The sequence below is a fragment of the Mesoplodon mirus genome, assembly GCF_964341445.2.
Source record: "Mesoplodon mirus genome assembly, chromosome: 5".
Lineage (NCBI taxonomy): Eukaryota > Metazoa > Chordata > Mammalia > Artiodactyla > Ziphiidae > Mesoplodon > Mesoplodon mirus.
Window position 1 is genome coordinate 77,243,699 of NC_138980.1, and position 144,179 is coordinate 77,387,877.

At 37.3% G+C, this 144,179-nt stretch overlaps 1 protein-coding gene, 1 long non-coding RNA gene and 1 pseudogene across 5 annotated transcripts; all 3 read right to left on the reverse strand.

The window, feature by feature from the left end:
* Window positions 1-12,739: 12,739 nt before the first annotated feature.
* Window positions 12,740-32,182, reverse strand: LOC309804094. Of its 3 annotated transcripts, XR_014294055.1 has the most exons (6): window positions 31,955-32,182; window positions 30,833-30,991; window positions 28,477-28,657; window positions 25,536-25,710; window positions 13,212-15,019; window positions 12,740-12,912 (listed from the first exon to the last, which is right to left on the reverse strand). It is a non-coding gene; the product is annotated as an uncharacterized lncRNA (long non-coding RNA). The 3 variants fall into 3 exon arrangements; XR_014294056.1 differs by having other exon boundaries at window positions 12,740-15,019; XR_014294054.1 differs by lacking the exon at window positions 25,536-25,710 and having other exon boundaries at window positions 12,740-15,019.
* Window positions 32,183-44,581: 12,399 nt separating this feature from the next.
* Window positions 44,582-47,116, reverse strand: LOC309805380 (17S U2 SnRNP complex component HTATSF1-like; annotated as a pseudogene). Its single transcript has 2 exons — window positions 45,130-47,116; window positions 44,582-44,900 (listed from the first exon to the last, which is right to left on the reverse strand). The product of its transcript is annotated as a 17S U2 SnRNP complex component HTATSF1-like (transcript).
* A 744-nt stretch (window positions 47,117-47,860) lies between these two features.
* On the reverse strand, window positions 47,861-106,907 carry SLC27A6 (solute carrier family 27 member 6). The gene is made up of 10 exons (XM_082623109.1): window positions 105,630-106,907; window positions 95,395-95,598; window positions 86,669-86,827; window positions 85,248-85,372; window positions 65,976-66,170; window positions 57,430-57,520; window positions 54,479-54,677; window positions 53,097-53,194; window positions 51,799-51,929; window positions 47,861-48,440 (listed from the first exon to the last, which is right to left on the reverse strand). Exons 1-10 carry the CDS (start codon window positions 106,153-106,155, stop codon window positions 48,264-48,266), a joined length of 1,905 nt encoding a protein of 634 aa, XP_082479235.1. The 5' UTR covers window positions 106,156-106,907; the 3' UTR covers window positions 47,861-48,263.
* Window positions 106,908-144,179: the final 37,272 nt, after the last annotated feature.

Sequence of the window (144,179 nt, forward strand, 5' to 3'; positions counted from 1 at the left end):
CCTCAGGTCAGACAGGGAATTCATTATCACTAGCTGATGGGGTATAAAAAGTTTGAGCTTGGTTCACAAATGGATTGGCTTAGTATGTTGGTATAAGCCTTGGAAGTCAGGAATGAGGGGAAATCCTCCCAGTGGGCAAAACTTTGAGCAGCAAGCTGGTCATCTATTTTGCATGGAAAGAGAAGTTGCCTGAGCTGAGCTTAGAAAAAAACAGAGAATCATGAGCAGTGCAAATGGCTTGGCAAGCTAGTCAGGAACCTGGAAGAAGAAAGATTGGAAAATCAGGAACAAAGACATCTGGGATAGACACATGAATGTGTTCATATGGGAATAAGCACCAAGTGTGACAATTTTCATATTGTATGGTAATGCTCACTAAAAGGAGCCTCTAGAAGAGAGATACTATCCCACCAGGTAGACAACCAGAATATATAAAGGATTCCTATCAATCAATGATAAAAAGACAGCCCAATTAAAATGGGAGAAAAAGACTGGAACAGAACCCTCATAAAAAAAGATAAATATCCAAAAAGTACATGAAAAAGTGCTTAATGTCACAAGTTGTAAGGCAAGTAAACATTAAATCAACAACAACAAAAAATACTACTTCACCCCACTAAAATAGCTAAAATTAAAAAGACAATGACAACAATATAGAGCTAAAATTTTTATACACTGTAGTGGGTATGTAAATGGCACAGCCATTTTGGAAAAATTGATAAGGAAGCTTTTTACACAGGTAAATATGTACCTGGCCTTTAATCACAAAATCTCAATCCTCACTATTTATGCAAGAGACATGACAACATATATCCACAAAAGGGCTTATACATCAACATTCATGGAAGCTCCATTCACAATTTCCCTAAACTGGAAATAACCCAGATATCAATGAGATCTGAGAAACAGATGGTGATATATTTATACAATGGAATACTACACAGAAATAAAAAAGAATGAATATTTGATACCCTAAGAATGTGGTTGAATCTAAAAGCAAAAACAAAAAACAAAACCAGGAAGCCAGACACCAAAAAGTGTGTACTGTGTGATTCCATTCAAATGAGGTTCAAAAAGAGATAAAATTAATCTCTGGTGATAGAAGTCAGAACAACGATTTCCTGTGCGAAGAAGTGGAATGATTGGAAGGGGGGACAGTATTTTCTGGGATAATGGAAATATTCTGTATTTTATCTGTGTACTTAAGATCTGTGCATTTTACTGTATGGGAATTTTTATCTTAAAATAATTAAAAATTAAAAGTACAATTCAATGTCTTATTTCTCTGATCCTAATTTCTGTCACTCATGCTCTTCTCCAGCCCCATTGACCCCCTGTCGGTCTCAATCTTTGTACTTGCTGCTCTTTCTGCCTGAAAACTATTCTCCCAGACAGCCACACTCGCTGAGGTTTATGAGTCTATATGAGTTTTTGCTCCCTCATTTAATTTAAATCTGTGTTCAAATAAGGACCTCAAATCAAAGCCATCTACCCCTGCTATCTTATATAAAATAGATCACTTACTGTGATCACAATCTATACCCATTTCCTACTTCATTTTTTTCTTCTCCTTCTTAATACTTATCACCATTTGCATAGATTGTAAGAGCAGAGACTTGCTTGTGTTGTTCCATGCTGTATCACAACCCAGCACACAGTAGGCTCTCTACAAATATTTGGTGAAGGGTTGTTACACTGAATTTGTCTTCAAGCTTACCATATTTCAAATCCAAGGTATATTTAGTCAAAGGGGATTTGTTTCTAGGTGACTGCTCTGTCTGCATTGTAAATGAATCCTGAGACAACTATTAGTGGATTATTGGATTTCTCAGCAGGCTCCAAACAAGATTATCTGACTCCATTTGTGTTTTCTGGAAAGTGTGTGGTAAGGAAAGCAAAGAAAGTCAAGTATCAAAGCAGCTTTTATACTCTCCTCTCTGGAGAATTCTGACAATTTTCTGCAAAGGAATGGGAAGCGTGTCAAGATGTCATTTTATACATAGATAGATTATGGTGCAGTCAAATGATTTGAAGAGCTACCGGATAAATTTTAGGACCAGAGGAGACCTTAGAGATCACTTAGTAGAGACATCTAGCAGAACCTTATTGCTAGGATTTATTATTATTATTTGATTACAACATCACCAAAGATCTTACAGTTAATTGCTGGTGCATCCAGCTGTGAGTGTCACTCATAATCTTATTCAAACTCACATTAATATAAAATTGAATTGTTTGAATTTTTCATCAATTCATCAATTTATTCAATCAGTGAATAAGACTGAAGGGAGTTTGGGCCTCTTGTAGGATCAAAGACAGTTGTTCTATTGAGAATGAAATTTTGTTAAACATACAGGCAGGTTAATAATTTTGGAATAAGAAAATGAGGGAGTTGCCTAATTATATTTTCTTTTGTATTATTTACAACAAGGTCTTAAATGTCTATTATCCTTATTTCTTGGTATAATTTAGATATATATTACTATATTAAAGATATATATATATATTACTATATATATATATATATATATATATATATATATATATATATATATATATATATATATATTACTATATTAAAGGCAGTCATAATTTTGGCCTGGTCAGGTATTCCTAACTCTGTCTTTCCTTATTTTCTTTTCAAAGAACATACTTTCAGAGTCACATTTCTATTTTAAAACATTCACCTTACCATGGTCATATTTTGAAGACAGAAAGGTGTTTCTAATTTATTCTATTTTGTATTTTAGAATGTCCACATATCACATCAGGAAGTTTCTGTGCATTGCTGAGTCTGGCTCATTTTTCAATAAAGGGGTTCCTAGAGTAGAAAGGAAAAAGCAGAATTATAAACACTTTCCTAAATCCAGAACTCCTATTGTGTCCAAAATTTATCTTAAGATTTTGAAATCATTAACCTAAGACAGTTTAGCAACATCTCACTAATCCCAATTAATTTTAATCACAATTTGCATGGCTTTAATTTCCTCAAGTTCAGTTATGGCTGATTTGGAATCCTTAATCACATTGTTGTTTGTCTTCACTGCTCTGCTGCAGATGGCTGTGTCATGCTTGGCAAATGCAATTTTGTGATTTGCCATTCTTTGACAGAAGTTAAGTACAGTTGTTCCTTGGTATCCATGGGGGAATAGTTCCAAGACACCCCCCACCTCAGATACCAAAATCTGTGGATGCTGAAGTCCCTTATGTAAGACGGCATAGTATGTAGAGCTTTTCAGGTCAGCACAGCGTTTACCATCCACATCTTCCCTCCTCACAAGCTGAAGGAAGCACCCTTGCTCCTACCAAGGGCTCCACTTGGGCTCTGGATCTTCCATCTCTCAGAGACTTCTGTTCTTCAATTATCCCCACTGCTGTTCTACATGAAAAATTTCTCCCTCTCTACTGATCTCTCTCATTAGACATGAAGTGAGGTGATAATGAATTAACTCTTTTCCTCTTCTCCTATAAATATGAGCTCATTTCTCTGCTCTCCATAGAAAAACTTCTTGGAAGAGGTAATTCTGATTCTCTTTCCATTTACTCCTTAACTCACCCTGCTATGGCTTCTGCCTTCCTCAGTCCACTGCTCTTGTCAAGGTCACCAGTGATCTTTTTGCCAAATCCCGTGACCATGCCTATGGCTAAGGACCGTATCTGTGCCCTGAACTTACCAGACTTTTCAAGTATATTCAACACATCTCTGATCACTCTCTGCTTTTTGAAACCTTTTTAGGTTGTAGCTGCCATTACTTTATATTCCCCTAATTTTCCTTCTTGCTGACTGCTTTCATCAGCCTTTTTTTTTTTTAATGTTGTTCTTTCATTATCTGACTTTTAAATGTCAGCACACAGCAGGCCTCAGTCCTGGATCCTCTTTTCTTCTCTGCACACTTTCCTCAAATGATTATGATCTATTCCCATCATTTTCACGCCATCCAGATGTTACAAAAACCAAATTTATTTCTCCAGTGCCAACTCCTCCTTGACCTTCAGAGTCATGTGTCAAATTGCCAGCTTGACCTCTCCACCCATGTCTCCAGGACTTCTCAAACATACCACGGTCAAAGCAGAACTTTTAATTTTCATTCTGTAAATAGTTTTTTTCAAAGTCTTCCCCATCTTAGAAAGTAGCACTATCTCAGAAAGTGAGACTGCCTCACAGTGAGCAAGCTAGAAACATGTGAGTCCTTCTTGACTTATCCCCCTCCAGCATGACAACATTCATTTCACGAGCAAAGTCCATTGCTTCTACCAACTATTGACTCTCAGGTTGCAACACTCCTAGTTGAAGCACGTCAGCTGTTATTGGATTACTGCCAAGTGGTTTCCCTGATTTGACTCTTGCCCCCTAGCCCATGCTCCAGACAAGGTGAACAGTTGAAAACATAAATGAGAACATCCTACTTCTCTCCTTAAAAACCCTCATTAGCTTCCAATTTAAAGTGAGATAAAATCCACTTCCTCACCTTGGTCTGCTAGGACTCACAAAGTCTGACTTAGGCGCTGCCTCTCTGTGCTCACCTCATGTCTGTGCTTATATCACACTGCCCCAGCCACATTGAATTCTCTAGGAATTTTCCTGTTTCAAAGTTTTGTACTTACTCTGCTTGCAAGGTTGTTTCCCAAGATTTTACCATGCTGGGCTCCTTCTCATCCTTCAATTCTATCTAGAGGAGATTCCGGCAGTGGAACCCCCTTGCTCATCATATTATTATCTTTGTTTTTCTTTTAAGCACTTGCCATCCAGTATTCATCTTTTCCATAAGTCTATTTATGAAGTGTACACACTACACAAAGGCAGATACTTTGTTCACCTCTTTCATCAAATTATTCTCAGTAGCACAGTACCAGTCAAATACAACTCAATAAAACTCGAACAACCCAATGAATAACTAAATTTAATTGATTAGTCTTTCTCCTTAACACTCTTTTCTATTCTCCTTAACATTCTTTTCTATTCTCTGGTTGAGTAATTCAAAGTCATTTCCCATTCTCTCCCCAAAGATGTTGTAATATAGTTACATCATAGTGTGCTCCAAGGTCTCTGAACCTAAATTATTGACAATCTGAATTTATTTATATGTATTGTATACATTAGAAATACTTTTACTTGCAAGAAGTATAATTCCTGAAAGAGTTTACATTTTGCATGTAACTAGAAGTCCAGAGGAGGCTTGTGGCTGCAGTGATGTCTAGTTTAAGGTTGGCTTCTAATTCTCTCACCTTTCCTCTCCTGGTCCCATGGTAGGCGCTGCAGTTCCAAGCATCACACAGTTATATTCAGTGCCTGGAAGCAAGCGCAACTCAAGGGAGAGACAGTTTTCTGTCACTCCCTTGCCACTATTAAAGGAAAAAATCTTTTCCAGAAACCCCTGAGCAAACTTCTGCTGGCATGCCGTTGGCCAGAAATAGGGCACATACCCACCTGTAGAAATAAAAGTAGGTATTTTCATACTAAGGAGGAAGGAGGGAATAGCATCTGGTGGACAATAAAGAATAAGGGCTATAAACTATCACAACTTTAGCCAAATTTCAGCCTTCCCTTTTTGGCTTTGCTTAGCAAAGTCGGCAGATGGCAACTGCCCCAGATTCCACTCCATTACTCTACTTGCAAACCTGCAATGTTTTCAACACATGAGCACTGTGATTGAAGCAGACAGGGAGGCCTTGTGCTTTCTTCACTGTGGTAATACATGTGGGCTCTGTGGCCACTTTAAATTGTCGATTCTGACATCTCCTTAAATTTTAAAATCAAGCTATGAAGACTTAAAGTGATTTCTCATAACTGCCTTTCTGGAGCTAAAACTTGGGAAAACTAGAATTTCTATAATTAATATTGCTTTGAAGCCAGCATCTACTTTCCTAGGCAGGATTTTCCCCCAATTTTTAAAAAAATTATTTATTCATTTATTTTTTAGCTGCATTGGGTCTTCGTTGCTGCGCATGGGGTTTCTCTAGTTGCTGCGAGCAGGGGCTACTCTTCGTTGTGGTGCATGGGCTTCTCATTGTGGTGGCTTCCCTTGTTGCAGAGCATGGGTTCTAGGCACACCGGGTCAGTAGCTGTGGTACACGGGCTTAGTTGCTCCGTGGCACGTGGGCTCTTCTTCCCGGACCAGGGCTCCAACCTGTGTCCCCTGGCAGGTGGATTCTTAACCACTGCGCAACCAGGGAAGTACCTTTCCCCCAATTTAAGCTTATTAAAAGATTGGACTATCTCCTATTACTTTCCTTTTCAGGAACAACCTCTCCAATTCTATTCTGATACCCCCAGAGATTGTGCTACTGGATTTGTAAGCTTTAGGAGTGAAGAAAACAATATATGGGGCTAGTGTGGAGAACAGGTTCTTGGTGCTCTAGCCAGGCATCATGGCTGTGCCACTGAGGTGGGAGAGCCAAGTTCAGGACACTGGTCCACAAGACACCTACCAGCTCCATGTAATATCAAACGGCAAAAATCTCCCAGAGATCTCCATCTCAACGCCAAGACCCAGCACCACTAAACGACCAGCAAGCTACAGTGCAGGACACCCTATGCCAAACAACTAGCAAGACACGAACACACCCCATCCATTAGCACAGAGGCTGCCTAAAATCATAATAAGGCCACAGACACCCCAAAACACACCACCAGAAATGGACCTGCCCACAAAAAAGACAAGATCCAGCCTCATCCACCAGAACACAGGCACTAGTACCCTCCACCAGGGAGCCTTCACAGCCCACTGAACCAACCTTAGCCACTGGGAGCAGACACCAAAAACAACAGAAACTACAAATCTGCAACCTGCAAAAAGGAAACCCCAAACACAGTAAGTTAAGCAAGATGAGAAGACAGAGAAACACCCACAGATGAAGGAGCAAGGCGAAAACCCACCAGACCTAACAAATGAAGAGGAAATAGGCAGTTTACCTGAAAAAGAATTCAGAATAATGATAGTAAAGATGATCCAAAATCTTGGAAATAGAATGGAGAAAATACAAGAAACATTTAACAAGGACCTAGAAGAACTAAAGAGCAAACAAACAGAGATGAACAACACAAGAAATGAAATTAAAAGTTCTCTAGAAGGCATCAATAGCAGAATAACTGAGGCAGAGGAACGGATAAGTGACCTGGAGAATAAAATAGTGGAAATAACTACTGCAGAGCAGAATAAAGAAAAAAGAATGAAAAGAATTGAGGACAGTCTCAGAGATCTCTGGGACAACATTAAACACACCAACATTTGAATTATAGGGGTCCCAGAAGAAGAAGAGAAAAAGAAAGGGACTGAGAAAATATTTGAAGAGATTATAATTGAAAATTTCCCTAATATGGGAAAGGAAATAGTTATTCAAGTCCAGGAAGCAAAGAGAATCCCATACAGGATAAATCCAAGGAGAAACATGCCAAGAGGCATATTAATCAAACTATCAAAAATTAAATACAAAGAAAAAATATTAAAAGCAGCAAGGGAAAAACAACAAGTAAAACATAAGGGAATCCCCATCAGGTTAACAGCTGATCTTTCAGCAGAAACCCTGCAAACCAGAAGGGAGTGGCAGGACATATTTAAAGTGATGAAAGAGAAAAACCTACAACCAAGATTACTCTACCCAGTAAGAATCTCATTCAGATTTGACGGAGAAATTAAAAGCTTTACAGACAAGCAAAAGCTAAAAGAATTCAGCACCTCCAAACCAGCTTTACAACAAAAGCTAAAGGAACGTCTCTAGGCAGGAAACACAAGAGAAGGGAAAGACCTATAATAATAAACCCAAAACAATTAAGAAAATGGTCATAGGAACATACATATTGATAATTACCTTAAATGTAAATGGATTAAATGCTCCAAGCAAAAGACATAGACTGGCTGAATGGATACAAAAACAAGACCAGTATTTTTGCTGTCTACAAGAGACCCACTTCAGACCTAGGGACACATACAGACTGAAAGTGAGGGGATAGAAAAAGATATTCCATGCAAATGGAAATCAAAAGAAAACTGGAGTAGCAATACTCATATCAGATAAAATAGACTTTAAAATAAAGAATGTTACAAGAGACAAGGAAGGACACTACACAATGATTAAAGGATCAATCCAACAAGAAGATATAACAATTATAAATATACATGCACCCAACATAGGAGCACTTCAATACATAAGGCAACTGCTAAGAGCTATAAAAGAGGAAATCGAGAGTAACACAATAATAGTGGTGGAGTTTAACACCTCACTTTCACCAATGGACAGATCATCCAAAATGAAAATAAATAAGGAAACACAAGCTTTTAATGATACATTAAACAAGATGGACTTAATTGATATTTATAGGACATTCCATCCAAAAACAACAAAATACACATTCTTCTCAAGTGCTCATGGAACATTCTCCAGGATAGATCATATCTTGGGTCACAAATCAAGCCTTGGTAAATTTAAGAAAATTGAAATCGTATCAGTTATCTTTTCGGACCACAATGCTATAAGACTAGATATCATTACAGGAAAAAATCTGTAAGGAATACAAACACATGGAGGCTAAACAACACACTACTTAATAACCAAGAGATCACTGAAGAAATCAAAGAGGAAATCAAAAATAGCTAGAAACAAATGACAATGAAAACACAATGACCCAAAACCTATGGGATGCAGCAAAAGCAGTTCTACGAGGGAAATTTATAGCTATACAAGCCTACCTTAAGAAACAAGAAACATCTCAAATAAACAACCTAACCTTACACCTAAAGCAATTAGAGAAGCCCCAAAGTTAGCAGAAGGATAGAAATCATAAAGATCAGATCAGAAATAAATGAAAAAGAAATGAAAGAAATGATAGCAAAGATCAATAAAACTAAAAGCTGGTTCTTTGAGAAGATAAACAAAATTGATAACCCATTAGCCAGACTCATCAAGAAAAAAAGGGAGAAGACTCAAATCAATAGAATTAGAAATGAAAAGGAGAAGAAACAACTGACACTTCAGAAATACAAAAGATCATGAGAGATTACTATGAGCAACTCTATGCCAATAAAATGGACAACCTGGAAGAAATGGACAAATTCTTAGAAATGCACAACCTGCCAAGACTGAATCAGGAAGAAACAGAAAATATGAACAGACTAATCACAAGCACTGAAATTGAAACTGTGATTAAAAATCTTCCAACAAACAAAAGCCCAGAACCAGATGGCTGCACAGGCGAATTCTATCAAACATTTAGAGAAGACCTAACACCTAACCTTCTCAAACTCTTCCAAAATATAGCAGAGGGAGGAACACTCCCAAACTCATTCGCCAAGGCCACCATCACCATGATACCAAAACCAGACAAGGATGTCACACAGAAAGAAAACTATAGGCCAATATCACTGATGAACATAGATGCAAAAATCCTCAACAAAATACTAGCAAACAGAATCCAACAGCACATTAAGAGCATCATACACCATGATCAAGTGGGGTTTATTCCAGGAATGCAAGGCTTCTTCAATATACGCAAATCAATCAATGTGATATACCATATTAAAAAATTGAAGGAGAAAAACCATATGGTCATCTCAATAGATGCAGAGAAAGCCTTTGACAAAATTCAACACCCATTTATGATAAAAAGCCTCCAGAAAGTAGGCATAGAGGGAACTTTCCTCAACATAATAAAGGCCATATATGACAAACCCACAGCCAACATCACCCTTAATGGTGAAAAACTGAAACCATTTCCACTAAGATCAGGAACAAGACAAGGATGTCCACTCTTGCCACTATTATTCAACACAGTTTTGGAAGTCCTAGCCCCGGCAATCAGAGAAGAACAAGAAATAAAAGGAATCCAAATTGGAAAAGAAGTAAAGTTGTCATTGTTTGCAGATGACATGATACTATACATAGAGAATCCTAAAGATGCTACCAGAAAACTACTGGAGCTAATCAATGAATTTCGTAAAGTAGCAGGATACAAAATTAATGCACAGAAATCTCTTGCATTCCTATACACTAATGATGAAAAATCTGAAAGTGAAATTAAGAAAACACTCCCATTTACCATTGCAACAAAAAGAATAAAATATCTAGGAATAAACGTACCTAAGGAGCCAAAAGACCTGTATGCAGAAAATCATAAGACACTGATGAAAGAAATTAAAGATGATACAAATAGATGGAGAGATATACCATGTTCTTGGATTGGAAGAATCAACATTGTGAAAATGAGTATACTACCCAAAGCAATCTACAGATTCAATGCAATCCCTATCAAACTACCACTGGCATTTTTCACAGAACTAAAACAAAAAATTTCACAATTTGTATGGAAACACAAAAGACCCCAAATAGCCAAAGCAATCTCAAGAAAGAAAAACAGAGGTGGAGGAATCAGGCTCCCTGACTTCAGACTCTACTACAAAGCAACAGTAATCAAGACAGTATGGTACTGGCACAAAAACAGAAAGATAGATCAATGGAACAGGATAGAAAGCCCAGAGATAAACCCACGCACATATGGTCAACTTATCTTTGATAAAGGAGGCAGGAATATACAGTGGAGAAAAGACCGCCTCTTCAATAAGTGATGCTGGGAAAACTGGACAGCTACATGTAAAAGAATGAAATTAGAACACTCCCTAACACCATACACAAAAATAAACTCAAAATGGATTAAAGACCTAAATGTAAGGCCAGACACCATCAAACTGTTAGAGGAAAACATACGCAGAACACTCTGACATAAATCACAAAAAGATCCTTTTTGACCCACCTCCTAGAGAAATGGAAATAGAAACAAAAATAAACAAATGGGACCTAATGAAACTTCACAGCTTTTGCACAGCAAAGGAAACCATAAACAAGATGAAAAGACAACCCTCAGAATGGGAGAAAATATTTGCAAAGGAAGCAACTGACAAAGGATTAATCTCCAAATCATACAAACAATTCATGCAGCTGAATATCATAAAAACAAACAACCCAATCCAAAAATGGGCAGAAGACCTAAATAGACGTTTCTCCAAAAAAGATATACAGATTGCCAACAAACACATGAAAGAATGCTCAACATCATTAATCATTAGAGAAATGGAAATCAAAACTACAATGAGGTATCACCTCACACCAGGCCGAATGGCCATCATCAAAAAATCTACAAACAGTAAATGCTGGAGAGGGTGTGGAGAAAAGGGAACCCTCCTGCACTGTTGGTGGGAATGTAAATTGATACAGCCAGTATGGAGAACAGTATGGAGGTTCCTTAAAAAACTAAAAATAGAACTACCATATGACCCAGCGATCTCACTACTGGGCATATACCCTGAGAAAACCATAATTCAAAAACAGTCATGTACCAAAATGTTCATTGCAGCTCTATTTACAATAGCCAGGACATGGAAGCAACCTAAGTGTCCATCAACAGATGAATGGATAAAGAAGATGTGGCACCTATATACAATGGAATATTACTCAGCCATAAAAGGTCACGAAACTGAGTTATTTGTAGTGAGGTGGATGGACCTAGAGACTGTCATACAGAGTGAAGTAAGTCAAAAAGAGAAAAACAAATACCGTATGCTAATACATACACATGGAATCTAAAAAAAAGAAAGAAAAGAAAATGGTCAGAAGAATCTAGGGGAAAGACAGGAATAAAGATGCAGACCTACTAGAGAATGGACTTGAGGATATGGGGAGGTGGAAGGGTAAGCTGGGACAAAGTGAGAGAGTGGCATGGACATATATACACTACCAAAGGTAAAATAGATAGCTAGTGGGAAGCAGCTGCATAGCAAAGGGAGATCAGCTCGGTGCTTTGTGACTGCCTAGAGGGGTGAGATTGGGAGGGTGGAAGGGAGGGAGATGCAACAGGGAAGAGATTTGGGGACATATGCATATGTATAACTGATTCACTTTGTTATAAAGCAGAAACTGCCACACCATGTAAAGCAATTATACTCTGATTAACATGTTAAAAAAACAATATATGGGGCTAAAACAAATAAAGAAAAACCTATTGGGACTTTTTGTGCACAGATTTTTTACAGTCCCTTAGCCTTATTGAACTTAGTTGTCTACTTAATCCTCCATGTTTCTGAATCAATTACTGCTTTGGCCTCACCTTTTCTGGAGACTATTTACTGAATATTTACTGCTACCAATCCAAGACTAAGCACTTTACATGCATTATTTAATTTGATTCCTGTAATAATCCAATGAGGCAATGTTGTCTTCCTCTCCCTTAGTTCCCCACCCCAACCCCAAGTTTACAGAGAAAATGGAGGTTCAGAGAGGAGAGACAGCTGTATGGGGTCATGTCATTTGTAAGTACAGATTAGGGGTTCAGTAAGAGGTCAGTTTCACTCTAAAGGCTCTTAGTCACTGCAGTAGACCACCTTCTTTTGAATGGGGTTCTCATTGTTATTTGGGAAGCAAATTTTAGCTCAAGATACTATTCAGGGCCACTGTTTCCAAGGCTTTGGAAAATACTTCACATACCTCCCAGGTGATTTTGCTGCCTGGAATACAAATGGGATATCTTCTTTTTTTTTTTTTTTTTTTTTTTTGTAGTACGCGGGCCTCTCACTGTTGTGGCCTCTCCCGTTGCGGAGCACAGGCTCCGGACGCGCACGCTCAGCGGCCATGGCTCACGGGCCCAGCCGCTCCGCGTGGCATGTGGGATCCTCCCCAACTGGGGCACGAACCCGTGTCCCCTGCATCGGCAGGCGGACTCTCAACCACTGCGCCACCAGGGAAGCCCGGGATATCTTCTTAGTTGAGCAGAAGGAGAGGGCATTGCAGTATGGTCACTGTCTCCCTCTAAGGCTCCACAGGTCCCTCCTCCTTGCTGCACTTGATTGAAAGGTCTTCTGGTGGAAGGAGCCACATGTGTTCTATTCACTTCCCACAACAGAATTCGCTTCTTTCTTGAATTCACTTCTGTACCCAAACAGACACAAATAAGTTCCTTGAAAATACACAGTTAATGGTCTTTGAGCTGTCCAGTTCTGTACTTCAGAGTGTGACCTTATGGCCATTTTCTTAGAATACTAATAGCATATACTTTTATAATCCTTAGTATGTTACAAGCATGGGTCTAAGCATTCATATTAGTTTCCTGTGGCCTTTATCAAATTACCATAAACTAGGTGACTTAAAACAACAAAAATATATTGTGTCACAGTCCTAGAGGCTAAATATCCAAACTCAGTATCATTGGGCTGAAATTAAAGTGTCACCATGGCCATGCTCTCTCTGGAGACTCTGGAGGAGGACCTACTTCTTTCCTCTTCCAGATTCTGGTGGGTACTGGCATCCCTTGGTGTGTGGTCACATCATTCCAATCTCCACCTCCATCTTCACATCACCTTCTTCTATGTCTGTCTGTGGTCAAATCTTCCTCCCTGTTATATATACCCGTGATATATTTATATACATGTGATCACTTCTAGTGTCCACCTGGATAATCTCGGCATATCAAGATCCTTTACTTAATCACATCTACAGAGTCACTTTTTACCATATAAAGAGACATTTACAGGTTCCAGGGATTAGGACCAGATATCTTTGGGAGCCATGATTCAGACCGCTACAGCACATTACACATATAATTCACTTAATCACACAGCCATTGAGAGAAATATAGTTACTATCTCCATTTACTGGTGAGGAAATTGAGACAGAGAGAGATTATACAACTCATCCAAGATCAAATAGTCATTAAATGGCAGTATCTGGATTTGAACCCAGGTTCCATCATTCCTATAGAAGAATTCTCCAGACTGATGTGCCAAGACAGAAATCAAATGAAAAGAAGTTTCTCCTTTAAAGGCAGTAATCCTAGGTTATGGAATTTCCCCACTTTTTCATCTTTGGCAGGACTCTTTGTTCCATTGTGTACTTTATCATCTTATATACACAAAATCACTTTAAGTGCAGGGTTTTTTAGAATAATGTGAGAAAAGTATGCTATATAAACTGTATCCAGTTGAAGTATTTGCTGAATGAATGGACTTCCAACCAATCTATCAAAGGAAGACCATTGTTGGCAATAAGCAGTAAATAAGCTAGATACTCCTTATCATTTTTAATTTTTAAGATAGACCCTTCTGGAAAAGCTTTCTAGACCCCTGTACTTCCAATATTTCAGCCCTAAATCTTCTTTGGTAACCCATAGATTCCAGGAAAGGGTTTTCTAGACTAAACATTCCATGCCATCAACTCTGTCACACTTCTAGTAGACAATCCTGTAACCTTTGGGCTATGGAGACCTATAGCCTTTGCCCTTTGAAGTCTTTGACCTACCTATCTCTGCTTTTCTTGCTCAGGTGAGGCTATTTTAACGAATCAGCTTTTCTCTTCCAGGAAGCTCTGTATTTATATCCTTTCCCAAGTCTACATTCTCTATAGCACCATTCAAACCAAATCATTTTCTATTTCTCTCCCCCATACACCCAGTTTCACCAAAGCAAATTTCATAGTTCTTCACATCACCACGCTCTTAGGGTCAGGTCACTTGGCCCAAAGGCCACATCTTCCTTCCACAGAATCTCATTCTCCTTTGACCAAACTAGCACAAGAGCTCACATGCACTTCAGTGTATAGCCTTAAGCTGTCCCACCAGTTCTGAGACACCACAGGTATTGCTATTCTACAAAATACTGGAAAAATGTATTCAAAGAATAATACCACATCATATAAAAATATTTTTTTAAATATTATATGTTGGTAGGTGGAATAAGACAATCCTTCATATACTTCCAGTCAGCATGTAAATTAATATAATCCTTTTAAAAAACAACTTGACATCATGTATCAAAAACCTTGAACATATTAATGATCTTTGATCTAAGAATTCTATTTTGTAAATTGCTGTAGGTTAAGGTGCTGTAACTGCTTCCAAACATGTAAACTGGTTTAAACACAAAAGAGGTTTATTTCTCACTCATGTGACAGCCCTGGTAGGGTGACTTTCCTAGACATCCTGATTTAAAGATGAGGAGGCTTGTTTCTAAAGCACTGCCATTCCCTATGTCATCATCTGCACCTGGAAAACAGAAGAGACAAGAGAGCACGGGGAAGCTATATTCACTTAAAGCCTTAATCCAGAAGTGACAGACATCACTTTCCCCCACCTTCCACTGGTAAAAGTGGTGCAAAGTCTATACAATACAATATGAAAACATATTTAAAATATAAAAATTTAAAAGCAAGAGACATTTGTAAAGAGTATAAATTTAATTAGGTTAAAATACTCTTATCTATAGAAAAAATTTTAATGCAACAAAATTTTAACTGATATTATCTATGATTTTTCACTTTGTTTTGACTTTTTATATTTTACATTTTTAGTGATTATTTTACTGCTTTTCCCTTGGTTTTTTTGTCTGCTTATCATAAAAGTTCCTTTAAGTAATAAAATATGACAGATGTAGTTGAAATCCCTTTACAATGTCTCCTGAGAACACTCTCCTCACCCCAGAGAAAACCTTTTCTGGAGTTTGTGCATATTTTTCCTGATCAAGTATTTTACTCTGGGTATGCAAGTATGTTTGAATAAAAATCTATGATTACTGGAATATTTTAAATTACTTGAATGGTATCTATTTTTATTTTCCATGTAACATTATCTATTCAATATATATCCACATTTATTCTACAGCTCTAGTTCATTTATTGCAACACTTCCATAGTGTTTCATTGAGTGAATATAATACAATCCCTTCATTCATTCACTATATTTGGATATTTAGGGGTCTTCAATTTTTTGCTATTCCAAAGAAATATTGCAATGAACATTCTTTTATATGCTCCTTGTGAACTTGTGATAGATTCCCTAGAATATATTATCAGAAATGAAATTTGTTGGTCACAGGTTAGGATCATATGGAGGTTTATTAAATATGGCCAAATTGGTTTCTCATTGAGTTCATATTCTACTAGGAAAATATGAGGTTCAATTTTCCATACCTTTTGGCCAATTCTTTGACTCTTTCTCTATTTTTGCCAGTTTTACAGCATTTAATGATATTTCTGTGGTTTTCATTTTCCTTTCACTGATTAATTATAAGGTTAAACATTCTTATATTTTTGTTAGACATTTAGATTTCATCTAATAACTGCCTATTTTAATTCTTTGCCATTTGTGTTTATTTTTTACTAATTGATTTCCAGCATTCTATATGTGTGTGTGTATATATATATATATATATATATATATATATATATTCTCAAAACTCAACTCATTTTAAAATATAAGCATCCCAAATGTCATTGCTGATCTTGTGGTCTGATATATTGCTTGACAAATTAACCTAAAAGTCAAACTGATATTTGCTAACTCTAGTGGGAAATTATATTTTCAAGTTGTTTTTATTTTCATCAATACATGTAGTTCACTAAAGGGATTTCTTGGGACAAACATAGATTCCACACAGATCAAAGAAAGACAAGCACTGAACTTCTTATAGTTCACCTTCCCTGTAGCTAAACACAACAGAATCTAAACATGCTGCCAACTGTCGAGGATTTTCGTACTGCTCATCCAGGCTTAAATATCTGCTAATTGAGATAATGGCTACAGTCCATCAGTTAATAGTATTTACAACAAAAATATATGGCCAGTACTTGGAAGGCCAGACATTAGCTAATGTGAGTCATTTCCACATGACAAAGAGATCATTTATATTGCCCCTATGAATTCCACTTGAGTACTGTGGCATCTCCCAGGCTTGACCTTAAAAGTAGATATTGGTGGCTCCTTATGTGTTGACTATTGGGTGACTCTGAAAAAGCCTACTCGTTCATCACAGATTATGAGGTACAGACTGAAAGAAACTCTAGAGTTTGAGAGAGGTAAGGGAGAGATGAGAGCAAGAAGAGACAGAAAAGATTAGAACAGAGATTGAGCAAATTAAGTCTACTTTAGTCAAAATAGGTGGTAGTTTATGCTAAAATAACAAACCCTAATATAATGACTTAACCCAATAAATAATTTTTCCTTAAGTACATTACATATTCAGCATGGGTTAGAGAAGGCTCTGACCAATGTAATTATTTGGGAGGTAAAAGCTTCTGTGATCATCAGAGCTTTCTCTCCAAATTGATATATATCGTTTCTGACCACACTTGGTTGTCCCTAGCAAATCTCATGGCCACCTATAACTTCAACGGGAACTGATAGACTTTCCATGATATGCCTGGAAAGAAATTGGAAATATTTGATAAACAGCATAGTGACTATATAAAACCATCATTCTGTTTATCAAATGTGGTTCAACTGCTTCACTCTCTGTCCCCTACTCCAAGAAAGACAGTCCAAAAATCCCATTCATGGGACTTCCCTGGCAGTCCAGTGGTTAACACTGTGAGCTTTCACTGCAGGGGGCATGGGTTTGATCCCTGGTCAGGTTCTTAAAGATTCCCCATGCCACATGGCACAGCCAAAAAAAAAATTCCCACTCTGTCATGGCATTAAGCTCAATACCTTGGCTCTCTGCAATGCATTCATCAGTCTCTACCTCAAATTTGGATGTGGTGGCTACTCTAGAAATGGAGACCTGCCAACTAAAACAAGTTAAATTCCAACACACACACACACACACACACCCATACATTAGGGTATACATAGGCTAATGCTGGAAGCAATAGGAGGCCAATTCAGGAAGTTAAGAACTGCTGAAAAATACTAGTTTAGTGATTTTTCTGTGACTTTTATCAATAAGCAGGATCAGGAAGTAGTCTGGCATTTTATTCATGCTAAACTAGGCCTAGGGTGATACCTGGAAAAGATAGACACAAGGAGCTTCCAATGTTTTGCCAATTAATATGATGAAGTTAAAACCCTGTGTAGCCTGTATAAAGATAGATAGGCAGCAGGATATGACACAATTTACTTTTATCCCAGGGATGTCTGTCAGTTTCTAGGTCTGCAAAATTAAATTCCCTTGTGGGCTAACTAAATTTAAACTCCAGGACTCCTTTAGCAAATGCATTTCTCATCTATTTCCACCTCATTTTCTTCCCATCTGTCCTGCCTGTGCCGTCTACAGCCCCTGAGCTCATTTGGACTGAAGTCTCATATCTGTGCTTCTGGCATCTAGTTTGTTTGGTCCCAACTGAATTTTCCCCTACGGAAGATAGATCTATAAAAAGAGAGGGAATATTTTTCACAAGGATGGGGAACTTTCACAGAGCAACTGTTTTCATTAACTGATGGCATAGTTGGCTGAAAAATAAATGATAAATGAGAAAGTATGGGGTATCTTTTAATATGTAGATTATACTTCAAGAGGAGTAACACCAGGAAGTAAGGAAATAACCTTGTAACAAGTACAGAATGCCAAACACCAAGGGGAATAAACAATTGAAAAGAAAAAAACCTGGGGAACTTTTAAACAGAAGTCAGTGAAGGAGGCTTGCCCTTGCTGTCAAAGTATGATCTTTGCACTAGCAACATGGGGATAATCTGGGAATTTGTTAGAAATGCAGAATCTTGGGTTCTGAAACTTACAGAATCAGAATCTGCATTTTAACCTCATCATCTGGTGATTCATGTGTGGGTCAATGTTGGCACTCATCTAGATTATAATTATTAAAAGTTATTAAAATGAAAAAATATAATTGTTCATATGTTCTTGTCTTCAGAAAGCAGCATCGAACACAATGCCTGACAACTAGTCGATTATCAGTGACTATTTATTATTAAGATCAAACTATCCCTTTTGAACTAGAAGTATTTCTTTTCCTGTGTAGAATATAATTGCTGAGATAAAGTATATGTGGACAGCTAAGCAATAACATAAAAACTGGAAAACAATTTTAAGTAGAGGAATTTCTTACCATTTGTATATTCACATATTCCTGTCCAGGTACACATACATAAATCATGTATACAAATATGTTAAATTGTTATATAAATTTAAAAGTATATCCAGGGTGGTGGGGTGGTGGTGTGATGAATCAGACAATTGGGATTGATGTGTATACATTGATGTGTATAAAATGGGTGACTAATAAGAACCTGCTGTATAAAAAAATAAATAAAATAAAATGCAAAAATTAAAAAAATAATAATAAAATAAAAGTATAACTTTTGTCACTAAGTATTTTTATATAATAAAGGATACTTGGGACTTCCCTGGTGGCACAGTGATTAAGAATCCGCCTGCCAATGCAGGGGACATGGGTTCGAGCCCTGGTCCAGGAAGATCTCACATGCTGCAGAGCAACTAAGCCCGTGCACCACAACTACTGAGCCTGTGCTCTAGAGCCTGTGATCCACAACTACTGAAGTCTGCGTGCCTAAAGCCCGCACTCCGCAACAAGAGAAGCCACCGCACCACAACGAAGAGTAGCCCCAGCTCACCGTAACTAGAGAAAACCCGTGCGCAGCAACGAAGACCCAACGCGGCCAAATAAATAAATAAATATTAAAAAACAATAAAGGATACTTGGACACAGAGATGGATAAGTGTATACATCACATATAAGTGGCAGAATATGGAATAGGAGCTGATCATAATCTAATCATAATCTTACATTATATCTAATAATTTTAGATATAAAATTATATTACATTATATCTAATAATTTTGAGGCTTAAATATTTTAATTAAGGTTAATTACAGTAGTATTCCATGATGAATTTCAAACAAGAATCAAGTTACAGTTTGAATGGTTTGGTTTTATGGTCATGTTCTTCTGGAATTTTAAACTAATAAATAAAAATTTCATCTTCAGTTTAAAATATTTGTCATTATTTATAATCATATATTTCTAATATTTGTTATTTTATGACTATGGGCTACTCTTCTGCTTTCTAAATAAGATGGATTAAATTTAATTTGAATGTTAAGGCTTTATCTCAGGGAAATTTAAATTTTACTAAATGTTATCATAAAGTTTTAAATCTGAAAGCTTTCTTATACTTGATTTATTTTAATCTATTTAATTTTTATAACGAAAGCCATAAAACATAAAGTGATAAAACTAATTTATTTAATATTTTCCATGTGTTATCCACTTATGCCATACTGTTTTTCATGAGTAAAGTTCCTTTGCTTTAAAACATAAATATACATTAGCATCAGCTTTTATTATGCATAATGCCTTATTATTTACATCTATGAAGGCTTTAAAAATAGGGAATATAGAAAATTAAAACATATTTATTCTAAAGTAATCCAAAATTTTATGCATTCCATGATTACAATATAAGAATATTTGTTCACATAGTGGGTAAAATGCAAAATGCAAAAATAAGTTTATTTTAATATAGGATTATAGATTTTTGCTATTCTAGCCATTTACCTAATGTTATATATTCTTTTCAATAAAAAGTGGGTTTTCTCTGTGTGTGTACATGTTCTCTCATAATCTGTGGCTGGAATTTTCATCTTCTTAATGATAGATTTAGAAAATCATAAAGTCTTAATTTGAATTGAATTAGAGATATTAGCCTTCTTCATAGCTACTGTTTTGGTTCTGTTTAAAATTTTTCACCTCCCGAGTTCATATTCTCTCATCATCTAAAAACTTTATTGTTTTTGCTTTCACATTGAGATTTGCAATCAATTTGTATTGATTTTTGCTTGTGGCATAATGCTGAAACAGGCTTCATTATTATCCCACATGGATATCTAATTTTCACAGCATAATATTTTGAAATCAATGTAAATTTCCCACCACTCTCTAGTGCTACTTTTTTCATAAGTCAAATGTCTATATGTACACAGGTATGTTAATGGTTTCTGTATTTTCTTTTTTCTTTTATTTTTCTGTTTGTGATGCTATGATAATATATTAAGTATTTTAACTGTATGATAGATCTTTAATTAAAGATTGAATTTACTTAATAGAATATTCAGATTTACTATCTTCTTTTGTATCAGTTTAAGTAAGTTGTATTTTTCTGAATGTCTAACATACATTTAGCTAAAGTTACAGAAAGAAAAAAGAAAGAATGGGACAGAAGGAGTATTTGAAGAGATAACAACTAAGAATTTCCTAAAACTAATGGAAGACTTCAATCGTTAGATTCAAGAAACTCAAATTCTAATCAAGATAAAATTTAAGTTAGTGACAGATAAATAGGAAGATGGTTAAAGAAGTCACAAAAGTAGAGAAAGGAAAAGCAAAGAGATAGACTATGTAGAAAGCAAGTAGCAAGATTGTAAATTTTAACTCAAATACTGTTGATACTGGTTATAATTTCAAGTACTAGTTACATTAAATGTAAATTACTAAGTGCTAGGATTGGGATTTTTCAGAACGTCTCAGATGCCTTAAAGCTGTTCTATAGTCTCTGCAAGAGCTGATTCATTCCCAGTTTACGCTAACTCCTAGAATGCAATTTTTTGAGTCTTAATCTATGGCATTGGGTGTTTATAAGGGTTCCCACAATTGGTGGGCTCTGGAGGATAACTTTTGCTCCAATATCCCCTAATTTCTTCAATAGTATTGCTCAGCTTCTCTACCACTACTTCAGGGTTGACCAAAGACCTCTGGGCCAAAGCAGCCCCAGAGGGATGCTGCATTTCTCTGCATTTGTGTCAAGATTTAATTCTCTGCATTTCTGTCTTCTCATCCACTAATTTTTTACTGTCTTGTTAGGACAGTGATCGCTTCAAGTAAATGTTTTACAACAAATTTTGTGCAAGTTTTCTAGTTGTTCTCAGTGAGAAGAGTGGTTTTAATTACCTAGTTTGCTACTATCAGTAAAGATAATTCCCCTTTTGTTTTTTTACATGTCATTTCATCTCTTTCTAATCTAGTTAAAATGTTTTCTTCATTTATTAAGCTTATTAAAAATAAGAGTTTTAATAGAATAGCATAAGATCCATTGAAAGTCAGAATCTCAGAATTCAATCATTAATATTATATTTAATATTTATAAGCCAAGGGTTTAACAGATTCATGGTATGCAATGCCCCATACCCAATTCTATCAATATTAAAATGGGCATAAGATTCATGCAAGCACATTTAACATCAATTTCCTTTACCTTAGCTAACTCTAAGGAAAAACATAGTGAACATAGATATAATATTAGGGATATGGGGAAAGTAGACTCCAAATATTTATAGCTTAGAAGACACACGAGAGATAGGAATACCATGAAGCTGAAAGAAAGGATAGAAATAAAGGTAGATATGTGCAGAAGACAAATTCCACTTTCTCTCAGTTTTCCTAGGATTTACTATGGCTCTTTGAAGCTGTTCTAGAATAGCTGGCAGTTCTCCTAGTATGCAAATAATGTTGAACTGTGGGTTCATATGAATCCTTCTCCCATCTCAGTTTCACAGCTTTATGCTTGGTTATTCTTGATAATGAAAACAAGGCCAGATTGTATGGCCAGTTAACAGGCTGGATGAGACAGCTACCAGAACTTAAATAAATAGAAGTTAGTCTTAAATAACTCAAAGGCTTTCAGTTGCTTTTCTTAGTGTGAATGAGCATTGTGTAGTCAGTTGGCAAGAGACGGACTCAGTTACTTTAATACTTCAAGTTTTGCTTAATGCAGATTTGTTCAGAAACTGCTTATGGAGTAGGGAAGATTTCCTGGTTAAGACAAAGTCTCTGATGACTGTTGAATAATGAGTATGAATTAGAAAGGTTGAAAAGGGCATGGGGGAAGGGCAATTGATGCGGGGAGACAATTAAGAGATATATTTTAAGATCTCATTATGTGAGAACCAAAGGAGCAATTTCTGACTCTAAAAAGACAAAAGTTTCTGACTTGAGTAATTGGGTGGGTGGATAATGGTGCCGTTTACTGTTATCAGAAATGCAGTTAGGTTGAAATCCTGAGATGCATCCATATTTAAGAACTGAGTTGAGAAAGAGGAGCAAAGCGCTTTGAGATAACATAGAAAACCCAGAGAGGGCTTCCCTGGTGGCGCAGTGATTGAGAGTCCGCCTACCGATGCAGGGGACACGGGTTCGTGCCCCGGTCCGGGAAGATCCCACATGCCGCGGAGCAGCTGGGCCCGTGAGCCATGGCTGCTGAGCCTGTGCGTCCGGAGCCTGTGCTCCACAACGGGAGAGGCCACGACAGTGAGAGGCCCATGTACCGCAAAAAAAAAAAAAAAAAAAAAAAAAAAACCCAGAGAAAGTAGTGTATTAGAAGCCAAGAGATTCGAGAGTTTCAAGAAATTAAGTACTCAAAGATGTCAAAAAAACCCTACATTTCTAAAGAAAAAATTTAACAAATTTTGTTTACTGTTATCCAATAAATAATAAATAAATATTGGACTTAACAATAAGTTGATGATTAAGTACTTTTATAGAGCAATTTTGGCATCAAAAATAAGATATCATTGAGTTAAGATGCAAAGGAAGTAAGTAACTGGAAATAACAAGGTCAGAGTAGACTTTCAAGACTTTATCTTAGTTATAGGGAGACGGGATGGTAACTGTAAAGAGGTGCAAGATTGATGGAGGGTTTGTTTGTTTTTTTTCCTCCAGAAGGAATAAACTTAAAGACTGAGAAAGACCCAAGGGAGTGATAGGATAAATATAAGAGAAAAAGTTCATAACTGATGGAGAAAATACCAAGTGAGAAAGAGCAGTCTTGATGGGAAGTACTAGAAAGTGGTTGGCTATAAAAAGGAGAGGACATTTTTAACAACTGAGGATAGGCGAAACTGCTTAATGAAGATGAAGATGTGAACATGTTTGTAGAAGATTAGTTGTGTAGATGATGCATGATCAGATGCTAAACCAAGCAAGATACATTGATTAAGCTGCACTCTGAAAACTCAGTTGAAGTTGATTTTAATATAAATGTTATAATTATGAGGAATGACAATTTGTAATAGTCATCCACATAATGAAGTCTCTAAATAAGATAAATTATACAGCGAACAAATCCAATAATAGATTTTCATAAAACTCTTGCATGCAAGACTGAAGTTGAATGACCATTATGGGATATACGGGAGTTGATAACGTTCCACAAAGGTTATATTCTCATCAGTTAGGCTACCCTGAGACTTCGAGGACATCCAGTCCGTCAACTAAAGAAAATGCCAGTTGTCAGGATACAGAGAATATATGAGACGGCAGAAATCAAAGAAGAGGACATGCCTAAAGATATGATACAACATAAGAGCTCAGAAAAGGGGTTTTGAAGATTTCACTACAACTCACTGCACCTAGTACTCTTTTATTTATATTAGCCTTTGCTATTTAGATAGAGATCACACATCCTTGTTTGCCTGGTCTACAAGTGTTGTCCCAGCCTCCTTTTCTATTCAGCATTTGTCATATGGAAAGCCTAGATTTAGGCACACCTAGCTGAATGTTAAAACTAAGAAAGGTCACGCTGGAGTTGAGTGAATATGCCAAGTTAGGAGAGCCAAGAAATTTAAATCAGATGGCCATGGCTGTTGGAGTTTGTCCTAAGCCACTCCTAGCCAATGCAGTTTGCTTTAATCTAATCTGACCTTGTTATGCTTGGTATTATAAGTTTAGCTGCTCAGACTATAGGAAATTAGCTAAGGCTGAACTACTGACCTGATGATAAAAATCTAATCTCAGGGAAAATGCCTAAGAGGCTCATAAACCCCTGGAACCTTTCTCAGGGTCTCCTAGGCTAAGAGTCAGTGCCCTAGAAAGAAGTAATTATTTGCCACCACAAGTGATCAGGAAAGGATTGTATTAACATTTTTTTTTAAGGAGAGAAAAGGGGGGAAAAAAGAAAAGAAAAATCAAATTAACATCTCCTCTTCTCCTGTTAACTTGCATTGCCTTCCTTCTTTTCCTTCCTCATCTCCCTCCCCATCCTGGAAAACTAACTTATAATTTGAATATTGTTTCTTGAATACAAAAATCAATGCAAAATATTCAATAAGCAGGTAAGGGATTTTATGCTTTAGCTCAATGATTTGCCAACTTTCACACTGTAAACACCTGGAGGGTTGTTAAAACACATTGCTGGGCCTGCCTTCAGAGTTTGATTCAATAGGTTTGGAGGAGAGTCAGATAATTGCATTTCTAAAGTTCCCAGGTGCTGCTGCTGCTGCCCCAGAACCACACCTGAGAACCACTGCCTAGTTCTACGTAGCTGCACAAAATACCCTCTTCCTTGTGTGGTACTTGAGAAATCCCCATTCATTTTCCCCCCACCACATGGCTTCTTAGAGTCAATGAAAATTCAGGTGTGCATTGAAATCCCAGATCACTCCCGATTAGCCATGTGCTTCAGGAGACTCTTTGTGACCCTCAGGATGCTCTTGTAAGAATAAAATTAGAACATGTTAAGCTAAATGGCTACCAAGCTGCCTGATCACAAATCCAAAAGTCCATTGTTACCAACACAATGCCTGTAGGAGATAAATAGCGTAAACGAGAGCATCCTGTGTTAAGCGTGCACAGCTTGGACATCTCAGCAGGCCAGAAAGAACTTGTGGGCAGTCACTGAAGCGACAGTTAGTTCACATCCTCGTACGACTGCAATTTTAATGATAATTGGCGATTTTAAAGACTACTTAATAAAATTAAACAGTAAACCACCGTTCTAATTTAGTGCTTCTTAAATTTTGGGGGGGTTCTAGACTTACTTTGAGAAACTCAGGAAAGCTATGGCCCCTTTTCCCAGGTTGGTGCATCCAATTCGTTGGGGAAACAGATCTCCTGCGGGATCTATGTTTTCCAAATTCAGAACCTCTGGCTCTCAGTGCTTCAGGTTGATCCCTTCCTGATGAACAAGCAGTCTCACAATCCTATGGGCTACATCTGAGAAGATTTCAAAATCAGAAGGCAGGAGCCTACTGACCAGTCAGTCTCTGTTTTTAACTCAATCCTCTTTTGTCCTAGAACTCAGCAGCTAGATTAGTTTCAGCTGTTGGGACAAAATACCATGAACTTTGTGGCCTAAAACAACACAGATTTATCTTATACCTCTGGAAGTCCAAAGTCCTAAAATCAGAGTGTTGGCAGGACTTCCTTCCTTCTGGAGGTTCTCGGAGAACCTGTTTTCTTGCCTTTTCCAGGTTCTTGCTAGAGACCACTAGCATTCTTTGGTCTATGGCATGGGCTTCCATCCTCAAAGACAACAGTTTAGCATCTTCAAATCTTTTTGCTTTCATCTTCCTGCCTCTGACTTTGATTCTGATTCCTCTGCTTTCCTCTCTTCCTTTATAAGGCCTCCTGTGATTACACTAGGCCCACCTGGATAAGCTAGGCTACACTTCTCATCTCAATATCTTTAACTCAATTGTATCTGTAAAGTCCCTTTTGTATTTAAGGTAGCATATTCACAGGTTCTGGAAATTAGGACATAGAAATCTTAGGGTGTATGTGGGAGAGACATTATTCTCTCCACCACAGCATTAATTGCATTTACATCTTTCTAACATGCACTAGCTCTTGTTTGATTACCTTTACTTTCAAGACCAGTCAAATAAAATGAATAATAACTGTGGATTTCAGTTAATATCTTAAACTTACTTCTAACATTTGGTAGAAGTTAAAAGTTCTAACAGTACTTAGTAGAAGTTATTACTTCTAACAACAGCCTCTCCAATGAATTGTGAAAAACTTCTAAAATTAGATGCTGGTAGCCACAAGTTAATAATTTTGCTTCCAATTCTCTAATGTAAAACCTGTACACTATGGAAACATGGTCTAATGATCCTATATTTTGAGATCAATTGAGAAACTATAGAAAAAGAACAAAGTAGGGGCTTCCCTGGTGGCACAGTGGTTAAGAATCTGCCTGCCAATGCAGGAGACATGGGTTCAATCCCTGGTCTGGGAAGATACCACATGCTGCAGAGTAACTAACCCTGTGTGCCATAACTACTGAGCCTGTGCTCTAGAGCCCATGAACCACAACTACTGAGCCCATGTGCCACAACTACTGAAGCCCACACACCTAGAGCCCATGCTCCCAACAAGAGAAGCCACCACAATGAGAAGCCTGCACACTGCAACGAAGAGTAGCCCCTGCTCACCGCAACCAGAGAAAAGCCCACGTGCAGCAACGAAGACCCAATGCAGCCAAAAATAAAATAAAATAAAATAAAAATTTATTTTAATAAATAAATTTATTTAAAAAAAGGAAAAAGAACATAGTGGGCAGCTTATCTTAAAAGTACAATGTAATCAATCAAAGCTCTTGCACTTAAAGTGTAAAAAACACCATGAACATGCAATGAGAAAGACATGACTTCACAGAAATATTGTCAAAAATAAACTGTTATAGTTTTTTTTAGCTGACTCCATGATCAATACGAGTTTTTTAAGATAATGCAATTTTAAGCTGCATTAATAGTACTATATTTAGAAAAGGGGATAACATTCATTCATTCATAAAAGATCGTTTTGAAAGCATCTATGTGCCAAGTACTATGCTAGACAATGGAGATACTCTCCACTTTGTACTGCTACTCTGTCCTCATTAAAAAAAAAAAAAAAGAAAAAGTTAGGTTCATATAACCTGGATAAAAAAATGACATTACCGTTACAGGAAAACGCTTAAACTTTAAACTCAATAAAATCTTTGTGCAACAATTTTTTCTGAATTATTACATCTGATCATGCAGATTTATTAGCAAAAATGCACTTTAAAATGTTTATTGTCATCTACATAATGCATCTGTTTTTCAAAATGTTCAAACATCATCAACAGTTTGAAAATTTTTTCTTTTCTGTTTTAATTTTGCTTATATTCCTCCTAAATATCTCTCACCATGAACTGTAATCATTTATAGAATTTTAATTCTATTATTTTTAACTAAACTTCTAATATATTGCAATTTTATGCTGCAATAAGACTAGTAAAAGAGATATTTTAAAATAAAAGATAATTTTTAAGCAAATGATTATGTAGTTGACACTCTAAATTGTCTCAACCTTTTCCACAGACTCAAATCTCTGTTTTATTTATCTGTATATTTCAGATATACACATATTCTTAAAATTCCAAATTGATATGTAAGTGAGCAGATGCTATTTGTGTTAAAAGTTTTATGCCAAAGAAGTAATTAATTCCTCTCCTTCAGTAAAGTAAACACAGAAGAAGATGGGAAAACATGAGCAGTGACTGGTGAATGTATCAGGTCACAAACTCAGGTGCACAGGAAGTGAAACTAGTTCTGGTTAACTTTTGATCACTTCACTTCACTTCACCTGCTGAGTTGTCCATCATTCCAATAGCCCATCTGGTCTGCAGATCAGACCAGTGGCACATCAGTGGCAGCTGAGTCATCCTTCTCCCCAACTTTATAGCTTTTTATTCCAATTCTTTCGTTACTATCATGCCCCTCTTAAAAGCTTGGGAAAATACTTTGCTGTGCTCCCAAGCCATGCTGGCACAAGAAGAAATTCTCCCATGCTATCTCAGACCATTTTTGCCTAAACAAAATTTGTTTAAAAAAAGTTTGTTCTCTAAGTCTGTGAGTCTGTTTCTGTTTTGTAAATAAGTTTATTTGTATCATGTTTTTAGATTCTGCATACAAGCGATATCATACAATATTTCTGTTTCTCTGTCTGACTTACTTCACTCAGTATGACAATCTCTAGGCCCATCCATGTTGCTGCAAATGGCATTATTTCATTCTTTTTAATGGCTGAGGAATATTCCATTGTATATCTTCTTTATCATACCATATCTTCTTTATCCATTCTTCTGTTTATGGACATTTAGGATGCTTCCATGTCTTAGCTATTGTAAACAGCCCTGCAATGAACATTGGGGTGCATGTATCCTTTCGGACCATATTTTTCTCCAGGTACATGCCCAGGAGTGGGATTACAGGATCATATGGTAGCTCTATTTTTAGTTTCTTAAGGAACCTCCATACTGTTCTCCATAGTGGCTACACCAATTTACATTCCCACCAACAGTGTAGAAGGGTTCTCAGGATGCCTTTATTTTTTTTTTAATAAATTTATTTTATTTATTTATTTTTGGTTGCATTGGGTCTTCATTGCTGTGTGTGGGCTTTCTCATTGCAGTGGCTTCTCTTGCCACGGAGCACGGGCTCTAGGCACATGGGCTCAGTAGTTGTGGCACGTAGGCTCTAGAAGAGCACAGGCTCAGTAGTTGTGGCTCATGGGCTTAGTTGCTCCGTGGCATGCAGGATCCTCCCAGACCAGGGCTTGAACCCATGTCCCCTGCATTAGCAGGCGGATTCTTAACCACTGCACCACCAGAGTAGCCCTTCTCAGGATATTTTCAATGACAGCTAACTAAAGGGACTTTATTGCCTCCCATAAATAAAAGTCCAGATGAAGAACAAATTGTAGAGTGGTCCAATTAGGGCCTTTGCTCCATTTCTCTGCAGTTGTCAACTCTGCACTTCCATATGTATGTGTCAGGTTTTTTTTTGTTTTGTTTTTTGGGTTTTTTTTTTAGCTTGATTCCCCTTATCATTGTAACAGAACTGCCATCAACAATTATGGCAACCTGCGCCCTTATTCACATCTGGCTGGAAAGTCTGGCTTTCCATTGCTGTCCATTAAAAGTAAGGAAGGACCTCCTCAGAAAACTTGCCCTGGTGTCTCATTAATTAGAATATGAGGCTCATTTCTATTCTTAACAAGTCACTGGTAAAGGCAATAGCAAGACCAACCACTTCTAGCCCATGAAATCGTTACACAAATCTTATAAATAGAAGGAGAAAATCATCATCATCATTATCATTACCATCACTATAATCAACATTCCAGGTAGGTTTAGGAAATTAAACATATTGGTCATTTATGGACTTATTTTTTCTACTAGAGACCTCCACTCCTGCATCTTGACAGTTACAGTCCAGGGACCTATTCCCTAAGCATGGAGCTTCAAGCAGGCTTTTTCTAAATTTCTTATATCCAAATCTTTCCTTCTCATGCCCCCTCCTGCAAGCCTTCCCCATCAAGCACATTCTCTCTCCTTGGGGGGTCTGCTAAATAAAAGTAAATAAATATATTATATACTATTCATTCATTTAATTGCCATTTAATTAAACTCCTTGTTTTTACTGACCTTGATAGCTTTAAAGAATACAAGACAAGTATTTTGTAGAATGTTCTTAACTGGGATTTGTCTGATTTCTTTTTCATATAAGACTGGGGTTGTCTATAGGTTATTGCCTACATATTGCCTTTTTTTAGTCCAGTGTCAATAACTAACATCTAAGGAAAGCATATGAGAAATCTGTATTATTGCTTTGCTCTTCTCATATATAGAACTTTCCCACATGTCCTGTAAAAAATTGATTCATTTTACTACAAAACTCCATTTGATCTAAACGTCTTTCATGTTTTCATACAGCACAAAATTAGATCATAATAGCTTCAAATAACATTCTCTTTTTGGATTTAAATAGTTTATGAAGGTAATTAAATAGTTAAATCAGGTGTTTTGATGCAGATCAAAGACAATTGACCATTCATAGACTTCCTCTTTAAGCTTAATAGTTTGGCTTGCTTACCAATCACCAAAATATTTGACTGACACAGGATTTACAGGCATAGGTTTGATCATTAGCTTTGATATAAACCAATTAGTTCATATTTCTCCCTTACTGGTTTTCTCGGCACCATCAAAAAAGAATTGCCTTTTTGTTTACCTACCTCAGTCTGACAGAAATTTGTTCATTATGTTATTGCCTTTTTGGCATAAGCTTTCATGTATCATCTTCAATATTTTTAGCTTGTCTTCATGAGAATATAATATCTGGTCTGAATACTGCAGCTCTTAATATATGGAGAATTGCTTTAATTTTCCATTAAGTTATTGACAATTTATAAAACATATATTTATAGAAAATGGTATTTTTTGGTCTCAGATGTCCAGTTAGAGATAATAGTACATTCAAGAAATAGCACAAAGAGCCACAATATAAAAAGATAGCAAATGCGTTACCTATTTCCATTCCCACATCTGGCAGCTTGGGGTCAGCACAAGTTTATCTTTGACCCACCCATTACTGATAACGCATTCCTTGTTCTCATTCATCGTGCACAATGAAGCCATAGTAATTGCTTGGCTGCTCTTCCTATTTCAGATGTAATTCACAAACAACTAGAAAGAAGTAACATAGCTGTCAATTGTGAATCATCCTAGAAGACCCCCAAGAAGCACAGTCAATGAACAGTCCTCTGAGTATCTATCGGTAGAGAGGCTTCTTTGTAATTCTATGTCAAGATTAAAAGTTAGGGAATTGAACTTTAAGTTCAAGCCAGAATTAATCTAATTTCCATTTGAAAAGGCAAGATTTCAGCACTTAATTTCAGGCAATTTTGGCTTCTCTTCCTTCTATCATTTCTCTTGACATTGGGTCTTAAGTTTTTGAGAGTGTGCTAAGGATACTTGGGGAGGAGGGGGGTATTGGGGCTGCTTAAATAAAGTATGATATAGGCATCAAAAACTACTGTAAAAAGTGAGAAAGCTCTTTGTATACTAATTTGGAAAGATCTCCCATATACATTATTAAATGGAAAACTTGAGGTACAGAATAGTATTTTATATGCTTGAAATGGGCAAAGAAATAAGAATATGTATTTATACTTATTATATCTTCATAAAGACACACTGAAAGTTTTCACAAGAAATGAATAAAAATGGTTCTCTACTAAGGGCAGGAGACAAGTCAGGATGGAACCAAGACTCATCAATGTATCTTTTCATCTTGCTTTATGTATTGTTTTATTTAAAACCAGATGGTCTATTTAAAAGAAAATACAAATAAAATATTTAAATTCTCTCTTGACTCCACATACACTTCAAGCTCTTTCTCTGTCCCCATTTAATGCAAAATTTCATAAAATTATCTCTACTTTCTCACCTACCATTCACTCTTCAACGTATCTGAACCTGTCTTATTGCCTCCCCACCAGTACTCTTGCTGAAGTCATTAATGATACGTATTTTGCCAAACCCATGTAACAGTTTTCTTTCTAGCCCCGTCTTTCTAGATCAATCTGTATCATTCTACACTATTGACTATTACCTTGTTAGGTCTGTGACACAGTAGCACTCACTTACCTCTTATTTCTCTGATCACTCCGGTGTTTCCACTTCCATCTGAGCTCTAACTGTTGGTTCTCCTTATACGTTGGTCCTAGGCTCTCTGGGCTTGGTCTTGGGTCATCTTTCATCCTGCTACTAGAAGGTGTCCTTGAGCTCCTTAACATTTACATTTATGTGGCAACTCCAAAATTTTATCTGTAACTCAGACCACCCACTGAGCTCTAGACTGGTGGGGACATGCACTCTTGGATTATTCCCAGTACCGTGTTACCACAGACAATGCCCAAGTCAATGACCTTGTAAATATTTCTTTCTGCGTACAGCCAGGTGCATCTGTTTGAATAAATTCCCAGAAATGAGATCACCAGACCAAAGACACATGTTTTAAAATGTTAATAGATTTTGCTAAACTGATTTCTATGGGGTTATATAACTTTACACTTGCATTAGCAATATATGAGGGCCTTTTTCCTTATTCCCTTGCCAACTGTTGTGAAACTTTTGAATTTTGCCAATGTGATAAGTGAAAAATAGAAGCAAAGAGTATTTCCAGTACATGTTTCCCTTATTATGAATAAGGTTGAACATTTTTTACACTTAATTATTTTCTCTGAACTGCTTATGTTCATAACCTTTGTTTTTTTTTGTTGTTGTTGTTGTTTTTGTTTGTTTTTTTTACTGTGTTACTTATCTTTTCTAAGAGATCTTTATTTAAGAGATTACCTCTTATCTGTGATACAAGTTGCAGATATTCCCCCAGTTTTTCATTTGTCATTTGATTTTGTGGTGTTTTTTTCCCAAGCAGAAATTTCTCATTTTCTTTTTTTTCTTTCTCCTTCTCCTCTTTCTCCTCCTTCTCCTTTCTCCTCCTTCTCTTCTTCTCTCTCTTTCATGTTTCCTCCCCACTCTCTCCTGCCCCTTTCAGTCTCCTCTCTTTCCTGTCCTTCCTTTTATATACTCAAATATCTTTATCTTTCCATTTTGATTTGCAAATTTTGAGTTATAGTTGGAAAGGCTTTTGCCTCTCCAGTGTTATAAAGGAATTGGTCCATATTTTCTTTCAGTGTTTCACATTTAAATATTTCAAGTGCTTAGAGGTTATCCTTATATACAGTGTGTGGTATGAATTTATCTTTTCCAGATGGCAATCTTGTTGTTTCAAGAAGATTTATTTAAAATTTCATCTTTGTCCTATTGCTGTCATACTGTGTACTAAATTCTTGTCTTTGTTTCAAACTTTTGATCATTTTCCATTGGCCTACCTGTCTATTCATGAACCAGGGACACACTGCTTTAATTGCTGAGAGTTTATAATATGTTTTATTTATTTATTTTTTAAATTAATTTATTTATTTTTGGCTGCATTGGGTCTTTGTTGCTGCACGTGGGCTTCTCATTGTGGTGGCTTCTCTCATTGTGGAGCATGGGCTCTAGGTGCGTGGGCTTCAGTAGTTGTGGCTCGCTGGCTTCAGTAGTTGTGGCTTGCTGGCTTCAGTAGTTGTGGCTCACGGGCTCTAGAGCACAGGCTCAGTAATTGTGGCACATGGGCTTAGTTGCTCCACAGCATGTGGGATCTTCCTGGACAAGGGACTGAACCCATGTGCCCTGCGTTGGTAGGTGGATTCTTAACCACTGCGCCATCAGGGAAGCCCTTATAATATGTTTTAATATGAGATATGACTCATTAGCCCTCATGGCTCTTCTTTTTTCAAAATTATCTTAGATATTTTTCCACACATACTTTAAAATCACCTTGTCTAGTTCTAGAATAGGGAAGTCTTTTTAAATATGGAAAATAACAGGACATACTTATATACTGAGGAAAATAATCAAATAGAGAGGAGAGGTTAAATTCAGAGGTGAAAGGGAGATAATCAGGAAAAATTCTTAAGTGGGACAGAGAAGATGAGTTTCAGAACATATATAATAAGAATGGCTTTTGATAGTAAAAGGAACATTCATTTCATGGCAAGAAAAATGAAAGTAATTGGCATATAGACTTAAATTTTTTGAATGCTATGAAAATGATGGTGTTCCCATATGGTGACTTATGTATTCTCAATTAAGTGTGAGGGGAGCTATCAGCTGAATGGAGTGGGGTGGATGAGGAATGGAAGATTGGGAAAGCATGAGGAAGTATTATATAGTGAAGAAAACATGAGAAACCAATTGGTTTAATGAAGATTGGGATTGACTGATGACATAAATTAGAGAGAGAAGAAGGCTGTGAGCCCTTTGATGAAGTTTTCAGAGGATGTGGTGGCAGAATCAAGACATGAGGATGTTATAGCAAGATTGCAGGGTCCTCACAGGACCAGGAATCATAATAGTCCAGAAGGGACCATGAGGTACACAGAGCATAACCTCTGGACCACAACATTTGGGGTATATGAGTATTTACCAACTCCACTTTAGTGGACCAAAGGGAAAATGGTACCCTCCAGGGACAGCCACATTTCCAATAAGGCAAATAGTTGGAAGGATGGGTTTGATAAGACATTGAGGGTTTATAGGGGATTTGGTATGCATAGATCTGGGTTCCAAGAGGGCCTAGAGGAAACTCTGGGAAGCAGGGAAAGTTAGAGAATGAGAATAAAGAAATGGGACACAATACATAGCCAGAGCTCAGAATCTTAGGGGAGTTGTTAAAATGCAAGTTCCCAGGACCTATATTCAACAGAGTTTCTGATTCAGGAGAGTTGGGTAGCACCTGAGAATCTGCATATTAAAAGATGCAAAAATGATTGTTACTCTGGCCTTGAGAACCATGTCTCTTGTTGGAGGCTGGGGACTGTGGCAATAAGAGCTTCCTGCAGTAGTTTGATGAAGAGGAGGAAGCATCACTCTTCACAAGATCAGGTTGTGTTGACTGAGAAACGCAATCGTACTTTCACTCTCTCACCTCACTGTTGAAATGTGACAGAGTACACAGCTGTATGGTAATCATACAGCTATGCCCCTGTCTCCAGAAGGATGTGAGTCAAATAGTTTACATAGACTAAATGTCAGATTAAATCAAGAGACCAAAATTCTGACTAAGGAAAAGACAATGAAAGCACTGCAAGAGGTTAGTAAACTCCATAGACAGTTTTAGTACTGCATTTTAACTTTGACTTTTAATTTGGTGAAGACATTGCCCAGAGCTTTCTGGTCCGAAAACCACAGTCTCAATAATAAATCCTTTCACTAGTAAAAAAGCAGATGTAACAAACAATGAAAGATCATCAATAATGTGGTTCAAACTTGATTTTTGTTACACATTTTAAAATTTACTTACAAATTTACTGATATGTAGGCAGAATTAACAGCCAGTGTTCTTCCTCAAGAAGACAACACTCATGTATGAAGTTTATAAAAAATATCAGATGCTTTTTCCTCTTCTCTTGAACTGTCTTAATTCATCTTAAATATGTCAACAAGTGGTAGAGTCTACAGGGAAGTGAATTTTATTGAGGGAGAAAATGACAACCTAAAAATTACTTCTACTGAGAAAGGCTGAGTATCTTAAATTCCCCCCTGTAATAACACTTAATTCAATTCTCTGCTATCTGTCTTATGCTTTCCTTAAAGATGCCAAGATACTTAACTTTAAAATTGTCTTGAAAGCATACATAAGCAGTGTATGGCAGTTTTTCAATTCAAATGACACAGAGGGTAAAGAGTAAAAAGTAAAAACCCACCCATTCCCCATCCAATTCTATACTTAATTAATTAGACTATCTGAAACTGTCCTTGTAAATATTTATATGTCTCAATGTATTTTTAACAATTTATAAATACCCTTTGTAACCTCCATTCTTACTGATATAACATGGAAATTATTCCATGTCAGCACATGCTGACTTTTCAGTCACTCTTTGTAATCATTGCAGAGCAACACAAAATATGGATTCTACCAATATTTATTTTACTTTTCTATATTTTAAGTTGTCTTCAATTTTTCAATTAATAATGTTGCCCTGAACTGAATATAATCTGACATAAATACTGGCTCACTATCAATAACTTTTTATTCCTAGAAGTAGAATTGTTGGGTCAAATATACATGCATTTTATATTCTGATAGGTACTATCCTCCAGAAAGTTGAACCCATTTATAGGCCCACCAACAATGCCTATAAGAGTTCTATTTTTAGTATGTTGCCAGCTCTAGACAGATCCAATCTTTTTAATTGTTCAAATCTCATTGGTAAAAAGTATCTCATCCTTATTTTAAGTTACAGTTTCCTAATTTGTAATGAATCTTAAGATTTCTTTCCCCAGTGCTTCATAGACATCTATAATTTTTCCATTGAATTTCACATTCCCTATGCTATAATTATTATTTGCATTATATCTACACAGAGTATAAGCCCCCAAAACAGTATTACAAATTATGCTTTAAACAATGAAATAATATTTTTTAAACAAAGAAATAACAAAATCTTTTATATTTACCCACATATCAACCATTTTCAGTACTCTTCATTCCTTCCTGAAGATAGGAGTTTCTACTTGCTCTTATTTTTCCTTGGTCTATAGAAGCTACCATCTTATTTCTTCTAATACACGATTCCTGGCTATAAATTTTTTTTATCTGAAACTTCTTTTATTTCATTTTCATCCTTATAGAATACATTTCTGGCATATAGAATTCTGGCTTCAGTTATTTATCATTTTAAAAATATTATTCCATTTTCTTCTGTCTTTCATAGTTTCAATGAGGAGTCAGCCATAATTCAAACTGGCGGTTTATTCTATTATTATTTTTTAAAATGTTTATTTCTTTATTTTTGGCTGTGTTGAGTCTTCGCTGTTGCACATGGGCCTTCTCTAGTTGCAGAGAGCGGGGGCTACTCTTCATTGTGGTGCACGAGCTTCTCATTGTGGTGACTGCTCATTGCAGTGGCTTCTCTTGTTGTGGAGCACGGGCTTTAGGTGCATAGGCTTTAGTAGTTGTGGCACGTGGGCTCAGTAGTTGTGGCTCACAGGCTCTAGAGTGCAGGCTCAGTAGCTGTGGTGCATGGATTTCATTGCTCCATGGCATGTGGGATCTTCCCAGACCAGGGATCAAACCCATGTCCCCTGCATTGGCAGGAGAATTCTTAACCACTGTGCCACCAGGGAAGTCCTTTATTATTATTTTTAATGTAACATGCTGTTTTATTCTCTAACTACTGTCAAGAATTTCTCTTTATCTGTAGTTTCCAGCAGTGTGATCATAATGTGCCTAGGTATGGTTTTCTTTGTATTTTTCCAGTTTGAGGTTTGCTGAGCTTCTGGTATACTGAAAAAATTTTATGTCTATTGCCAAGATTGCTTTCAAAAATAACCCTCAAACCCTCAAACCTGTGCTGTACAGTAGCTCCCTGTTGGTTATCTATTTTAAATATAGCAGTGTGTACATGTCAACCCAAAACGCCCAATCTCCCCTCCCATAACCATAAATTTGTTGTCTAAATTTGTGAGTCTGTTTCTGTTTTGTAAATAAGTTCAATTTGTATCATTTTTTAGGTTCTGCATATAAATGATATCATATGATATTTGTCTTTCTCTGTCTGATATACTTAACTTAGTATGATAATCTCCAGGTTCATCCATGTTGCTGCAAATGGCACTATTTCATTCTTCTTAATGGCTAATATTCCGTTGTATATAAGTACCGCATCTTCTTTATTGATTCATCTGTTGATGGACATTTAGGTTGCTTCCATGTGTTAGCTATTGTAAACAATGCTGCAATGAACATTGGGGTACGTGTATACTTTTGAACAATGGTTTTCTCTGGATATATACCCAGGAGTAGGATTGCTGGATCATATGGTAGCTCTATTTTGGTTTCTTAAGGAACCCCCATACTGTTCTCCATAGTAGCTGTATCACTTTACATTTCCACCAACAGTGTAGGAGGGGTCCCTTTCTCCACACCCTCTCCAGCATTTATTGTTTGCAGACTTTTTTTTTTTTTTTTTTTACGGTACACAGGCCTCTCACTGCTGTGGCCTCTCCTGTCGTGGAGCACAGCCTCCGGACGCGCAGGTTCAGCGGCCATGGCTCACGGGCCCAGCTGCTCCGCAGCATGTGGGATCCTCCCGAACTGGGGCACGAACCCGTGTCCCCAGCATCGGCAGGCAGACTCCCAACCACTGTGCCACAAGGGAAGCCCTTTTTGAAGACTTTTTAATGATGGCCATTCTGACTGGTGTGAGGTGATATCTCATTGTCTTATTTTTTTTTAAAAACATCTTTATTGTAGTATCTCATTGTCATTTTGGTTTGCATTTCTCTAACAATTAGTGTTGTTGAGCATCTTTTCATGTGCCTCTTGGCCATCTGTATGTCATCTTTGGAGAAAAGTCTATTTAGATCTGCAAATTTTTTGATTTGGTTTTTTTTTGTGATATTGAGCCACATGAGTTATTTGTAAATTTTGGAGATTAATCCCTTGTCGGTTGGATTGTATGCAAATATTTCCTCCCATTCTGTGGGTTGTCTTTTTGTTTTGTTTATGGTTTCCTTTGCTGTGCAAAAGCTTTTGAGTTTAATTAGGTTCCATTTGTATATTTTTGTTTTTATTTCCATTACTCTAGGAGGTAGGTCAAAAAAGACCTTGCTGTGATTTATGTCAAAGAGTGTTCTTCCTATGTTTTCCTCTAAGAGTTTTATAGTGTTCAATCTTACATTTAGGTCTTTAATCCATTTTGTGTTTATTTTTTGTGTATGGTGTTAAAGAATGTTCTAATTTTTTAATATGCAGCTGTCCAGTTTTTCCAGCACCATTTATTGAAGAGACTATCTTTTCTCCATTTTAGGGTCTTGCCTCCTTTGTTGTATATTAATTGACCATAGGTGCGTGGGTTTATTTCTGGGCTTTCTATCCTGTTCCATTGATCTATATTTCTGTTTTTGTGCCAGTACCATACTGTTTTGATGATGGTAGCTTTGTAGTATAGTCTGAAGCCAGGGCGGCTGATTCCTCCAGCTCTGTTTTTCTTTCTCAAGATTGCTTTGGCTATTTGGGGTCTTTTGTGTTGCCATACAGGTTTTAAGATTCTATTGTTGTTTTTCTAGTTCTGTGAAAAATGCCATTGGTAATTTGATAGGGATTGCATTGAATCTGTAGATTGCTTTGGGTAGTATAGTCATTTTGACAATATTGATTCTTCCAATCCAAGAACATGGTATTTCTTTCCATCTGTTTGTGTCATCTTCTATTTCTTTCATCAGCATCTTACAGTTTTCAGAGTACAGGTCTTTTGCCTCTTTAGGTAGGTTTATTCCTAGGTATTTTATTTTTTTGATGTGATAATAAATGGTATTGTTTCTTTAATTTCTCTTTCTGATCTTTCATTGTTAGTGTATAGAAATGCAACAGGTTTTTGTGTATTTATTTTGTATCCTGCAACTTTACTGAATTCATTGATGAGCTCTATTACTTTTCTGGTAGCATCTTTAGGATTTTCTATGTCAGGTCATCTGCGAACAGTGACAGTTTTACTTCTTTTCTGATTTGGATTCCTTTTATTTCTTTTCCTTCTCTGATTGCCGTGGCTAGGACTTCCAAAACTATGTTGAATAAGAGTGGCGAGAGTGGACATCCTTGTCTTCTTCCTGATCTTAGTGGAAATGCTTTCAATTTTTCACCATTGAGTATGATGTTTGCTGTGGGTTTATCATATATGGCCTTTACTATGTTGAGGTAGGTTCCCTCTATGCCCACTTTCAGGAGAGTTTTTACCATAAATGGGTGTTGAATTTTGTCAAAAGCTTTTTCTGCATCTATTGAGATGATCATATGGTTTTTATTCTTCAATTTGTTAATATGGTGTATTACATTGATTGATTTGTGTATATTAAAGAATCCTTGCATTCCTGGGATACATCCCACTTGATCATGGTGTATGATCCTTTTAATATGTTGTTGGATTCTGTTTGCTAGTATTTTGTTCAGGGTTTTTGTATCTATGTTCAGTGATATTGGTCTATAATTTTATTTTTTTGTGATATATTTTTCTGGTTTTGGTATCAGGGTGATGGTGGCCTCATATAACGAGTTTGAGAGTGCTCCTCTGCAATTTTTTGGAATAGTTTCAGAAGTCTATGTGTTAACTCTTCTCTGATTGTTTGATAGAATTTGCCTGTGAAGCCATCTGGTCCTGGACTTTTTTTTGTTGCAAGTTTTTAAATCACAGTTTCAATTTCAGTACTTGTGATTGGCCTGTTCACATTTTCTATTTCTACATGGTTCAATCTTGGAAGATTGTACCTTTCTAAGAATTTGTCCATTTCTTCTAGGTTGTCCATTTTATTGGCATATAGTTGCTTGTAGTAGTCTCTTATGATCCTCTTGATGAGTCTGGCTAAAGGTTTATCAATTTTGTTTATCTTTTCAAAGAACCAGCTTTTAGTTTCATTTTTCTTTTCTATTATTTTCTTCATCTCTATTTCATTTATTTCTGCTCTGATCTTTATGATTTCTTTCCTTTTACTAGCTATGGGTTTTGTTTGTTCTTCTTTCTCTATTTGCTTTAGGTGTAAGGTTAGGTTATTTGAGATTTTTCTTGTTTCCTGAGGTAAGACTATATTGCTATAAACTTCCCTCTTAAAACTGATTTGCTGCATCCCATAGGTTTTGGATAATTGTGCCTTCATTTTCATCTGTCTCTAGGTATTTTTTGATTTCCTCTTTGACTTCTTCAGTGATCCATTGGTTGTTTAGTAGTATATCGTTTAGCCTCCACGTGTTTGTGTTTTTTACAGTTTTTTTTTTTCTTGTAGTTCATTTCTAATCTCATAGCTTTATGGTAGGAAAAGATGCTTGATATGATTTCAATTTTCTTAAATTTACTGAGGCTTGCTTTGTGGACCAGCATTTGATCAATCCTGGAGAATGTTCCATATGCACTTGAGCAGAATATGTATTCTGCTTTTAGAATGGAATGCTCTTTAAATATCAATTAATTCCATTTGGTCTGAAGTTTCATTTAAGGCCTGTGTTTCCTTATTGATTTTCTGTCTGGATGAGATGTCCACTGATTTAATTGGGGTGTTAAAACTCCCCCACTATTATTGTGTTACTGTCACTTTGTCCTTTTATGGCTGTTAGTATCTGCCTTATGTATTGAGGCACTCTTATATTGGGTGCCTATATATTAACAATTGTTATATCTTCTTCTTGGATTGATCCCTTGATCATTATGTAATTTCCTTCTTTGTCCCTTGTAACAGTCTTTATTTTAAAATCTATTTTGTCTGATATGAGTATTGCTATTCCAGCTTTATTTTGGTTTCCATTTGCATGGAAGAACTTTCTCCATCCCCTCACTTTCAGTTTGTATGTGTCCCTAGATCTAAAGTGGGTCTCTTGTAGACAGTGTACAAAATAAGACAGGTCTTATATTTTGTATCCATTCAGCCAGTCTACGTCTCTTGGTTGGAGCATTTAATCCGTGTATATTTAAGGTAATTATCGATATGTATGTTCTTATTGCCATTTTGTTAATTGTTTTGGATGTGTTTTTGTAGGTCTTTTTTCTTACCTTCCTCTTTTGTTCTCTTCTCTTGTGATTTGATGACTAACTTTAGTGTGGTGTTTGGATTCCCTTTTATTTTTTTGTGTGTGCATCTATTATCGATTTTCAGTTTGCAGTTACCATGAGGTTTTGATGTGGCCATCTATATATAAACAAGATTGTTTTCAGTTGCTGGTCTTTTAATTTCAGATGCATTTCCAATATCCTACGTTGTGCTTTCCTCATCTCACAATTGCTTGTTTTGATATCATATTTGTGTGTGAATGATTTCCTTCCTTTATTGTATGGTTGGCTTTATCAGTGAGCTTTTCTATTCATAATTTTCTTGTTTCTAGTTGTGGCCTTTTCTTTTTCACCTAGAGAATTTCCTTTAGTATTTGTTGCAAAACTGGTCTGGTGGTGCTGAATTCGGTTAGCTTTTGCTTGTCTGTAAAGCTTCTGATTTCTCTGTCAAATCTGAATGAGAGCCTTGCTGGGTAGAGTATTCTTGGTTGTAGATTCTACCCCTTCATCACTTTATATTGTGCCATTCCCTTCTGGCCTGCAGAGTTTCTGCTGAGAAATTGGCCAATAACCTTATGGGAGTTCCCTTGTATGTTATTTTTGCTTTTCCCTTGTTGCTTTTAATATTTTTTCGTTGTCTTTATTTTTTGTCAGTTCGATTACTATGTGTCTCAGTGTGTTCCTCCTTGGGTATATCCTGCTTGGGACTCTCTCTGGACTTGGGTGACTGTTTCCTTTCCCATGTTAGGGAAGTTTTCAGCTATTATCTCTTCAAATACTTTCTAAGGTCCTTTCTCCCACTCTTTTCCTTCTGGGACCCCTATCATGCAATTGTTGGTGTGTTTAATTTTGTCCCAGATATCTCTTAGACTGTCTCCATTCCTTTTCATTCTTTTTGCTTTATTCTGTTCTGTAGCAGTGAATTCCACCATTCTGTCTTCCAGCTCACTTATCCATTCTTCTGCCTCAGTTACTCTGCTTTTGATTCCTTCTAGTGCATTTTTCATTTCAGTTATTGTATTGTTCATCTGTTTGTTTGTTCTTTAGTTGTTTTAGGTCTTTGTTAAACATTTCTTGTATTTTCTCTATCTGTGCCTCTATCTTTTTCTGAGATCTTGGATCATAGTGAGTATCATTACTTTGTATTCTTTTTCCAGTAGATTGCCTATCTCCACTTCACTTAGTTGTTCTTCTGGAGTTTTATCTTGTTCCTTCATCTAGGATATATTCCTCTGCGGTCTCATTTTGTCTGGCTTTCTGTGATTGTGGTTTCCATTCTGCAGGCTGCAAGGTTGTAGTTTGTCTTACTTCTGCTGTCTTCCCCTGGTGGATGAGGCTGTCTAAGAGGCTTGTGCAGGCTTCCATTTGGGAGGGACTGGTTTCTGCCCACTGGTAGGTGGAGTTGGGTCTTATCCCTCTGGTGGGCAGGGCTGAGTCATGGAGTGTGTCATTCAGGCAGCTGTGTGCTCAGGAACACTTTAAGCAGCCTGTCTGCTGATGGGTGGGGCTGTGTTCTTGCCCTGTTGGTTGTTTGGCCTGAGGTGTCCCAACACTGGAGCCTACAGGCTACTGTGTTGGGCTAGGTCTTGTTGAGAAAATGGTGGCCTCCAAGAGGGCTCACACCAATGAGTATTCCCCAGAATTACTGCTGCCAGTGTCCTTGTCCCTGTAGCTAACCACAGCCACCCCTCCACCTCCATAGGAGACCCTCCAGTACTACCAGGTAGGTCTCGCCCTGTCTCTTATGAGTTCACTGCTTTTTTCCCTGGGTTTTGGTGCATATGCGACCCTGTGTGGACCCTCCAAGAGTGGAGTTTCTGTTTCCCCCAGTCCTGTGGAATTCCTGTGATCTAACCCTGATGGACTTCAAAGCTAGATTCTCTGGGGGCTCCTCCTCCAATTGCCAGACCCCCAGGCTGGGGAGCCTGACATGTGGCTCAGAACTTTTACTCCTGTGGGAGAACTTCTGTGGTATAATTATTTTCCAGTTTGTGGGTCATCCACCTGGCATGTATGGAATTTGATTTTATCGTGATTGCACCCCTCTTACAGTCTCATTGTAGCTTCTTCTTTGTCTTTGGATGTAGGGTATCTTTTTTTGGTAGGTTCCAGTATTTTTTGTTGATGGTTTTCAGCATTTAATTTTGATTTTGGTGTTTCTTCAAGAAGAGGTGGGCTCATGTCCTTCTGCTCCACAATCTTGTCTCCCAATCTAGTCTCCAAAGATTTTAAAGAGCTATGAATTAGTAAAAAAAGTTCATTCAGATTTATAGCATTTTAATCTAAATTAAAAATATAAAGTCAAAACAGTTTTTTAATGGGAATGGTAAAGAACAGCCAGATCATCAATATAAAAATTAAATGCCAATTTCTTCATTTACTTAATACTTTTTAAATAAAGACAATTAATCCATTCTCATTTATATAGTGGTAACATGGATATCCTTAGATTTATTTAACTTTTTCTATTTCTATTCATTAAAAAAATTTCTTTCTCTTAAAATTATGGATTTTTGCAAAACTGATATTATTTCTCTTTCATTTTTTTTTCATTTGAAAGTGTGACCTTTTATTTCTATGCTACTTATGGTTAACCTTTACATTTAAAAAATGTTTTAACTTTATAACACGTTTTCCTAACAATGACAAAAAGGAACTATCTGCAACTTCTTTTCCCACCAAAATAAACTTTTTAGCATGTGGAGGCAACATGAGGCAAAGTCAACTTTACTTCTGGTTGTACAGAGAATTAGGTTTATGGGCAAAGGAGTTTGCTGCTGGGTCCTACTCTACTTCCTTTTTTTTTTCATATTAACAACTTATTTTTTATTTTTGAATATCACAAACTTCAATCAGAATACTTTAAAAAATATTATTCTGTATGTGCTTAACAAATTTGACAAAGGGCAAGGATCCAGTTGACTTGTATTATGCTATGAAGTTTGAACTGAATAGCCAATTCACATATATTTAAAATTGTTAAGTACAGGTAACCATGAATACTTCACTGCACTATCTGATGGCATCCTACCTCTATGCACACGTTCATGTAACACTACTAGTAATTACCCTGGAGCAGAGGCAAAATGGAGATGGAGGAATTGCCCTACAAAGCAAGTTTAAGGGATTAAACAGCGTCGTCATCATCGTCATCACTACTGAGGACAAAGCTGCTGCCTGTGGACCGGGGGGCCCTTCCTCCTTAACATTCCCTAAACCACCTGCAGTCCCTCTCTCATCGGAATCTTCAAACAACTTGTCACTGGAATTGTCATCAAACAACTTCTCGGTGGAATCGTCATCTTTGAACATCTTTTCATCTATGTCTTCATCTTCCTTTACATCTACATCTTCCTCATCTTCTTTTCCATCTGAATCTTCAAACACCTTTTCATCTGCATCGTCTTCTTCATCTTTTTCATTTGCATCTCCCAGCCCCTTTTCTTCTGCATCTTCTTTTTTTTTTTTTTTTTTTTTTTGCTGTACGCGGGCCTCTCACTGTTGTGGCCTCTCCCGTTGTGGAGCACAGGCTCCGGACACGCAGGCTCCGGACACGCAGGCTCAGCAGCCATGGCTCACGGGCCCAGCCACTCCACAGCATGTGGGATCTTCCCGGACCGGGGCACGAACCCGTGTCCGTTGCATCAGCAGGCGGACTCTCAACCACTGCGCCACCAGGGAAGCCCTCTTCTGCATCTTCTTCATCCTCCTTTTCATCTGACTCATCGTCAAATACTTTTTCATATGTTTCTTCCTTCTCATCTGACTCTTCATCAAATTCCTTCTCAGAGCCTTCTTCATCAAACACTTTCCTGGAGCTGTCATCTTTGAATTCTGATTTTTCAGAGTCATTTTCTTCTAACTCTTCTTCAGAAACATTTTCATTACATTCCTTTTCAGAGCCCTCTTCCTCAAAACCTTTCTCAAGGCCGTTTTCTTTTAACTCTTTTTTCAGAGTCATCTTCAAACTGCTTTTCTGAGCACTCTTCAGACCCTTGTTCTGAGCTGTTGTCTTCAGCTGCCTTTTGGGGGCTGGCCTCCTCTTCAGACTCCTGCTCAAGGCCATTCTCATCAGGATCCGTTTTGGGTCTCTTCTTTTTGGACTCTCATTCAGGGCCATTCTTTTTTGACTATTTTTTAGTACTACCCTCTTCATGCTATATCTCGGGGCTGCCTTCTCTGGACTCTCCATTGGAGAAGTCTTCTTCATGCTCTCTTTTGGGACAGCCTTCCTCAAAGTCTCTTTCGAGGCAGCTCTTTTCAGATTCTTTTTGGGGACAACCTTCTTCAGCCTCTTTTTCAGGGCCACTTCTTTTAGCATCTTTTTCAGAAGTAACTTCTTCATCCTCTTCCCTATCTTCTGTTTTTTCAAACTTCTTTTCATCTATAAGTTCTTCAAATGACATTTCAGTTGCGGCTTCTTGAACATTCATTTGAGATGTGCCAGGGTGCTCTGAAAAATGCCTAACTCTAGAAGGCCCCACCCTTCTGGAGCACAGATGGAATCTGAAAGCTGAAGGCCTCTGTTGGCCTCGGGAGTGTTGAGGAAAGCCTCCCATCCTCTCAGCCTTTCCTCCCTTTCTCTTGTGGTCTCCTCCACCTGATAATCTGTAGTCCCATCCCACACTTGGGCAGTGATTTGATGGCCACCAAACCACATTCCATTGAGGGTTTGAATACAATAACCAGCTTCCTCCTGACCCCTAAAGGACACAGAGGCCAGACCATGAGGGTGCCTATCAAAGAGAAGGAGCTTCCTAATTTGTCCAAACTTTGAACACTCTACTTGAAGGTCTTCTCTGATCTCGTTTGGCACCAGTGGATCATCCTCAAAATCCATATGATGAAACATTTTTGATGATGACAACTTGCTCATGGTGTATTCAGGATTGGCCAGCTCTTCTCTAAGGTCTCCAATCCAACTGCTTTTGTTGCATAGACAACTTTTTCTTGAAGTCTTTGCACTTCTTCTTCTGCTTGAGGTGTCATATTCCCCTTTCAGTTGAAAATTTGCCACATCCATGTGTAATCTGTAGTCTCTAATTTCATCTTCATCCAAAAGTTTTAATGCGAGATCCACAGATTCTCTCTTCATATAATCTCCTTTAAGATTTCCTTGATTATCTTTGTAAAGCTTGACCTTAAATTCTTCTGTTTGAAGATCTCTCATAATAATGCAAAACTTGGACATGAGCTGTATAAATTCATCCACTGTAATGTCTGGAGGCAAATCAGACACATATACATTTGTGTTTCTGTCTTCTTCAACATGAAACCATCCTGATTCAGCCTTTCTCTTTTCTCCCCTCTTTTTGGGATAACTGGGTTCGGGAGTTTTTCTTTGTGGAGGTTCTTCTGTAGTCCTAGCACTGACATCTTGGACACTCGCAGTAGAACTAGATGCACCATCATTAGAAAATCCATAATTGGCCTGATATGTAGCAATAAAATCTTCAGTGATCTTGGGGAACCAAGCCTTCTTGTCCAGGCCCCATTCATATGGGGTGTCAGTCAGCTGCTGCCCGAAAGAATCAGTTTCTCCACTGGGATCTTTCTGGGTATCACAGTCCTTGGTGTCTCCATACAATTCTTGCATTCGCAACTGCTCATCAAACTCGTTATTCGCATCCAAGTTGTTGCCACTCATGTTGCCAACTCAGCCCAGGGGCAGGGTCCAGGTGAGTGAAGAGGCCAAGCTGATGCTGGTTCACCCTGCCAGGTCTTGCTGCTGCTGCTCAATCCAGAACACGGCAGGAGCGCAAACACGAGCTGCTGCCACCGATTGGGTCTGAGACGACTGCGGCTCCCGCGGCAACGTCCAGAAACCACTTGAAAATGGAGGCCCACTTAGGCTGATGCAGTCGCCATTGTCCCCTACCCTGCTTCTTAGTCCAGCTCCACCACCCCCTCCCATGGAAGTTAGCTCACTTTGGTAAGAGAGTCTCTTATATGTTTTTGGCTTGAGGCAAACACTGGACGCTCGTGCTTCCACATGGAGATAAGTACCATTGTGCTTATTACACTATCCTTATGATACATTTCCCAGTTAACTACTCAAAAACCTGTTCACACTCAAAGCCTTTATGCCTCTGATCTTAGTGTTCACACATGGGTCCTAGTCTAGTCTATTCTTTCCCTGTATTATTAGTGGTTCCTACAGCTCTGTAGCATCAATTTAGCATCAATTTGATCCCATTTATATATCTTCCCAAGATTCCTAAATGCTTTGGGCTTACCAGTTTTCGTGCTTTGTTGTTTCATATTTTTACATTTCTTCTAGCATCTTAATGTGAGTTTAGGATAAGGGAGACAGGAGCGCATACCTTCCTTTGAATGAATATTTACCATTTTTAATTTACAAATTTTTTAATTTACAATTCAAAACATCAAAAGAAAACTTCAAAACTCATATTAATAAAGATGGTTTTATTGAGTTATAGGACAGGGCACATAAAAATCAAATATTTGATTAAAATTTAACCCTTTACTCAAAACTAGAAATTTTAAATATTAATAAGTAAATTTTTTAGCAGATGTCTAAATTGTTAACCACTTATTATTTAAAAACTTTAAGGCAGATATTTACTTATGCACTGAATCCCAAATAGGTAAAAAGAATAATCACCCAAAGTTTGTTATCAATTAAAACAAATTAAAGTTAGTACTTAATTAAAGAAAAATTGTTGCAAGTTAAGGAAATATAGCACATGCTTAATGTCAGTTCCCTCTCCCCATTTCATATTAAAGAATCACATACTCTCCTTTCACTTCTCCTAAGCAGCATAGGAAAATCCCATATATAAAAAAGCTTAAAGTTTAATCTTCCCTAATATTATCTGATCATAAATTTCTTTGGTCAATGGAATGTATGATTTTTTCAACTTATCCATGAAGTAAAGTGGATCAGAAATTTTCAATGGACTAAATCCTTCTTCCACCAACCGAAACTTCTGTAGTTTGAATGTTCCTGTTGTTTCCATCTTTTCCTATAAAACAGTGACCAGGATTAGTGGAGTCAGTCAATATTATGTATAATATACAAATAAAATATTCAACAATATAGACTGTAATATTTAATTATAACATTTTTATATCCAGTGACCATCTCTATTTTCACTACTAATAATTTAACATTAGAAATTTTAAAATGCTCTTTAGAACATTTAAATCTTTACCTTGATTTTCCTGTGAGCTTCATTCAACATATAAGAATTATCAATATAGTTAATAACTGATTACAAATATGTCTAAAACATATAGGTTTATTTCTTCAATCCAATGTCAAGGCAATATTATGTACAAAGAATGCTACTAGACGGCAAGAAGATAAAAGCGATAAAAGACAGCAATCTATTCCATAAGGCAGAATACTGCAAGAACCAGAGGGAGTAAGGAATGATCTAAAACTTGGGTTCCCAAACTATGCACTGAGGTGCTTCATAGTACCTCAGTGAATTGCCAGAGTCCCCATAGGATATTTAAAAATTTCAAGGTAAACCCAGTGACATCTGTTGTCACACTACCAACTACTTGGTCAAGGTAGTTCAGTTTCAATATTAGTTTATGATACATTCTTTTCAATGACATCATATCTTTGAGAAACAGGGTTTTTGGTGGTTGCTATGACAAAAAGCAAGTATAACCAAAAATGAAGGTGGAATATGGAATTAGTCTGGCCCTGTTCAGCACAATCTAATTCCAACATTTGAGGAGCTGTGCAATGCCCAACTTACATCTCCTTAATACATGTGGTTATTTAAATATGAAATAAAAGCATTTTTCTTTCCATTTATATGCATTATTTTTTCAAACAGCAACTAATTTATTAGACCTAAATAGTTATTTTGAGTTGTCCTAAGTACTGAATAAATGAATGTTTAGGTATTTGTTTTGGCCCAAGAGTGCCATGAAATAATTACTAAGACACTAAAGATGTTATGAATCGAGAAAGTTTAAGAATCTTTGCTTTAAGGAATTTAAAGGAGACAAGGATATTATCTCTGTGGTAGTTTCAGGCATAGGGAAGCAACCTTGTTTTAAGTCAGATGACAGGCAGGGTCCATACAAGGTTCTATGAGTAGTTTGAGCATTTTTATGCATCCTTCTGAACGAATGCAACTAAGTCAACTTTTCTTTGAACCTTCTTCCTTGATCTCATCCTCTACCCAACACTGTCACCACAGAATGAGATGTAACTGTGGAAAAACACATATTCTTTTCTCTTTTTAAAAAAATTAGTTCACATTATACAATTTGACAGTCTGCCTTCTTTAAAAAATAATTATTCCCGGTATGTTTCTCCAGGTTAGGTAATTGTCATCAAAATGGTAATTTTTAATGGTCTTATAAGATCTCATCTAATTATAATATGTTAATTAACCTTACTCTTATTCTTGAACCTATATAGAGAATATTTAAAACTTTTACTACATAAATAATAACATTTTATATATAACATTTGTGCATCTTTAATTATGTCCTAAGAGTAAATTTCTGGAAATGAAATTACTAAATCAAAATATATGCAAATTCTAAGAGCGTGATCACATATTTACCAAATTATTTTTGAGAGAGATGATAACAATTTGTGTTCCCAGAAGCAAAATGAAAGGACCAGTTTAATTTCATCTCAGCCATACTGAGTAATATCACATTTAAAAATTTTTTTGTAAATTTATTGTCAAAAAGAATCCTTTTTAAATTTGTGCTAAACAGATTTTTAATAAGATAGTTGTCTTATTCATTTTGTCAGAAGTAACTTATATGTTTGCATTTTTTATATCAGATCATTATAATTTATTTATTAAATAATTTTAGTGCCAACTAAGTGTCATTCATTGTGCTAACTATAGCAAATACTGTAATAAACGTAACACTCATGGGCCAAGTTTTTTTAGGTGTTTAATGATCCTAAAATATTTTCTAAATTTGTACAAGACTGATTTAATCTTACAGAGGGGTCCTATGACAAAATATTTCTTCTACTTAATGACAATGAATTTTAAGTTGCCCTTGGAGGAAAATGTTTAAAATATTATTTGATCCATCAACTTTCTACTCTACTAAGAATTAAAATCCTTTCTTTCTGGGGCAAGATGGGAGGGGCAGGAGGGAGCTGGGTGTGGTTATAAAAGGGTAACGTGAGGGAGCCTTGTGGTGGTGGAATTGTCCATATCTTGACTATGGTCATTGATACATGAAGCTACACAGGTAATAAAAATGTATAGAGCTTAATACACACATACACACAAATGAGTACAAGTAAAACAGAGGAAATTTTAATAAAATGAGTGGATTGTATCAATGTCAATATCCTGGTTGTAATCATTTACACAGGATCTCTCTGTATTGTTTCTTACAAATGCATGTGAATCTACAATTATTTCAAAAATTTCAATTAAAACCGGGTTACTTCGTTTTCATATTTAGCTACCTTTATTATTTCAGAGGACTGCTATGAAAATAATTTGACACAATATATGTAAAAGCTCTTAAAATATTATGTAAATGGAATATGTATTCATGACAGTTTAGATGATGTGTCTCATTGGCCAAGCAGTGACTTGGCCACAAGGATTACCCAGCAAATGCTTTAAAAAAGAATATTAAGTCAGCTATTGCTCTATCAGAGATGTAACAGTGATACGACAAACATATCCAGAAAAGTTCTATGTGATTGGATGTTAAGAGATGATGAGGACTAGCTTTGGGAAATTATATTTGAGGCACAATATTAAATGGATAAATGGCTGGATAAATGAGCAGGCAAAGTTACCCAGGAGCTGAGAAAATTGGTTTTCTTTTTATTGGACTTTACTCCAGCAGCCTAACAAGAGAAAGCCCACCTCTCAAAACCAATGAGTTCAGAATTCCCCCAAAATATAAGGTCCCCGAAAGAGACTGGACAGAATGAAGATAAAAAATTAAAGTCAAAATTGCTTAAAGCCAATTGCCTTGAGGGTCTACACACATCCTGCAGACACTTTGATGTCAGCTTGGTAGAACCTAATTTTAGGTACACAGCACCAAATGTCTTCACAAAGCATTAAGGCATGTGTAAGATTTGGGTTTGGCTTGCCACCATCACTGGGACCCTCATTTATCTGATTGAAGAGGAGGAGAGCAACAAATAGGACAACGACAAAGACTTCCTAGCATTTTATTGTCCTCCCTTCTATAATTAGGCTTCAAATATGGCATAAATTAGCATCCCAATGTTTTTCATTGTTCTTGAAATTTTCTAATAAAAATAAAATGCACCTATTATCTAAGCGGTAAATATTATTTTATAACTAAACTATCTCCAGATTTCTGGTCTTAAATTTTATGGGTAGGTAAGATTACCTGAATTCTTAAAAATTGTGGGCAGGCATAAGCCGGTAAAAATGTTACAACTTGTTCATAAACTTTTTCCAAGTCTAAAGACGTATTTGGTTTTAAAGTTATAGAAGCCATTCCTGCTTTTCCTTCACAATCTGAAAAAAAAAAGTTTGTAATAGCATCAGTTTTACAAGTGGTAGGTGAACTTTTAAAAAAATCCAGTTAATTACACACTGTTACAAATATAGACATTACATCTATTGCAGCAATAACAATGCAACAGTATCATAATAAGTGGGTCTTTCCCTGAGCATATGATTTACTCCCTAGAAATGATTTAGGAGAAAGGAAGTGCAGAGTCTATGTTTAATTGTTTACACTACAAAAGCGAACTAGATGGAATAGAAAACACCATAAGTGACCCATAATATGCATCCTGCCACTATTATTATAAAATATTAAGAGGAAACATTTTTTTTAAAGGCAACTATATTTGAGAGAAATGTCCATGTTAAGCATCAATGCAAAAAAATAAAGGGTATTATTCAATATCTTCAAGTTAAGAAACTAGAGTCAGGTATTTCCACAACTAATTCCACAGATCGCTTACTGCTTATCATGCCACCTTTTTTCCAGGGCTATGGAATCTCTTGTAGCATTTTCCCAGCACCCAGTGCCTGTCTATTAGAGTTAACGTCCTCTTTCTTTGCCCCCCATCCAAACATTCCCACACTCAGTGTCCCCTGCACCTACAAACATTAATTGGAAAATACTGTCATTTGCTTAAAAAAAAAAAAAAGGCAGTAAAGTGGAATAGCTGTCCTGTGATTTCAAGTTGGTCACTTTTCTTTGCCATTGTCTCACCAATGTGAGACAATCCTCATAGGCATACTTATAATGATAAATGAGGCCAACCACATTTTAAAATAATTTCTGAAAAAGATTCAACTTAACTACAAGTCAGTGTTACTAAACATTTAAATTAGAACAAGTTCCTATTTAGTGGTATGTATAAACTCTAGTCATCAAGAGAAAAATAATAGACCATTGAAAAGCTCTAAATATTCTAGCAGTGAGTCACTGATCAGAGTTTTCAAGATCTGCTTAGAAATACACACATACATTAAAATGCAGTTGGTACCTTTCCCCTGGTGTGACCATGAAGTTTGCGAGCTTGGTCTAGGGCATTACTTGCCAAGCCCAAACTAAGATATTTATTTTAATATGTGAAAAATGAAATGCTGAATTAATAAAATTGTTGCAAAGTGAAAGGAAAGTGGCACATTCTGAGAACCATTTCCAAACCTGAAATATATTCATACCTGGTACAGCCACACCATAGACATTTGAGTCCTGTATGAAATCCAACATTCCAATAATATCAGCAACCTCTGTGGTTGCAATATTTTCCCCTTTCCATCTAAACAAAAAACAAGTTCCAGTTAGTTACCTATACTTGAAGAATGAGGTGCCCAGCTTTAAGTTTTAGTGCCTTGCATTTGGCTCTATGCAAGCACCTAATAATAAAAAATAATGGCAGTTTTCAAAATGAAAAACATTTCTAAGGAAGAACATTTTTGAGAAGTCAACAAAGTTAGTATCTGTTTTTTATTTAAAATTACATCAGTATCTGTTTTTTGTTTGTTTGTTTGTTTTTGAAGTACGCGGGCCTCTCACTGTCGTGGCCTCTCCCGTTGCAGAGCACAGGCTCCGGACGCGCAGGCTCAGTGGCCACGGCTCACGGGCCTAGCCGCTCCGCGGCATGTGGGATCTTCCCGGACCGGGGCACGAACCCGTGTCCCCTGCATCGGCAGGCGGACTCTCAACCACTGCGCCACCAGGGAAGCCCAGTATCTGTTTTTTTATTTAAAATTACATTATCTGTGTCTCATTGGTATCAACTGCTACTGTAAAAGGGTTTTTTTAATATGTCATAAAAAATACAATAACAACAAATCCCTCTTTGTTTTGTAATATAATAACAGTGAAGTACAAAGCATTCTCTATCTCTAATGATAGAAAAAACTGAAAGGAAAGCTATAGTTGTCTTTCGGTGTACTGACCCCCTTGAATTTCTAGGAATTAACCCCTTTGGCTCTTTTAATGCATATGAATGTTTTAATTAAAATGATTTTACATAAGGTGACCTCCTAACATGTCACAAAGAAGGTAAGGAAATAGGAGGTATAATTCATTTATTCATTCAAACGTTTTTGGACTGTCTACTGTCTGTCCTCTACTGTTCTATAGTCATTGATTAGTAAAGCAAAATAAATTCATAAGCCTAAAATAACCCTAAGGAATTAAAAAAGCAAATATAAGAAAGGGAAATTTTGCTGTTTCACTATTTTTGCCATTAGGTCAAGAATTAGACCATATTTGACTAAATTGGTTTTCTGTTTTAACCCTACCAATTAGACTTCACATCAACCTGCCTGTATCATATGCTAAAAAAAAAGGAGCTCACTGATTTGGACCCAAATGATTCATTAAGATAATTACAAAAATGACATCAAAATGTAACTTATGTTTCAATCTAGAAACAGATGCGCAGTGTATTTTTAAACTGGGAGACATTTTTGAGATAAAAGCTCTCCGTTCCCTGAAGGTAGACAGCAGGTGGTGTATAATGTTTCCACAGAGCCTCACTCAGAGCAGGGTTCACAATCACGGAGCAAGCTTTGCAACCGACGCTATTTCATACCTGAAAGTGTCTCCAATACGGTCCCAAAAATAAAGGAAATTCTCCTGGTCTTGGACCATTAAATCTCCGGTGTTAAAGTAAACATCTCCCTTCTTAAAAACATCACAAAGCAATTTCTTTTCTGTGTGCTTCCTATTTCCAGCATAGCCAAAGAAGGGATTCTTTGCATTCACTGGAGAAATGAGAAGTCCAGGTTCCCCTGGGAGAGACGTATTTTCAGTGGTTTGATTAAAACTATTATTACACACACCATGCATGTACCTAAGTTACATATGACCAACACATCCAGTGTAGCTTATCTTACTTTCCTCTGAACTTATTTTTATTATATTTGACATCAATTACTCTGGGTGCCTAAATCTAACACCATTTCACAGACTGCCAAAGCACAAATCACTTTGGAAAAACTAACAAAAAGGAAATTGAATGTAAAGAAAGGAATATTAAATTTATTTTACATCCTGGGTGGATACAGCAATGGCTACTTTTTTTGATTATGTAGATTCTAACACTGATAATAATGACAATTATATAAATAACAACTACAATAATAATTTTAAATAAGATTATGATGGTAGCAATATTTATTTATTGGGCACTTACTATGGAGCAAGCCCCATGAGAAATGCAACTGTCACCTTATTAATTTTTCAAAGAAATCCTTTGAAATTGATCATTATAATCCCTATTTCACAGGGAAGGCACTAGGGTCCAGAAGAAGGAAGTATGTTAGCAAAGCCCAACAGGTAAAAAGGAATGGACCTAGAACTCAGATTCAAGTCCCTATGATTTTTCTGTACAATATTATCTCTGATTTAATAAATATGTTATTAGAAGCTTAAGAATATGTTTTATTCCTCTGGAATGTTACTCTGGAAATCCTCAATGGACAGGAGATAAGCCATGAAATTTATTAGTTTTACTTACATTTAGACACATAATTTAAAATAATTTTTAATCAGACTTATTCAAGTTAATCAAGATACTGCCCAGCAATCAACAAGGTAACTACTTCTAAGAGTAGAAGACAAAGGGGAGCAGCAATCACTTCCCCAGAAGATTTCAAGGCCATTGTTGGCTTGTTTTGGCCACTGTGAAGACAACTAACATCTATGTGATGGGTTAGATGAGGCTGTATTCCAGCAAACTCTAAAGCGATTTATGTCATTTTAACACTCTCTTTTCAATTCTTATTGCTCCCACTCCTCTGGACATTATGGGTTCCAAGGGCACACATGCCACTGGCCAAGACTAGCCTGCCCTGACTCAGCAGGGACCCCTCACTGTCACTGTCATCACCGACACCATCATTATCATCGTTAGCATAATCACTGCCATTGTTACACTTATTGAGCACTTTCTGGGTACCGGTCACTATTCTGAGCACTTTACATATGTATCCCATCTCATCCTCATCACAAACCTGTAAGACAGGGTCTCATATTGTATTCATTTTACAAGTGAAATTGAGGAAGAAAAAGTAATTTGCCCAATATTACACAGCTGCCAAATGTTGAAGTTGGAATGTTTTTAACCAGGTCCATCTGAATCCAAAGGCTCTCCTCCCTCACGTATCCCATCCATCTACATCCCCTATATACATTTCAGAATTCTCTAAGTCTCTTATATTTCCCTTAAAATTTATGCTTTATTTTTCTTCTTCAGGACACAGGTGATAGTTTCTTCACTGACAAATTAATTATTGCGAATGCTTAAAAAGGTCAGAGTGTATACTTATCTTTCCCTCCCAGGCATACTTTATGAAAGACACAATGCTTTAATGTAAAATAAAATTGAGCAATCCATAATGAGAATTACAAAATTGTAAAGCAGATATTTGGGGACAATCTGTTTTTGAAAAACCCTGAGGTTACATAAGTAGTTCTGGGATTCAAGTTCCAATATCAGATATTATTGTAATTGTAATAAATAAAACACACTAGAAAAGAGTGCTTAAATAAAGTTCTTTGCAATCTCCTTAGAAGCGACTTTTTTCTTAGATGCTGTCTATAGAGTTGAATTAGAGAAAGATATTTGATAAACGCTCTTGAAATTCAGAGGATTGGGAAATTTGTTTTTTAAAAGACAAGGCTTATATTTTTGTCCAATCTTTCAGCTACCAGGAAAACAACCAAAACCCTAAAACTAAAACAAAGAAACCCGGGTCTGTGACCTTTATCTCCATATTTGAAGTCATCTCTGAAATGTAGTTTAAACATATTCTGAGGCAGTAAAAAGTAACTTTGGCCTGATTCTTTCAGACTGGATCTCAAACCAATTCTAAGGGCACATCTCTACATTTAATTTTCTAGATTGATTATATGCAGCCACATGTTAACTGGGGCACTTGCTTTCATTAAAATTTCTAACCCAAAACTATGAGAAAGACTAGCCTGGTGGAGGAGGAGTGGGAGGAAGAAGAGAAAGGGGGGGAGGTAACTGGCCACATGACAGGCCCTCCAGAGGGCTCTGCATACATCATCTCATTAAACTATCAACAATCACCTCCCGAAAGAAATACTGCCACCTCCACTCTGCATATGAAGAAAATGAGACTCAGACAGGTTGAGTGACCTACCCAAAGCTGGACAGTTTCTAAGTGTGAGAGCCCAGATTTAAATCCAAGTCTGTCTCACTTTCCACTATACATAGAATCATAAATTGCCATTAATTTTTATATTATATCTTGGTGGTACAGGACATCAGACATATGCCACTGTAAGAGTGGTGGATTAAGAAAACTATAAGCCCACAGTAATCACTTTTAAATTTTCGTAATTACCATCTGAGTGACCCACGTGGGGCCTCTAACTTCTAATAATTAAATCATTCTACCTGTATTAAAATTCCATTAAATTAGAAATAACCATTCTTTCTCTTCTAAATTCAGTAATTAAAGAGAAATTCAGGAACTTTGCCTGAGGAGACATCTTCAAATACAAGAATCTTACCTTTTTTCACATGACTACACCAGCCGTGTTCATTTCTAATGGGTTCATCTTTCTGAAAATCATACTTTATCAAGTCAAAAGTGAAAAAAAGCTGCAAAAACAAAATGAAACAAAAACAAGATTTAGTTATTTACTTGTGCAATGACATCTCCTGGTAGTAGATTTAAATCTCAGTCAACTGAAATACAGAATTAGAATGTGGATTTATTAAAACAAGTAAGCTTTCCTGGTAAAAAGTTAAATAAATATTTAAAAATCAAAACTGAAGGTGTTAGTAACCAGCGCTCATGTACTGGCATTTACTTTCACTTCTTTTATGCTGCACCCTACCTTAGAAAAGCCTTACTAATTTTAATCTTTTTTTTAAGTTTTTTTTTTTTTGATGTGGACCATTTTTAAAGTCTTTATTGAACCTGTTACAGTATTGCTTCTGTTTTATGTTTTCGTTTTTTGGCCCCGAGGCATGTGGGATCTTAGCTCCCCGACCAGGGATCGAGATCTTAACCACTGGACAGCCAAGGAACTCCCCTAATTTGAGTACCAGGAAGCAATCCTTGCACGAAATCACAAACTCTGCTAACTATAGTTAAGAGGACACTTTCTTGCCTTCTCTTTTTTGCAATCTTTCAAACATCCCTTGAAATGGAAAGTTTTAATAGAACTAAAATGTCAACTATGTGAATGCAAGGATTGTGTTGTGTATTTTAACTTACGATCCCTTGAAAAGGGATTAGATGCCTCAAAAGTACTTGTTTTTGTCACTTACTTAGACCTTTTCCCCAGGCCTTTCAACTTAATGTCCTTAAACTAACCCTCAGTACTTCTGTACACAGTTGTGGTGTAAGATGGAAATTTGTTGGAACATCCTCATCACATCAGGAAACAAGCTCCTTGGACATCTCTCCTTGACCCCCAATATTTCCAGCTCCTCTGCTCTTGTAACATTCATATTACCATGTCATGCAGATTCACAGATCCTCAAAATCTGACCCTGGGAGAGAACTGCACATTGGTTCAATCCAACTCCCTCATTTCATGCATAAGAAAATTGAGGTTTTCCCAATCAATCAAACAAGCAATCTTATTAAGCTGAACCAGCACGTAGTAAACTAAAATGGAGGTGATAAAATGAAGTGAGAAAAGATAATAATTAGGAAGGACAAACAAAAGAGAGCAAGAGAGAAGAAGGAGGAGCATGAGGAGAAGGAGAGAAATGAACAAATAAAGAACAAATGGGAAAATATGAATAAAATTAATGAGATAAATGTAATAGTATTTTTTTTTTTTTTTTTTTTTTTTTTTGCAGTACGCGGGCCTCCCACCATTACGACCTCTCCCACTGCGGACCACAGGCTCCGGACGCGCAGGCCCAGCGGCCATGGCTCACGGGCCCAGCTGCTCCGCAGCATGTGGGATCCTCCCAGACCGGGACACGAACCCACATCCCCTGCATCGGCAGGCGGACTCTCAACCACTGCGCCACCAGGGAAGCCCTGTAATAGTATTATTTATTATCAAAGACTAAACACAAACATCTCAGGAAAGTCAGCATGTAACTACAACCACGATTCATTGTTTGAATTAAAATACAAATGAGAGCAACTAATATATATATATTTTATAAATTTATTTATTTATTTATTATTTTTGGCTGTGTTGGGTCTTCGTTGCTGCGTGTATGCTTTCTCTACTTGGGGCAATGGGGGCTACTCTTCATTGCAGTGCACGGGCTTCTCATTGAGATGGCTTCTATTGTTGTGGAGCACAGGCTCTAGGCGCTCAGGCTTCAGTAGTTGTGGCTCGTGAGCTCTAGAGCACAGGCTCAGTAGTTGTGGCACGTGGGCTTAGTTGCTCCGCGGCATGTGGGATCTTCCCGGATCAGGGATTGAACCCGTATCCCCTGCATTCACGGGCAGATTCTTAACCACTGAGCAACTAATATTGATTGAGTACTTACTGTGTCTGAGAGCAACTAATATTGATTGAGTACTTACTGTGTCTCAGTCACTATGCTAAGAGCTTTTAATTTAATCATCAAAAACCCTATAAGGTAGAAATTAATATTACCCTATTTTAAGATGAGGGCCAATGAAAGAGACAGCAAAGCAAAAAAATTGTTACTCTTGACATAAAGATTCCTATTAAAATGCAAGTTTGCATCTTGTTGGTCTTTGTAATTGGGCTAATAGGATATTAGCAACTTGCCTAATGACTGGTCAAAAGAAAGATTCCAGAGGTTCCAGAACTGCATTTATCATTTTGGCCAAACTAGAACAGAGTCCTTTTTATTACTCTCTCCTGTTTTAACATGCTTTATATTTTGAAAAATTTGCCCAGCAACTGGTAATATCATCTTTAACATTATTTCTTTTAGATTAATTTGGCAACCACACACATGGGTAAGATTCATTCCACACCAAATCACTGTTCAGTGCACCTGTTATCAGATACAGGGGACTTTATGGTCAGAAATTGAGTAATTTTATAATACAAATGAAATTTAAATATATCACAGCACCTTCTAGAAGTAGCCTGGATCAGAGCATTAAGTCTCAGCTAGAAGGATTTCTATTTATTTTCCTGCCTTCAAGAGGACCCATGAGGTTACAAAAATGGTTATGTTATAATAACACAAATAAAGAAATAGATGCCACACTTCAGTATCTCTTAAATTTATAGTATACATACATGTACAGGTATAGGTATAGGAAGAGGTATACATGGCCAGAACACAGCTGCAGGGGGTCTCATTTGTAACAGTCTAGACAAATGGGTCCCCAGAACTGTACAGCATACATCTATGTGACTGTGCACACTGGCCCTTGGAGTTCCCACACATACCTGTATGCTTTTGCATATTCAGATTTGTAAATTTAGAAGTTAGAAAGGGAACACAAAAATTATTTCCTCTTTAAATAAATGAGTAGACTTTGAATCCAGAAGAAAGTGACTTGTCAAAGTCAAAAAGTCAGGTAGTGGCAGAGCTGGAACTAGAGCCCTAGGTACAGTGATTCCAATTCAGGATTTTTTGCCTCAGCGTTATACTACATTGCTTTGACCTATACAGTACAGGCTCATTTATCCCACACCATAGGTAAAGGGTGGTTTCTCTGTTTCCTTAAACAGAAGACCCTTAAAAGATACAAACACACACACACACACACACTCATAAACTTATCATCTATCTATCATAAATATACATTTATATACCTATAGTAACATGTAATATTATATAGAGTTGGGACATTATGAATACTCATTTCCAGGATGCACTGTTATGTAACAGCATAGTTTTCTGAATGGTTCGCAGACTTGTATTTAAAAAACAATCATTTGAAAAAAATCAAGTAAAACAGAAAAATAAGAAGAAAAAGTTAAATTTCCCCAAATTTTAACCAAAAGTAAACCATTCTTAACATGGTGTAATATATTCTCAATACAAAGTGATCCGTGGCCATTCTACCTAAAATTTCAAAAATGCCTCCCAATACACATGCACACACACACAATCTCCTTTCCCTCTTTAATTTTCCTCTTTTGCACTTATGAGTATGTGCTATAGACTGTATTTTATTTATTGATCTTGTCTGTTTTCTGTCTTCCTCAATAGAACATGACCTGCACATGGGCAGGAATTTATGTGCATTTTGTTCACTGTGCTCACTTGTGTCAGGCATACTGGAAACTTATTATAAATATATATAAAGAAAGGCATTTGATGAACATCATTACAAATGCATTTAAATCAATAGAGGGAAAGGTATGAAACTGATTAGTAAAATAATTTATGAAAAATGAAATCACACCATTCTAGTAAATGCAATCAATTTAAATTTTCTTGAATTTAACAAAAGAAAATGGAACCAAAGTTAAACTAAAATGTGTCTTTAGCATAAGAGATACCAGTCCCTATGGGATAAAAGAATTTAACTTTAACCACAAATTTAATTAGAGGCCTGGCCTTTGCTCTCAGCTTCTGGGAGATAATCTCAAAGCCCTCACAATGTCATGAGGGACAGGACTTTTTATTTGCCTAAGGACCTTGGGCAACCAGATAGTAACTCCATGATTGAGAGTGGGTCTCTGAGCCATGCCAATAATGTTATGTAGGGTTGGGCTTTGGGTCACCCAGCTTGACCTCCTGAGGGACTGGAGGTGGAGGTTGACCACAGAGGCAGCCAACTAGATTTAAAAGATTGAGCACCTGCAAAAGACTCTGGACATCAAGGCTGGATGAGCTTCCTGAGTTGGCAATACTCCATGTATTGTCACACATCAATTCCAGGAGAGTAATACCCTCCTGACTTCACAAGAGAGGATAACTGGAAGCCTTGCATTTGTTACCCTCCTGGATTCTACCCTACTGTTCCTTCCCTTGACTGATGTTAATCTATATCCTTTAGGTGTAATAAACTGTAACTATTATTTGGTTTTTGGTGAGTTTTGTGTTCCTTCCAGTGAATTATCAAACTTAAAGGTGGTCTTAGGGACTCCCAAACTGCAACTGATGTTAGATGTGAAGGTGGTCCCACGTGAACTGCTTTCTAACTTCACAGTTGGCTAAATTTCTTAGTCTCTAAAAGATGCCTACTTTAAGACAATAAAAAAAGTTTATACAAATGTGAGCAAAAGGAGCCTTTTTATTAAGTCTCATACTTTACTTTGTATCTATGGATTTACCACCATAAAAGATGAGATAATCAATACTTATACCTTCTTCTCTCCTCCCACACAATTACCATTTTTGTTAGTTATAAGTATTCTTATATTGTCAGGATTTATACTTCCATTTGATCTATAAACATAATTCAGAACTTTTCAATCCTCTATATTTAAGTGGATTCAATCAAACCTTTCAAGTGAAGGTGGTTCCTTCCATTTCTAAACTGCTTTATCCTCAGGTTCACTAGAATTTTTCATTCAGTGAATATAAAGTAGTATATTTCTGTAGGTACATGGGAATTATATTCTCTGATTTCTTAAAAGTTTAAGAACACTACTTTGTTGCCTTTGGACTTGTAGGACAAGTTTGCTAGAACTAAAATTCTTAGGTGAAAACATTACTTTCTTTTTGGGGGGGCACTGAGTGTAATGTTTTTGTTTCAAAAGATGCCTGAGACATTTCCCATCTTCACCGTATACTTTGTACATCTTTTGCTTTTTCTGCCTTAGCATCTTCTTATGGTTCTTCAATTTACATTCAGTAATTTCACCAGAATATATATATTTTCTGATGGTCATTCTGTACCATATTTTTCCCCCTGGAACATAATGTGCTCTTCTGTTAAAGTTTCAAATCTTTATTTTCAGGAATTTTTCATCTATTAGGTTTCAAATAGTTTTTTTCACTTTGATTTGTTTTCTTCTGCCAGAACATGAACGAAGCACATGTCAGATCATTGTCTATGTTTTCAAAATTTACCTTTTTAATTTATTTTATATTATTATTTGCTTATTCTTTACGTCTGCATGACTCCTTAATCGCATCCATCTTGCTAACAATGTTTTCAGTCTTGTTTATTTTTAAGTCCTTCAGTGTGGTGTTCAGCTCTGTAATATTTTCATTTTTCCCTTTTATTCTTTTTCCTTTGGGTTGAGCATGCCTACTTTCCAACTCCATTTGTTGATCTATGATTTCCTTGCATTTTCCTTTGAGCTCTTATGTTTTTTTGTTTTGTTTTGTTTTGTTTTTTTGCGGTATGTGGGCCTCGCGCCGTTGTGGCCTCTCCCGTTGCGGAGCACAGGCTCCGGACGCGCAGGCTCAACGGCCGTGGCTCACGGGCCCAGCCGCTCCGCGGCATGTGGGATCCTCCCAGACCGGGGCACGAACCCGTGTCCCCTGCATCGGCAGGCGGACTCTCAACCACTGCGCCACCAGGGAAGCCCAAGCTCTTATGTTTAAAGAGAATATTATTACAATTTTTTGAACCTATGGGAAATTGTTTTCCTAAACATTTTCTGGCCATTTGGGGGGACTTATTATTTTGATATTCATACATATATTTTTAGTTGTTTTTTATTTAGATTCATTTTCTCCCTTTCTTTCAAGTTTTATTTCCTCTAAGGATTTCATGTTTGTTCCTTCCCAATTATTACTACTGGGCATAGAAAAGGAGAAGGCGGTCCCCAATTTTTACTTGGATTTATCTCTCAAATGCACTGTCACTAAATTTTTTATATTATTTGCTTTGGGGGCGTATATGGGACACACCTCCCTTCAGTTTCATGCATTTAAATAGTAAGCACAGGAATAATAGCACAGAAGAAGGACATTTGGGTCAGAGGAACTCTGTTGCTGCTTCATCTTTTTCTTTCAGTTTTAACATCCTATCTCCATTTAGAGGCTGATTCATCTCTGAGACGGTAAGTGTAAGCCTCCAATAAGTTTAAATTTTTTAGAGCCACACTTAAATCTCCTCACATAGTTATGAAATAGTTATTGGTTCAAATTTTTTTCTGATTATCTGCTACGTAATGAAACAACATGCAAATGAAATGATAAAAGACTAGAATTCACATGACATTGGGTACATTTTTTTCATTTTCAAACCGAAGGAAAAAAAAACAGAAAAAAAAAATCAGAAGTTGCCCAAATAAATTGGAGACAATAATAACTTCCTGCATTATGGACATTATAACAGTCTGACAGGGGCTTTAAGATATTAGAAAATTATAATGAGGTCAAGCCAGTAATACAAAATACAAATCTTCATTGTGTTCCTATTACATGATTACCTAGGAATGACTCAGCTTCACCAAAAGGCTTTAATTATGAATACCAAATTTTTAACGGAACCAGCGCAATCCATTGAGAAAATTAACTGTAAAGAATGTAATAATACTCGGTAATATCAGCACTTACTTTCCCCCAATTATTTTTGTTCTCAATGCACATGTATTTCTGAAATGTCAACAAGACCCTCACAGTCCCACAAAATGCATTACAAAAATAGTATATACCTTCTTTAAGTTTCAAACATTAGGTCAATTTATACCAGCTTTGAATCTATTTCTTTACTCTTTAAAAATTATACTTTTGGGCCTCCCTGGTGGCGCAGTGGTTGAGAGTCCGCCTGCCGATGCAGGGGATACGGGTTCGTGCCCCGGTCTGGGAGGATCCCATATGCCGCGGAGCGGCTGGGCCCGTGAGCCATGGCCGCTGAGCCTGCGCGTCCGGAGCCTGTGCTCCGCAACGGGAGAGGCCACAACAGTGAGAGGCCCGCGTACAGCAAAAAAATAAAAAAATAAAAAAATAAAAAATAAATAAAAATTATACTTTTATCTCGTTTGATAATCCTTACTAAATGTTTCTTTTTACTTTTTAAAATTATGCTTTTTATTACTTCCTTTTATACTCTTTGAGTTTATTTTAGTTGTTTTTTAAAATTAACTTACAGAAATGGATATTTAGCTCACTAATTTTCAGCTATTCTTATCTGAGTTTTGAAATGTAACATTTTCATTATGATTCAGCTTAAATTATTTTCTATTTCTATTTCTCTATTATGATTTTTTTCTTTGACTCATAGAAATTTAGAGATGTTTCATTTCCAAATATATAGGAGATGATCTAGCTGTTATTCTAAACATTTCTATCTTAATTAAACTGTGGTCAGAGAACATAATCCATATATACTCAAGCCTATGAAATTTGCTGGAATTCCCTATGTGGCCCTGTAATCTTTGTGAATATGTGATAAACACTTAAAAATAATGGATATTCTGCAGTTTTTAAATGCAGTGCCCTATATATGTTCATTAGTTCAAATAGCTTAGTTATTGTATTATTCTAATACACTATGTTATTGAAAAAACTTTTTGCATGTTCTATCAAATAGTAAAGAGCTAAAATAAAATATTCTACTATGATTCTGGATTTGTTTCCCCTTGAGGTTATATAAATTTTGATACTTTTTAAAAATTTTCATTTTTATTATTTAAAAATAATATTGTTGAATATAAATTCTATTTTGATAATTATTTCTTCCAAACAAGTTGAAGATATCTGTCCACTATATTTTGTCTTCCATGGTTGCTATTGAGAAATTAGCTGTCTTTTACTCCTAAGAAGGTAATTTTTTGGCTACTTTAAAAATTTTAGTGATATCTTGACATAGTTTTTAAGGAAACCATATATTAGAAGCCTACATATAATTTTTGAGTGATATAAAAATGAATGGAAAGTAGAAATAGTGGGTTGAAAACACAGAAAATGGAGTCAAATTAATATATGTCAGGACCTATGCTTGTAAATTAATATATGTCGGGACCTATGCTTGTTTATACATTATATCATTAAATTTGAAAACTGAACAAAAGAACTAACTATCATTATCCCCATATTACAGGGGGAAAAGATGGGAGATAATTGAGGTTTTCACAGTCTGTGGCACCACAGTTCATCTAGAGGCCACTATGTTATTTATAGAAGTTCTCAAATTTAAAAAAAAGGTGATAATATTTAGCATAATTTACAAGCACAAAGTCTAGAGGAGAGGTTAGCAGATCTCAATATATTTCTTTTGTAAAGAAAATATTGTACTTACTTTGTGAAGGAAATTTGCTCTCCCAACTGATCCAATTTTCCCAGTGTGATTCATGAAACAAATGTTTCCTTCAGTAGCTCCATAAAGCTCACACATCTTAATATTTCCAAATCTGTCTAAAAATTCTCTCCATACATCACTCCGTATGCCATTTCCAACTGCCAAACGTACCCGATGATCCTTTTCTCCTTCTCTCTGTTAGAAAAGATTTTACTTATAATTTATTATTTCCAGTTCCCAATTTTTTCTTTCGTTGCTATTACTTAAATAGCAACCATCCAGAAGTAAGTTGCATGTGTGCAATAATGCAAAGGAGTAAAAAAAATATCATGTAAGTCCATGGCAGAACTAAGTCCAATAGCTAATGAAACTAACACTGGCCCAGAGTAATATAGCTTTATTTCCCTATATCTGGCAAAATCGCTTCCTAAATTTGAGATGCTGAAGTCTTATTTTTCCTGAAATATGCTTTCTTCCTTACCAGAATGGAGGTTCCTCAAAAAATTAAAAGTAGAACTACCATATGATCCAACAATTCCACTCCTGGGTATTTATCTGAAGAAAACAAAAACTCTAATTCAAAAAGATACTGCACCCCATGTTCATTGCACCATTATTTACAATAGCCAAGACATGGAAGCAACCTAAATGCCCATCAATATATGAATGAAGAAAATGTGGTATATATACACAATGGAATATTATTCAGTCATAAAGAAGAATGAAATCTTACCATTTGTGACAACATGGATGGACCTTGAGGGCATTATGCTAAGTGAAATAAGTCAGACAAAGAAAGACAAATTCTGTATGATCTCACATATATGTGGCATCTAAAAAAAACAAACAACAGCAAAAGCAAAAACCCAAAACCCTGAGCAGAGAACAGATTGGTGGTTGCCAGGGGCAGGGTGAGGAGCGGGCAAAAATGGGTAAAGGGGGTCAAAAGGTACAAATTTCTAGTTATAAAATAAATAAGTCCTGGGGATGTACTGTACAGCGTGGTGACTATAATTAACAATACTGAATTGCATATCTGAAAGTTGCTAAGAGAGTAGAGTTGACCCTTGAACAACCAGGGATTAGGGACAAGGACCCTCCATGCAGTAGAAAATCCAAATGTAATTTCTAGTCAGTTCTCAGTATCACCAGTTCCACATCCACAGATTCAACCAACTGCAGATCATGTAGTACTGTGATATTTACTACTGAAAAAATCTTCATATAAGTGGACATGTACAGCTCAAACCCATGCTATTCAAGGGTCAACTGTAAATCTTAAAGTTCTCATCACAAGAAAACGAAAATTTGCAACTATGTATGGTGTTGAATGTTAATTAGACTTATATTGGTGATCAATTTGCAATATATATACAGTATATTGAATCATTACATTGTACACCTGAAACTATATGTTTTATGTCAGTTATACCTCAATTAAAAAATTAGAGTAAGAATATAGTATCAGCTTAGTAATGGTAAATCCATGATTCCTTCTGAAGTACCTCCAACCTTACAAAAGTAACACAAAATATCAAGAAATAACAATAAATAGACAACAATAATAGAGAAATCAATGTCCCTGACACAATTAAAAATTATCCAATGAACACATTCTTTACCTTAGTTCCTTCTCCGTCTTAAAGGAGATTTTAATCTATTAACTCTCAAGAACAAAGAGAATGTGAAAGAAAGGTAATTTCAAAAACTGAAAGGTGAATAGATAAAAGGCATGTGACTAAGCAGAGTAGTTAATTCTGAAATCTAAGCCCACAGTTGGGAACGCAAGACATGCTCCTAAGAGTGTCAAGGAAACAACAAAAAAATGAGGAAGGCAGAAGACTTGGTTGGAAATTTGTTTAAGAAGCATCTGCACCCTTAGACATCCTGATTCGGATAATACATTTGGGAGTCTGACCTCTGCACACTGGTCAAACACTGGAGACACTCTCTGGAGAAGCCCAACCAGATACCATTTCAGGTGCAGGAATCTACTGAAAACAGTAAGTTCAATGCAAACTTGAATACTAAATGGTGAGAACTCAGAGCCAAACTAATCTACAGAGGTAGAAATCAGAATATTGTTCACATTTGGTAGGACAATGACTGATTTTTTGATGACAACCAGGGGGAATATCTTCAAGAAGAAAATAAATAAAATTGATTAAAAATACTTGAAGTGTTGTTAAATCATATTCAGAAATTTGGGCTATGATGGAGACATGAATTAGTAACAGGCATTTAGAAAGCAAAATTTAAAAAGTCAATTATTTTCAGTAATAAAAAGTTAAAAATTGTTATTTTATTTTAAATGCATTATGTGTCAGCTATGAATAAAAAATATGTAATTTTTATAATGAAAAAACTTATTATCAAAGTATTTTAAAATGATCATAATTAGATTGGTGCCATAAAGGGATAAGAAACATATGTGTGTGAATATGTGAGTAGGAAGCCAGGTAGATGATAGTTAAGACTGAAAAATCAAGAAATAGTAACATACATGTTTTATTAAGAAATATGGAAGTAAATAAAACCCAAAATATCTTAAAATAATTAAATATGTTTACCTCTAGAGGTCAAGTATTGATAGGAGGGGGTATTGTTTTCTTGAGAGTACTATTTGATTTTTCAGAATTGTAAAAGAACTAATTTAATAAAATAAAAGTTAAATTAAAAAAATAAGATAAGAGCCGAGGTTGTGGATACATCAGAATCTGACTTGCTGATTTCCTTAGGCCCTTAAACCCTTAAGGGTTTAAGGTAAATATTCCACTGATAGAAACAAACAAACAAACAAAACAAACAAACAAAAAACCTCAATCAAAGTAGCTACTTCCAAGACAGAGGATTCTTTTCTACCACTAAATACTACCAGAAGCAATTCTGTCCTGGTTCCACCTCCCATGGGCATGTCCAGTATTGCCGAGCTGGCATGGAACTAGCTCTTGGATTTTTCACTGCCATTTTCATATATAAAACAGTAGTGTTGCAAATCTTAGGATTTATTCTGCTTTAACAGAGAACAATCTTTTATTTTTATTTATTTATTTTTAATTAATTAATTAATTAATTAAAATTTTTTTTGGCTGCGTTGGGTCTTCAATGCTGCGCGCGGGCTTTCTCTAGTTGTGGCAAGTGGGGGCTACTCTTTGTTGTGGCTTCTCATTTCTCATTGCAGTGGCTTCTCTTGTTGCTGAGCACAGGCTCTAGGTGCGTGGGCTTCAGTAGTTGCGGCGCATGGGCTCAGTAGTTGTGGCTTGCGGGCTCTAGAGCACAGGCTAAGTAGTTGTGGCACACGGGCTTAGTTGCTCCGCAGCGTGTGGGATCTTCCTGGACCAGGGATCAAACCCATGTCCCCTGCATTGGCAGGCAGATTCTTAACCACTGCACCACAAGGGAAGTCCAGAGAACAATCATGATTCTTGGATGCTTTTCAGGTTAGAGATGAGTTTTAGCAAGTATTATTTGTAAAATGAATTGGCACACTCTGGAAAACCAGTAAGAAGATGGTTTACAAACCAAATTCCAGACTTTAACCTGTGTGGGCTATATAGCTATACAAGCTTACTAAATAATAATATTCATCCAAAGTCATTCAACTGATATAGAAAATAAAATCAACAAAACTAGGATAAGCCTTTTGTCTAGAAATTTCAAAGTCATGTATTTAACTCTCAAGATATGTATTTATTTAAAGTATTTAAATATTTATTCTATTTTCCTTTCATTTAAAAGAAAGCCCAGAAGATCATGCTTTGAGGAGTATGAAGAAAGATCAACAGATTCATTATTTAGAGTTGTGGGAAAAAAGAGAATGCATATTTCTTCTGTTGTTGATATGCATGCACTCCTAAAACAGTAAAATACAAATGACAATTGATATAAGGGATATAAATTAGTTATTTTCAGTTTATTGAGATACAATCTAGTTTCAGTGACATTATTCAGATTTTTGTTTACCTGATTAAAATCATGAGCATGGAAATACATATATACATATATATGAAAATAATATGATTGCTTTATCTATAATAATGATATAAAAATTATATGAAGCTCTGTAGCAAGATCAAAATATATAGATATATAGTTAGTTTTGGCACACACACAATCACACGTATATACATAATGGAGACAGAGAGAGAGATAAACAGAAGTTTTAAAAAAACTAGGTTGCCCAGGAATGGAAACTTTACCTAAAAGATATATAATACACAATAAGGTGTTATCATAAATGTTATCAAGATGTTATCAAGGGTTAGCGGGGCTAAATCCAGCCTACTTCCTGTTTTTGTAAATAAAGTTTTATTAGGACACAGTCACACCCATTTATATGGATTGTCTACCCTGCTTTTGCAATACAGAGGTAGAATTAAGTAGTTGTGAGAGACAGCATGATCCACAAAGCCTAAAATATTTACTAATCTGGTGCTTTACAGAAAAAGCTTGCTGACCTCTGCCCTAAATTATAAAAAAAAAAAAAGTAAAAAAAAATCAACTTAATATTTACACACATTAAGCACCACCAGGTAAACTGGACAACACACTGGTGCTACAAATTGGTGAAGCTTCCTCATCCAGATTCCCATTTAAGTTCATTCTATGTCTTCTTAAGAAACACTTTATCTCATTGGAAATAACTGGGAGTTGGTTTTATTTGTAAAGCAGGTGTAAAGCAGAGTTTCTTATATACATTGAACGTATTGGTAGGTGGGCAAAATACTGTTCACATGAGCCTTTTAAAAAATCCTACCCAGGTAGTGATGTTGTGAAGCTCTCTTGGTAACCCTGGAAGATGACTGGAAGCCAAGGGAAGGTATCAAGCAGAGCCTGAAGTAATAGCAACATTAACCCAGCATCAACTGGCACGATGGACTGGGAGGTTGGCAGGAGTCAGAGATAGCAGCTAAAGTGGTCCAGATAAAAGATGATTAGAGGAGGAACCCAGATTATGGTCAGGGAAATGGAAAAGGAGGGTCAGCAGAAAGACAGATGTATGGAAGAAAAAATCATCAAGATTGGCAAAGGGAGCCTTTAAACGTTGCCCTGGAGTATATGGAAATTGAGAGGAGGGTCTGAGATTGCTAATTATATTTGGTTTTATATGCGTCCATTTTGAAGGTGATTTGTGAAATTAGTGGTAAATCATCTAAAATACAACCAAATCTTCCTAATGCCCATCTATAATTTAAAGAATCTCCTCTCTGTCCATACGTCTCCTGAAGGCTTCTTTAATTTTATTTTTTATTTTTTTATAAATTTATTTATTTATTTATTTTGGGCTGTGTTGGGTCTTCATTACTGCATGGGGGCTTTCTCTAGTTGCAGCGACCGGGGGCTATCCTTTGTTGCAGTGTGTGGGTTTCTCACTGCGGTGTCTCCTCTTGTTGCGGAGCATGGGCTCTAGGCATACAGGCTTCAGTAGTTGTGGTGCGTGGGCTCAGTAGTTGTGGCGCATGGGCTTAGTTGCTCCGCAGCATGTGGGATCTTCCCGGACCAGGGCTCGAACCCATGTCTCCTGCATTGGCAGGCAGATTCTTAACCACTGCGTCACCAGGAGAGTCCCTGAAGGCTTCTTTAGAACAAATTCCTATTCCTTTCACTTCTTCCTGAGTTATGAAGTTACTATGGATATCTAAGCTGTGTTGGGGACAGAATGAGAAGAGCATGCATAAATACAAGTACAATTAAATGAACTAATGAACACATAGCACCTTCATATGTACATATACAAGAGAAAGACACAGAGTGGCAGAGACTAAGACACAGAGAGACAGGGATGGAGAGTCTGAGAGTGCATGAGAGACAAAAAGACAGACAGAAAGCAGGAAAGGCAGAGAGTGAAAGTGAAAGAGAGAGAGTGAGAGAATATGAACAAAACAGAGAAAGGGACAGAGTGAAATAGGGATACACAGAAACACAGAAACAGAGTGACATATGCAGAGGCAGAGAGAGACCCACTGCATGTGAGAGAAACACAGAGACACTCAGAGAGCTGGACACACACACACACACACACACACAGATGCAAAGTGAGACACATTCACACAGCACAGAGATCCACAACACACACAGAGTGAAAGACAGTGACAAAGAAGCATGCACACAGAGGGATATTCTCTGTCACTCTCTCACACACACACAAACACACACATACACACACACACAACAACAACAAAAAGATATAAACTAGACACATATACCGGAAGACAGAGAGGCACACACATAGAGACACACAGCTGCTCACAGAGACATCAGTATTGAGACACACGGAAAGAGATACATGCAAATAAAGAGACCTACAAACAGAAATCAAGGCAAACAGAGTCCAAGAAAGGGGGAAAAGTAGAAATCCAGAGAGAGTGGGACGGGAACAAAAGACACGTCTGCAGCCGTATCAGAAGAAGCAAGGGAGTGAAATATGTCTGTGCCTCCATGACCAGGTTATTATATTATCTCATTTTAATCACCATGACAACCCCATGAAATAAGAAGCATTATCCCCATTTTGCACATGGGGATAATGAAGTTCAGGTCCAAAGTCATACACCAAATAAACAGACAGAATTTGAGCTCATCAAAGTGTAAGTGCTCTGTGGGCAGAGAGGGAGGGAAGGAACGAGGGGTGAGAGGAAAGAAGAAGGTAAAAGAGGCGGAGGGAGAAAACCAGCTCAAAAACCCTTAACAGCCCCTGCTCTGTTTTTCCAAGCCTTCCCCCATGATTTCAGTAATAGGAAGCAATTGAAACCTGGGTTTCTAATTCAGCAGTAAGTGCTTAAATGTTTATACACTGGCACACACAGAGTAAACCATTTTACAGTACACAGAAAGGACTTATTTTATTGTCAGCCCTTTAAAATCCCATTTGAAATTTAAGAGAGTATTTGCTGAATGGGTCAGAGCTTTTAATGTAGAGACCCCAGGGTTATGGATTTCAGTAGACAGTCCCTCTGGCTTTCAGTACCACGCATCACAGTGATGTGCGGATAGCAGTGAAGGAGTCACGTTACTTTGTACCAAGGCTCTTGTTTCTTCAAAACATCCTTTGAGAGCTGTTTTCCAGGAGTGTCTGTTGAGCTGCTATATTTGAGGCAGTGGTTGAACTACAGTTACCTCCTACCCAGTCACAGATTTATTCACTTGCCAAAATACGCAGGTCTCTAACAACGCCTCTTAGAAACAAAAACTCTTTCTTCCAGACCATGTGCTTAATCCTACTCAGTGAATCTATAACACACCCAGGCTGAAGAGCTTCTTTGTATGCTGAAAAGTGAAACTCTGGAGGCTCTGTTTCAATACAAGTAATTTTGTGTATCAACCCTGATTTCTCAGGAAACAAAGACGGTTGATAGATGGAGAGACAGAAGAGAAACATAAACTCAAAGTGGAAACAAAGGGACAAATCATTTCTGCCTTCAGCCCTGGATAACTAGCGGCTTAATGCACAAAACAAAAGTATGGTCTAATTCCTAAAGGATCATCTAAAACATATTAACAACATGTGTTAGGGATTATGATTCTTCCATCATGATTCTATTTAACAGAAGACCTCTTTTTCCTAACACCCACTGATAATCACATACGCACATGTATCACACCCACACATCCCTGTAATAAGAAGAATAACTATACATTCCAACAGTTTGCTTCTTTCACGGACACTCTACTAGTACACACTGGAAAAATATAGGCAGCAAGCCCAGTGGGTATCACAGAACAGGGACAAAGAAACCTTAAATGCAAACAGGATATGAGAGAATCCTGTTAACAAGAAAATAGGCACAAAACAGCAGTTTCTTATACTGAAGCAGGATAGGCATGGTGGAGGGGAGAGGGCAGGGGACTCTTTTGAGAAAGGACATAAGAGGATTTAAAAGGAGAGGCCCCCAAGGCTAAGATAGCGTGGGCTCAGCTGCCCGAGCCTTGGTGTAGCTGTCTTTCCAGTCTGGTTACGGGCAGGCCACGGTTTCAGAGATGACAGTCATCAGTTCAATGAACCATTTTAAGTCACAAATAACAGCTAGAAAAGACCTCTGTGATTGCAAATGTTACAGCAGAAAGACGTACCACATAGTGGGCTTATTTCCACTTCATTTTCTAGAAATAATAAGTAATTGAGATTACCATTTGCAGACCACTCACTCTGCACATGTGCTTTCTATCCTGGCAGCACTGGTGAGAACTGAAAATGGGAGGAAATCAATGCTTCAGACCAGAGGCATTGCACAGTTGCCTTGTAGAGAAAGACCAGCTCCAGGAGTCTGCAGGACTCACCTCTGACCCAAATGACTGTTTTCACTCACCTAAAAAAAGGCTGTGCAGATGTAAAGGGAGGATGATCTTCCCTGGAAACCCAGAAAGAGGTCACCTGAGCCACAACTACCACAAGTCACTAATGAATGGTCTGAAAAGTTCAGGGGCCCATTAAAAGTGCAGGGTAATTTCTGCTGTGAGCTGGAAGCAGCAATGGCCTGACACCCTTCATGCAATGATGCTGACTTTGATTTTTCCAAAGTCTCTCACTGGGCTCTGTCCTCCCCAGGCACTCTGACTTTCTCATTACAATTGAGTTTTCCTTTCAGGTCTGGACTAGGTAAAGATTGTGCTGGTCATGAACACATAGGTGTCCCAGCAACTGGTCTCATTACATTTCCTTCCCTCCTTCCTTCCTTCCTCCCTTCCTTCCTTCCTTCCTTCCTTCCTCCCTCCCTCCCTTTCTCTTTCTTTCTTTCTTTTTCTTTCTTTCTTTCCTTCCTTCCTTCCTTCCTTTCTTCCTTTCTTTCTTTCTTATTTTGCAGTACGCGGGCCTCTCACTGTTGTGGCCTCTCCCATTGCGGATGTGCAGGCTCCGCAGACATGGCTCACGGGCCCAGACGCTCTGCGGCATGTGGGATCTTCCTGGATCGGGTCACGAACCCGTGTCCCCTGCATCGGCAGGTGGACTCTCAACCACTGCTCCACCAGGGAAGCCTTGTTACTTTATTTTTTTTAATTATTCAACAAAGTTTTATTGAGCACTACTAATGGCAGGCACCATTCTAAGTACTGAAGATATAACTAGAGATAAAAATGATAAACTCCCTGCTTTCCTGGAACTTATATATAGGGTGGGGAGATTAAGTGACAACAAATAAAAATTATCTATAAAATATGTAATGGGGTAATAAGTTCTATGAGGAAAATAGAGCAGGGAAAGAGGACTGAGAGACAAACACTGTAAGAAAGAGCTGACTCCATTCTTGATGTTTGACTGCTGCGAGCTTTCAAACCACCCCCAAACCCCTTTCCTCTTCTGCCCTGTATCTGGGCAAGCTCTTGAGAAAGCCCAGGGTTCCTTCCTTTGGCAGCAACAGGAAATTCAAAGCTCATGAGCAATCCTGCATGCACAAGGCCCCTCACCCTAGTGCTAGCCTCTTATCACAATAAAAGCTGAACCTGTCTCTTTCCCCTGCTTTCTCAAGCCAGTTTTTGACCTGCTTGGGCCCCTACCCTACTCTCCCCAGAAAGCCCCATTATAGGAGTGATAAACCTGTTCATATTCTCTTACTGCATGTGAGGCATCGTCATCAGTCTCAACATTTGAACCAGATTTTGGGTACGGGGTCCACGGGAGTTGGGAAGGTGACTATACCAGACGTTTATAGGGGTTGTCGCCAGAGAAACATCTCCAAAACAAGAGGAGGAGGCATGCAAATATACGGGGGAACACTCAGTGGGAGGAAACTGAGAGTCCTGGTGCACTGAAGAAAAAGTGAGGAGGCCAGTGAGGCTGGGGTGGAGTAAACAAGTAGTCTGGTGGAGTGAGGGAGCAGATAGGGGAGGAGGTTCCAGCAGGGGAAGCAGATCACATAGAGCTATGTGGCCCGTGCCAAGGGAATCTGGATTTTCCTCCAAGTAAACTATCAGAAGGATTTGAGTAGTGAAGTAACATAATCTGACTTACATTTTAACAGAATCATTCCAATTGCTACGTAAGAATTGAAGTTAGGGGGGCAAAATGGAGTTAGAGGAGGCATTGCTGGAATTTCAGGGGAGAAGTAGTGCTGATGGAGATGACAGCAGCAGGTCAGGTGGTAAGAGGAGGTTTGAGTCTGGATATGTTTAAAGGTTGAAACTGCAGGATGTGCTCATGGACTGGACAGGAGGTGTGAGAAAAAGAGAAGTTGCAAGGGACATTCTAGAGTGTTTGTGACTGAGTACCTGGAAGAATGGAGTTGTCATTAACTGAGACAGTCAAGATGGAAGCAAGGAGTACATGCTGAGGCAGGAGGTGCTGACAAAGTTCGCCACTTTTGAGAAGAGATGTCAATCAGATTTCTAAGTGGAGATGCCAAGTAGGAATCTAGACACACAAAAAGTTGACATCAAGGGAGAAGACAGGGCTACAGATATAAATTTGAGAGTTAAGTTGTAGATGGTATTTGCAGCTGGGAACATGTCCAGAGACAAAAGGGAAAAGCTTGATTGAGAGTCCTGGACACACTAACAATTAGAGGTCAGGAAGATTGAGGAAGATCCAGCAATGGAGACAATTTAAAGCTATAAACTGGCATTCCTGAACCTGGCTTATATGAGTCTAATGTAAAGACAGGTACTGATAAATGCAGTTCTGAACCTGTCAGGCTGGAGGCTAGAACAATTTTGGCACATCTGCTATGATAACAAGACTGTCTTGTGAGGCCTCTTGGGAGAAGGCTGTCTCCTCTTCCAGAGAGCCCCCAGCATTACGGTCAATCTGTTTTCATTTGTATTTCAGTACTTAACTCATTAATCCTTATGTCAGCTCTGGATGTAATTGTTATTACTCTCATTTTATAGATGAGAAAACTGGAGTGGAGGCTGCTCAGAAAAGCAAAAATTTGTCCAAGATCACAGAGCTTGTAAGACAGGGGAGACAGGCTTGAACTTCAAGCTCCCCAACTCCAGGGGGCAAAGAAATTAAATGCTTTGCCTGATGTCACATGATGAATTAATGGAAAAGATGGAATTAAAACCCTTATCTTGGGCTTCCCTGGTGGCGCAGTGGTTGAGAGTCCGCCTGACAGTGCAGGGGACATGGGTTCGTGCCCCGGTCCGGGAAGATCCCACATGCCGCAGAACGGCTGGGCCCGTGAGCCATGGCCACTGAACCTGCGCATCCGGAGCCTGTGCTCCGCAACGGGAGAGGCCGCAACAGTGATAGGCCCGTGTACCGCAAAAAAAAAAAAAAAAAAAAAAAAAAAACCCTCATCTTTAAATTCATTGTTACTTTTTTTCATTGGGAATAAAATCATCTATTGGAAAATTCTAGTTGGTAATAATTTGCTAAAGATTCTTGTATTTGCTGGTAAGCCTTACCGGAAGGGCAAAGATCAACCATTTCTGACCTTGACTTCGTATGTCCGTAGCATGAGTATCAGGAACAGACAATTAAAGGAATAGGCAACGTGAAAAACAGCAAATAAATAGTAAAATAAATAATCTTGAAGGTAAATTTTAAAATGTTACATCAGTCTGGAATGTAGGAAAACCTTACTAACGTACCACATTTACAGTAACAGCAGGATATATCCCAAGAGGAAACAGGTATAATATTTTCAGGGTTTCTTATTTTATTTTTATTTCTAATGTTTTTGTATGACAAGTGTAATATAAAATTGTTAATATTTGAACATTATTAAAAAGTTTTATTTTAAAATAATCATGATCTAAATTGACTTTTACAATCAATGCTGTATGATTTTTGTTAGTCAAAGGCCAATTATTTTTTAACACCACAAAAATTACTCTAACTTTATAATGACATTCATGGAAAACATTACCATGTTCTGCATAAAAATAAAATCCTTCCATTTGTATTGGCTTCCCAGTTTACATTTTTTCACATATATCTCAAAACCGGATGGTGAGAATCAAAGGCTGAATTAGGAGAGGTAGGTATTTTATATAAAGACGGGAACTATGGCTCAAAGAGAAGAGACCAGCAGAGTCATACAACAAGAACTTGAAACTGAGCCTGTCTTTTGATTCCACAGCCAACACACTATCTGATGGCTTTCCACATAAAGCTAAATTTGTAGGGAAATTTAATAAATAAAGGATATATGTATTCTTAACGGAAATGACAACAGGAAAGGTATAAGCAGATAGACAGAAAAAGATATGTATACTTTATGTGTACCACTACCCATGAACTACGAATCATTAAGTATTAAATTAGCACTTATAAAAAGTATTTAATATATATGCAGTTCTAAAACTTTCCAAAACATTAATTCCCTCCTAATTCTACTAACATTTAGGTTGCTAATAGCTATTTTTTTTTATCTTACCCCCTCATATTTCCTTTTGTTTTTTCCTTCTGCCTTTATTTATTTATTTATTTATTTGGCTGCATTGGGTCTTTGTTGCTGCGCTCAGGCTTTCTCTAGCTGCAGCGTGCAGGGGCTGCTCTTTGTTGCGGTGCGTGGGCTTCTCGTTGCAGTGGATTCTCTTGTGGCATAGGAACATGGGCTCTAGGCATGCAGGCTTCAGTAGTTGCAGCATGCAGGCTCAGTAGTTGTGGCACGCGGGCCCTAGAGCGCACGGGCTTCAGGAGCTGTGGTAAACAGGCTCAGTAGTTGTGGCTCACTGGCTCTAGAGCACAGGCTCACTAGTTGGGGCACACAGGCTTAGCTGTTCCATGGCACGTGGGATCTTACTGGACCAGGGAATGAACCTGTGTCCCCTGCATTGGCAGGCTGATCCTTAACCACTGCACCACCAGGGACGTCCCCTTCATCATTTATTAGTTGGAATTCTTCTGGTTCCTGTCCCGGGCATTTGTGTACCTGATCTTCTGAATGAAGTAGAATATAAGCCATGCTGAAGAAATAATCATCAAAATAATAAAGGATATTGACATGAAGACTAGAGAGCCATGGCTGAAGTTCTTTGGCAGCATTCGAGTTCCAACCGCTATTGTCATCTGTACAGAGATGTTTTTCTCCAGGTAACTCAAAATATCCTTAACTCTCAATTCTGTAATCATGACAGCAATAATATGTCAAGTGCCTGGATGAGTCATGGTGACTGGCTCCTCTTTGGATTTATTATTGTAGATAACCACAGCAACTGCATTGTGGAAGGCAGCCTGTGATATTTTCTCTTTAAAGGTGCAATTTCCCCTCTGCAGCAAGGCAATCCACTGTTTGGTGTTAGGAGGGACAAAGAACCATGTGTGAGGATCACAGCTCAGATGATCAGCAAAGTTCTGAAGGCCAGAAGTCTTAAATCAAGGTTGTTGGCAGGGCCATCTTCCCTCTGAACATCCTAGCGGAGAATCCTTGCTTGCCTCTTCCAGCTTCTGGTAGCTCCAGGTGACCTTGACTTGAGGCTGCATCACTCCAACCTCTGCCTCTGTCTTCACATGGCCTTCTCCTTTGTCATCCCTCATATTTCTATATTTGTAGTTTCTAAGCAGAAAAGAAAGTTCTGGTTCCTTGCCGACTTTTCTAAATGCTTTCATATTTAGTGTGAGAATAGTAAACACATCTTTGATTTATTTAAGAAAAACTGGGTTTTAAAAGAGAGTTGATTTTCTCAACCATGTGATAATATGCTTCAAATATTTGGGGAAAAGAAAAAATTTAAAAGTATCTTTAAACGACTACGTCTTGGAGGTAAAATCAATTGTTGTGAGTGTTGTCGAGAAAACAATGGTAATGAAACTAAATCAGAACATCTTAATAACAACTAAAATTCACAATAGTTTTAAAACGGCATTCCTTAGAGGTTACTATGTGTGATGAAAATGTTTCCACAGCTCAATGCTTTGAGAAACTACATCTTTCACAAGACGTGAAATGGGGAAAACATAATGGTAAAACACTTGAAGTTATATAGAAACTAAGAAAATGAAAACACGATAAAAAGAACAAATGCTTTAAAAATATCTATTTTCAATTAGAAAAGAAAAGAATAAGTGGTAATGCCCTGAATCAGGGACAAGGTAATGCCAATGCACTTAGCCTGTAACTGTCTTCAGACCCATTCAAAACATAACTGGTAAAACAAATAAACAAACAAGTTCAAGAGATTTAGGTTAAGTCAGCATCATTTAGTCTCCCCTATTGGAATTTTATTCTCTGGTACTGTTGCATTGTCTTTATCCTTACATCTTATCTAAATATAACAAGGACACCTCTTAAAGTTTGAAAGAAATGATAGACTTTCTTTGGAGAAAATAAAGTAGGTGTCCTTTCATGTTGAAGTCTGAAAAAATCTCACATCATTAATTTCAACATTTTCATTTTTTTACCTTCAAAAAACACTTAGGGGTTCACTGCAGGACTGTCTAAACATTACTAGTGACAAATTTAGTACAATCCATATGGAAGTTAATGAACAATATTTAATATTTAATTAAAAATATTTAATAAATATTTATCAAACATTCAGGTGTTTAAAATTTTCTCTCTTTTCATGATGGGAGTTGAGCATAATCTGTTTTGTCGAAGTTTTAATATACTTTCACTACAGTATCCAGAATCATAAGTATACATTCTGGCTCCCAATAAATATCTTAGATTTTAAGAAAATAGAATAAAGAAACAGGATTTAATTAATAGAAAACATATATACAAATATATACTAAAGAATATAAGCTATGCCTTGAGAATGTCAAAACGTGGGTGTTCCACATTGAGAGCTATAGAAAAACTATATAGTGTAAATGATAAACTATCATGTTAACTTGAAAAATAGGCATCATACTTATGCGTTATAACATAGGTCTTTGCTAACTAGGTCCCATCCCTTGCACTCTTTGGGCTCCATATTCTTGCATCCAACTGCCTATTTTACTTCTTACCCTGGATGTCTAATTAACACACTAAACTTAACAGGTCCAAAAGAAATTTAATTTTCATTCCCCAAATCTCAGTTTTCCTTATCTCAGCAAATGGTTTGCAATTTGCCTAGACATTTGAACCAGAAACCTGGGACTCATCCTTGATTCTATCCATTTCTTCACTCTTCACTCCCTATTCTTGAACTAACAAGTCTTGTTACCTTTCCTTCAAAATAGATCTCAAATTGGTATAGTATTTTCCAGTTTGCCTTCATCTTTTTCCAAATACTCTGATGGGAACAAAATGAAATTTCTCCTCCAGGGTCTACTGAGCCCCATAAGATCTGGTCTATGGATGACCCAGCTCCTTCTCTTTAAACACTCAGGCTATGTCCTCTGTGGGCTGCTTCGTTTTCAGTTTATTCCATCCAGACTGCAGTCCCCCAGCTTTTCCAAGGCTGGATCCCACCTGTCATAACGATTCCTCAGCTCACAGGTCAACATGTCAATGAAGTCTTCCCTGACCATTCAATCTATTATAATTAGCAATGCCCCACTCTCGCCACTCATTGGTCTCCATCACCTCAACCGGTTTTGTTTCTTCATAATATTTATCATTATCTGTAATCACTCTTCTTCATGTGTGTGCTGGCTTATTTTCTCTCTCCTCAAACCAGAGTGTAAGTTACGTGAGAAAAGGGGTCTTGTTTGTCTTCTGTGCCCCTGTCGAGTCAAACCTACAACATTACTTGCATGAACAAATGAGTGACATGATCCTATTCCTAGGTAACCTAGGTATGGCAGAGTTATTTAAAAAAGATAAACTGTGCAGCAAGAGTCCCCCAGAGGATCACTGATGCCTAGAGTTCCACCACATTCCTCACCTATCAATATTAAATGCAGCATTAATATTAAGAAAATTTAAAGCTAGACCCAATCATAAAATGTATGATGGTCTTCAGTAATGTAGAAAATATGGAAGATTGGAAAGTGGGGAAAGAGCTGCCTTCCTAGTCTCAGGGGAAGAGGATAATTACCCCAACACTCCATGACTAAGAGAAGCCAGTACCTCAGCTTTTTTTTTTTTTAAGGACAGTGCTGCTGCCAGCAGTTTGAGGCACATCCAGTGTTTATGCGAAAGGAAATATTGTAACTGGAGTTTTTAAAAAGAGAAAAAAGATGGGGTTGGGTGGGGGGTGCTAAGTGCTTCCAGCCAGGGAAAACCAACCCTAGGATGTTTTTATACAACTATATACAAACACTCAACTCAGACTGTGGCTTCTGCCTGCAGGTAAATGTCCTTTGGAATATATTACTTACCTGAGATTGACAACAACTCTGGATATACTTAGGGAATATGTGGTTTTGCTTTCTTTTAATGATTTATATTAAATATCTATGGGGCTTCAAACCACGACTCATGAGACATGCAATTTAATGTCTTTGAGGGTGTGGACCATGTCACTTGTTCACTCTGTGGCCCTACTTGAACCCACTGCTATGTTGGCTGCACAGCAGACACTGACACTTCCTTTCAGGGGAAGTTCACTGAAAGGAATGAACACTGGACAGCAAGAAAGCAAGATCTCCTTGAAGGGATAAGATGTCATAACAAAATGACTTTCTCCCTTTCCCAATCTTTAATGCCAAGAACTGTTTGTACTCTTTCTGTGAGAAATCAACAAAGAGGATTAGGTAATACAACGCATCTCTGCTAAAAAAAATCATTCACTTTTCCTTTGGCAAATCTATATTTATTTCCCTCTCTCGTCCTCAACTTGTCTTCAGGTAAGTGGTTAGAGATTATTACACAAACACTAGTCTTTCCTCAAAGATCTTTAATTAAGAATTAGAATACTTAATAACTAAAAGCAACCAGGAGTTCTGCTTTCAATTCTCAGTTCTCTCAAATTCTCTGCAGCTACAGTATTTCCCCCAAGTCAGTGCATTACAAATTCAGAGAGGTGAAAAGACTATTTCATTTCATTTAAAAAAGTCAAAGGAAAACACCTTGAAAAAAGACTTGTAGCAAATATGACAAACTGTTAATTCCTTTATTATATGAAACGAGAGCTCAAATGAATAAGCTAAAACATTATGTGCCAAAGAGATAAATGAGTAAAAGACTCAGAAGAGGTATTTTAAAAGGGAAATACAGCTAGAAAACTATCCCACCTTGCCAGTAATCTTAACAAAGAAATTAAAAATGTTTGTTTATAGTCTATAAAATTATAAATAAAATTAGAAATATTTTCCTCATTTTTTTTTAAAAAAAATAGGACGTTCTTTGTTCAAACAGAATATCACTACGAAGCCCAAGCAAGTTGGGTTTCATCTACCATATTTGACAGGGTGGGCCATGGAAACTGGCCTTTCTCCCTGTTCTCCATCCTACAGGGACTTCTGAGGAAGCTTAAAAAGCATAACGTGTTTTAGGTGTTACCCACGTAAGTAAAATGTAAGTGTTATTGACTGACAACAACAACAACAAAAACAACTAGTGTTGGGCTTCCCTGGTGGCGCAGTGGTTGAGAGTCCGCCTGCCGATGCAGGGGACACGGGTTCGTGCCCCGGTCCGGGAAGATGCCACATGCCGCGGAGCGGCTGGGCCCGTGAGCCATGGCCGCTGAGCCTGCGCGTCCAGAGCCTGTGCTCCGCAGCAGGAGAGGCCACAACAGTGAGAGGCCCGTGTACCGCAAAACAACAACAACAACAACTAGTGTCTAGTTTTCCATGAAGGACACTGGAAGACCACTATTTTTAATACCATTCAGTATCAAAAAGAGACTGTGCAGTGGGCATACTCCCACATTGTCGATGAGATTCTAAATCACATCCACCACTCTGAACAGCAGTCTGGAAATATGCCATTAAAAAATCACCAAAATACCCATGCCCTTTGACTACCTTCACTTCTGAGGCCCTACACTGACTATATTCCATGAAGATACTAAGTACAGCATCGTTTAAGGTGGTAAAACTTTAGAAAAAAATTAGTGCATGAATCCAACCATTCAATAGATACTTACAGAGCAAATGATCTTGCAAAAGTTAATGGTGCTAATAAAGGATGAGAGGAAATAGAATGGCTGGGGGCACGGTCTAGAAAAGCCATGAAGAAGTTCAGTAGGTAGTGCTTACTATGTCCTATACTGAAGGAGGGTTTCATTTTACTGGAGGGCATTAATTCCTTAAATTACATAGTCCAGATATCATATCATCAAAGAATACAATGAAAACTATAAGAGAAAATATGAAGCTTGTGGCATTATAATTATTCTACTGGGAATCCTCAGGTAAGATCACAACTCTGATATTGGCAAAATCTCCTGGAGGAAAATAAAGGTCAAAAAGCTAAAACACTTTTCTGGGACTCCTTGTCTTAGCTATGGATGTGGGGAATCTTCAGCTATTTGAAGTACTCCTGACCAAAAAAAGAAGAAGGATGGCTTCTCCCACAAGGAGGCAGGTCAGGAGTTAGATGGAAGGTCTCTCCATGGCAAACTCCAAGCTTAAATTTACAGGCATTTTGTAAATAAGATTATCCAGTTTCAGATTCTTCTCTGTGTTATCTCTCCTGTGTAATTCCATATCTTTAATAAAGTCTTATTTAAATGCCTCCAGTCTCGTCTCAGTTGTGCTGTGGGTAAAGAAAGGCAACCTCTGTCACCATCCTTCAAGGGGGCTGGTTTTGATTTGATTACAGGCTGAGAACCTTCCTTGTAGTCTCAAGAATGCTTAGACAATCAGACAGTGAAAAAATAAGCATCTCAAAATACAAATGAGACCAGGAAAAGGACAACAACTTCTGAGGGCAAAAAAGCAAATGAACTAATAAAGACAAGCTTTAGGCTAATGCAACTGTCTCTGCGGGTCTATTTTCAGAAGGGGGTAATTGATCAAAAGTTCATGGAAATGATTGCTTGAGGTGGTGGGGAGACAAGTGCAAATCAAAGCAAAGTTTCTTTTTAAGTTTCTTTTTACAGCAAAACCAAACAAAAAGATATTCTGATGTAATCACTTATTCAAAAGAAAATAAATAGAAAAACAAGTATAATCATTGTTATTAGTTTTTGTGTGTTATTTAAAGACCAGCATTTTAAAAATGATCTAATTCAACCCTTGGAATAACTGCTTTCTATAACCAGAAAATAATTTCATAATCAGATGCATGCTATGTTTACAGAAATTTTAATCCGTCTAAACATGAAGTGGACTGGATTGCGAGTCTGTCTTCTCCTGCCTCAATATAAAACACATTAGTACATTCCTGATATCCTCCTTCTATTTTCTCTGACTTGTTTTATACTTATTTTATCTTGGGGTTTTGCATACATCTTTGTAAGTCAGTTAAACTATGTTCTGGAAGAAAATGGAGTGTAAGCAAACAAAAATTATTTTCTCTCAATTATTTTTTCTTTCTGAAATTACTTTTTCTCTCTGACAACGATTAGTCTTACCTTAGGTTGTTTGCAAAGGTAGCGACAAAGTTCTCCAATGTACTGAAACACAGTCACATTATACTTTTTGCAGTCATTCCAAAATTGGCTTGCTGAAAATTTCTTCTTTAACACACAAGTAGCACCTACAAGAAAAGGTATAAAAAGGCAAAAAGGAAAAAAATTCAAGGGCAGAATTAACATAAAACACAAATGATTTTGCTCTGTCTAGAACACTTTTGCTCACTTTCAAGGCTTTTATAATCCATCAGTGGCCATTTATATCAAGCTCATTTGAAAACATTAATCTTACAGTCCAATAAGTCTTTTAAAAATATTCATGTTGTAATTTTATATTTTGACTGTAGATATACTTCTTGCAATATATGGGATGAAAGAAGCAATCAAAATATGTAGGAGAATTACAAGTATTAGAGCATGAATATAGATAAGGTCATCCTTCTTCACAGAAACCAAGAATATTCACTTAGTTTCAATGTTGAATATATACATAGTATTCATTTTAAAAAAATTTTAAGCAGTCTCAATATAGTTTGAGATTGAGAGCTGGTAAGGTAGAGTTAGTATGAAAGCACCAACAAAAAGGTTCATTGATGACTGCTAATTTTAATAACCTAATTTTAATAATAATGTAAGTCATATGAATATGTTCCAAGGAAAATGCTAATGTCTTGACCCTCATCTTTATGTATTGTGGACATTGATCATATTTTATATATACTATTCTATAAGATTACTTTATAGTATTTTAGACAAACATAAATAATGGTGAATTATCTCTGTATATTATTTCTGGGCTAACTAGTAACAGACACATAATCTCAGCATGGTTATGAATGGAATCTACTGAGTCACCAGCTCTACCAACTGACTTCTTGGGTATCTGGGGTACACTGTTTGCAAAGATAGCCTCAACAATTTCTCCTACGCCCTTACCTTTGCAGTGTGAATTTGCCACCCTTCCCTTCAAGAAGTGGGATCTCTTTCCCCCTCTTCAAATCTTGAATTTAAACTGGCTTGTGACTTGCTTTGATCAACAAAATGCAGGTGAAATGATCCATGTTACTTCCGAGGAGGCTAAGACTTAAGAGCTACACAGCTTCTGAGTTCACCCTCTGGGAAGGCTCCTACCACCATTTAAGGACAGGGGCAGCAACCACTCAAGGGTGAGCAACCACATGGAGAGGGAAGCCCTGTCAACAGCCAGATCCAACCACAAGGCCAAATTACTGCTCTTTCCACTTCAGGCATACACTGAAGTATGTGATGAAATTGTGTCCTTTTAATAAATATTTTTTTATAATTGTATAACATGCACACGATCACTCTGAATTCTACTGATAGAGTTTTGAACTTTAATGAAGGCAAGTTCCAATTATTAGGCATTTTGAGAACTTATGAAACAGAAAATAAAAGCTTACCTAACTCAATACATCCACCAATTCCCAGGAGAGATCCTGCACTATGATACAGAGGAAGGGTTATATAAATGATGTCATTGGAAGTACAACCAAAAGCCCATAATCCAGCAGAACCCTTCAGAGCCTGCAGCTGACAAATTACAGCTGCTTTTGGGAGACCTAGAAAAGAAAGAAAGAAAGAAATAATAGAATAGATACTATGCTGGTATCAACTACAACAGCAGTTGAGACAAAAATACATCAAAATAGTCTATATCCTTGGTAAAAGGGGCCATACAAATGTCAGCTACAACTGTAATTAATCTCTAGAATCTTAGATCTACCCAGAAGGATTAAAACTATAAAATTACATAGAGTTTGAGATCTTGTAAGGTTCAAAGAGCCATATCTGTTATAAAGATGCCAAAAATATATCATTCTTTCTCTGGTTCAACATATTTACCGAATAAAGCCCAAGTTGTCATGGGTTTTTGGTGACAGCAGCACATGTAGCTATGAACCCCAGTCCACAGTGACTTCCAGACACTCACCAGGGTGAGCCTCAAGTCCGCCTTGCTGCTGCACCTGCTTTGATATTTTCTGACAGGCTTTGTGCTCCATTTCCATTAACTGGAAGATCTCATACACAAAATTGGCATGATCTTGCCTACCATCCTAACCAAAATTCATTTATTACATTTTTTCAAAAGAAGTTTCTGTGGCTTTTCCTGATAGGTTGGCATCTCACACCCTAAAAGAGTTTATGGTCATCCACATGCACAGGGAATCCCTCCAAAATTTCTTCTCAAAGCCATGTATAAAGATTTTGAGTGAGACTAGCATCCTTGATTCTTGATAATGCAATGCCTTTCTGTTCTTCATTGAGAGAATCAAATATTTATGCATTTTCTGCTTCCGAGAAGTTCCCACCTACTGTTCTTCAGTCAGCATATTTCCTACTTTCCATATTGTTCCTGACCTCATGGCAACCCAGCCTTAAAAATAACTTTTCAGTTGGAGGTATGTCGAAAAAAGAAGGATGCTTTATCTAGTTATTTTCCACCTGTGTGCTTATGTCACTCCTGTAAAGCACTTTAGTGAGCGAATTAGTCATGTTTTCGTTCCTAATTTGGTTAGCTTTAAGTGAATAATGATCTCATTAATTTATTATTAAATCATTCAAGGTACTCAGACTTTTTGATAAAGGAGACAACAGATAGGAGCTTATGCAACAAATGAAAGTGATCAAAGGTTCATAGAGTTTAAAGTTTTAAAGAAGGAAAGAAGAACCAACAGAATAAATGAAGCTTGTTAAAACTGCAATTTAGAGTCCCTTCTTGGAAGAGTTAGAAAGCACATTAACATATTAAAGCTTTCGACAAGCCCAACAGTACAGAAATGTTACTATGTTTTCAATGATGTTTCTCAAGCTCATGTGGTCATAAAGCCCCTTTACAACTTTTATTTCCCTTCTTTGTAGACATGAAGGGACATGCTGTGCCACATGCTTGGAGAAATGCTACCTTAGATGGTCTCTGAAGTCCTTTGTTCTTCCAACCTTCTATGAATCCTTAGCATTGAAACTCTCCACATGTCTGCAGATGTGAGGAGACCACTGGGATAAGGTCCAGGCGTAAAGGTGGGAGTGAGGCTGTGTCCAGTGAATTGGGGATTAGCAGGAAGAAGGAGGAACAGATAGTATCAAGAGGAAAACCAATTTAGGGGCAGGGATGAAAAAATCTGGGGGATTCGGGGATAATTATGGAAAAAGGAAAGAATCCATAAGATTAAGGAGAAGGAGAGACAAAAGTAAATAGAGACGTAGATGGTGATAGCAACTGGCCCCAGGCGCAGCGTGGAAGGCAGTTCTGTCTTTTTCCTCCTCCCACTACTTACCGGAGTGGTTGAAGGCAAGGCTGCTCTGTCCAGGCTTAAGTAGCCTTTCCTAGAGATCTTCAGGCACCTAACCAATTTCAGTGAGCAACAACAGAACTAGAAGTTGGCAGACTGAACACATACATAGGCCAAAAGAATGGGACTGGAGATGACAGCAACACAATTTTAGAAAGGCAGATGGGGACTTCCCTGGTGGTCCAGTGGGTAAGACTCTGCACTCCCAACGCAGGGGGCCCAGGTTCATCGGGGAACTAGATCCCACATGCATACCACAACTAAGAATTCACATGCCACAACTAAGACCCGGCGCAGGGAGGGAGGGAGGGAGGGAAGGAAGGAAGGAAGGAAGGAAGGAAAAAACAGAAAGGCAGATGGACAACTGGTGACTGACACAGCAGACCCAAGAAGATGAAACCGAAGCTGAAGCCTTGAAAAAAGTTGGTTTGCTCCCACAGAACCCCAGCGAGGCTCAGAAACTTGATGACCAGGTACCCCCCAGAGTGGAGTATCAATATGGAACTATAAAGAGGGAGCTAATTGGGAGTTCTGTTTAAGAAGCAATTCCATCACAGTCATAGATAAGGGAATCATCCCTTGTTCATCAAGATCTCCCAGAATCTCCCAGGTCAAAGACACGTGAATGGTATAAAAACTGACCTCAATCCTTTCCTTACTCAGAGACATTCTAAGTCTGTTCCTGGGTCCATGGATATAGTCTTTTGGTGAGCTTGGGCAAACAGGACTTCATAGTAGTAAAATGATTAGGAAAGATTCAATATAATCCAAAATGCTCCCTTATAACCTGCCTGAAAGGGCCTATGAGCAAACTCTACTGCCATCATTTAACTTTTCCAAGTCTCATTTCTTTTTTTTTTTTTTTTAATTTTTATTTATTTATTTATGGCTGTGTTGGGTCTTTGTTTCTGTGCGAGGGCTTTCTCTAGTTGTGGCAAGCGGGGGCCACTCTTCATCGCGGTGCGCAGGCCTCTCACTATCGCGGCCTATCTTGTTGCGGAACACAGGCTCCAGACGCGCAGGCTCAGTAATTGTGGCTCACGGGCCTAGTTGCTCCGTGGCATGTGGGATCTTCCCAGACCAGGGCTCGAACCCGTGTCCCCTGCATTGGCAGGCAGATTCTCAACCACTGCGCCACCAGGGAAGCCCAAGTCTCATTTCTTTGCATCACTTCGTAACTTGCACCAACACCCTCATCGTTATCAACATTATAAGATTTTTATGTGAGAATCAAGTGATTTTTATGATAATAGGTGACATACTAATATTAATTCTCATGTTCATTACAATTATCATCACTTAATTCAGCTCTGGGTTTTGAGTTGCAAAACATCAGCTTATATTAGAGAGAGAGAACAAGAGAGATGCTTTTAATAAAAAATGTCAATTAAGTCTCTAACAAGGCTCAACGTGAGACAGGCTGGGACCTGGCGCCTGGGATCCTTTATTGGAGTTGCTTCACCTTGAGCAACAGAATACAAAGAAACTATAAGGGACTAAAAATAACTGCATGCGTGCACAGTTGAGGCAATTATGAACAATAAAATACAAAAAGGCCACAAATCAACTGCCATTTCTGAGGTGCCTGGAGCAAAAGCAGGGTACTGCATGTGATCCCTGCACAAAGTACCACCAAGGGGGTGGGCAGAACACCTAAGCCACCCTCCAGCCCAACCCACCAATCCACCCCTACCCTCACCCCATTTAAGGAACCAGTCCCTCCTCAGGGAGTATGGGCACCTGTTACTTGTTTTCACTTCCTCATGCTGCAGCATGAGTCCCAATAAAGCCTAGCATTAATCCCTCATCTGACGTCTTATCAATTTCTATTGAGTAGAACTTAATCAATTTCTATTGATTAAAGAGTCCAAGGGCCCTAGTCAGTAAAAAATATGATTTTGTTACATTCTTTGATAGCTTTGCATTTATAAAGCATGACATCTACTATATGCCTAATTCTGTATGTTGCTGTGCTCTGATCTCTACAAGACCCCATGTTGCTCAGAACTTTAAGCTAACAGGAGATTCTATCTGTAAAACTTTCCCTGTATAAGATCATTCACAATCCAAATTTGGAAGAATGTCAATAAATGCTTTTGATATTTTAAAATGCAAAAAATAAAATAAAATTACAGCCCCAGATTGCTTCCTCCACACTGGTATAAGATCTGATGTGTATTCTCTGGAAAAAGATGAGCCTCTGGAAACACCAGGAAGAAGAGAGGCTGAACAAGTAGGGAGAATAAGAGAAAGTCTGCATTCTTCTCCAGCTCCCTTTTTACACTTGACTAGTTTTCCCTTCAAGATTCTTATCTGAGGAATCTAAAGCACCCAGAAGTAAAAACTGACAGTCAAGAATCTCCCAACAAAATGTTGTGAACAATGAAACTAACCAGCCCACAATCCCACTCAATCACACAGAGCTTCTAGTTAGGATTTGGTTTGTTTTTGTGTATGTGTGTTTTGGTGGCTGCATTTTAAATATGCACAGCCAAAGGTCACCAGATATTTGAGGAAATCCTCTAGGGTAAAGAACAGAGACCAACATAAAACAAAAGATAAAAGGATGTCAGAGAAAATAGAGACAAGGTAGAGAGGAGAAATTTTCAAAAAATATTAACATTCTGAGAGGTATGAGACAATGAAGTATCAATAATACAAAAATAACATGTTACGAAATTAGAAATATTAAGAGAACACAAGGGCTAAAAGATAAATCTCTCAAAAAGTAAATCAAGGGGTCCCATCAGTGAAAAACAGGCTTTTTTTTTTTTTGGCTGACTGTTAAAAGCTAAATTTTAGAAAGTCATCTCTTGTCAAAAGGTTTACACCTTCCCATCTTGATTTTAAAAGCATGTCAAACAATCCACATCAGATGCCATAAATGTGAACTGCAAGAGGAAATGGTACAATCTTAGTGAATGGGAATTGGAATCAAAAGGGTTTGCTGAAACAATCTAACCGGTGCCAGCAGAAAGGATCCAGGGACATCAAGTCCCCGTGTGTTTAAAGGTTCTATGAACTCGTGGTGACCTTGTTCCAGCTGCTTGGCACACTGCCTTAAAAGACATGAGACCCATTTTACGCCAGGCACTTTGCCCGGATGAGAGGTCTAAAAGACCCCAGTCCTACAGGAATAAAGACGCAGATGTAGAGAATGGACTTGAGGACACAGGGAGGGGGAAGGGTAAGCTGGGACGAAGTGAGAGAGTGGCATGGACATATATACACCACCAAATGTAAAATAGATAGCTAGTGGGAAGCAGCTGCATATAGCACAGGGAGATCAGCTGGGTGCTTTGTGACCACATAGAGGGGTGGGGTAGGGAGGGTGGGAGGGAGACGCAAGAGGGAGGGGATATGGGGATATATGTGTATGTATAGCTGATTCACTTTGTTATAAAGCAGAAACTAACACATCATTGTAAAGCAATTATACTCCAATAAAGATGTTAAATAAATAAATAAATAAATAAATTTTTTTTAAAAAGGGTTTGCTGTCCTTCCTAGAATGCTCTAAAATGTCAAAGCAGTTGCTTGTGTTTAACTGTGAACAAATAAAAATTTATTATTTTGCACTTAAAAAAAAGTAAATCAAAAGGTAAGAGAAGGAAAATAGGATATAAAAGATTAGAAAATTAATAACTCAGTGCAAGGAGGCCAATCTTTAAAAAGTTAGAGTTCCAAAGATAAAAGATCAAACAAGCAAACAAATATAATAGAAGGAGGGAATGGGCAGAAAGGATAGAAATAAAGAAGGAAAAAGAAGAATATGTAGACACCTTTAAAAAAAATTTTCAAGTACCTAGACTTGTAATACATGGGTTTCTAGATTTAAAAGGCTTACAAATTTACCAGCAAAATTAATAAGTAAGACTGGTTCCAGTACAAATAATCATGATATCATAGACTACTGAAGGCTAATAAAAGATTCTAAAAATCCCAAAAAAGAAAGAAAGAAAAACAATACCAGTTTGCAAGTAAAGGATTAGAAATCAGAAAGAAAAAGACTTCTCAATATGTGTACTGGAAGACAGAAGATAAAAAAGCAATGCCTTCAAACCCCTGCATCAATATCATTTTCTAATCTAGAATTCTATACAAACAAGTGTAAGGGTAGAAAAAGACACTCTCAGGCATATAAGGACTTAAAACGTACCTGCTAAATACTCTTTATCAAGCAGCTAATGAAAGCAGTGCAGTGATAAAATGAAAAGCAAACTAAGGAAATGAATTTAGAATCTAAGAATCAGGGGATCAGAAAAAAAGAAAAGAGTTGAAGGGAATTCTCAGGGTGATGGTGAGGAATGAACCCAGGACAGTAAGAGAGCAACAGGTCAAGACTGGAATCATAGGGAGGAAAGCTCTGGGAAAGATGCAGCCAAGAACATGGGCTTGACAAAATACAGACTAGCTTTTCAATATCTAAAGGTGAGTTACTTTTTGATAAAGGGATGGGTACAAACCATTTATAGGTGTATAGAAAACTAAGCAAGCAAACAAACAAAAACAGATGATTAATCCAAGGTTGGGGAGAGTTTTACATGAAAGGAAATAAATATAATTTTGTTATACTACAGAGCTCAGCAAGAAATAGTATTTACTAAGTTATGATACTGATACCAATCAAACAAAAATTTATGATGAAACAATATTAGGGTGATATTGGAGAGAGAAAGTATCTGCACCAGAGAGAAAGAAATGAGTGGAGGGAGAGAGTGGTAAAGAAAGAAGATAAAATCCTCATCTTCCATTGTGGAAAAGCAGTACATACTTTTTAGTAGGTACCTATTAAGTATCCGGTAAAATACTATTAATAAATCTATTTAGATAAATGGAGGTGATTACAGAAGGAAAGATCTAAAAATACTGAATGTAATTGGTTTCAGGATGGAGAAATAGAGGGGTAAGCAGGGTACTTTTCTCTAAAATTTTTAAAACTATTAGAATTTTTCATCTCTGTGCTGTGTAACTTTAATACAAATAAATATCAAATAGAAAAAATTAATAGCGCTTTTGCTTTCAGCCTGTTGTGCAAATGTATCAAACACTCTGGTTTTAATCTTCAAGAACAAAAGATGTTAACAGTCTGCTCCACACTGTTCTCTTTTGGGGTGGGGAGGGGGGTTGGAGGGAGCGGAGAGTGGTAAAGATTGTTTTGAAGACCAAAGTCACTTTCTATTTTTACAAGAAAACACCATAAAGACAAATTGGTCAAGTAACTTCCCTTGGAAGTTTTCAAAGCATATAATTTCCAAAATTTTATTGTCTCTTTCAAAGTCCAAAGTCAGTCTGAATTTATGCTGGCGACTTGATACATATTAGCATTTCCTAGTTCATTTATCAAAGCTGTTGCAAACAAAGTCAAAAAGAAAACCATAGTCTACTCTCCAGTATAGAGGAGATCATTGTTAGCCTCCAAATAGGAAAAAGAAAAAGAAAAAAATAAGAAAATTTTACCAATGCAATAGTAGTTTTGCTTACAATACTACCTGTGCATAAGAAATTAGTACCAATATTTTTAATATGCCTCTAATTCAAACTCCCAGTCATCTTCAAATTAATTACAAAAGCTTACTTAGACTACCAAAGATATCATTCAATTTTTCTTAAGAACCAATTAAGTTTAACATTTCTTTTGAATTCTCAGGTAGTTTCATATTCTTTGTGTGTGTTGTTGTTTACCTAAAAAAAGGAAAGTTTAGTTACTTGATTCTATTTTGTATCCTTCCTCAAACCTGCAATGCCTTCAAGATTTCCTGTTTCTCACATGTTCCAGTCAACTTACGCAAAAGGAGGAGAGCCGGCTACAGGTGGTTAAATTGCAGCTACACTTGGATTGTGCTTAGGATTTAACATTTTATACAAGAATAAAGAAAATTATTTTAAAGTAGACTAATGGATTTTTTAACCCAGCAGGATAATTAGAAACTATTTAAACTAATCTTTTTATTTTATACATTATGCATCTAAGGAAAGCTAGCAAAGATCCTGCCAAAGAAGCTGGCCAAATTCCACACTCTGAGCAACCGGGTTGGGTCAAGTCTTCACACATTCCTGTGCCATTTGTACTACCAAACTTGAAGAAAATCTTTCCACATGAGACAACGGCCAAGTGAACATGGTGACTTGTCAAGTTAAAGTTAAAGCAATTACCTTTTTCATCCAAGTTTGGGAGTTCCAAGATCTAAGAACCCCAGGTCTTCTTGGATGCATGCTTTCTGAGATGTCTGGTGACTATGAAACCGAGTGCCCCTAAAACCAAGTTCTCTTACCAACTTTATGATTAATCTCTCTATATCCAAAGGTTTGTTCCCTTTTTTGTTCCCTCTGACCTCAATTCTGGGCTAACTGAACAATAATCAACCAGAGTCAGATGACTAAAATTGCTCTTGCGGATAACATTGTTAATGTACTAAAGTAGCTATTACAGATGTCATTAATGTGTAAACCCAGTTTGTTTCTCTGGGGCGAGATGAGCTCACAGACCCTCAAGCCATGGACCACCTGGTCAGAGAGTTGTAAACCAGAGACAGCCTGACTCCCCGAAGCTATCACAGAAATGTCACAAGATGATGATTAACCCTAGCTTCTTTCTTCTTCCCCTTTAAGAAACCCTTAACTCAAAGATCAAGTTGGAGTGGATCTGAGGCTGGGCGCCCTGCAATAAATCCTTACTGGGCTGCAGACTCCCACTGTCAGAGCTTGGCTTTCTGTGTCAAGGACACATGAGTTCTTTGCTCAGTTACAACTACACATGGCAGAGATTTGCCTGAAACTGCTGCTTTGCAAATACGCTGCATTCTTCTTAAGTTTCAAGAACAAATGGATCTTACCTGTTGTTCCAGAAGTGAAAATATAAAGATAAGGAGTCTTGAGGTTTGAGGCAACATGGTGGCTGTGTGGCACCTGACTGTCAGATGCTGTGCTCAGTTTTTCTTTGAGTGAAATTACGCCTTGTGGAACAGACTCTTTCATTGCCCAAACACTGATATCTCCTGGGAGGCTCGGAAGGATCTCTTCTATAGTTCCAAGCAAATCTGAAAGCCAAAGAGTTAGGAATAAGTAAATAAGACATAAATCTCAAAGCACTCACCTTGTGTGTTCTTTTGCATGTTGGAACAGGGATGATATGTAAATACAACGCTTACTTCCTTTTCATGTTGGATAAGGAACATCCCAGCCATTTTATGAGTATGTTTCAACATGACCAACAGAAAGGAAAATCTAGTTATTACCTGATTTAATCAATGTAAATAGCCCAATTCAAATTGAACTTCGGAGATTCCATTATCCAGATTGTGTTTTTTTCCCAAGTTTTAAATAAAACTCTATTTTCATACTTTGCTTTAAATTTAAATTCAGGACACTGCACTAAACATTCTCCTTGAAATACAACTCAGTAGCTCATTATTCCAAAAAGCCATCTGTCTGTCATTGTTTAGTTCTACTATAATGTAATGATCCAGGAGAAACACCTGACTGGATTCACAAGATTCACAAGATTATGGCTTAGAGACCTTTTCAGAGTGAAAAGTTAAATGAGGAGATTCAGAGATACTCTTTTCTCTGGATTAGAATAATTAAAGGTAAAAGGTCTTTGAAAGCAAAAGGAGAAAAAGAATGCCTTCCAGAAAAGGCAGTAGGATCCACGGTGCACAGGAGGCTATGACAATGGCAGGTGAGAGCAGGCTGGTGAAAGCAGAGCCTGTGTCAGCAGCAGTGGGATCCAAGGCCTGGCTAGAACCAACATCAAGCAAAAAAGAAGGCAGAGGACTAGAAAAGCCAGAAACACAGGTGTCTTCAGGCCTGAAGAGCTTAGGGGTCCTCACAAGGTCAAGGGTCTGGGTTGAAATTCAGACTGGAGAAAGGAAAAGGGATACTTCTCTCAGGAAGCATCTACTGTACACATTAACAAACGAGCAACTGTGGAAGGGAGACTGTGCTGAGTCACTCTGGGAGACTGAATTAGACCTTCTTAATTTGATCTTTAATGTAGGAGAAACTGTTGTCTGTCCAGGAGGAGGGTAGTGGTAGAGAAGGAGGGAGATGGAAAGTGGGTGCAGGTCCTGGAGAAGGAAATATTCAGCGTGAAGGTATCTAGCACTCTATGGGGTACAAAAGAAGCAGAACATTGGCATTCCTTGGATGAGGTGGAAGCGAGCGAGGCATCATTTTTTTTTCCAGAGTAGAGAGACAAACAGTTATTTATATGCTTTAAATTCTTTTAAAATGTAACACTCCTTTCCTTTGACATGGATCTTTAACAGTGAAGATCCACTTTCATGTTCTACATGAGTGCTCCAGTTTTATTTTCGTATTATAATACATCATACTTTTCTAAGATAAAAGCGATTTCTGGGTGCTATATTATTTATCTTAAAATCTACATTAACATCCATGGGGATATTAAGCAGTGGCCTTTTAGAGTTAATGTAAGGAATGCCAAAGATTACCAGCAACCACCAGAAGCTAGAAGAGGCAAGGAAAGATTCTTTCTTAGACCCTTCAGAGGGAGCATGGCCCTGCAGATACTTTGATTTTGTACTTTTAGCCCCCAAATCAGTGAGGGGATGAATTTCTGTCATTTTAAGCTACCCAGTTTGTGTTATTTTATTACACCAGCCCTAGGAAACTAATTCAACCAAGGTCACAAGTTGGTGGACAGAACTGTTAGTCTAACCTAACTCTAAAATCTATATATTACCTCATTAAAGAAATCAATGATTAAAAATATTATTAAATGTAAAATATACCCTGGTCAGAATGATAAGGTCCATGTAAATATAAACCTGCCCATCTAAATAATTACATTTTAAAATAATTTTTAAACAAAAAATAAAAAATAATCACCAGATATATTCTATTTTGAAGCTGAATTCAGGGTGCTGCATTAAACATCTTCCCGGAAATGTAAATCACTGTCTTGTTATTTCAAAAAGCCATCTGTCAGCCCTGACTTAGTTCTACTATAATACAAAACATTTGAAAAAAAACTCATGATTTACCGCCTCAAAATCTATAACCCAAATTGTTCACAAAGAAGCAACAAGAGAAATAAATCAAATAGGACTAGGAAATTCACAATAAAACCTGCAAGAAAACTGTGAAAACAGAAAAATGATAAGGAGTTGAAATATCAGGGTTGGGGAGGCAAACTGGGGTTTGAAATTTTTTGAGTTAATTTTTATTTCTTTAAAAAATCCAAATAAAATAACCTGTAAGATTCCAGAGAAAAATCTATTTGTACTGAGCATACACAGCATGCTGCTGTATACAGATTGCTTTGGTGAGAAGGAGAAGTGAAAAATTACAAGGAATGCCAGGGGAAGAACAAGTCATAAATAAATGAAAAAGCAGGACAAGCAAATGATCTGCACTTTGTATCTTCTTTTAATTTTTAGCACTAGATTTTGTTTAAATGATTCTCCTGGGCATTCTGAACGTATAAGGATAAGTCTCTGACTTGACCCATTTCATTACCTTAATTTCAAATTTCTCACCTGGAATTGTAAATTCACAGCACAAACTTTATGTATTCTTAATAATATGTGTGTCTAAATTGGCAAAATAAGTACAAAGAAAGTTACAATATGATTAACTGTGGCCCCAAATCTTTGTTAGAACTGTAGAGTCTAAAAAATCAGAGTACTTACAGAGTGATGACTTTTACAAGAAAAAGGAAGTGAGTGGATTTCCTAGGAATCAGAGGAGATACAATTTAATCTCCTTCATATATTACAATTAAATTGACTTAGCTGAGACATTTAGAATTATCAAACAGAATTTTATCTAACCAAATTATTTCTTCAATAGTGGTAGGAAGTGTGGATGAGGATAGTGAAAATTGAAATGAAAATTTGAAAAGTCTTGTAGGGGATAAAGAATCATTATTTACTTATCACTGTCAATCTTTCTTAATCAAATGGAAAGTTTTAGTGTCATTTTGCAAGTAAATTTTAAATATTAAGTCCCACCAAAAAATAGCATGTGTTTAAATACTTCATGGAAACTTGTTTGTGTTTCATGAAGATTTACTCCTTAGTGAAGTGTCCTACCATTGAAACCCATAGAATTGTAAGCACCTCAAAATGATGCCTGTCCCTACTCCATCCTTTCACTGACTGTGCCTGGCACACACACCATAGGTGCTGGATATGGAATGGAGCTCTGTCCATGGGATCCACTGTAGGTGCAGGTCTTATCAGTAAATTACCATAAGAAAATGAGACAGACACAATTCTAAGAGATTTAACAAAGTCTGCACTACAGGAGAAGACTGAATCTCTCTTTTCAAAGCAATAGATCTTTCCTGGAAATACACACTGTTCCTCGCATTTGCAAGGCACTGTGTTAGGAGGGGTTGCAAGCATAAAAAGAGGTAAATTATGATCTCTGCTTACAATCCTTTAGTGCTGTTTGTACAAATTAATTTCTTGTTTCTACATCATTATAATGCCTCTTATTCACATTTCTAAGACTATGAAATCAATGAGTAAAAATGTAATATATTCCTCTAATATGCCATTAGTGTGAATTATGTTATTCATTCTGCATTAAAAACTCTTTTTTTAAAAAAAACTGAGGTATAGTTGATTTACAATGTTGTGTTAGTTTTCTGGTGTACAGAGAAGCGATTCAGTTATGCATACCTATATATTCTTTTTCATTATAGGTTATTATAAGACACTGAATGTAGTTTCCTGTGCTATACAGTAGGACCTTGTTGTTTAGCTATTTTATATATAGTAGTGTGTATCTGCTAATCTAAAACTCCTAATATATCCCTCCCCCCTTTCCCCTTTGGTAACCATAAGTTTGTTTTCTATGTCTGTGAGTCTGTTTCTGTTTTGTAAATAAGTCCATTTGTATCATTTTTTTTCGATTCCACATATAAGTAATATCATATGATGTTTGTGTTTCTCTGACTTACAAAAATTATTTTTAAATTATCTTATTCTATATAAAACAAACTAATAGGTATCTCAAAGGTATTGCTTGTAGCTCTTAAAACACTGGCAAACATTTAACTTTAAACTTTTATGTGTTAATACAACTAATATGAAATTCATCTGCACAGGGTTAACTTGAGCTTTCCATAATGCAAAGCAATATTCACACAGAAACCAAAGTGAAGTTGTAGGTCTCATCACATGCTCATAACTACCATCCTACTGCTTAACAGCAGCTCAACAGGTTTCTCAAAGAACACATGGGTAGGCTATGGTGTCTAAGAAAACTGATGCTTAAGTAAGCAATGTCCTAAAGCAACGTATATCATGATGTAGATAACAATACTTCTTATCAGGCCAGAAACTAATTTCATCATCAATAATGTGCCAGCTATTTTTACAAATATTAGTTTATTGATAATCATAACCCTAGGAAGTACACTGGAGCATAAGCCTTTCAACTGTGCTAACATATTCTTCCCCGAAGCACCTTTATTAACTGCCCTGAATACGAGCACACAAGTTTGTAAATGGGTTTATGGGTTTTCACTTTCAGCTGTCCCCACATCTTGTGGGGAGTAGACAGTGTATTTATTATTGGCAAAATTGTGCAAGAAAATAAAAAGTAGAATAGTTCATTTGACATTATTTCCAACACATCTCCTACTGCCAGTAAATAATTATTACTCAGATGTGTGTTTCTCCCATTCAGCCATGCCACTTCTCTGAGGAGGCACAATCCCTCTTTAAATTGTTTTTGCTCCTGTCAGTATTCAAGCACCATTCCCTTACAGTAAACACATGTTCAACATATACTGTACATAAGAATCCCAGGGTCGGTATCCTCATGATCAGTGAAGAAAATAACACATGCTTAGAACACTACCTTTTCCGACTAGTAAACCAGGAAGCCACTTAACCTTCCAATCAAAATCAGTTATTTTCTTTTGGAATGGAGGTAATCCTTGACAGAGCTGAGTCTAAAATGGGAAAAAAAATTGCAAAACAGCCATTCATTCTACTACACATAAAAATTAAAATAGATATGTGAGGCTATCATAGTACATGGATAAAATACTACAGGTTCACATGAGCCATGTCTTATCTATCTGAATATGTATTACTTTCTATAGAACTTTCTACAGAATTTAAAGGGTCTTATTTTTCCTCTACCTCTTCCTTTTGGTCTTTGAACAGAAGATGCCTTTATGGTTGAAAGTCATTTGGAGAATTACAATGGCTTGATTGTTAACTGGAATATTTGCCCTGCACAGTCTGAATGCAACAGATCATAAAAATGAACAGGGCAATGCTGCATGCATTACTGTAAGTTTAGAGAGCTGACAGAGGATTGTACTTCTTGTGAATAGAAACACAAAACTCTTCCGAGAATGTGGAGACACAAAACACCACTGAATATAAAGTAAAAAGGTTCTGGATAATATCAATATATATTTTTTAGTTATCCACTTATAATTATAATGATTTAATATGTGATATATTGAGAAAGGAGAGAGTGAGAAATACACACATGCAAGTAAATCTGAAATTCTGTGGATGTTTAGTCTAAACACTAAAGACTACAAAGTCTAAAATGCTTTGACTTTTGGGGAGTCATGATTCTAACATTTAGCAACATTGATATAAAATAACACAACCAGAAATTCCATTGATATATCTACTGCCAAAATCAGCTACCAAAAGAACAGCAGAGGGACAATTCATGGGCAAAAATAGGCAAGTAAGTAAACAGTTAGTGAATGCCCATATGTACCTTACAGTTTTTCATTAGGTCATTCAATCACCTATTCATTCATTCAGGCAATAAATATTTATTGAGCATCTCCTTTACACTAAGTTCTGAGAACTTAGCAGCAAACAAAACAAACTTCCTTCTCTAAGAGCTTACATCTGAGTTCTTGGCCTATTCCTCAGAGGCACACAAATATCTATACGTGAATTGGCAAAAAGATCTTTACCATTCCATTGAGTCACTGGGATAGCCACAGCATACAGTGACTGAGGCAAGAGGATTGGTGGGAAAAGTGCTGAAACAAAGTGGACGAATGGATGGAAGATGACAGAGAGAGAAGGAAAAGGAGCAGGGCAGAGGGAGGGGTGGAAAGTGAAGGGAAGAGGAAAGGAAAAGATGGAGATGAGGGAATGGGCAGGAGCAGAAATGAGGAGAAAGACAAAGGTATACCCAACAGGTTTTGAGATTTAGCATCAGAAAATCCAGGCTCCAGTTCCCATACTGCCTCTCCTAGAAGTAGGAGCTTAACAAGATTACTTGCCCACTCCCGACCATGCTTCCCTCATCTTTAAAACCAGGCTATGGCTGTGGTGAGGATGACATAAGACAACGTGTCTAAAAACAGCTTGTTATTTACACAGTACTTTAAAAATGGAAGAGATTATTATTTATTATTACCATTATTCTTATTATTGCTAAATATGTCAAAGGATATAATTACAAAAACTTTTAAAAGCTATACACAAACATCTCAACATTTTTCTCTTTGTTCCAAGTAAAGAGAAGAGCATATCTAGGTGGATGATAATCTTGGCAGCAGGCACTATTTGCAATATCAGAGTTGAAATATTGGGGGGAAAGAACTAGGTTTAATACAAGACTATTTAATTTTCAGTAAGTGCTGAAATTTTCCAGGGAAAGTTGGGATGCCACCTGACACATCTTCTAAACGAAACTATACAGATATAAAGCTTTTTTGCAACTATTTTTGAATCTTCAGAATGAGAAATAGGAATAATAGTTTTATAAACATTTAAATTTTTTCTAGTTATCTGTGCATGAAAAACCTGATGTCTTAATATTGGCAACTTTAATTTTACTATTTTTATATAACTGGAATGCAATTTTTTTCATGGTTATATCAAAAGGGGATTAACAGAGCCAGAAACCATTGGGCTACAGTGTATAATACAGCAGAGTCTTACATCAGATACCAGGTTTTGAGTCTTCTCTGTACCTACTAAGCTGTGTCACCCTAGACACCCTAGATGAATTTCTTTCCCTTTCAGTTTCCAAAATATAGCTCTGTACCTGCCTCTCAGAATCACTGGGAGTGCCTTTTACACAGTCAGTCTTGAGTAAATGGCAACATTCGTATTTCTGTTAATGACAATTAGAGCAAGAATAACATTTATTTCCCTGGTGGCTTAGTTGATACAGACAGAACTATCAGACACCTGCCATGATTAAAATGTCACCTATCACCATGGACCACCATGGACAATATCTGCCCTGCATATAAAACCTGTTTGACACTGTTTTTATATAATTTATGAAAAATAACATTTTGCTAAGACACAGCAAAGTGAAATGTTAAAGGTCCTATCCCAAACAGATAGTCCGACTCACTAGTCTTTCTTACAGCTAACACCAAATTAGAATGTAGCAGCAAAATCCAAATGAGATCCCTTAGTAAAAGCCCCCGATGACTCTATAATGATAACAGCAATTGTGTTAATTCACCAAGGATTTACTTTGTACATACTAGGCACTCAGCTAGGCACTTTACAAAAGCTGTCATTTAATCCTCAGAATTACACTGTGAAGGAGATGGTATTATCACCATTTTACAGCTGAGCAAAGCAAGACTCAGGGCAGCTGATAATCTTATCTTCAATCACACAGCTAAGAAGTGGCAGATCGTAAGTGAAGCCTGGGACTGTCTGGCTTACCTTGACCTAAACCACTTGACTGGTCTTTCCACCTGATACACTCTCCCTGGGGATATAATGATTTCATAATACATCTCCATTAGAAACATCCAATGAGAATTTAAGACCTCTGAAATGGAAAGTTCTAAAAGCTATATGTATAAATTGTTCATGGATTAGACTCAAGATGCCAAGAATACGGTTTTCAGGGTAAGAGCTTCAAATACAAAAAAGTGACCGTGATCTAAGCCATGATGTTTTACAAAACAAAACAAAACAAAACTAGTAATTAATAAAAATAGAACTGTCCTACCTTTGAAAAACATAAGCAATATATGTATTTTGGAGGTATGCTAAAAAGAACTGTTACTAGGATTTAAGGTTGATTTCTCCAGGTACCTACTTACTGAGCAAAGCAATTAAATGTTTTTGGCTTAAAATTCCAACAAAACCTGACTGGTAGTGGTAAAAACAAAAACAAGGAAACTATGCAATTAGTTATTGGCAAGCAAAGCAAAAACTGGCACAAGTAAAACTACAAAATTAATTGGTTCTAATTAGGCAAGAACTTGGTCAAGAGCAAAGTTTGAAAACTCTGTTTTGAGAGGTAACCAGCCCTATGCCCTTCAAGAGGAGTCCCTCAGGAGACAGGATATGGGATGTTTCTCAGCTTGGCCTCAACATCATGGCCACAGAAATCTTTTCAGAGATATCGTGGCCCTTCTAGTTTGCCCTTCTAAAGGGACTTTATGGCTTTACTAATTTTTTCCACAATTTAAGGTTTAGATTTGCTCCAGAAACTGCAATCTAAATTAGAACAAGCAACTAAAATGTCAGAATATATCCAGAGATGCACTGTGATAGTTTTCCCTGCTGCATTCATATTATCACTGCCCCTGCACTAAAGGCAAATATTGCTTCACCATGTTATCAAAATTCTGTGTGACTCCTTTATCCTACTTATTTCTACAGTTCAGAGAGACTTTATCATACTCGTTAACTTCCTTCCAAGGTGAAGAGGAGCTGAATTTCAATCTTGGAGGTATTACTGTTGAATGGAAAAAAAAATGAACAAAAATACACAATAGAGGCCTTCTGGCTTCTCCACTCCTATAACATAAGATAAAATCAGTGCTTAAGAGTAATAAGGGATAGATTGGGAGTTTGGGATTGACATGTACACACTGCTATATTTAAGATAAAATGCCTTTCTATGAAAAAAATATCATCATAAAATAAAAAGAGTAAACATTTTTGCTATTTCATCAGGTCACAAACTGAGCTGGAAGGACAACTGGAACAAGCAAAAGTGAAAGCCTTGAATAACTAACCTTTCTACTATATACTGCCTAATTCATTTTCGTGTGACGTGCAATTATTATATAATAAAGGTTACACGGAAAGTACTGTACTTTAGACACCACTGGTGTATAAATGTAGATTCCCCCCCCCATACCTCTCTGTGAATCTAAAACTTCTATATGAGGTGTCAGTATATATCTATTAACCTAAAATACTTAAATATTTTCACTAAGGTCCTTGCCATGATCCTCCTCATGCTCCACCTTCCTACCCCCATGCAAGAAGCATAACCACTTAGATTATACCAAAGCATCAGTTTTCATACCGCACTTCCACTTTGTTATGCAACCCATCTTACTAGGTCCTTCATTAGTTAGGCACTCACCCAAAGACTTTTCTTTGTAGTTCACTGTCAGTATATGTATGCAAAGCCTAAATCAAAGGGGAGCGGGAAGAAGTTTAGCACTTACTGAAATAAAGAAAATGATGCACAGGTTGGGGTGGGAGAAGGGAGAGAAAGAGGCTGAGAGTCTGCCAAGAGCCCGCCACTGGCTGGGAGGTGGGAGCCCAACCTTGCCAGGCAAATCCTAGCTTGCAGGCAGTGCAGAATAAGAGCAGACATGAAGACTGGCATTCATGCACTTGCGATTAAACATGTTTCTTCTGCAAAGGCAGTGAACCCTGATGATGTTACTATTCGAGGCAGTAGGTATTCCACAATGAAATCAGGATCCCTTTCCTCCTCGTCAAATAATCTTGTCAGATCAAAATTTAGAACTTACCAAGCTCTATATCTCTGCGTTCTTGCACTCACTGAGGGTATCAAGAAAGGTAAAATGCGCACCCCTCCCCCCCACCCGCCTTCGCTAAAATAATAAGCAGCAGAGATTTCAGGAGTCTTAAAAAGCTGTCCTAATAATTAGTAATTTACAACAGAGTAAGTGATTGAAGTGGGAGAGGGGGAATTAAACCACTAGCCATAGAATTATGAAACTACTTTGTACCCTTAACATGCACACTTCATCACACACCCAGAATATTAGTTGTGAATTGATTCTAACAAAAAACTGAGGGGGCAGGGGTAGGAGGCAGAGTTGCCATTCTGCACAAGCCGACCACACCCCATACTCTACCTGCACCCACCACGAGGGCCCTTGGCTCACAGCTGCGGATGCAATGCAGGAGGGAGAGGGAGTGAATGTTGGAGTTGAGGAAGGCCACCACGCAGCCCAGCTTGGCCAGGCCGAACCACACGTGAATGAAATCAGGCTCATTGCTCATTAGCAGAGCCACGGTATCGCCCCTTTTCAGCGTGGAATGGTTCAGGAAGACATGGGCCACTCTACTACTCCTCTTGTCCACATCCTGATAGGTGTAGATATCTCCCTCATAGATGATGAAAGGTTTCTGAGGCTGCTTCTTGGCATGCATCAGGAATTTATCCAGGACAGTGACCAGCTCCCCTTTCAGTCTGTACATCTCCATCTGAAATCCACAGCGTACCACCTTCAGCAGGTACCAGAAGTCGTCCCAGAAGTAAGGGTACAGGAGTTTCTGCATGAAGCTCAGGAAAACCATTCCAGCCCCTAGTCCTGTTAGCCATGACAGGAGCATGGGGGCCACAGGGCCAGAAGGCAGCTCTGATCCCGGCCCTGCCATTGTCCTCTTCTAGGTGCACCTCTCCTCGGAGACAGCTGGTCTGCAATGTGCAAGGCTAGCACCTGCAGCTCGTCCCAACCTTGGGAAGAAGGGAATCTTGCGAAACAGAATCAGAAGTTTGCACAGAAGACGCCCCAAGGAGTGCCGGGGATCAGGCGTGGGACAACTGGTGGATGAGCAGACAGCCCATGAGATAAGCTCAGGGCCTCGGGATCTATGAATCGAGCACAGCCCCCTCGCCTCCGAACCACGACGGCGGCCCCGGCCCTGCGGCTTTCTCAGGCGCCTGCCAGTCCTCCCCAGGCTGGTTGGGTTAGTCCCCGGTGCCTTGTAAGCCCCTGAGCAAACCCCACTGCAGTCACGGGCAGATGCCGTCCTCGTCGAGGTAGTCTTTCCGGTGCCTGCAACTTGGAGGATGAATTCGAGCTGAGAGAAGCTGGGGTGGCGACTGCTTAGAAACGCACCGGCTTCCCGCTTTGATCCACCAGAAACCGCGCAGGGTGAAGCGGCCACGCCTCCGTCCCGGGTGTCCCAGTCTCGTGGGATCCGGGCCGCGCAGCGCCGCCCCGCGCCGCAGCCGCAGCCCAGCGCCCGGGAGCTCCCCTCGGGCACGTCGGGTCCCCGCGGGGCTCCCAGGTGACCGCCGCGCCCGCTGGAAGAGTTGCCTTCTACGCCGGCCGCGGCTCCCCTCCGAGGGTTCTTGAGCCGGTGTAGCTCTGCTCCGAGCCACGGAGGAGCTGTTGCCCGCCTCCGGCCCGCCTCCAGGCTTCCAGCCAACTCCTGCTCAGACCGCGGCCGCTGGAGCGGCTCTGGCCCCCTCGCCGGCTCCTCCCTTGGCGCACGTCAAGTCCAGCCCCCCCGGCGAGTGTGCTGCGACCGGAGTCCCAGGAGGGAAAGCCGCATGGCATGGGGTCGAGGGGAACCAGGCTGCTGGAACAGGGTCGGGGAGTTCATTCATTCAATAAATAGTCAATACAGGAAAGTAAACTAGAGGCTAGAGAGGCGAGGGGAAGAATTAAAGAAAAAACCCCAAAACTGCCGTAGGGGGCAGGGGGGAGGCAGGGAACAGGGAGACAGGCAACAACAAAAAAGATATTTATGAATTGGATAGATCAAGGAATATTTGAACTCTTTGTTCATGAAACATCACAAAGTTCGTTTGCCGTTCTACAAAAAGTATTTGTGAAAACTTGTATCAGTAGGTTGGTATTGACATATATACTAGAATTCTATCCTTAGAGTGCCTTGATAGTGCTTTTTTTTTTGCGATACGCGGGCCTCTCACTGCTGTGGCCTCTCCCGCTGCAGAGCACAGGCTCTGGACGCGCAGGCTCAGCGGCCATGGCTCATGGGCCCAGCCGCTCCACGGCACGTGGGATCTTCCCGGACCGGGGCACGAACCCGTGTCCCCTGCATCGGCAGGCGGACTCTCAACCACTGCGCCACCAGGGAAGCCCTGATAGTGCTTTTTATAAAATTTTCCAGTACTGATTGATGTGGGAGCTTAAGTCCATACCCACATCCATATTTTTTTTAAAAGCATAAAATAATTTTTTTCCATTGAAATAATTTAAAGAATGAACAGAACTTCAAACTAAGGAATCCAAAAGGGGGGAGGGCAAAGAAGAGCCGAAACAGGTAATTGCAAATAACAATAAATTTTATACAATGGTGAAATTTTACTGAAGATAAACTGAGGGGTGTTTAATTACACATTTTTTCCTTTCACATACCACCATCCCAGCTCTCTGCTTTTAAAAAGAGTGTATAAATGGTTAATTGCACATATTGAAATGATTAAGCATTGCCTCACTTTGTCAGCTTTTCCTCCTTCAGTCTTATGTTCTGCAACTGGGTTCTAGCTAACCTCAGATTTCCTCATAAAGAAAAAACTGATAATTCCAAGGCAGACTGGTTTAATAATCTGAAAATGATTACTTTGAAGTCACAGTGAAGAGCCCAAAAGAAAGACAAGCCCTTAAAACCCTTTGGTGTAGATCAAGAAAATGCTTTCTAAATTTATTCGGAAACTCTGGGCTTTTCAATTCAGAAACACCTTTCCATTTAAAGAAAAGTATTAGTACCCAGTAGTTTACAACTGAGAAGTTCGTTTACAGCTTGAAAAGCATCTTTGACATTCTATGCTTTTCTCTCCTAAATCTAGTCTGAATCAGTCGCCTCCAAGAAAACAATATTTGAAGAAGAGAATAGAATATGGAGCAGTTGGTCTCAGACTTTTGAATTCCAATACAAGTAAAATCTGTCCACCTCTACTGGAAAATGAGCAAAGAAACATAGGTTTGCCATCTTTTTAATGTATAAAATTAAAAATATTAAGCACACATTAAAACAATTACCATCTACTGTCACCACTGTTTCATAAAGGGAAGAATTTATTTCAGCATTAAAGAAGGAAGGGAATACCATTATAATAAAAGACAGTCTTTGAGAATAAATAAAATTAACTTCATGAAAAACTCATGTGTTACACTGATTTTTCATATCACGGACCTCCTAACATCATCCCAGGTCATGGAACAAAATTTTTAGCAACTATTGATATAAGTAAGCTGAGAAAATATTTGGCACCGTAAATGTGAGACAGTTTGATTTATTAGGAGAACTAAAAACATATGTTGCCAAAATTTATATTGGCTAAGGCCAATTCCATGCCTGAAATCTCACAACAAAGAAGGAATCAATGATCATCTTGCGACAGCTAGAAGTATTGTGTGTATTCCTGCATTAGCCCCATGTAAAAGAAAAATCTTGCTTTATTTTCAGTCCAAATATGCTCTACTCTAACCCTTTCCCATTTCCAATTTGACTTTCCTCTCTAACTCACTCCCACCCCACTCTTCACCCTCAGTTACATTGAGGATGAATTGTTTAGTGAGTAGATCAAAGTAAAACTGAACAAAGCATCATATGATGAGCCATGACTTATGCCCATAGGATTTTAGCACTGTAAGTTGAAAATTTTGACTTTGTGAAGATCAGTTACTTGTGTCCATATGTTTTCTGATGAAATCCTACAGCAGTCACATTTTGGATTATGGGAGATCTGGGGAAGAAGATAGAGGTTTAGAAAGGCCCCAGATGATGCTACATTGGCATCAAAATACCATAACAGATGTTTGCACTGGGCCAAGAAGCACTGAGTTCCTACACTGCAGCTGGCACTTGGGGAAGGGGTTGGGGTGGAGTGGAATATATGAGGAAGAGAGATGGTGAAATGAGGGTGAGAAATGCTGAGTGTAAGTACCACTCATCCACTTTAAAATTCTGTCCAAGAACAGGGTTTTGTTAAGGTTTTAATTACTGTTTTACTCTCTGATCGGAGTTCGGTTTTTAATGGGAAGCTTACTCATCCTACAATCTGTTTGTTTGTATTAATGAACAATTATTGCCCACGATATTATTCCTCACAAGGACTCATGAAGCGAACTCAACATTAAAGATGAGGCTTCCTGTTAGAGAGTTGGGTGGTATTAACATTACCACATGTCTTAGATACACCAAACACTTCCTGAAATATAAAATTTTTATAGCACCAAATAAGTGATTCAGTAATAATGGTCTAGGGAACAATTCCCAAATTAAATATTTAATTATCATTTTTGCCACAGAATACAAACTATGCCTAGAAAGTCATGCCAGTCAGAATTCTGCCAAGAATTTACATTTTACACTCATGTTTTATTCATGGTTTTTAAAAACAGTTTGCATACATCTGGATACTTCTGTTTATGATAACTTCCCCTTCCTCAGTGCTGGTGACATGTACTATTTGGAAAAGATGTTTATATAAAGTTTTATCACTGACTCTGAGACCTCAGCGTAAGCCTCATTTCTATTTTATAAGCCACCTATGTGGAGGCAGGTCATCTGATCATTAATGAGATCAAAGAAACTCTTTGGCAGCTTTTATTAGGAATTAACAATGTTCTGAATATTGCAGTGAGTTTTTCCATGGGCCCCTATTTTTGCATACCTGATAAGGTCTAAGATTTAGTCTAGAAGGTATGGGCAGGGAGAGTGGGACTTCTAAGATTCAGAGTGTATATCTTATTTCTTGACACATCCTGCAAGTTTATAACACTTAAAATTAAAAATTTCCGCCAATGGCTTAATTATAATAATCATTTCTCCCTGGGCAGGTAGGTGGTCCAGAGCTGGCATGACTCTGCAGACTTCAACCTGTGCCTTCCACTTAGAAAAGCAAGGCAGCTGCTACAGCTCTTGCCTGCTCCCAGTCATCGACTGAGAGAGGAGGGGACCAGGCAGGCAACACCTCAGTTGGTGTTTCAGTTTTTAGCTTTTTATTAAGTGAAAAGTTTCAAACATACATAAAGATAGAAATAATACAAATATTGCTTCCAAACCAAACTTGGGTCCACTTGCCCAAATGCAGCAAAGCCAATCTACTGACACCTGGTTGAGGTGAAAGAAATTTCAGTATTTATTGCAGGACGCCAAGCAAGGAGAATGTGCTCAAAAGACCCAAACTCCCTGATGACTTTCAGGGAAGGGTTTTTAATGTCGACCTTAGGGGTGAGGGTTGTAGGGTACCTGATCAGCTTATGGACTTTCTTTTGATGGGCTGGTGGTGAGGTAACAGGGTGATGTTTTGCAAATCTTAATTATCAGCCTTCTGATTCCGATCAGTCTGGCGTCTACTGCCCGTGGTGAGTGTGTAGTCCCCATCCTCTACCTGGGTGAGGGTCTTAGGTTCTACAGAACAATTCAAAGATATGTATCAGGTTATTATACATATCCCTTCAGGAGGAACTAGGACTCTTTCATTGCTGAACTAGTTTTTAAACTATCATACTTTTCTTGCTTAACTGCTTTTCCTTTGTTTCTGCATTCCCCCACTTCTCTAATTAGTAACTGCTTGAGTCTGCTCTTTGGAACTTGGGGAAGGCCTAGGAGACCAAAGCCTTTTTCTACAAATATGGAGGGGACATGGAGGGGCTTTTTTACCCAGGAACGCCCTGCAGGGTTCTACTTGGTTTCAATCCTCCCTTTTCTTTGCTACTCCTCAATCCTGAGAGGAACAAGGGCAGGGCAAGAAAGAAAATAAAGTTTTGTTTTGTTTTGTTTGTGGTACACAGGCCTCTCACTGTTGTGGCCTCTCCCGCTGCGGAGCACAGGCTCCGGACATGCAGGCTCAGCGGCCATGGCTCACGGGGCCAGCTGCTCCGCAGCATGTGGGATCTTCCCGGACCGGGGCACGAACCCGTGTCTTCTGCATCGGCAGGCGGACTCTCAACAACTGTGCCACCAGGGGAGCCCAAAAATAAAGTTTTTGATTGAGAGGTTCATCACAGACTTGGCAAAGGAACTCGGTTTTAGGGGACTTGGTTTTACAATGTCCTCCCCAATATACTCATCATCTAGGTTTCATGATTGTTAACATTCTGCCCAATTTTTTCAACTATTTTTTTCCTGAAGTATTTAAATTACAGACAACATAGAGTATTTCTACCCTAAATACCTCTGGGTACTTCTGAAAAAAGGATGTTTCCCTACCTACTCACCATACAATAATTACATCAGATAAAATTAACAATAATTCTTTAGTACTATCTAATACTTAGTCCATATTTAATTCCTTCCAAAATGTCTTTTAGAGTTGGTTGGTCTAAACCAGAATCAACTCAAGCTCTTTCTCTTTTAATCTGAATAGACCTTATCACAACCACTGTATCTTTTCCCAAGACATTTCCTAGTTAAAGACAACAGGCCAGTGGTCTTGCAGAGTGTCCCAACTTCTGCACTGGTCTGATGCTTCCCCATGTCTCCTTTAACATGTTCCTTTGTCCCCTGTATTCCAAATAAACTGGGAATTAGACTTAAGGACTTGATGAGGCTCAGGTTAAACATTCTGGGGGAGACTATAGGTGATTCTATGTACTTTAGGTTGTAGTACATCAAGATAAACATACTATCTAGTTGTCCTGAAATAGCACATCACTATTGATGATGAAATGTAGCTTACTGTGTACACTGATCTGCACCTTGCTTCCTTCACCTAATGTGTCCCTGTGATTACAGTCTGTCATTATGTAGAAATCCTCATTTTTTGTGTGTGTGGTTGCATATACTCCATTGTGTGCTATTATCACAACCTACTCAACTCCCTCCCTGCTGATGGGCTTGTTTTCAATCTTTTGCCATTACAAATATTGTTACAGTTAATGAGCATGTGCACATAGTATATACTTTTGCCAGTGTAACTTTGGGATAGCCTCCTAGAAATGAGATTGCTAAGTGAAAGAGTAAACATATCTGATTTTTCCAGATATTGCCAATTTACCCTCCATATCAGCTGTATCATTGGCATGTTCACCATCAGTGTATGAAATTATCTGGGAAGTGCAAAAGCGGTTACTAATGACTTTCATTAAATTGGAAACATCAGGGACTATGTATAATATTTACACAAACATGTACAAGTTAGTTTATGTTATATATTGTAAAGGTTTTTGATCTGTTTTGTAATGCTATTATTGAAGTGTTTCATGCCTATCAAATGTAAATTTTTCTTTTACTTTACATGAAACTATTTAATTCAAAATTCATATCTGTTTTATGATTTTGATGATACTGAATTTCCAGCCTATATCATATAGTAAATTAGAAAAACATATTTAAAACAAAAGCTAAATTAAATTAACAGACCTTTTCAGAGTTGAGAAATATGGCAGCAACGTGGCCTCTAAATCCAGGCCACACTTCAAAGAGATACTGTTCTCCAAATTATTATAAGAATGTGTGTTCTGATTTGCTACAGGAGGTACATACAAATTTTGTCTCATTGAATAGTTGATATCCATGAACTGCATAATATAATACCAAATGAAAACCTAAAGATTACAGACAAGGAATTTCTGATGCATGCCAACAGGAAAAACCTGTCAACTTTTTAAAATCAGCTTTTGAACCCTTAGAAAGATTACAAAAGGCCTAATATGGACCTTTCTCAATGTGGAAATTTCATGAATAGAATACAGATTTGATTATGTATTTTACTGTTAATGAAAGACACCCAATAACAGATGTAGAAAGCCTGCTACTCCATCACAGCTGTGAGTTTCCAACAGACAGTCAATGCCAGTTTCTGTGGCTCTGTTTCAACAAAATGAGAACCAGAATAAACACAGTGACTGACACCCTTGTTTAAAGATCAGAATACAAGAGACACGACTTCTAACAATGACACGCTGACAGAACCCCTGGCTAGAGGATTTACCCAGGGGAGGGCAGAAGCACGGTTAGCTCTCGCTGCTGCCATCTGACCACATAATTTGTCAAAGCTTAGGCACAGGAGCGCCTCATGCAACTCAGGACCATCTTTGACAAGGCTCTAGAGGGAACGTTAAGTCATTTCTCACCAGGGAAGCTTATGAATGGCGCTCTCCCTGCGCCCTGGCATAATACTGGTAGATCATCAGTGAAATGAAGCGTACAATCTGGGTTTCAGGGTCACCTGGCGATACCCACCTGATCTTGTCATCTAGACCGGATGAACTAAGTAGTTTTCTTACCTGCTCTTCAACCCCAATACACTGGAATCTGGTCTCAGCAGTCTTACATATAAATCTTCACACTCATATTAGCAAAGGTTGCCCAATTCAACCCCCTGATATGAATAATCCTCAGATTGTCACACTCAGGTCTTTACGTCCTCTGGCTTCCAAGATCACATGATAAGACTAAAGAATTCTAGTTCATATCTTTCTCTTGGTGGGCCCTTTTCAAAAATTCCATGTACTTATACAGTTCTAAATAGTACCCCCTCCTATGTCAATAACAAACGCAGAGAAAATTGTAAACTGAGGGGTACCTCAGTGCTGTATCACCTAGTGTATTATTTACTTCATTGGGACAAAGTTAGCATATTCTAATTCTCTCCAGGCATTTACTAAGTACATATTCTTCATTGTAACATTTTTTAATCCTTTTCACTGTCATTGAGGCTATTCTAATAGCAGGCCAAGATTTAGAGAAGCTGCATGGCAAATAAAAGGGCTCAAAGTAGGTAAATCAGAAATAGATAACCATAGCCAATAAGGCATACATTCTCCAGGTCCATACACATCAGGGAGTCTTGGTAGGCATAAGCAATAGCTCTCACATCTCCATAACCATCCTACCTGGACCTTCCATTAAATAAAGAAGAGTTTCCTTGGGTGATGCTTAGAGACCAAGCTAATACCCCAGGAAAACTTCTCCCTTCTTTTCCTTTCTCCCAAGACTTGAACCCTGGCCTCCACCATTCCCTCCCATCACTACCCCACAGAGTCCTAACTGGTTGCACCTCTCCTTCACCAGCCTGAATACTAAGACTAAAGGATTAGGATATATGATGTGATAATCCTGTATTCACATAACCACAAAGGTCAATTGTAGTATCAGGTAGAATGGGAGGGATGTAGGCCCACCTCAAGCATGTAAGAAACTTGAGTAGTTCCTTGGCTTCGTTTAATCAGCAGGACACCAAGGGGACCAGCCTGCCCTCCTTTAGCAGAGAGCACCTACTGGAAGACTGATGAGTGATTCTGCCTGATATCTGAGGGACCCTCAGCCCACAAGTGAAAGAAATGTCACTGCTGGGACCCATTCCTGGGCCTCTCCCCTCGAAGTCCTCAGGCTCTAACATCAGCAGGTTGATAGGTGGGTCTTTCAACTCCTGCAACTGGCCATCCCCGACTGACTCTTACATTTGATGGATCCTTAAACTACTAATGTGCTAAAGGTCAATTTGATGAGTGACACATTCACCAATATTTAATTTACTAAAAGATGATTTGCTGAGTTATTGAGAAGTTCTTTAATGTTTCAGGTTTTTGTTTTTGTTTTGTTTTGTCTTTTGCATCTCCCTGTATTGCTACCAATACCTCAAGTTTGCCCTTGTACCTTCCAGAGGCTGTCAGACAAATATTAGAATGTGTGTAAGACAATTAATCCAGCAGTATTGCTGCCAGAGGCAGGGAAGGGGCAGACCCAATTGTGGGAGCAGGGCGACATTAAGCTGCAAACAGAATTTAAAGGTCAATCTATCCTTTTAATATAAAACAGGAGCATTAGCACAGGGTCAAGTGGAGCAGGGGAAGGTGTAGGAGGAGGCAGGGACCTCATTTAGCAAAATGGAAACTTTTCAAATAGTCCAACACTTTTCTTCCCAGGCTTAATGCTTGGTATATTTCCTCACACTAGATTAGGAGAAGGGGGTGGAGTAAATATAGGGATTACTGGAGCTTCGTTATGGAGCCAGAATGAGGAAGGGATTAGTAAATACGAATGAGGATTTTTTTCTTAAAGCAACTTAATTATTTAAAAATGAATTTGAGGGGCTTCCCTGTTGGCACAGTGGTTGGGAGTCCGCCTGACGATGCAGGGGATGCGGGTTTGTGCCCTGGTCCGGGAGGATCCCACATGCCACGGAGCGGCTGGGCCCGTGAGCCATGGCCACTGAGCCTGCACGTCCGGAGCCTGTGCTCCGCAACGGGAGAGGCCACAGCGGTGAGAGGCCCGTGTACTGCAAAAAAAAAAAAAAAAAAAAGAAGTGTCCTCCTTTGAATCCCTCCTTCCTGCCACTCCCCACCACACCTGCCCCACCCCTGTCCCCAAGCAAATCCTGACAGTTCTTTCTATCAATATATATTAATTTTCATTTTCTAGAATTCCATGTAAATGAATCATATAATGTGCACTTTTTTTTGGTTTGGTCTGTTTTCTTTCACTCAGCATAATTATTTTCAGATTAACTTATTTTGCTGCAAGTAGAAATGGCTTGGGATTGACATATATACACTAATATGTATAAAATAGATAACTAATGAGAACCTGCTGTATAGCACAAGGAACTCCACTTCACTGTACAGTAGAAACTAACACAACATGGTAAAAGAACTATACCCCAATTAAAAACAAAAAGAAATGGCTTATTTCTTTATATTGATAAGTAGTATTACATTGAATGGATATACTACAACTTGTTTATCCATCCACCTGTTAATGAAATTTTAGTGTTTTCTCAGTGTTTGGTCAATATAAGTAAAACTGCTATGAACATTATTGTACAAATATTTGCCTGGACATATTCTTTCAGTTTTCTTGAATAAATAGCTGGGGGTAGAATAGCTGAGTCATAGGGTAAGGATCTATCTAACTTTCAAAGAAACTCCCAAAATGTTTTCCAAAGTGCTAGGACAACTTTTTATTCTCATTAACAGTGAATGAGAGTTTCAGTTGCTCTACAGCCTGATCAACACTTAGTAAGCTAAAACATTTTCATTTTAGACATTCTAATATCTGTGTAGAAATATCTCACTGTGGTTTTGACTTTATATCCCTAATGGGTAATAATGAGCTACTTTTCAAGTGCTAATTTGCCTTCATACACCTTAAGTGTCTATCCAAATCATTTGCCTATTTTGCATGGATTTTTTTGTTTTCTTATAGAGTTTTGAGAGTTCTTTTTATATATATTCTGGATAAAAGGTCCTTATCAATATGTGCTTTGCAAATATTTTCTCCTGGGCTTCAGTTTGTCTGCTTTTCCCCCTCAGATTTCTTAAGAATGTCTTTCAAAGAACAGAAGTTCTTTATTCTGTTTAAGTCTTATTTATCATTTTTTTTCTTTTATGGTTCATGCCTTTTACACCCCATTTAAAAGTCTTTTGCCTAAGGTTTCACAAAAGAAATTTCCTCCTATACTTTCTACTTGACAAATATGAGTTTCAGGTTTTATATTTATATTTATGATCCATTTGAGTTAATAATTTATACAGTGCAGGGTATGGATTTAACTTCATTTTTGGGTATACTGATATCTATTCCAGCACCATTTGTTAAAAAGACTTCTTTCTACACTGAATTTCTTTTGTAACTTTGTTGAAAATCAGTTGTCTATATATGAATGGTTCTATTTTTGTAATCTCTATTATGTTCCATTGATCTATTTGTGCACCTGTACAGAATTTTCTCAGTATCTTCATTATTCTAGCTATAATTTTAAATACATCATTAATCCTCAAACATTAATTTTCTTTTTCAAAGTGGCTTTGGCTTTTCTATATAATTTGCATTTCCTTTTGAAGTTTAGAATAAGTCTGTCAGTTTCTACAAATAAAGTCTGTGAGATTTTTATTCAAATGCACTGGATCTAAAGAATAATTTGGGGAGAACAGACATCTTAACAATACTGATCTTTGAATCCAGTAACACAATATGTCTCTCCATTTATTCAGTCTTCTTTAACATCTGTCAACATTATGTTGGTAGTTTTTGTTGCAGAGTTACAGCCCAGCTTTTGTCAGATTTATATAAGTATTTGATAATCTTGATATTACTATATACAGTATTTATAAACTTTTTCAATATCTGACATTTCTTTGCTGGTATAAAGAAATACCATCAATTTCTATATGTTAATCTAATACCCTGGAACTGTTGCTAAACTCATTTATTAGTTACAATAACTTTTTTGCACATTCCACTGGGTTTTCCATACAGATAATCATGTCATCAATGAATAAACATAGATTTACTTCTTCTTTTCCAATTTGGATGCCTTTATTATTTCCTTGGTTTTACTTTGCTGTGCTACCAAGAATTTGCAGTACAATATTCAATAGAAGTGGTGAGAGGACATCTCTGTCTCATTCCTGATATTAGGAAGATAACATTAAATCTTTCACCATTAAGTGTGATGTTAACTGTAGACTTTTGATTGCTACCTTTCATCAAGTTGAGGAAATTCTCATGTATAAATAGTTCAGCACAAGCATTTATCCAGAGGGATGTTAGACTTTGTCAAGTGCGAGGAGAACCAAGATGGCGGAGTAGAAGGACGTGCTCCCACTCCCTCTTGCGAGAACACCAGAATCACAACTAACTGCTGAACAATCATCAACAGGAAGACACTGGAATTCACCAAAAAAGATACCCAACATCCAAAGACAAAGGAGAAGCCACAATGAGATGGTAGGAGGGGCACAATCACAATAAAATCAAATCTCATACAGCGGGGTGGGTGACTCACAAACTGGAGAACACTTATATCACAGAGGTCCACCCACTGGAGTAAAGATTCTGAGCACCACGTCAGGCTTCCCAACTTGGGGGTCTGGCAATGGGAGGAGGAATTCCTAGAGAATCAGACTTTGAAGCCTAGTGGGATTTGACTGCAGGACTCTGACAGGACTGGGGGAAACAGAGACTACACTCTTAGAGGGCACACACAAACTAGTGTGCGCATTGGGACTCAGGGGAAGGAGCAGTGACCCCAGGGGAAACTGAAACAGACCTACCTGTTAGTGTTGGAGGGTCTCCTGCAGAGGTGGGGGTGGCTGTGGCTCACTGTGGGGACAAGGACACTGGCAGCAGAAGTTCTGGGAAGTACTCCTTGGCATGAGCCCTCCCAGAGTCTGTCATTAGTTGCACCAAAGAGCCCAGGTAGGCTCCAGTGTTCGGGTGCCTCAGGCCAAACAACCAACAGGGAGGGAACCCAGCCCCACCCATTAGCAGACAAGCAGATTAAAGTTTTACTGAGCTCTGCCCACCACCAGTCCCTCCTATCTGAAAACTTGCTCAAGCCTCATAGATAGCCTCATACACCTGAGGGCAGACAGCAGAAGCAAGAACTACAATCCTGTAGCCTGTGGAACAAAAACCACATTCACAGAAAGATAGACAAGATGAAAAGGCAGAGGGCTATGTACCAGCTGAAGGAACAGGATAAAACCCCAGGAAAACAACGAAATGAAGTGGAGATAGGCAACCTTGCAGAAAAACAATTCAGAATAATGATAGTAAAGATGATTCAGGACATCAGAAAAAGAATGGAGGCAAAGATCGAGAAGATACAAGAAATGTTTAACAAAGACCTAAAGAATTAAAGAACAAACAGAGATGAACAATACAATAACTGAAATGAAAACTACACTAGAAGGAATCAATAGCAGAATAACAGAGGCAGAAGAACGGATAAGTGACCTGGAAGACAGAATGGTGGAATTCACTGCTGTGGAACAGAATAAAGAAAAAAGAATGAAAAGAAATGAAGACAGCCTAAGAGACCTCTGGGACAACGTTAAACACAACAACATTCGCATTATAGGGGTCTCAGAAGGAGAAGAGAGAGAGAAAGGACCAGAGAAAATATTTGAAGAGATTATAGTTGAAAACTTCCCTAACATGGGAAAAGAAATAGCCACCCAAGTCCAGGAAGTGCAGAGAGTCCCATACAGGATAAACCCAAGGAGAAACACGCTGAGACACATAGTAATTAAATGGCAAAGAAGCAAGGGAACTCCCATAAGGATAACAGCTGATTTCTCAGCAGAAACTCTACAAGCCAGAAGGGAGTGGCATGATATACTTAAAGTGATGAAAGGGAAGAAGCTACAACCAAGATTACTCTACCCAGCAAGGATCTCATTCAGATTCCATGGAGAAATCAAAAGCTTTACAGACAAGGAAAAGCTAAGAGAATTCAGCACCACCAAACCAGCTCTACAACAAATGCTAAAGGAACTTCTCTAAGTGGGAAACTCAAGAGAAGAAAAGGATCTACAAATACAAACCCAAAACAATTAAGAAAATAGTCATAGGAACACACATATCAATAATTACCTTAAACATGAATGAATTGAGTGCTCCAACCAAAAGACACAGGCTTGCTGAATGGATACAAAAACAAGACCCATATATATGCTGTCTAAAACAGACCCACTTCAGACCTAGGGACACACACAGACTGAAAGTGAAGGGATAGAAAAAGATATTCCATGCAAATGGAAATCAAAAGAAAGCTGGAGTAGCAATACTCATAACAGATAAAATAAACTTTAAAATAAAGAATGTTACAAGAGACAAGGAAGGACACTACATAATGATCAAGGGATCAATCCAACAAGAAGATATAACAATTATAAATTTATATGCACACAACATAGGAGCACCTCAATACATAAGGCAACTGCTAAAAGCTATAAAAGAGGAAATCGACAGTAACACAATAATAGTGGGGGAGTTTAACACCTCACTTACACCAATGGACAGATCATCCAAACAGGAAATTAATAAGGAAACACAAGCTTTAAATGATGCAATAGACCAGATAGATTTAATTGATATTTACAGGACATTCCATCCAAAACCAGCAGGTAACACTTTCTTCTCAAGTGTGCATGGAACATTCTCAAGGATAGATCACATTTTGGTCACAAATCAAGCCTCAGTAAATTTAAGAAAACTGAAATCATATCAAGCATCTTTTCTGACCACAACGCTATGAGATTAGAAATGAAATACAGGGAAAAAAAACGTAAAAAACACAAACAATGGAGGCTAAACAATACGTAACTAAATAACCAAGAGATCACTGAAGAAATCAAAGAGGAAATCAAAAAATACCTAGAGACAAATGACAATGAAAACACGATGATCCAAAACCTACAGGTTCAGCAAAAGCAGTTCGAAGAGGGAAGTTTACAGCTATACAAGCTTCCCTCAAGAAACAAGGAAAATATCAAATAAACAATCTAAACTTACACCTAAAGGAACTAGAGAAAGAAGAACAAACAAAACCTAAAGTTAGCAGAAGGAAAGAAATCATAAAGATCAGAGCAGAAATAAATGAAATAGAAACAAAGAAAACAATAGCAAATATCAATAAAACTAACAGCTGGTTCTTTGAGAAGATAAACAAAATTGATAAACCATTAGCCAGACTCATCAAGAAAAAGAGGGAGAGGAGTCAAATCAATAAAATTAGAAATGAAAAAGGAGAAGTAACAGACACCGCACAAATACAAAGCATCCTAAGAGACTACTACAAGCAACTCTATGTCAACAAAATGGACAACCTGGAAGAAATGGACAAATTCTTAGAAAGGTATAACCTTCCAAGACTGAACCAGGAAGAAATAAAAAATATGAACAGACCAATCACCAGTAATGAAATTGAAACTGTGATTAAAAATGCTCCAACAAACAAAAGTCCAGGACCAGATGGCTTCACAGGTGAATTCTATCAAACATTTAGAGAAGAGCTAAGACCCATCTTTCTCAAACTCTTCCAAAAAATTGCAGAGGAAGGAACACTCCCAAACTCATTCTATGAGGCCACCATCACCTTGATACCAAAACCAGACAAAGATACTACAAAAAAAGAAAATTACAGACCAATATCACCGATGAAGATAGATGCAAAACTCCTCAACAAAATACTAGCAAACAGAATCCAACAACACATTAAAAGGATCATACACCATGATCAAGTGAGATTTATCCCAGGGATGCGAAGATTCATCAATATAAGCAAATCAATCAATGTGATACACCATATTAACAAATTAAAGAATAAAAACCATATGATCATCTCACTAGGTGCAGAAAAAGCTTTTGACAAAATTCAACACCCATTTATGATAAAAACTCTCAAGAAAGTGGGCATAGAGGGAACCTACCTCAACATAATAAAGGCCATATATGACAAACCCACAGCAAACATCATTCTCAATGGTGAAAAAGTGAAAGCAATTCCTCTAAGGTCAGGAACAAGACAAGGATGCCCACTCTCACCACTATTATTCAACATAGTTTTGGAAGTCCTAGCCACAGCAATCAGAGAAGAAAAAGAAATAAAAGGAATACAAATTGGAAAAGAAGAAGTAAAACTGTCACTGTTTGCAGATCACATGATACTATACCTAGAGAATCCTAAAAATGCCACCAGAAAACTACTAGAGCTAATCAATGACTTTGGTAAATTTGCAGGATACAAAATTAATGCATAGAACTCTCTTGCATTCCTATACACTAATGATGAAAAATGTGAAAGAGAAATTAAGGAAACACTCCCATTTACCACTGCAACAAAAAGAATAAAATACCTAGGAATAACCTACCTAGGGAGACAAAAGACCTGTATGCAGAAAACTATAAGACACTGATGAAAGAAATTAAAGATGATACCAACAGATGGAGAGATATACCATGTTCTTGGATTGGAAGAATCAATATTGTGAAAATGACTATACTACCCAAAGCAATCTACAGATTCAATGCAACCCCTATCAAATTACCAATGGCATTTTTTATGGAACTAGAACAAAAAATCTTAAAATTTATGGAGACACAAAGACCCCGCATAGCCAAAGCGGTCTTGAGGGGAAAAACGGAGCTGGAGGAATCCCTGAGTTCAGACTATACTACAAAGCTACAGTAATGAAGACAGTATGGTACTGGCACAAAAACAGAAACATAGATCAATGGAACACGATAGAAAGCCTGGAGGTAAACCACGCACCTATGGTCAACTAATCTATGACAAAGGAGGTAAGGATATACAACGGAGAAGACAGTGTCTTCAATAAGTGGTGCTGGGTAAACTGGACAGCTACATATAAAAGAATGAAAGTAGGACACTCCCTAACACCATACACAATAATAAACTCAAAATGGATTACAGACCTAAATGTAAGACCAGACACTATAAAACTCTTAGAGGAAAACATAGGAAGAACACTCTGACATAAATCACAGCAAGATCTTTTTTGATCCACCTCCTTGAGTAATGGAAATAAAAACAAAAATAAACAAATGGGACCTAATGAAACTTCAAAGCTTTTGCACAGCAAAGGAAACCATAAACAAAATGAAAAGACAACCCTCAAAATGGGAGAAAATATTTGCAAACGAATCAACGGAGAAAGGATTAATCTCCAAAATATATAAACAGCTCATGCAGCTCAATATCAAAAAAACAAACAACCCAATCCAAAAATGGGCAGAAGACCTAAATCGACATTTCTCCAAAGAAGACATACAGATGGCCAAGAAGCACATGAAAAGCTGCTCAACATCACTAATTATTAGAGAAATACAAATCAAAACTACAATGAGGTATCACCTCACACCAGTTAGAATGGGCATCATCAGAAAATCTACAAACAACAAATACTGGAGAGGGTGTGGAGAAAAGGGAACCCTCTTGCACTGTTGGTGGGATTGTAAATTGGTGCAGCCACTATGGAGAACAGTATGGAGGTTCCTTAAAAAACTAAAAATAGAATTACCATATGTTCCAGCAATCCGACTACTGGGCATATACCCAGAGAACACCATAATTCAAAAAGACACTTGCACCCCAGTGTTCATTGCACCACTATTTACAATAGTCAGGTCATGGAAGCAATCTAAATGCCCATCGACAGACGAATGTATAAAGAAGTTGTGGTACATATATACAATGGAATATTACTCAGCTATAAAAAGGAATGAAATTGGGTCATTTGTTGAGACATGGATGGATCTAGAGACTGTCATACAGAGTGAAGTCAGTCAGAAAGAGAAAAACAAATATCGTATATTAATGCATATATGTGGAACCTAGAATAATGGTACAGATGAACCAGTTTGCAGGGCAGAAATTGAGACACAGATATAGAGAACAAATGTATGGACACCAAGGGGGGGAAAGCGGTGGGGAGCTGGGGGTGGTGGTGTGCTGAATTGGGCAATTGGGATTGACGTGCATACACTGATGTGTATAAAACTGATGACTAATAAGAACCTGCTTTACAAAAAAAAATTTTGTTTTGCCAATATAACAGGGATAAAATGGCAATTCAGTAAAAAAAAAAAAAAGATTTTGTCAAGTGCTTTTTTGCACATATTGAGATGATCTTATGGCATTTGTTTCTAAATCTACTTTCATTGATATTCTTATGTAAAAACCAACATTGCATTCCTAGGATAAGCTTCACTTAGTCATGATATATTTTCCTTTTTATGTATTGCTGAATTTTATTTTCTAATGTTTTGTATGGAACTTCTTCACCTTTGTCCACGAGCAATAGTGGTCTCTACCTTTCTTTCTTTCCTTATAGTTTCTTTATCGGTTTTGGTATCAGGGTAATACCTTCCTCATGGGATGAGTTAGGAAGTTTTTTTTTTTAATTTTCTGGTTATTGTTCTTACATGTTTGATAGAATTCTTCAGTAAAGTGACGTTGCCCTGGAAGTTTCTTTATGAGAAGTTTCATAACTACAACTACTCAATGTCTTTAGTAGATATAGGTTTACTTAGATTATCTATTTTTATTCATTATGCCTTAGTAGATTGTTTTTTAAATGAATGTGTCCATTTCATCTAAATTGCCTAATTTGTTGGTATAAAGTTGTTCATAGTATTACCTACTGTGGTAGGCACAATTATGGCCCACCAAAGATGTCCAAGTCCCAATACCCTGGACCTGTGACTATGCTACCTTACATGGTAAAGGGATTTTGCAGATGTCATTAAGTTAAGGATCTTGATATGGGGGAGATTATCCTGGATTATCCAGATGAGCCTATATATGAATTCCTATCTGATGTTTATTATTTTCTTTATCTGTTTCTTTGAAGTTTGATTTGGCCTTCTTTATTAGTTTCTTAAGGTGGAACTCAGGGCCTTGATTTTCTACTAAGTACTGCTTTAGTGTATCTCACAAATTTTGAAATACTGTGTTTTTAGTTTCCTTCTATTTAAAATACTTTCTGATCCCTTTTTATTCTTTGACTCATGTGTATTTTATAAAGTTGTTGTTTAGTTTCTAAATATTTGGAGCTTTTCCAGATACCTTTCTCTTACTGATTTCAAACTTAATTCCATTGTGGTCAGAGAACACACTTAGTATGATTTTAAATTTACTAAGACTTGATTTATGACCCAGAATATGATCTATGAATGTTCCAAGGACACTTGAAAATAATGTATCCTCTGCTATTGGTAGATGGAGAGTTCTATAAATGTCAATTAGGTCAAGTTGATTGACAGTGTTATTCACATCTTCTACGGCATAACAGATCTTCTGGCTAATTGTCCTACAATTTATTGAAGAGGGGTGTTGAAATCTTTAGATTTGTGCATTTATCTATATCTCCTTATGATTCTATCAATTTTCACTTCATGTGTTTTAAAACTCTGTTAGTAGATGAATAAACATTGAGCATTGTTATGTCCTCTCGATGCATCAATACTTTTGTCATATTAAATGACCTTGACAATATCCTTTCCTCTTAAATCTACTTTGATATTAATATAAACATTAATAGTGTTTATATATTCTATGTTTTTACTTAACATACTCAGCCTGTCTTTTAGTTTCTTGAATATATGGAATGCAATTATACTTATTGTTTAACTCATCCTTATTAATTCCATCACTTATGTAATTTCTGTATCAATTTCAACAGATTGATTTATCTCTTCAAAATCAGTCATATTTTCCTTTTTCTTTGCATACGTGGTAATTTTTGATTGGATGCTAGACATTGTGAGTTTAACTTATTTAGTGCTGAATATTTTTGTATTTCTTTAAGTATTGACCTGTTTTCTGAGATGCAGTTAGGAAACACAAAGTTTGATTTTTTGGAAACCTGTTTTTAAGCTTTGTTAGGCAGAACTAGAGCAAAGATTATTGTAGTGCTACGTTTGCCCCACTACTGAGATAAAACACTTTCTCTACCCGATGCCCTGTGAATAATGAGATTTTCCACTCTGGATAGTCGAAATAGGAAGTATTCCTGGCCCTGAGTAAGCTCTGCATATTGCTCCCTCGTATCCTTTTGATTGGCTCATTCCCCAACCACGATACTTTATTCACATGCATTCACTGATCTGAACTCAGCTGAAATTTTAAGTACTACCCTCTACAGATTCAGAGTTACTCTGGGCATCTCTCTCCTCCCTGATACTATGCCTTGCAACCTCTAACCATGTTGGTCTCCCAGGATTCTGATCTCCATCTCTTCAACTCAGAGAGACTGCCAGATTCCACCCTGCTCTCTCTTCTCGTTCTGTGCCCTGGAACTCTTTCCAGTCAATAAGCTGGCACAACTGTTGGGCTCATCTCATTTACTCCTTATAACTCAAGGATTACTGTTCTTCATTGCTGGATGTCCAGTGTCTTGAAAACCCTTTTTTAATGTACTTTGTCCAGTTTTTAAGTTGTTTCAGATGTGAGATTTAATCCAATCATATTAGTCTATCTTAACCAGAAGCAGAAGTCTTCTTCACAAGATTTCCTTATCACTAAAAATTAGATATACTCTTACTTTTCCCTCTCAAAACCATTTTTATTGCTTTCAAGAAGTACCCATGACTCTGTGCACTAGCTAGCTGTTAAATTTTTGATGTACAGAGAGATTAGTACTTATATTATATTGTAATTCCAAAAGATTGTCAGTATTCCTTTCTTCCAGAATAAAGAGAATATTGTGTCTAGGAATTAGCTTTGAATGAATAGGAAATCTATTTAAAAACTATTCCAATGAAAATGTTATTATTGAGCGTTATATAACAAAATTACTTTCACAACTACCTACACTTAGTCCTGCTCCTTTTTGCTATATAATTATTTAGCATCTATGGTAAAATTTATTTTTCTTTTCACTTTCTTTGAAATACTATTTTATGAAAATCCTGCTCTTTACTTTTTTAAAGATTTTAAGAATATTAACATAATGCTGTATCATATATGCTGACTCCATTATTCAATGGATTTTTCTTTCTTTTTTTTCCCTGTAACTAAGAATAAAACTTCCATGGGAGGCAGTTGTAAAGTTTTAAGGAGTTAATGTATCAGAACCTACTTTGTAAAATGTAAACTATTCAGTGAAGGATCAGAAATGTTATTAATGAAAATAAAGTCCATTATCTTTTTCATATTGTTGAAATATGACAATATGAAACAATGAAAGCTTTGAGTCAATGAAAGCTGTAGGTTTGCCGTTAGATTATCTTTTTTTCTTTCCTGTATATTCCAAATATATTAATAAGTAAGATAAATTACCAAGCTATTAAGCAATTTGTTTCTTATGTATTGTTTAACTTCTCACCTAAATATGATTATTCTTAATATGTATAATTAGAAATATATTATCATTATAAAGTAATTTAATTAAACATTATTATTTTATCCACCCTAATGGTAATTCTGTGAATACAAGCAACTTTAGCTGGAGCAGCAAAATTGCATGCTTCACTCAAATGCATTTCATCTACTGAGGGAAGATTGGCTCTTCTTGAAGAAGATGCATTTACAAGAAAGTATAAATTCTAAGAGAATTAATAAGGGACACTTGACATTGGTGGACCATTTTTCTCAGCAAGTGAAGACATTTCCAAACAAACCTTTTATCTTGAGAAAGAAGTCCACACCTGTCAGGATGCAGACACAGGAGCACTCAGGTTAGCTATGTCTTACTATACTAGGCAGCTCTTAAGGAGAGAAACACATTGCTCTGCTGTTGATTTCACTCATGTATGGTTTGGACTGGCCAAGTTGGACTATGTAGCAGCACTCCTCACACCAGTGCTCAGTCGAACTCCTGTCTGCTCTGCTCATCAAAGCAGAGCCAAGTTATTGGTATTGGGTGACTGTCTTATTTTATTTAAATTGATGGTCAGCCTACTACCTTTTGCTTCCATAGAAAAATGTTAAATATGCCATTCATTTATTTAAATGGATATACATTTAGTACCTATTGTGCAGCATATATTAATAGATTCTGGGGATACAACATGAAATATCAGAGTCCCCTCTCTCAGGAAAGAGAGGTGGACAGGAAGCAACTAGTATGATGGTTTATATAATGGATGAATTAATAAAGTGTATTGAGGGGCAAAAGGAAAGATTTCTTGAGCTGCTTGGGAGAGTCAGAGAAATCTTTTTAAAGGAAGTAATATTTGAAGTGAGCTTTTCTGAACTTTCTCATACCAAAGAGTAGGGGATACAACCTGGGTTTCACCTAGGCTTCATGTTACATGGCAAAGTTACTTGGCTTTTTTGTGTTTTACATTAGACACCTACCACCAAGACTATTATGGACCTTAAATGAGACAACATAAAGAACAACACTGTGTAGCACATTCTAAGTTTCTAGTAAATATGATCCATTCTTTCTTTCTTTGCATTACTAGATGTTTAGTCTTATCAGGTATTAGGGTAACACCAACTGGCTCAGGACTCACAAATGAGGAAAAGCAGACCCAGAGAAGCTGGTCAGCCATAGCCACACAGGTAATTAATCTCATGAAGTAATTTCCAAAGTTAATTTATGACTCTTCTAGAAATAGAATTTACTTCATTTTCATTTTTCTTGACTCTAAACAGGCTTAGATTCTGAGCTTACCATTCCTAAAACAGGTAGCACTCAAAAACCTATGAAGATTTTTAAATGTGATAAATGCTCAATTATTCTTTATCAGTTGGATCAAAGATTAAAATTATTTGTTCTTACTTTAAAAATTTTAAGTATTTTCCTTCTCATTTTTGATTATGTGACTATTTGTGAAGATAAGTTTATCTGTCAGTTTCTGGGAGCTGCCTTTAGCATCTGGTTCATGAGCAAGAATTATTCTTTCCAAACTTTAATACTTTACTGAATAAACTAGATCATGCCCCAAAGAACTCTGTCTCTTCACATCTCAGAACAGCAGCAAATATAGGCAGAACAGCCTTAATTATACTCAAGTCCGAAACGACAGGTGATACTTTTTGATAATTTATTCATACTGTTCAAAATCTCTACTGCACGAAAATCCACATGAACAAACTCTGTGCCTTACATCTATATCTCATTATAACAATGCAGGTGAAGAAAAGTCTTAGGAAAAGAAAAATTTCTAAGAAAATAAGTATTTCTAAGACTGTATTTTTCTTAAATAGAAACTCATGAGATGAATGCCAGTAAATATTACCTTTCCAAATTTTTTAAATATTAAAATTGGTATTTAGATATTAAACCAATATTTATATTAATTGTACCTATATGTCCACTGCCTGAGATAAATTAGTCAAAGTTGAAATGAAAGTATTTGTTATAGCATCGTTTTTTTTTTTTGCTTTTTTGTGAATTTATTGGTATTTCATGTTTGTTTCATTAGATATTTCACAAGCACTTATTTGCTACAAGAACATATTTGTGCTCATTTAGCTTAGAAGCAAGCATAAAGAGTGACCACATTTACACATGTGCATTAATCCAGTGCAGATTTGGTAGCCCGGTGATATTTGGGGTGTGAATTAAAGTTTTCAACATACTGCACTAGATTTATACACAAAACATTTAGTCTGAAATCTCTTGTGAAATGAGGACAGTTGAAGTGTCAAAACATAATGTTTCAAAGAAGAAAGCAACAATGGAATTTAATGAGTATTTGCCCTAACAAACCTGCATCTTTGTACTTGGGTACTCCTTGTTCCAGTCCTATTGACTAGAAACTGTACAGAAATTGAGTACCATCTGGATGAATCAACCAGGAGAATTTATACTGTTAATCTAGCTCTTGATTGGGAAGCATTAAACTGGATATCACAGTGTGTCGACAAAATACTGTAATAATAATTTTAATTATTTATGTTATTTAATAATAATAATAAATTATACTCAGATAAATGCTCATGGGTAATAATGTATTTTAGCTTCCTGTATAGTTCTCTACTCATACATACCCAGGACTGCCCTCTTGCATGTGAAAGTCTATCTCCAGGAGTGACCATAACAGCTTGCTTTTTTTCCCTAATGGGCAACTTGGGTTCCCTTTCCTTTCTTTGCCTATGACTGCCTTTCCTTTCCTCCACTCTGAATCTTGGTATTTTAGTACCCCCAGAGTTTTTGACAATAAGAAGGGAAATAATGAGGAAGCTAGTTTGAAAAGAAAAGTGGAAAATTCCAAGATGGGTTCTTCCTCAACTTAATGTCTCACCAGCAAGCCACATTCTCAATCTCCCAATTAAACTTTCACTTCTCAGAATTCCCCAATCTTCTCTTCCCTGGACTTCTAATGCAGATTTTTCAGAGAATTGCCAAGATAAATTATTTTTTTGCATAAGGCAGAGCTAAAATACCTAATGTTTAATTAAACCTTAGGGAAATGGATTGCAACTGATTGCAAACAAGAGAAATCAACTTACACTATGCAGATTCAAACAGGAGGAGAAATGCTAAAACAGCTGGAGAATAAGACACAGACAAGGCAAGAATCAAAGGAACCTGGGCACAATGACCGTGGCTAAAATCCCACCACCAAACACCATGTGGGTGCAGACACTGCTGTCCTTGCAGATGACACTGGATGCAGCCTCTGGCACTAGACAGTGTACACTGTTGTACCATGGTGTCTGCAGTCAAGAGTAAGTTATGCTGCCAGATGAATTCTTGCTCCAGACCAAGGGCCTGTAAGGTTGTACTAAATCCTCACTTCCAGGGGGCAGAGAAAGAGGGGGTTTGGATAGTGGAATGGGAGTGTTTTGCAGTAGGAGAAGGGCCCTGCCTCCTCAGGTATTATAAGGTGGAGAATTTTCCAAATGTACGAATGAGTTTCAACACCTAAAGAGCCAAAGCAAACTAAATGTCCAGTAGAGTGACACTTTTAGAAATTTTGTGAATTTTCCCTTATTTGTTAGTTTAAAATTTTTATTATTGGAATCTTTTTAAAAAACCTTAAACTGAGTTCTTCAAACAATGGGATGTAACCTGTAAAACAGTCATGAAATCAATTTAGTGAGCTGTGACTAACATCTTGTAATACACTAGAATGGAACAGAAATTATCATTGAGCATATCACATAGTATGTTGAGTTTTGTTCCATAAAACTTTTGTTTCAGTTATGTATATATGTAGGTATATATTTATTTAATTATGATGTAAAATACTTCTATTACTATGAGTCTTAGTCAAAAAAGAAAAAAGAAAAATGAAAACCGCTGCTGCAAAGGACTGTACTTTCCACAGACTTGGAGACTAGAGAGTAACTCTAGTTTTTCATGTTAGTGGCCTGGGAGAGGAGACAAACTGTGGGCAGAACGGACAGGTCAAGGTAGGAGAACTGGGAATATGTGGGCAACTCTCAGGGCCGTATGAGAAATGTAATTAGAAGCTGATGTAGTAGAAAGGACCTCAGAGGACTCTGTGCTCTCTCTCCATTGTCTTTCACCCAAGCCTCAGATGGCTGCAACTCTTTATCCAGGTCCTAATAATCATTCTGTTGAGGAGACAGTACTGAAAGGGGTACAGCAGTAGGACACGGTTCCTGTCATCCCAAGTTAGAATCCATTTTGAATGTCCCCTGAGAGGGCTCGGAGTATGATGCTGGAGTCTACAGTGTTTTTACTGCTATATTTGGGCTACAAGTATAATATTGTTTTTGTAGGAAATAAGTTCAGTTTCTAAAGAATTCACTCAACTTTCTAATGATTTGGTAACTTCCTCTAATAGGTTTAAATAGAAATGGGGGCTGGTGAAAAATCATTTGGATAGTGGAGGAAGTGTCTCTTGAAGGTTTAAACACATGAACAGGTGGTAGAAGCCATGCAGAAATTGCTTTCCTATTTTTTTCATAGTGCAATAATTCTTTTCAAAAAGCTTAGAAGGTACAAGCTTATAATTTGGCATTTGTGCAAGTTACAGTAATACTAGACATTTTTAATGTCATATACTGTCATTACTTATTTTCTGGTCTCCCTAAAACTGAGTTATTAACTTGAACATATTGAGAGCCAGACTTTTTCTTTTTCTGGGGGCAGGAGGGGAAATCTCATGATACTATCATGTTGATCTCCCTGTGTACGACGCCAGGGCATCTATTCCTGGCAATGGAGGATGCACTGAACTGCATAATCTATCTGTCGATTAAACATTGTTCTGTAACTCTCCTTGCTTGGTGTGGTGAGGTACAGGACATGGAACTACAAAGAGATTCATTTCCAAGGAAGCACATTTTCTCTCACAGAGCACGAGCCTGTGAACTGCTAGAGAGTTAAGAAATGAAAGAGCTAAAGATAGTGGATTTTTTCTTTCTTTTAAAAATTGAGAGGTAATTGATGTACAGCACTGTGTTAGTTTTATATATAATACATAATGATTTGATATATGTATATATAGCAAAATGATCACCACGATAAGTCCATTTCCACATGTGAGAATGATAACTTTTCTTGTAATGAGAACTCTTAAGATCTACTCTCTTAGCAACTTTCACGTATACAATATTATTACCTATAGTCACCATGCTGTACATTACATCCCAGTGCTTATTTATTTTATAACTCTAAGTTTGTACTTTTTGACCACCTTTGCCCATTTCACCCCACCGCCACTCCCCACCTCTGACAATCACCAAACCGTTCTTTGTATCTCTGAGTCTGTGGTCTTTTTTTTTTTTTTTTTGGATTCACATATAATTGAGATTATGCAATATTTCTCTTTCTCTGACTTATTTTACTTAGCATAATGTCCTCGAGGTTCATTTGTATTGTCACAAATGGCAAGATTTCATTCTTTTATAGCTGAATAATATTCCACTGTGTATTATATACCACATTTTCTTTATCCATTCATCCATCAGGGGGTGCTTAGGTTGTTTCCATGCCTTGGTTATTGTAAATAATGCTGCTATTAACATGGGGCTGCAGATATCTTTCTGAGTTCTTGTTTTTGTTCTTTCAGATAAAAACCCAGAAGTAGAATTGCTGGGTCATATGGTAGTTGTATTTTTAATTTTTTGAGGGACCACCATTCTGTTTCCCATTGGTTGTACCAATTTACATTCCCACCAACAGTGCACAAGGGTTCCCTTCTCCACATCCTTACCAATACTTGTCATTTCTTATCTTTCTGATAATATCCATGCTAACAGGAGTGAGGTGTTGTTGTTTAGAGTATGGGGAGAGAAGCAAATACTCTATGAAAGCCTGATCCAGTCTTTTCTTCAAAAAAGAACAAACTAATGATAATTTTCACCTCACTCTCCAAATGTCTTCTTGGAATTCCTGGATCATTTGGTAACTCTATGTTTAACATTTTAAGGAAATGCCAGATTGTTCTCCAAAATATCTTCCAAATTTCATATTCTCACCCTCAGTGTATGAGGGTTCCAGTTTCTCCACATCTTCACTAAAGTTTGTTAATATTACTGTCTTTGATTATAGCCATCCTAATAGGTGTGAAGTGGTATCTCCTGGTGGTTTTGATTTACAATCCCATGATGAGTAATTATGTTGAACATGTGCTATTCATATTTGTATATCTTCTTTGAAGAAATATCTATTTAGATCTTTTGCCTGTTTATTTTTTGTATATACAATAAAGTATTGTAGCTTTAATTATTTATTTTTCCAGTCTTCTTGGGATATATTTAACAAATGGAATTGCATATGTTTAAAGTGTAAAATGTGGTTATTTGATAAATGTATACACTGTGAAATGATTACCATAATCAAGTTAATTTTATAGCTCTATTTTTTAAAAAAGGCTTTTACTGACTTAACTTTATGTTCCTAGGATCATGTTTTTTCTTTCTGCTTCTACTTGAAGCATTTGACTAAGTTTTCTATATTTTATATTAGCTAACTCAATTTATTTGGAGTCAAAGTTGAGTATAAATAGAGAAATAATTAAGCCAAGAACTGTATTGACCTAGTTTAGAAGTTGCTTGTGTAGAATAGAGAATATTTTGACCTTCCTCATGATCACATCACAAATTTTCCTTCCCCACCCCCAACTTTTATATCACTTACATTTTCATGAAGACAAAGGAACTGCAAATGTAATCTGCTCCAATGTATGCATCTGACATCCACTAAACCACTAAACGGCACATTTTGAAAACTTGTTTTCATTTTACAGTCCCCTAAAACAGGCAGAATAGCTTTTATTGCTTAAAACTGTAAGATTTTTGTTTTTACTAGTTTTTTAAAGTTTTATTTCCCCACAAACAAAAATAATATAATAAAATAATTATTTGTCTGTGAAAACAAGTGTTTTATAGAATGACATTTTTTAAAAAATCCTTCTACATAGTGTCTGTTAAAGATCACTTAAGAAAATAGAGCTATTAATAGACAAAGCAGAATATTTTGCTACCTCAAGTATGTATTTCACTTCATGTTGATTATTCTTGAATCTTAGAAATCAAACAACTGTCTTAAGATATTCTGTATTAAACAAGGGTAATTGTTAAGTATGAATTATTTGCCTTAAGTGGTCCTTTCTTTTCAAGTTCACATTGAATTTACTTAGCACTAACTAAGTAATTGAATACTATATCTTGTTTCATTTCTGTTTCTGACATTTTATTCTAATTTAGTAACAACTTGTGTAATTAAGAAATTTTCCTCCAGTAAGTTCTGGGATGATTACCAAAGATATAGTGACGATGTTCCTATATGTTGAGTGAGTTCTTACATGAATTGTATAACCAGCCAAGAGTGAAGTTGAAGGACAGGGTCCCAGGGTTGGGCCCAGGTGATGGGACAATGGACCCTGCTCTTCATGCAGACCAGTGGTTCTAACCAGGCGAATTTTGCCCTGAGGCATATTTGGCAATGTCTTCTCAACATTTTTGATTGTCACAACTAAGGCTCCAGGTGGCTCCAGGTGGCAGAGACAGTTGGGGAGAATTGACAGTAAGATGCACTGCTAGCCCCTAGCTGTCAGGCATGTTACTAAACACACTACAATGCACAGAACAATCCTCCACAACAGACAATTATCTGGCCCAAAATGTCAACAGTGCCCGAGCTGAGAAACTTTGATGCAGACAGAAAAGGAACTGCTCTATCCAAATATTCTGCTTCTAAGTAGTAAAGGTCATTTTCTATTGAATTCCAGGAAGCATGCTAGGTCTTTGACATTGAATCATTTTCTCTTTTAATCCTGGATCTCACCTAGACTCACCCTTTCATTATTTATGCAACATAGATGTTTTTCAAGGTAATTAAATAATTTTCCTAAGTTTGTAAAACTAGAAAGAGACCAAACCTGGATATGGACCCAAATCCAGACTGACTCCCAAAATTTCCGCTAGTTTTATTACATTCTATGGCTTCTCGGCTGGCCTATGGCCACAATGCTCAACTAATTAAGTCCCGTGTTTCTAGATAGCACAACTTAGAAAATTGGAAAGAAACATAGGAATTCAATTGTAATCTAATTGGATGTGGAAAACAGCCCTTACTCGCCAAACCATTGCCATTGTAACTTTGTCATTTTAAGTTAGAAATTTAAGAGAACATACTAAGATGTGAAAGACTAATACTTCTCTCCAATTTTCTCTGCTAAATGGACTTGAATGATTCATGAATTTCTCTACTGTTAGAGTCATAAAACGGTGTTCAATTTGACATATGCTTTTAGAATTTTCACACATTTAAAGAAACTATTTATAGTATGATTAATCACCTAACACAGATTTCCATTTCACGCTACCTACCAAGTTTATAGATTCAGATGTGATAATGCTCTACACAGCACGGGTCTTACAGAATTTCCCCTCATGAGTCCCAGTAGTTGTATATGGATTTACCATATTTTAGATGTCCATAAAAATGAAAATACACCTGCTCTGTGGACCACACAGTAAAAATTGCTAGTGACTGCTTTGTTGATGTGGCGAATGAAAGGGATATATCCATTTGCTTTTAAGCATGACCTAGGTTATCCCAGAAGTGGTTTTCTTTCACTTTTCTTAGAAATTGGTATAGATGGGGAATAAGGTTCTAGAATTCTACCTCTTGAAATGAGCAAGCTCATAATGGAGGAGACATGGAGCTGAGACACATCATAGGCAAGTTAATTTTTGGTTAATTTTTCATTAGTTTGGTATAAAAATAGGGTGTTAGGAAGGAAGAATATTGGATAATGGCCAGAATATACCATTAACAAGTGATTCAAATTCATTAAGAATCCAAATATGCATGATGTTTGAAACATTGCTCAAATAAAATCAAGCAGTCTTGGTCCATGTTTTAATGAAACATCACCTACATATTAATGGTAAATTATTATCTTAAGTTGTAAGGATAAGAAGAAAATATACCACTCTTTTTAATCTCCACTTGAACATTTTCAACTAACCTGAATTTCATGTGATTCCTCCTCTTCAACCCATCAACATCTATTTGCAGGAAGACTGTCATTGAGGTCTATCAGTTAGTCTGTTTCAGGAGACATATTTCTTGTGATTATCTTCTTATGCATTAATATGCAAAACTAATATGAACAACACACAAAAATAATATCAAGAAGAGAATAGGGAATTGACTAATATGGAATAAAATAATAACCATGAAAATAATTAGAAATCTTCATTTTTAATTTTATCCTCAAGCCCTCCCACCTCTCACTATGTCGAGACCATCTTCAATTTACTCCATCAAATAGCCTTGGTTTTGCTGTAAGGCAAATAGAAATTTAGTCCAACATTTAGGAAAAGTCTTCTATTTATATTTAATTATTGGCTAGGCATCTATAATTTTCAAATAAAAAATATGAATGTTTTCCTTTGAGCAAAGATATTTCAAATTCATCTAATAAGTGATATTTAACCCTTTTTATTTAGGTTGGACATGGATATTTCTTCTGGTTGCCTAATTGCCCTTCTTTCTGACTAGTGCCTATTTCTACATACCCCAAACAATTTCTAATTATACACAATAGCAAATACAAAAAAATAATTTGTTTTGTGTCATCCATTCTGTGCCATTTCCCACAATTATTATTCATCTGTGAAAAGTTTTAAACTGACATTTTTGTTTAAAGAACCCATAAATATATTTATTTATACCATGAACCAAAATCTAAGTAATTCTGGGGAAACAAATAACCATCACAAGCAGGGGAAAAGGTAAAAGTAGGAGAAGGACGAGCAAAATATGCGAACATTTTTAGTGGTTTGTTAAAAGGAAAGCTCAAGTTAGAAAACCAACCTAGAGAAAGAAATATGGATGGAAATTTTCTGAGGTGCTGAGAATGAAGGGGTCCTTCTAGCTCAAGCCACGCACATCTGAAGCTAAGAAACACTGCAGTTATATTGCTTTACAACTTGCATTTTGTTAAAAAGGTGGGCCATAAAATGAGAATCATGCTATATTCCCATTTTTACCAATCAATTAGATGTTTGTACAATTGTTCTAAATAAAAGCTTTTACGAAATGAATAGAATATCATGATTATCACTGATACGGCTTCATACCTGTCACCTTGCTAAGTGAGAAAGAGTATGTTTGGTCTCTGAGACACCAGGGGCCAAAGAGTATTGAAGAATGGCACATCCTGTCTTGAGGCTATCTGACCACATCTCTAAGATCCTCTTTTCAAAGTCTGAGAGTAACTATAAGACATACAAAGTCACGATGTTCTGAGACAGTCCTCGAATTGTCCTCCACTATCACCAAGGGACAGAATTCTCCACAGGAAAGTAAGAAATATGAAACAAAGTATTCTGTTTACCACAGCCACACACAGGCTAAAGTAAAAATTCACCCCAAGAAAGACTCACATTTTCTGCAATAGAATCATTAAATATGTAACTTTAAGACCCTGGAAGACAGCAGAAGAAGTCAGCACAAGTCTGTGTCTCATTTATAACCTAATAATTGAAATAATTTATGGTTTTTATAAAGTCCTCAATACAGACTGTACTTCTGGTATTTTGGCCTTACTTGTGTTCCTTCTATTCCTTTTTTTATTTTTAAATGTTGTTTGATTATATCCAATGTAAAAATGTTATATGTAACATTTTTAGGAAAAAAAAAAAGAGAGATCACCAAGCCAGCCTGGCACTGGGAAATGGAATAAGGCCTGAGACTTGAAAGGAATTTCCTGAATGGTTTAGTCTAATTTAAATGTTTGAGGTTCATAGATCCACAGAGGGAAATATATTTGTCTTCACCTACACCAATGGCCCTGGGGCTGTGGGAATCACAGTGTCTTTTCTGAGGTAAATGTTACCTGCTTTTGTGTAGACAGGTTGCCAAGCCCTACCTCTGGAGAACTACAAGCTTGATTCAGACTTCCTTTAGTGTTTGCCAAAATAACCATAAGTTTGCCAAATGGTGCTTTTCATTTGGTTTGACAGTCCTTTCACCCTCTTGATATGGATATAAAGAAGAATGAACAATTTGGAGAAAATCATGGATGGTATATCAAGGCCAAATTGACTATAAGATGGCTTTGTTTCCAGTACCCCATTGTTGATAGCCTGAGATGAAAAAAAATAATACTACAGCATTGTGATGACAATGATGACATAAACACAAAGCCAAAATATACAGTAAAAAGATTAATACCAGACAAACAAAAAAAAAGCCAAAAAAAGTGCAACATCTTCCTTTCTGAAGTGAGCTGAATAGTGTCCCCCCAAAGAAATGCCTATGTCCTAGTCCTTGGAACCTGTGAATGTTACCTTATTTGGAAAAATGGTCTTTACAATGTAATTAAATTAAGGAACTTGAGGTGAGGAGATCATCCTAGATTATCTGGGTGGGCCCTAAATCCAATGATAAGTGTCTTTATAAAAAACAAACAGAAGAGAAGACAGATATTCAGGGGAGAAGGCAATGTGAAGACACTGGCAGAGATTGAAGTGAGGTAATGATTAGCCAGAAGCTGGAAACGATTAGCCAGAGTCTCTAAGGGAGACACTGTAGGGAGTAAGGTTCTGTCAACACCTTAATTTTGGATTCTGGAGATAGTTATATATATATATATATATAGAGAGAGAGAGAGAGACACACATATGTGTATACATACATGCATACACATATGATTATGCATACACATATGTGCACGTGTGTTATATGTATGCACATGTGTACACACATAGTATGTGTATATGGATGTATTAAACATATGTGTGCTCAAATGTATATATTCATAATCAATATATTTATTATATAACTTCCATTAAACAACTCTTAAAAACTTGAAATGTTCTGCAATGTTTGGTAAATATCCCCCGGTGCCAGTTAAGGACTGAATGTGTGTATCGCCCCAAAACTTGTATGTTGAAATCCTAACCTCCAGTGTGATGGTATTAGTAGGTGGCGCTTTTAGGAGGTGTATAGGTCATGAGGGTAGAGCCCTCATGAATGGTATTAGTGTCCTTATAAAAAAAGACATGAGAGAGCTTGCTTCCTCTCTCTCTCTCCCTGCCATCAGATAATGACCATAATGTAAACCAGGAAAAGTGCCTTCAGGAAGAACCCAACCAGACTGGCACTGTGATCTCAGATTTCCTGCCTCCAGAACTGTAAGAAATAAATGTCTGTTGTTTAAGCAACCTAGTCTATGGTATTTTTGTTATAGCAGCCCAAACTGAGACAGTGCCCCATGTTCAGCAATATTTCCTGGAGGATATTATCATGAGTTAAAAATCATACGTTAAGAAGACCTTGAGAATTCTATTATCCTGTCTTTTGCTTTCAGAATGCTTTCCACCTCCATGTCAGATGCCCTATTCAAGTTACAGTGCTTAGACATGACCCATTTTCTAAAGGAGATGCTTCCACTGTGATGAGCCTATCCCTGATGGATCATGTGAAGTTGCACTGAAGCTGTGTGAAATATCTGGTTTTCTGTCTACGACAATCTCCTTAATTAACCTTATATTACTTATAATCCTACATTTTTATGCAATTTAAACAAGGGATATTTACTACCAATAAATACTGACAATGAATCCTTTAAGAAAAGTGTGAGAAATGCATTTTCAAACTGTCCATATATGGATGCGCATGTCACCGATGAATGAGGGCAGATATAATTTTTCCTTTCTCTTATCTTTTAGAAAAAGTTGCTTTTTTATATCCCAAGTGATTTCAAACAACCCCCTCCTAAGCTGTGATAGAAGTGAAAAGGCTACTAAAAGCAAACTCCTACACAACGTATTCATGAAAGTAGATGAGTGTGGTAATTTGGGGCCCCACTCTTGATGGCCCAAGAAGGTTTCTATACTCAGGAATCCAGTGGGGATAAACTCAGGTAATGCATTTTCTGAAAAAGTACAGAGATGAGGCTCAGACACTAAAGAAATGATGAGAAATAACTTAGAGAAAAAATGATGTTATGCTCCTTCAGAAAATTATATACTATGTTAATATCAATTATTAATAACAGTAATTTCAAACTTCTCCTGTTCCCCATATTCTCACTTCCAACAATCCACCCTTGCAAGCATGGCCTATGATTGTCAGCTTTTCTTCATGTAAAATAATGTGCTTATAAAGTTAGCTTACTTGCCATGCAACCCAATATGGTTGCCCTAAGGTGTGCTTGATCTCCCAACTGAACTGGGTAAGTCCAGGGTTTTAAAAGGCAGACATGGAACCCTGGATGCTTTAACAACATAATCAGTCTCCTGTTTTCTAAAGAATGTCTAATAATTCAGTCCCACTGTCTCCAGATGGAGATTCTCCATTACTCTTGCACCTCATATTGGCAGGCAGGCTCCAGACCTATCTAGCCCATGTTAGATGACTGGAGATAATACATTTCTCCAGCATTTTGTTTGGTAAAGACTATAAAAGGAGGCTAAAAAAGAATTCACTAGGTTAGAAAAGCAGTATTGAAGGAGATACTGCATAATTTTTAAGTTTTATTAACTGGAATTTTTAGAACATGTGAAGACAACACCAAATTTCAAGTGTATGAAGGGAGCTCTAACAACAAAAGGATTTAACCCAGATGTCTCTGGACCACTCTAGTATTTGGAAATCCACCTTCCCTCAACAAAAGGAAACCTACAAGAAAATCAATTCTAAATGTGTTCAATTATAATTGTTACCATGATATTTTTCAAAGAACATGGGAGTAATTCTGAGAATCAGAAAAATCCCTGATTTTGTAACAGGGAAGAGCCAAATCCAAATGTTGGATCTGTTTCTTTTACTTTAACCTTTGCTTCCCATTGCTCTTGTTCACTAAAAGGATACTGTCTCTACATAATGGCCTGCCTCAGGGAGCCCTGCCCCTCTGCCTGAATGTTAAACCAAAGTGCCTTTGTTCAGGGAAACATCCAGACCCTGTCCACCTGTGGATGGCTGCAAGAAAGAATAAATTAACACATCACCTCCCAGAGGCTGGTCAACCCAGGAGATATTTGCAAAACTTATGGTCTTTTTACTTTACTTCCTCATCTCCTCCCCCCACTCTGTGCTATAAAAGAAACTGGCCTCCAAACCCCGATAAGATGTTGAGACATTAGTCCGCCATCTTCTTGGTCTGCCTGCTTTCCGACTGCAGTCGTATTCCTTGCCTCAACACCTCGTCTCCTATTTATTGGCCTGTCATGGGTGCACAGAGCAAGCTTGGACTTGGTAACAAATTTAATGATTGTCTGACAGTTTTTCTAATGAGCACTGCTGTACCTCACATCTATTTCTTTTTTCATTGCTTACCAAAAAGTATCATTTTTAACTGAATCATGAATCTCAAATTATAAAAATAATGATCAGGTTTAATGAATACATTTTGTACCAAGAAGGTAATGGTAAGTCTAAGAATTTTAGAAAATATTCTTATTAAAAATAAGTACATTAATTTCATTGGATATGTATTACTATGGGCTCTTTTTAATAAATTATGTTCATGAATAGAGATGAGTCTTTTTAAAATTTACATTTTTAATAGTCAAGTAGTAGACAGAATTAGTTATGGTGTAGACCCAAGATTCAGAGGATGGTCAGAATTCACACTTTTTAAAAAAACTGTCGGGCCTCCCTGGTGGCGCAGTGGTTGAGAGTCCGCCTGCCGATGCAGGGGATACGGGTTCGTGCCCCGGTCTGGGAGGATCCCATATGCCGCGGAGCGGCTGGGCCCGTGAGCCATGGCCGCTGGGCCTGCGCATCCGGAGCCTGTGCTCCGCAACGGGGGAGGCCACAACAGTGAGAGGCCCGCATACCGCAAAAAAAAAAAAAAAAAAAAAAAAAAAAACTGTCTTTGCTAGAAACATTTCATATAGATCCAGGAGACATATGTGTATGCTTTGACTAATGATGACACAAAGCCTAAACATGCATAGTCAGAGCTATAGAGGTTTGGTTGCTTGAGTCAGACAAGGGCATTTGATGATTTCAGCAACAGCCTCTCATTTGGAATTATTTTTATTTTTTTAAAATAATTTCTCTCTGCTCCAATCTATTTCTCATTCAACAACCATATTAGTATGTTTAAAACACCAGTTCTGTCATTCTCTTTCGCAAAAATGCTCAGCTATCTTGTAAGACAGCACTCAAATCTCCCATCCTGCTTATAACATGCTTTCTAAATACACCTTTCCCTCAACTATTGACCTATGTCTTCCATGAATACCTAATACTGCTCTTTGCCCCAAACTGTCCAGTTCCAACTTTAAGTCTTACCTTGTGATTTTCATGCCACCTGCCCCTTCTCAAACGGTCAGCTATGTAGTTTGAGTGCAATTTCTTTTCAAAATATCTCAGTATCTTTAACACTCATGTATCTGAATTCCTGTAGCACTTATTTTCTCATCTGCTTATTTTAGCATCTAATTATATACTTCTGCATCTCATTAATTATTATTTTAGACTTCAATCAAGTTTCTATTATTAGGTATTTAAATAATAATCACTGTTGTATATGAGACCTTACTGTTTTCCAGCTAACAAAATGTTTTGCTCCTATCAGACCCTTTTTACCTGTTGAATGAATGAGTGTCGAGAGAGGAAGTTCAAGTATAGTGATCTAGCAAAACCAAAAGTAATGTGAGGTCTCCTGGTTACATATGTCCAAAAAATATGCAATATATAATAGCAACTAATTTCTCATCTGTGACCACATCAGGAAAGGTCTACCAGCAGGAAATGACTTGGATATGTGGTCAAGACACATATTCTAGACCTCCATAAAGATTTTGACAAGACTATTTTTTTCTAGTCGGTATTATTTTCAGTATGTCTTCCCCTGATATTGCAGAATATCTAATAGTGCCTGCTACCACATCTCACTTTGACTCTTTGGAAATGTGGACTTAAAAAATTATTCACAACCTAAAAGTTGAGAGTTATGTTTTATTTGGCAGGAATTTTTAGGACTCCAAGCCTGGGAGGCAGCATCTCAAGTAACCCTGAGAGAACTGTTCCAAGGAGGCAAGGCAGGGAGCCAGGTTATATAGAAGTTTTGCAACAAAGGGCAGGTAGTCGGGATCATCAAAAGATTATTGTAAATTAAAGAAAACCAGATATCCCAAGTTAAGGAATTTAGTGCTTTTCTATGTTTGGGAAGATGCAGGAGCCTGGGCTCACTGAAATCATTCCTTTGTTATGCACCTCAGCTCTCTGGGGCCAGTATCCTGTATTTTCACATCCTGAGTTTCCTCAGGGCTCACCGTAGGGAGTGGCTGCAGTCTGATGGCTGCTAGATGGCAGGTATTCTTTCCTTCCTGGGTTCCCTCAGGGCTCACCAGCTCACATTGGAGGGCTGCTAGCGCTGATGACTGTGACATCCTTTGTTTACTGATATGGCAGGAAATATTTCACTTCTCAGAAAAAATAAGGTTGTTTCAAGATGTGCCTGAAATTCTGTTCCCAACTTTTCAAAAAAGCAAAAATAGATATTTTACTTCCAAGTAAGTTTAGTTGGTTGGTTTGTCACATGGTTTCTTTGAAAGAGTAGGATTATCTAGTCATCATCATTGAAATATATTTTTAAAATTTATAATCATAGCCAGTTTACAAGTTACATGAGACAAGATAAATTTTACATTATCACCACAACTTGTTTTGGACCCCAGACAATATGCACTATATTCACTAAATTTAGCTCCAGATTGAGTTGCCCCTAAAATAAATCTACCTTCAAATGATGATTTGACATTACTGATAATATTTTTAAAAAACTGGTTCATCCATTGAAGGCAATTACAAAGGAAGTGTTCCCCCCAAAAAGGCAAATTTTGAGTATATTTTTAACTCCCAAGTTGGAATAAGGAAGAACCTTTGTATTCTATTACAAGTTAATCACCAAAGGAATGTTGCTTATAAGCTTAATTTTTACATAATGGCCCATCTCTGGGAACCCATCCTTCCAGGTAATGAACAGTAAGCTAAAATACCTTTGTTTAGGTCACTGGGAACATCCTGACCAGGCCCACCTGTGAATGGCTGCTGGGAGGAAGAAATTAACACATCCCCTCCAGAGGCTGACCAGAACCAAAA

What these genes read in the sequence shown, in the direction of transcription:
- SLC27A6 (XM_082623109.1), bottom strand. Translation starts at nt 106,155, where the DNA reads ATGGCAGGGCCGGGATCAGAGCTGCCTTCTGGCCCTGTGGCCCCCATG. An exon ending in GGCCCTCGTGGTGGGTGCAG is followed by an intron (nt 95,599 to 105,629) that starts GTAGAGTATGGG and finishes TTTGGCTTTCAG; the next exon opens with ATTTGCTTGGAACTATAGAA. An exon ending in CTATGGTGTGGCTGTACCAG is followed by an intron (nt 51,930 to 53,096) that starts GTATGAATATAT and finishes TTTTTTTTTCAG; the next exon opens with ATTGTGAAGGAAAAGCAGGA.